Below are 144,179 nucleotides of genomic sequence, written 5' to 3'. Positions count from 1 at the left end.
ATACTATCTTTGGAAGTAGAAGGGGTTTCATCCTCCTCTTCAAAAATTCCTATGTCATCATCTAAATCCAGAACGTATTCGTCTGGGTCTATATCCTCGTCCTCATCTGAACCCTCTTGGTAATCCTGAGCACTTTGAAGCAATGAGCCGCTAGGGGCATCCAAGGTATTTGGGCCGTATGGGGCACCCGAATGAAGTGTGTCATAAAAGACATCTCTATTATTTGAGGTGCGAAGACCATCCAAAAATGTGTGGTGCTAAGACCACCAATAATATCAGAGGTGCTAGGACCTCCCGTGCTCACATGCGTCTCGGTAGCAGTGTGGTTGCTTTTCCTGGTATGTTTAGCTCCAACTTTATCATGAATAAAAACAGCAGACACATCTTCTTGAGAAGGAAGTGGTCTTTTATAAGGAGCAAACTGAGCAAAGGTCTCCCTAAAACAGGGTTTCATTTCTTTCTGGATCATAATGCGAAAAACCTCCTTATTAAAATTAGGAAATGTAGCATTGTTTATATCTGAATCTGAGTCAGAATTATTTTTTATTTTTTTTCATATTCCCCTTTTTTTTTTTTTTTAGGTAAAAGAAATGGTAAAAAGCTATTCGCCCTATGTATTCTCTCACTTTAAAAATATGTTAATATAAGTGATAGTTTTCCCCTCAAGGGCAAATTATAAGGGGCTGAATATAATATGCCTCGTGTTAAGGGGCTCTTTTGCTATTTGCCAAAACCAGATTTTAGAATTAATTGTACATTAATTTGGTAATTCTTATAATTAATGTATATAGTGCCCGCTCGCTAAATTATAGTGTATGCAGTGCTCGTTCGAAAAATCCTCACAAACGCAGTCAAACAGCTGATGTTCAACTGTCAGAGAGTGAGGACAGCTCCTAGTCGAGACGTGCATGAAGTGTGGCTCTCGCCAAGGAACTTTCCTCTAATGCGTGACATATCATTTCCCTGAGGACGGGGCCTGCGGGCCAAATGGGGGAGAGGTTCAAGTAACTCAGAACAACGCTTGTCTTTTGAATGCTTGTTCAAAGATGGAAGGCGAGCGTGGGATCACTCGGTGGGAGCGCAAGAAGGGTAGTGCTTGTCCTAAGCACGCAAAAGCGTTACAAAACCGATAGATTAAGAGCGGAGTTTCAGGCTGAAACAGGGTGAGTAGACCAACGCTGGTTTAATCTACATAAACGCCAGTTCGTTGTGAGAGCTTATGGTATGAGGAATACAGAGTTTGATATCTATACATTATTCAAACAAGGTTTTGGACAGAAAAAAAGGCAAACAACAGCGGGATGTACAATAAAATAAGGAAAGTAAAGTAAACTACCTGGGCTACTGAACGAAATCACTGAGCAAATGCACATTATTAAACAACAACCTGGTAAATAGAGGTTATCCAAACCGAGGGAGGGGATGATCTCCATAAATTGCAGATCATGAAGGAGGGGGGGAGGGAGGGGATAGAGCCACCTTCACATAAACCCCAATATAAATCCAAATTGTTACCAAAAACACAATATTAGAGAAAGTAGGTTTAGAGAAGATAATGAGCTACTTATCTGCTTGGAGCCGCATTTAAAAGAGGCTGATGATTGCTATGTGTAATGTCTTACTTTATCTCAGTGTTCTTATTGGAACCTTTATATTGTGATGCGACTGGCTTGGATCTGCAATTAAAAGTCATTGCATAATGTAGCCTCCGTTCTTGTAATGAAATTACAAATACGCTGATCAAAACTCAAATTAAAAGAATTCTCCACCAACAAATAACTTACAAAATCCTTCCATTCACTATTATTTTCCATTTCACATTTTGCATATAAATCAACTAACCTAGTCTGAATCTTATAATGAGTCAGTCGACAACACACACAAGTTAAATTAGGCCTTTCACTTGATTTCACCTTAAACTTGGTAATTTCCTCGTCAAACTTTTCTGTACTTTAAATCTGTCCATTATCTTCCACATTACCATCCATAACTATATCCATTTCTACACTGTCCTCTTTGTTCCCAGAATAACAAAACTCAATTTCTTCACAAATAGTCTTCACATCCACTTCAGTTCCATGCAAAAGAGCACTGTTTAACTTTTTAAGCTTAAGTGCTGGACTTTTTGCATAAAACAACTTTCTCACTAATTTCCTCACCATATTATGATGCACTGCTAACATCCTAAAATGATGAAAAACACTCTGACATACTTTTCTAGAAAGACAAGCCAGTGAATGCCCATGCAAACCTGTGCTTTCTCTCACTCTGCAAGGATCTAACTCTTGCAAGATCTTCATTTTTTGTTTGAGACTTTACTTACTATATGTACGTAAGAAATTTCGAAGCAAATCGATTGAATCCTGTCGCACACTACAAATACTATTACACTTCCATGTGTACACTGGACCCTTAGTACGTCTCCCTAAAACTTCATCAGCTAACACCTCTTCTGCATCTCTAGACACAAGTTTCTCTTTTTCCATCACACAACCATCTTTCACCTCATATGCTCGACCACTGATGTCAACTGCATGCACCAAATCATTTTCCTGAAAGTAACTCTCCTCATTGAAAAATGGCTCTGAACTTGAACTATGCATCCATTTTCCAGAGAATACTTCACAAAAATTAGTCCGATTAATAATTCTTTTCCATCTACTGTTCGATTTGAAAACATCAATTGCCTTATTAAGTATCCTAATTCTATTGATTACTAAAATAAATAATTTTTTCTTAACTACAAAACCCTGATCAACAATCTTCTCTACACTTTTCTTTTTCTTGTAAAAAGCAGTTCTCTTTTTACCTTTCTTATCATTTTTTAGCAAATTTAAAACTACCCTATAGCGAAACATTCGCCTACGAATGTCCCTAAATTGATTTACCCTTCTATTGCAATCCATTCTCTTCTCTCCTGCTCCAATCGAGACATTTTTTGTGGGCTTCTCCTTCCTTTTTAGATTTGCTGTCTCCTTTTGAATATTCACATTACCAATATCATTTCTTTTTGTACGACATATGTTGCGAAGAAAAGACTTAATCGGCTTACCAGGAGCTTTTCTGGTGTTTTTTGAAGTAGTTGTTGTAGAGGATTCTATAAATTCTGTTGCTGATGTTCTCCTTTTACGTATGGTATTTTTGATACTTCTTTGCCTTGAAGGCATTTTTGCTTGCTTTTCAGAAGTTGATTTGAATCTGTTGTTCTGAAAAAAAAACACATGAAAGACCACTATTAGCAAACAACAAAGTAATGACAAAAAGCAAACAATATAAACAATAAATTGCAACATATTTAAGTTTATACAACAGCAACTCAGGGCCTTATTTATGAAGGCCTTGCACCACCAGTGCAACCCATGTTAAAAGTGACATACCGGCGCCACAAGACAATCATAAATAAGACCCAAATACAAATACCATTGATTGGCACTAAACATCGTTTTTTGAATAACATTTAAAAAACACAGTGTACAAGCACTGAATTTCACTTTTGAAACCTCACTGTTTCCCAAAATACAAATACTCTACCATGCAAATGTTGATAGCAAGCATTATCAAAAAGCAGAACAAAACCAAGAGCAAAGAAACTCAGGGCCTTATTTATGAAAGCCTTGCGCCACCAGTGCGTCACTTTCTTCCCATGTTAAAAGTGACATACCTACGCCACAAGACAATCATAAATAAGACCCAAATATAAATTCCATTGATTTGCACCAAAAATCGTTTTTTGATTAACATTTAAAAAACACAGGGCAGAACCTATGTACAAGCACAGAATTTCACTTTTGAAACATCACTGTTTCCCAAAATACAAATCCTCTACCTTGCAAATGTTGATATCAAGCATTATCAAATAGCAGAGCACAAACCAAGAGCAAAGAAACTCAGGGCCTTATTTATGAAGGCCTTGCGCCACCAGTGCGTCACTTTCTTCCCATGTTAAAAGTGACATACTGGCGCCACAAGACAATCATAAATAACAGCCAAATATAAATTCCATTGATTTTTGCCCCCAAAATCGTTTTTTGATTAACATTTAAAAAACACAGGGCAGAACCTATGTACAAGCACAGAATTTCACTTTTGAAACATCACTGTTTCCCAAAATACAAATCCTCTACCTTGCAAATGTTGATATCAAGCATTATTAAAAAGCAGAACACAAACCAAGAGCAAAGAAACTCAAAGCCTTATTTATGAAGACTTTGCGCCAGAAGAGCGTCACTTAATTCCCATGTATAAAGTGATGCACCGGTTGCACAAGGCAATCATAAATAAGGGCCAAATGAAAATACCATTCATTTGCACCCAAAATCATATTTTTTTTAATAACATTTAAAAAACACTGCCCAGAACCTATGTACAAGCACTGAATTTCACTTTTGAAACCTCACTGTTTCCCAAAATACAAATCCTCTACCTTGCAAATGTTGATAGCAAGCATTATCAAAAAGCAGAACACAAACCAAGAGCAAAGAAACTCAGGGCCTTATTTATGAAAGCCTTGCGCCACCAGTGCGTCACTTTCTTCCCATGTTAAAAGTGACATGCCGGCGCCACAAGACAATCATAAATAAGACCCAAATATAAATACCATTGATTGGCACCAAAAATCGTTTTTTGAATAACATTTAAAAAACACAGGGCAGAACCTATGTACAAGCACAGAATTTCACTTTTGAAACATCACTGTTTCCCAAAATATAAATCACAAACCAAGAGCACAGAAACTCAAGGCCTTATTTATGAAGGCCTTGCGCCAGAAGAGCGTCACTTATTTCCCATGTATAAAGTGATGCACCGGCTGCACAAGGCAATCATAAATAAGGGCCAAATGAAAATACCATTCATTTGCACCCAAAATCGTTTTTTGAATAAAATTTAAAAAACACTGCACAGAACCTATCTATAAACACTCAATATCACTTTTGAAACGTCACTGTTTCCCAAAATACAAATCCTCTACCTTGCAAATGTTGATATCAAGCATTATCAAAAAGCAGAACACAAACCAAGAGCAAAGAAATTCAAAGCCTTATTCATGAAGGCCATGCGCCACAGGAGCGTCATTTATTTCCCATGTTTAAAGTGATGCACCAGCTGCACAAGGCAATCATAAATAAGGGCCAAATGAAAATACCATTGATTTGCACCCAAAATCGTTTTTTGAATAACATTTAAGAAACACTGCGAAGAACCTATGTACAGGCATTCAATTTCACTACTGAAACTTAACTATCTGCTTCCAAATATTCTCAATAGAGCAAACAAGTCTCTATCTAAATTAAATAAATCATTACTTACCTTTACAAATGCTTTGGGAGATTGAAAACAGTGTCAGACACACACCCCAATTTTTCTTTAGCAGAGCAAAAGGTGTGCACTGAATACACTGAAACCAAGACTGGCATAGAAAATCTCTAACTTTGCACACATATGCCTTATTTCAACCAATCAAAAGTCTTCCCTCACTATTTTCAAACCAACACCCTTCCCCCTCTCAGATCTTTCTATCTGTTACCATAGCAACTCCCTTCTAACTGAACTCTCAGGTTCAAAAGTTTATTCTACAATGTTGCAAATTAAGTCAGCAAGGATGTTTGACCTCTCAATACACCAGCTTATCCAGGGCATTATTGCTTTTAGTGACTTTTTCTTAACCATTCATATTGCTTCTTTCACACAACACAACCATGCACCCTAACTTTCAGTTTTCAACTATCTGAATCCACCAATCATTGCTTGTGATTCAAGAGCAGAGAAACTCCACAATTATTTGTTTGTAAACTTCTACTGTTCCAACTTCCATTTCATTCCCACACTTCATCTGACTGCACCAGAACCTTCTCACATCATGTATTCTGTATCGATTATTGGACATAGCTACATCCACTGGGCTCAAAGGTATGCAGCAAGCAGAAATTATCACAACCTTGATTTATCAAATCTGGAAATCAAGTAGATTGGCCAGAGAGAATTGAGATGTCATCAATTGATACCATTGGTGAAAACCTTTTTGCATCTGCCAAACCCTGACCTCTTAATAGTGCACTGTGGTGGAAATGATTTGGGAACTATGACTGGGGTTGGTCTGGAAATGCTTTTAAAGGACACCTTTGATCAATTGATGACACTTTTTCCACAAACTGCCTTGGTATAGTCCAATATATGCCAAAGACAGAAATGGAACTGGTCCAACCAATTTTTACCACAATTTGAGAGAGCACGGAAACATGTGCATAAATCTGTTTTTGCTAACATGAGAGACTGTGGAATGGGTTCAATATACAATAATAACTTGCGTTACAACATGCAAGACATCTACAGAGGAGATGGTGTGCACTTCTCAGATGAGGGAAATAGAATATTCCTCCTGAATTTAAGACTGTGCATTGGACCCTAAATCAACCACAGAACTCAAAAGCTCTTTTCAGAGCTACCCTACCTCTGATCATTCAAAACGTTTATCTTTTTCTAACTTTTTTCACTATTTTTCACCAAAGTACGCTTCCCGGTACGCGCACCGGTGCGCTTACCGGGCGCTTCCCCGCGGAAAATTCAAGATTTTTTTTTTTTTTTTAGCCTTTATGAGCCTCCTAAGCCCCCCTCAGAAAACCTAGAGGGTCAGGAAGTGTCTACCGTGCCCCCTTCTACCCATTCCGAACACTGTTTGGCCTCCATCTTGTGTCTCGATTGTACCGAAACACAAAATGGAGGACTCCCGTTACGCTGCTGGTGCGCGTACGGAGCATGCACCGGTAAGCGCTCCATAAAAAAAGGTGGGAAAGTAATTTACAGAAAAACCACTGGAGACACTTTCATCCAATATAGAATAGGCCCTACTACATAGCAGTCCCTACCATTTGCCCAAATTTGGTGGAATTCCATTGAGACATTTAGGCTACAGGCCTGTCTAAATATCCTGAGGTAAATTACATGACCAAAACACATATGAAGTGTTAGAATTTACAACCAATTAAAAAGTTTCTTTCATTTTCTACGATTATTTCCTGACATTTGATTGGTTATGTACATGAATAAATAAAAAAAAAGAGAAGGAAACACAGCCATTTTGACTACTGCTTCCTGAAGTACATTTGAAAAGAAATAACTGCTTTCTCAAAGGTAAGTTGTTATTTTGGAAAGTGAAGTATGTTGTGCACTTTAAGTTAATTTGAGAAAAAATATTCTGTTAGTTATATACTATCCCTCTGTAATAGTTATAGATTGAGATAGGCTTCTCTGTTATAGTTATGGATTGAGTTAGGCTTCCCTTGTATTATTATAAATTTACTTAGGCTTCATCACATACTCTTTGTTATATTTCAAATTCCAGCCTGATACCATACACTGCCCAAAGATAACTTCACTGTTAAAAAATCCAAACTACATGTCTGAACTTAAACCCAACAGTGCCCTATCTCTACTGATATAATTATTTTTTATGCAATTTACAGCAACAAAATGGAAGGAGAAAAGAATATTTCTTTTGAAATTGTTTTGGACAACAACCATGATGGAAAAAATGCTGAAAATGAGAACATTGACTTTATGGATGAGTCTCTGGACCTTGAATTACTTGAGTGTGTGGAATCAATAGAATGTAAATGAGGAGATTCCAGACAATATATTATTAGAAGTTTTATTAAATTATGAAAAAGAATCAGAAGAATAAATGTATATTTAATAATCAAAAATTGTTCGAGCCATTCTTCATTTTCATATGTAATTCATCAAGTAGATCAAAAATGTTTAAAATATAAAGTGAGACTTATAGTATACTGGGCAACTTTTTTGTGTTACATAGAAAGTTTCAGGGAAGGACCGAAACTTTCAGGGAAGGACCGAAGCTCCGCGAGGCCATTTTGAGGAAATTTTCAGTCAGATTCGTCAACCGGCGCCAAAGTTATTCCAAATAGAATTTTGAGATTTAACATTGAAAAAAATCCTAACTATAACTTATATATATATATATATATATATATATATATATATATATATATATATATATATATATATATATATATATATATATATATATATATATATATATATATATATATATATATATATATTCACTGAAAAAACCATAGGTTTGACAACAGTTATAGTTAGCTGGAAATTTTACTGACATAAAACCAATGAAATTCCACGTTATAGTTGGTTGGACTCACTATAACTTGCGCGTGCAATGCACTGCTGATGACATTACATATTACATCACTCATGACATGGTCAGTGACATCACTCATGACATCAGTGATGACACCATCCAGTGAATATGTGCCTTTCTGAAAAATAAATATGTTTTATATATGTATATGTAAAGGTCGATGGAAGAATAAATGTTTAAATAAGTGTGTAAATGGATTTAAAAAAAAAAAAAATGATTGGTTAACTGGCTTATTAAGTGTATCTTAGTGAATACATATATTAACGAGTAATGTTTAAATATTTAAATATATGTATCAGTGTTTCACTTTGTGTATAAATGGCTGCATGGGTTGATGAGTACCTACTTGTGTGTGTATATGGGTTATTAGATGTTTTTTTAGTATCAGTATGAGTGTCTCGATGGTTTGGTGGGGGTGTTACTTATCATATAGATCCATCAATGACTGACTCACTGTTTCTATGTTTTTGAAGACAGCATATGTACAGGACTGTATGGGTTGATGAGTGTGTATATGTGTGTGTTAGTGAGTGAATGGAAAGGGGCGACCACTCGGTCCCCCCGAACGTATGGTAGGGTGCCCGGATCCCCCCGGGAAACCATTTTGGGCGGGGGGCGTGTCTCAGCTGGTATGCCCGAAGCGGCGTAGCCGGGGCGCGCCTTTTCCCGCCCAAGAAGGGTTGTCCTAGACACCTACACCGTTGGCCACGCCCCGTAGGCGTACCAGAGGAGGCTACACGCCCTCCCGAAGAGGAATAAAAGGAGCAACAATCCAAAGAAGCATCCTCTTGTTCCTGTGCTTGGAAGCTGCACCCTCTCGTTGCACGTGAGCCCTCGACGGAACAAGGAGCAATTTTGAGAACTTGTAATTTTTGTGTTTCTCTTCCAGAAGCCTTCTCTTCACTTCGGACCTCCGGATCCAGGACCTCGTTGAGCAGCTAAGCAGCAAGGGTCAAGTATCCGACAACGATGCCTGGCAAGAAGGCAGGAAAGAAGGCAGGGACGGAGCAGATGCTCCGCATGCTGATGAAAGATATGGCGAGCATGAAAAAGCAGATGGTGGCAATGAACAATACGGGCAGACCGAAGAAAGTCATCGGGCCAGCATTGCCGGGAGTAGTCCCCGCAGGCAGAGGTAAAAGGGCCAGGAATAGGGCGGCAGGGGGGGAGGCCCCAGTTCCCGAGTCACGCCCGGCAAGCCCAGTTAGTCCAGTCGAGGTCCCGGTACCGATCCCGGATGCAGGCCAACCGATTCTGGTTGTAGTTACGCCCACCAGCGAGGAGGAAATGCCTCCGGAGTTGGCCGCCCAGTTGGCCGCATGGCTTGGGAAGAATACCGAGGGTGCAGCGGCACCCGGAGACACAGCCAAAGAGGCTAGGTTGCTAATGAAGCAGTTGCGGCAATCGCGAGATGCTGCGAAGGCGAATCTCCCTCTTGTCCCCTCACAGATTCCCTCGGAAGAACCAGCGGCTGGCAGTGGAAAATCAGTGGGACCAGCTATGGAGTCTGGTAAGAAGCCATTGCCAATGGCAAATGGGGGGTCTTTGCCCTCAAGGAGGGAAAAAGTAGTTCAGCATATTCCACTGGCCACGAAGGAAATGATTTGGGCTGATAAATATGTAAATATGTTTTCGCTCCTGACTGACCATCACGAGATCGAGTATGTTAAGGCTCAAAAGGATTTGTGGCATCCGAGTGTGTGGCGCGCAAAAATGGCGGGCTTCAGGGTAGATGAGACGATCTCTAATTGGGCCAAGGCCTTTGGGATGTTTACTGCTATTATGGGTGAACGTAAGCCAGAGATTTTGAGTGAATTGGCCTGTTATCAGACACGCATAATGGATTTCTATGACACATATGAGGGGGATCAATGGAGGGGTTATGATAGTAAGTTTCGTAAGGCCAAGGAGCACGATTCGTCTCTGACGTGGGACTGTCTCGACTCCGTCTCTTGGCAGAAGCAGCTCTTGCCGGGCACAACGAAGTCGTCCTCGCTCGGCGAGTATGGGTCGGCGCCTTCCCGCCATCAATCATGATGCACTGGGCCAGGGTCTGACTAATTTGCATATAGCCAAGTTCTGAGCTGGGATGGTGCAGTGAGCTAAAAAACAGTGATGGATCAAGCCCTGATCTTTGGACTGGGTAAGAGTGGTCTGCTTAATTCAGACACTCTGTTCATCACCACCCCCTTTTCTGAATCATTTTTGTCCACCATAAGCGTGGAAGGGTATACTCAGATGTGAGTCCCTAGCTCATTGCACCATCAGGATTCAAGCAAGCCGGGCCGAAGACGGCTGAAATCCCAGAAACCGGTCCCCGGTAGCTTGTTTCCTTCCCAGTATAAGAATTGGCTTGGTAGTTTGGTCTGCCCTGTTCCCATGATGCACTGGGCCAGGGTCAGACTAATTTGCATATAGCCAAGTTCTGAGCTGGGATGGTGCAGTGAGCTAAAAAACGGTGATGGATCAAGCCCTGATCTTTGCACTGGGTAAGAGTGGTCTGCTTAATTCAGACACTCTGTTCATCACCACCCCCTTTTCTGAATCATTTTTGTCCACCATAAGCGTGGAAGGGTATACTCAGATGTGAGTCCCTAGCTCATTGCACCATCAGGATTCAAGCAAGCCGGGCCGAAGACGGCTGAAATGCCAGAAACCGGTCCCCGGTAACTTGTTTCCTTCCCAGTATAAGAATTGGCTTGGTAGTTTGGTCTGCCCTGTTCCCATGATGCACTGGGCCAGGGTCAGACTAATTTGCATATAGCCAAGTTCTGAGCTGGGATGGTGCAGTGAGCTAAAAAACGGTGATGGATCAAGCCCTGATCTTTGCACTGGGTAAGAGTGGTCTGCTTAATTCAGACACTCTGTTCATCACCACCCCCTTTTCTGAATCATTTTTGTCCACCATAAGCGTGGAAGGGTATACTCAGATGTGAGTCCCTAGCTCATTGCACCATCAGGATTCAAGCAAGCCGGGCCGAAGACGGCTGAAATGCCAGAAACTGGTCCCCGGTAGCTTGTTTCCTTCCCAGTATAAGAATTGGCTTGGTAGTTTGGTCTGCCCTGTTCCCATGATGCACTGGGCCAGGGTCAGACTAATTTGCATATAGCCAAGTTCTGAGCTGGGATGGTGCAGTGAGCTAAAAAACGGTGATGGATCAAGCCCTGATCTTTGGACTGGGTAAGAGTGGTCTGCTTAATTCAGACACTCTGTTCATCACCACCCCCTTTTCTGAATCATTTTTGTCCACCATAAGCGTGGAAGGGTATACTCAGATGTGAGTCCCTAGCTCATTGCACCATCAGGATTCAAGCAAGCCGGGCCGAAGACGGCTGAAATGCCAGAAACCGGTCCCCGGTAGCTTGTTTCCTTCCCAGTATAAGAATTGGCTTAGTAGTTTGGTCTGCCCTGTTCCCATGATGCACTGGGCCAGGGTCAGACTAATTTGCATATAGCCAAGTTCTGAGCTGGGATGGTGCAGTGAGCTAAAAAACGGTGAAGGATCAAGCCCTGATCTTTGGACTGGGTAAGAGTGGTCTGCTTAATTCAGACACTCTGTTCATCACCACCCCCTTTTCCGAATCATTTTTGTCCACCATAAGCGTGGAAGGGTATACTCAGATGTGAGTCCCTAGCTCATTGCACCATCAGGATTCAAGCAAGCCGGGCCGAAGACGGCTGAAATGCCAGAAACCGGTCCCCGGTAGCTTGTTTCCTTCCCAGTATAAGAATTGGCTTGGTAGTTTGGTCTGCCCTGTTACCATGATGCACTGGGCCAGGGTCAGACTAATTTGCATATAGCCAAGTTCTGAGCTGGGATGGTGCAGTGAGCTAAAAATCGGTGATGGATAAAGCCCTGATCTTTGGACTGGGTAAGAGTGGTCTGCTTAATTCAGACACTCTGTTCATCACCACCCCCTTTTCTGAATCATTTTTGTCCACCATAAGCGTGGAAGGGTATACTCAGATGTGAGTCCCTAGCTCATTGCACCATCAGGATTCAAGCAAGCCGGGCCGAAGACGGCTGAAATGCCAGAAACCGGTCCCCGGTAGCTTGTTTCCTTCCCAGTATAAGAATTGGCTTGGTAGTTTGGTCTGCCCTGTTCCCATAATGCACTGGGCCAGGGTCAGACTAATTTGCATATAGCCAAGTTCTGAGCTGGGATGGTGCAGTGAGCTAAAAAACGGTGATGGATCAAGCCCTGATCTTTGGACTGGGTAAGAGTGGTCTGCTTAATTCAGACACTCTGTTCATCACCACCCCCTTTTCTGAATCATTTTTGTCCACCATAAGCGTGGAAGGGTATACTCAGATGTGAGTCCCTAGCTCATTGCACCATCAGGATTCAAGCAAGCCGGGCCGAAGACGGCTGAAATGCCAGAAACCGGTCCCCGGTAGCTTGTTTCCTTCCCAGTATAAGAATTGGCTTGGTAGTTTGGTCTGCCCTGTTCCCATGATGCACTGGGCCAGGGTCAGACTAATTTGCATATAGCCAAGTTCTGAGCTGGGATGGTGCAGTGAGCTAAAAAACGGTGATGGATCAAGCCCTGATCTTTGGACTGGGTAAGAGTGGTCTGCTTAATTCAGACACTCTGTTCATCACCACCCCCTTTTCTGAATCATTTTTGTCCACCATAAGCGTGGAAGGGTATACTCAGATGTGAGTCCCTAGCTCATTGCACCATCAGGATTCAAGCAAGCCGGGCCGAAGACGGCTGAAATGCCAGAAACCGGTCCCCGGTAGCTTGTTTCCTTCCCAGTATAAGAATTGGCTTGGTAGTTTGGTCTGCCCTGTTCCCATGAACCACTGGGCCAGGGTCAGACTAATTTGCATATAGCCAAGTTCTGAGCTGGGATGGTGCAGTGAGCTAAAAAACGGTGATGGATCAAGCCCTGATCTTTGGACTGGGTAAGAGTGGTCTGCTTAATTCAGACACTCTGTTCATCACCACCCCCTTTTCTGAATCATTTTTGTCCACCATAAGTGTGGAAGGGTATACTCAGATGTGAGTCCCTAGCTCATTGCCCCATCAGGATTCAAGCAAGCCGGGCCGAAGACGGCTGAAATGCCAGAAACCGGTCCCCGGTAGCTTGTTTCCTTCCCAGTATAAGAATTGGCTTGGTAGTTTGGTCTGCCCTGTTCCCATGATGCACTGGGCCAGGGTCAGACTAATTTGCATATAGCCAAGTTCTGAGCTGGGATGGTGCAGTGAGCAAAAAAAAGTTGATGGATCAAGCCCTGATCTTTGGACTGGGTAAGAGTGGTCTGCTTAATTCAGACACTCTGTTCATCACCACCCCCTTTTCTGAATCATTTTTGTCCACCATAAGCGTGGAATGGTATACTCAGATGTGAGTCCCTAGCTCATTGCACCATCAGGATTCAAGCAAGCCGGGCCGAAGACGGCTGAAATGCCAGAAACCGGTCCCCGGTAGCTTGTTTCCTTCCCAGTATAAGAATTGGCTTGGTAGTTTGGTCTGCCCTGTTCCCATGATGCACTGGGCCAGGGTCAGACTAATTTGCATATAGCCAAGTTCTGAGCTGGGATGGTGCAGTGAGCTAAAAAACGGTGATGGATCAAGCCCTGATCTTTGGACTGGGTAAGAGTGGTCTGCTTAATTCAGACACTCTGTTCATCACCACCCCCTTTTCTGAATCATTTTTGTCCACCATAAGCGTGGGAGGGTATACTCAGATGTGAGTCCTTAGCTCATTGCACCATCAGGATTCAAGCAAGCCGGGCCGAAGACGGCTGAAATGCCAGAAACCGGTCCCCGGTAGCTTGTTTCCTTCCCAGTATAAGAATTGGCTTGGTAGTTTGGTCTGCCCTGTTCCCATGATGCACTGGGCCAGGGTCAGACTAATTTGCATATAGCCAAGTTCTGAGCTGGGATGGTGCAGTGAGCTAAAAAACGGTGATGGATCAAGCCCTGATCTTTGGACTGGGTAAGAGTGGTCTGCTTAATTCAGACACTCTGTTCATCACCACCCCCTTTTCTGAATCATTCCCGCCATCAATCGGTGGCGCCCTTTCGAGCAAGCCCCGCTGGTGATCACCAACCCAGGAGTGGTGGGAATGGGGGTAGGAAAGGGGTTTGCTGGAATTTTAACAGAGGCAGGTGCACGAGGCCACAGGGGACATGTAAGTTCAGGCATGAGTGTGCAGGATGCGGACATTCTTCACACCCTGAGAGTTCGTGCAGAGCCAAGAATGGGGATACCGGGGGTAGAGGAGGTGCCAAACAGGTCTAACATCGGCCAAGGGGTAGCACTACCTACCCCCGTAGATATCATGGCAATGATCCCCTGGCTAAACGAATACCCTGATCATGTCTCCGCTGGGGTGTTACGGGACGGCTTCTCGTATGGTTTCCACATCCCGGCGGGGGATTTTCAGGGGGACTCACTGTGTAAAAATCAACTGTCCGTTCAGCAGCACCCGGTGGTGGTAGAAAGCAAGATTGCGAAGGAAGTGGCCCGGGGCCGGGTTGCCGGCCCATATAGGCACCCGCCAGTTCCTAATTTCATTTGTTCACCGTTGGGAGTAGTCCCCAAGAAGGACCCAGGTGAGTTTAGGTTAATTCATAATCATAACTTGTCAGCTCCTAGGGGTCTTTCGGTAAACGATGCGATTGATCCAGGAGTCTGTTCGGTGCGGTACGCATCCTTTGATGAGGCCGTCGCCATGTTGAATCGCCTGGGGCCCGGAGCGCTGATGGCTAAATCCGATATTGAATCAGCATTCCGGTTGCTCCCGGTACACCCTCGGGATCAGCGTCTGTTAGGTTTTGTGTTTCAAGGACGCTATTACATGGATAGATGTATGCCAATGGGTTGCTCCATCTCTTGTGCTTATTTTGAGAAATTCAGCTGTTTTCTGCAATGGGCGTTCACCAGAGCTACGGGCTATACACAGGTTATGCACTACCTGGATGATTTTTTGTTCTTGGGGCCAGCCGGTGACACGGAATGTGCACAGGCTTTACTGGAATTTTGCAATCTCATGAAACGATTCGGCGTGCCATTGGCACTGGGGAAAACGGTGGGCCCATCTACTTCACTCGAGTTTCTTGGAATTGAGCTCGATTCAGTGGAGGGATGCTTCCGTTTGCCCAGGGACAAAGTAATGAAATTTAGGGCCTCGCTAGAATTGTGCATTAGCAAAGAAAAGGTAACTCTCCATCAGTTGCAACAAGCGGTGGGCCAGCTTAACTTTGCCCTCAGAGTGATACCAATGGCCCGCCCTTTTTCCCGCTCTATTGCACAAGCCATGGTCGGTCTCAAAGAAGGGCACCACCGCACGAGACTGTCTGCAGAGGTTCGCCAGGATATGCGCATATGGTTGGCATTTCTGGCGGATTTCAACGGTCGAGTGGTATGGAACAAACCACCAGCATCCTCGGACGAGCTGGGTTTGTGGACCGACTCGGCAGGGAGCGTAGGATTTGGCGCCATCTTTGGTAATCGATGGTCGTCGCAAACATGGCCGACGTGGTGGCACACCAGTGGGCTCACAGGTAACATTGGGTTTCTTGAGTTGTTCCCCATTTTGGTGGCCCTGGAGGCATGGCCGGATGAATTCCGTGATCGCTCAGTGGTGTTTTGGTCCGATAACATGACCGTGGTTGAATGCATAAATAACCAGGCAGCACGCTGCAAGTGGATTTTGAGATTATTGAAGGAAATTGTACTACTGTGCATGAGACTGAACGTTCAGTTTAGGGAAAGGCACGTGCCGGGTGTACTGAACCACGCGTCTGATGCACTCTCTCGTTCCCACATGCAGGCCTTCAGGGGTTATCTACCTTCCGCGGATCTAGTGGCGGTACCATTTCCCGAAGCTCTCTGGTCACTCGGTGCCCCGGATTACAGGACCTCGTGGGCGCCAGCTTAGCCCCCAGGACATGGAAGGCGTACGAAGGAGCGTTTCGTTCCTATTGTGCATTTTTGGGTCCAGCAGGAGGGGATAAGTGGGGGTAGGAGGAATATGTGCTGAAGTTTTTGGTAGCACTCCACAAGGCAGGCCGATCAGCAGCAACGGCCAATAGGCACCGGGCCGCCATTGCATTCATGGCGCAAGCGTATGGCATCAGGGACCCTACATCGTCCTTTTTGGTAAAGAAGGCACTGCGAGGGTGGCAACGCCTCGAGGGTCGTAGAGTAGACGAGAGGCGCCCGATTGGGTTAGAAAGATTGTCCCTGTTGATGTCGGTGCTCCCCGCGACATGTTCCTCCCAGTTCGAAGCAGTGCTATTCCGGGCCGCCTTCGCATTAGCATTCCATGGGCTATGCGGGTGAGCGAGCTGGTGGCAAGAAATAAAAAGGATGTGGGGGGAGGCCTGTGTCGGGAACACGTTCAGATCAAGGGTGATTCCATGGTAATCACCATAGCCAGGTCTAAAACCGATCAGGGTGCGATGGGAGACAGTATGGTTGTCCAGCGCATGCGAGGGTCCCCCATGTGCCCGGTGCAGTGCGTTGAGGAATATCTGGCGCAAAGGGCGGTAGCATGGGGGGGAAGCTTGCTGAGACACACCGACGCCACCCCACTGACAAGGTTTCAGTTTCAGCGGGTGTTAACGTTGGCAATCGCGGCAGCGGGCTTGGACCCGAGCGATTTTGGGACCCATTCCTTCAGGATAGGGGCTGCTACAGAAGCTACAGCTAGGGGTCAGAGTGTGGAAATAGTGAAACAATTGGGGCGATGGTCCTCGAACTGTTATAAAAGGTATGTGCGGTTGCACATGTTGTGAAGCTAATGTCATGCACTCACGCTTCTTGTCTTTTGTTTGGTTTACAGTTTCGCGAGCTTGCGAGGCGGGGCGGACTGTGCAGTCGACCCGACACCTGGGGACCCGCGGTCAAAGACCACCGGCTGAGGAAAGAGTGGTGTGGGTCATGGGCCACTCATACGTGAGGCGTGCCGCGGACGTATTCAAAGCAGGTGACATGATTCACGCAGCTGGGGAATACGGGTACAGGGTGACCTTCCACGGAAGGGGCGGGCTCTGTATTGACCAGTTTCAATGTTTTGTCGAGGAACTGTTAGGGCGGACAAGGTCACCGCCGTCTATAATCATAGTGCATCTGGGAGGGAATGATTTGGTGGCGCTCGGTCGGCGAGTACTCCTCGAGCGGGTTCTATCCACTGTTTAAATATGGGCGGAAAATCCGTTTCGCTCGCGGATTTTGCGGATTTTCGGTAAATTCGCAATCCGCGAGATTCGCGAATCTCCCGCAAAATCCGCAAATCCGCGAGCAGCGGATTTTATGGCTTGCTCGCACTGTTCGCGTGAGTTCGCAGCTTCCCAGGACAACTTCGCGCCCCGCGAATAAGCGCTAAATTGCTGAAATACGATCTTAGCAAAACTGAAAGTACTTACCAGGTTCAAAAGTTCAGGCTCATCATTAGTAGCCATTTCCTGTAGTGCTTCCTGAGGGGACCCTCCAGAGTTCAGTTGCCTACTTGCAACTATTATGTGACCCTGCTCTGAACCTCAGAATAGTTACACATATGCCACAAAGGTCCTGAATTACAGCTAAGGGAGACAAGCAGGAGCCAGGCTGGAGGTTCAAATCCATTAATCAGCCCCTAATTCATTATTGTCAGTTGGGGCAGGGCAGGTGTTGTAACTAATTTTGCAACAATGAAAGCACTTAGCAAGTGCAAAAGATCACTAATCAGGAAGCACTAAGGAAGCAGGTGCCAGCTAAAAAATATATTCTGTGACACATTAATCAGCCCCAAATTAATTCAGGTCACTTGAGGCAGGGAAGGTGTGCTTTGCTTTGCCACAATAAAATACACTGACTGGACAACCAGAGGGTGCTGTGATGAAACAGAGGGTGGCATGGGTGGGCCAGAGGGTGGCATGAGTAGTCAGAGAGTGGCAGTGGTGACAGAGAGTGGCAGTGATGAAGAAGAGTGTCCCAAACAGGCTGGACACGTAGAAACAACAAGTTCGCAAAACTTGCGACCCGACAAAACCCTCGCGAACTGGCAGAAACCCGCGCGAACACAAAAAAAAATCTGCAAATTCGCGAGAATTCGCGGATTTTGCGGATTGCGAGTTCGGAAATCCGCAAAATTCGCGAACACGAGATTCGCAAAATTCGCCCATGCTTACCACTGTTAGCTAGTTGGCAAAGAGGATTCCGGGGTGCACAATAGCATGGTCACACATGATTACAAGGAAGGTGTGGCGGGGGGCCCTCTCTGTGTCAGCTTTGAATCATTCAGTAAAGAAAGTCAATAACAAGCTGGGTAGATTGTTTCGTTCAGGACAGTTGCACTGTATTCCGCATGGATGTATTCGGGGAGATAACATGTATCTCGAAGATGGGGTTCATTTGTCCCGGGAGGGGAATGTCTTACTCATAGGAGACTTCATAGCATGGTTAAGGGGTTTGTATAATCATGACCTTTAGTAGGAGTGTGGGGGGTCCGGATAGCCGGTCAACTATCCGGCCTGTGGCGGTAAGGTCATGGTCGGTGAGCAGTAATTTCAAGATCCCTAGAGGAGGGGCGCCACCCGTTATGGATGGGAGCGCCCGGGGGGAGGCGGCCATTGGCCCCTCACACGGGGAGGCGGCACCCACTAAGTATGGGGTCGCCGAAGGGAAGGCGGTCATAGGCCCCTCCCAGGGGAGGAGGCGGCTCAATGCCCCTCCTAGGAATTTCCCGGGGCCAGGATATCCGCGACGGCGGATGTGATGAACAGTGTGGGGTGGGAGGGGGGTCCACGCTACCTTCTAGACACCTCACACGAGTCCTCGGATGACCATTAAGATGGCGTCGAGTTAAATAAGGGGCCCCTGCTAAGACAAGGGAAATTGGAAGTTGGCACAGAGGTACAGTCCTCTGTGCGCCCGGCCCTCACACCGTGAGGGGGGAGTTCTGGTAGTGGGGATCTGACACCGGTTACGACCTTGCCGTTGGCCCGTAATGTTAGGATGTACAATTTTTATTTAGAAAGTATGCATTTGCAGGATGTTTAGACTCGGCTAGGAGAACCTTTGTATTAGAGATTTGTTAAGGTTAGCCAATAAACGTGACTGCATCGTAATGTATAAATGAAAAATTGTACATGATATGAAACTGTTATTTTAATGTTTTAATTTTGTTTCATATTTTAATAAATACGGCCGGGAGGGTAACTCCCTCCTGCCTTCCAAAAGTTCAGAACTGCATCCGTCTTCCCATCCTTGGGGATTGTGTTGGGAGGGGGTGATAGGCATCCCGGCCATATGGAAAGAGGCGACCACTCGGTCTCCCCGAACGTATGGTAGGGTGCCCGGATCCCCCCGGGAAACCATTTTGGGCGGGGGGCGTGTCTCGGCTGGTATGCCCGAAGCGGCGTAGCCGGGGTGCGCCTTTTCCCGCCCAAGAAGGGTTGTCCTAGACACCTACACCGTTGGCCACGCCCTGTAGGCGTACCAGAGGAGGGTACACGCCCTCCCGAAGAGGAATAAAAGGAGCAACAATCCAAAGAAGCATCCTCTTGTTCCTGTGCTTTGAAGCTGCACCCTCTCATTGCACGTGAGCCCTCGACGGAACAAGGAGCAATGTTAACCCACCCACCAGCCCCTTATGGCAACGTTAGTAGTGCAATGAATTGATTTGCTTTGATAGTATGTTTTTCTCCAGGGTTTTGTGTGTAATAAAGGTGTCAATGTTTGAACTGCAATAAAATGATTTGCTTCATAAAAAATTTTCTCACTCAGTTTAGCGGAGTATCACAGTCTAATTAAAATGTGTTGCATGTGTAGATAAGTGGACGAATATTACAATGCTCAGTTTAACCGCTTTATCGCTCTCTTCATTAGGTTCAAAAAACGTCGTATTTATTTTGGTCGGGCGGTAAGGTCATGATCGGTGAGCAGTAATTTCAAGATCCCTAGAGGAGGGGCGCCACCCGTTATGGATGGGAGCGCCCGGGTGGAGGCGGCCATTGGCCCCTCACACGGGGAGGCGGCACCCACTAAGTATGGGGTCGCCGAAGGGAAGGCGGTCATAGGCCCCTCCCAGGGGAGGAGGCGGCTCGATGCCCCTCCTAGGAATTTCCCGGGGCCAGGATATCCGCGACGGCGGATGTGATGAACAGTGTGGGGTGGGAGGGGCCTCCACGCTACCTTCTAGACACCTCACACGAGTCCTCGGACGACCATTAAGATGGCGTTGAGTTAAATAAGGGGCCCCCGCTAAGACAAGGGAAATTGGAAGTTGGCACAGAGGTACAGTCCTCTGTGCGCCCGGCCCTCACACCGTGAGGGGGGAGTTCTGGTAGTAGGTATCTGACACCGGTTACGACCTTGCCGTTGACCCGTAATGTTAGGATGTACAATTTTTATTTAGAAAGTATGCATTTGCAGGATGTTTAGACTCGGCTAGGAGAACCTTTGTATTAGAGATTTGTTAAGGTTAGCCAATAAACGTGACTGCATCGTAATGTATAAATGAAAAATTGTACATGATATGAAACTGTTATTTTAATGTTTTAATTTTGTTTCATATTTTAATAAATACGGCCGGGAGGGTAACTCCCTCCCGCCCTTCAAAAGTTCAGAACTGCGTCCGTCTTCCCATCCTTGGGGATTGTGTTGGGAGGGGGTGATAGGCATCCCGGCCATATGCCTGCCTCACTAGTGTCTTTATTAGTAACAAGATATGTTTTCATTTAGTATATGTGAGTATTGATATATATAAGTCAGTATATGTGAGACTAAGAGATAGAAAGAGTTCCTGTTTAAATAAGTATGTGTTTCTATAAGTGATTGTTTAAGAGAGTAAGTATGTATAAGTTTCCTTAGAAGTAACGTGGTAGTGTGTGTATAGTTGTATATGCAAATGAATGGATGTTCAATAGTTTATTTGCATGTGTGAGTATGTGTGTGAGTAACTTTTGGATGACTGTCGGTGTGTAACAGGATGTATAGGTGTATCACTACATATGATGAGTGAGTATATGTATGAGTGACTATATAGAACTGTTGGTGAATGAGGGAATGTGTATATAGATGGTGGAATTACTGAATTGGTTGTTGTAACTGGTATGGGTATCTCCATTTTTTTGAAAATGTTAATTTCTATTTTCCAATATGTGTTTTAAGGGTTACATTACACTTAAAGGAGGTCTGTCATCAGTGATGTCATGAGTGATGTCACTGACCATGTCATGAGTGATGTAATATGTAATGTCATCAGCAGTGAATTACATGCGCAAGTTATAGTGAGTCCAACTAACTATAACGTGGACTTTCATTGGTTTTATGTCAGTAAAATTGCCAGCTAACTATAACTGTTGTCAAACCTATGGTTTTTTCAGTGAATTTCATAGGTTTTTCAAATGCTATTTCCTAACTATAGTGTGTGTAAAACCTATGGTTTTTTACGTGAATTTCATAGGTTTTTTGAATGCTAGTTCCTAAGTATGAAATCACGTTCGTAACTAGATAGTGTCACCGCCTACACGTCCTAAGAAGCGCATGTAAAGTCATGTGACTTGAAAACAACACTTGCAATTGGTTCTTAGTAGTTTCTGTTCTGGAATTTACACGAAGCACTCCACCCACTTTCCTCACAATCTTTTCTACTCTCAAGAGACAACAACGTCGAGCATCTTCCGGAAAACTTTGCTGAAATGGCTGCCCTTCCGCATTCATCTTCCGAATCTGAAGGAAATGAGCGACCACCGTTAAGAAGAAAAAAGGAATCTTTCATTTGGCAATTTTTTACTTATCCTGAAAATCAAAAGAAAGTGAATGCGTCAAAAGTAACCTGCACGATATGCAATTCGGAGCTCTCAAGGGGAAATCCAGATAGAAAATATTCCTTTTCTATACACACCATGCAGCGGCATGTTAAACAAAGGCACCCTGAGCATTATGCAAAAGCATCGACAAGAGCCCTGGCCACGCTATTACCATCAGAGGTGGCCAGCACATCTTCTGGTGGACGACCTGTATCTCCATCGAGTGCTGAGATGGACTTGAGACCATCTCTTTCGAAGGTGCATATGAAATGCAACGAGTGTGGAAAAATTCTTTTGTATGGAGAGCAGAGCCTCGTTCTTATTAAACTGAAAATTGAAAGTCACAAATTCCCCAAGAAAAGATAAATTTCTAAACTTCATTTTCATAGTATTACATACTGAAAAATGACGTAGCAACTTTAAAAAATCGAAAGCATCATAACACTTGTTTCCAAAAAAAAAAAAGTTCTTTTCAGAACTAACTCTTTCTACCAAAACGTGCTCCAAGAGCATATTATGAGATGGTTTTTCGCCGCTTTATTTTAGTGCGAGACCGGGTGCGCGCACCCTCCTATCGGGTACAGGACCTGACACTTGCATGTGAAGTCATGTGACTTCAAAACAACACTTCTAATTGGTTCTTGGTAGTTTCTATTCTGGAATTTACACGCAGCATTCCACCCACTTCCATCACTTTCTTTTCTACTCTCAAGAGAGAACAACGTCGAACATCTTTCCGAAGACTTCGCTGCAATGGCTACCGTTCCGCATTCATCTTCCGAATCTGAAGGAAATGAGCAACCACCTTTGAGAAGAAAAAACGGAGGCCACGCTATTACCATCAGAAGTAATCAGCATATCTTCCGGTGGATGACCTGTACCTCCATCGAGTGCTGAAATGGACTTGAAACCATATCTGGCGAACGTGCACATGAAATGCACGAACTGTGGAAAACTTCTTGTATACGGAGAGCAAAGCTTTATTCTAATTAAACACAAAATTGAGAGTCATAAATGCTCCAAGAAAAGTTAAATTTCTTCACTTTATTTGGATAGTATGACATACTGAAAAATGTCGTAGCAACTTTAAGAAATCAAAAGCATCATAACACTTGTTTCCAAAAAAAAAAGTTCTTTTCAGAACTAACTCTTTCTACCAAAACGTGCTCCAAGAGCATATTATGAGATGTTTTTTCGCCGCTTTCATTTAGTGCGCGTCCGGCTGCGCGCACCCACCTATCGCGTACAGGCGTCGAGACACGCATGTGCAGTCATGTGACTTTAAAACAACACTTCCAATTGGTTCTTACTAGTTTCTATTCTGCAATTTATACGGAACACTCCACCCACTTCCCTGGAAAACCAGTTTATCGAAAAACTTTTAAAGCCTCCTCTTATGAAATATTCGACATCGTTCACATAGCAGAGTAGTAAATAGCACTATATACACTCCGTCCCTTAATTATAAGAGACTTATTGCTATGTGAGAACAACTTTTGTTTTCACGCGATAATGTGAAATGCTGAGCCTGGAACAGAATTTTCATTCACATATATGTTACTATTCTCCTTTGAGCACTAACACAGTAGAAAATACCACCAATAGCGTTGAGATTTTTTACACCGAGAACGGGCGATTTGTATCGCTGAGAGCCCTTACAAATATAAAGTTTTATTTCCTAAGTCTCTGATCTCCAACTGTGCAACATGGCTCCCCTGTGTCGTAATGAGGTCCATAGACAAAAACTACAGGGCCAGCATTATACACATGCACAGAACCACAAAACCACAAGAGCCACCATGTTAATATATATCCTTAATATAATAAACCTCTGAGAATAAATACATATTTCCGTGGCACCCCATAACAGAAATTTGGCGTCCTCTGATTCTGCTCCATTACCAAACACCCTAACCCCCCGCCCCCCTCACTCTTCACTAAACTCCGCACTCCACCCCACCCGGACCCCCTATTACAAACCCCCAACCTACCCTCCCTGCCCAAGCCCACCATGAACCTCAAACCGCCCCTGGAAAACTTATAAGACACAGGATTACTAAAACTCAAAGAATAGGCAACAGGCAGATAATCTAAATAGTACATAAAGGCACATATTTTTTCCATAATACTATCGAAAAACATGTTCTATTTTTTATAAATCTATCATGCATCTGACCCTCTAGAACCGCTTTCAAAGCGTGAACTATAAACCTCTACATTTCATTTTCAAACCATACACTTTCAATTACATTATTTTTTTTTTACAATTCATGTAATGTTACACACCTTTTCTAAAATACACCAGTCCCTGTTATTTATAAGGATTTATTTTCAGTCTTCATCAGTGACACTTTCTTAACATATAATGAAAATCACTGTAACTTTTTAAACGACAATGCTAACGCGGTAAAAATAACCCTCCATTTGCTTTCCTTTAAGAATGCAGACTATCTACCCCACGCATGCGTTTCTTGATATTTGCATTTGGCAGCGAATACCGACCTTGAATCGGAAGACATGAACAAGAGCTCCATTGTCACATTTAAAACTTAACGTAGCATCTGCTCACACATATATCTTTCACTTAGCTAACATTCACAGAAAACAGCATTGATGTAAAAAAAAAGTGACCTTCAAGAAAAGCTACTTTTTTGATAACTACTAAGCAATATTTAAGTGACTAGACTCCTAGAAAATTTATCAAGTCATTCTGCTCCTCTCCACTGCATAGCCGGCGACCTAATTCTGTGGAGTTGCTATACAACCGGCAGTGCTGCGCCGTTTCCTTTACCATCTTGGGAAATTCAAAATGGATGTCCCTCCTGCCTTCGCAAATGAGCCGGACCACTTAGAACTATTTCGACAGAGAATACTTCTGTACTACGGCACCTTAGCACTCTCAAATTTGAATACTTCATATCGATTATCATTTCGATATTCGTATTTCACCTGTGTGCAGCCTGTATTTCATTGCCTGAGCTGTGATTTCACGTGGGCCCTGGATTTATGTCTCTGCAATTTGGTACCTCGTGAACCGAATTACAATCACCTCATGAATCCGTTACTTGATCATGAACATCTTTGTTACAACGGAGGGTTTATGGCCTTTGCAGCGATACAAGGAGTTCTGGGTCATTGGAATATATTCGCAGCGGCGCAAGATTTCATAACAGAGAGCTACATCGAAAACCCACCGAGCTGCCCAATGATGGTAAAAGACGCTCCAATAATGACAGATCATGAATGCTCCTTTGATCTTCTCAATTGGATGGCTGACATGTTTTCAGATGATAACAGTGATTTCCTGTTAGAAGCACTTGCCGCCTACTTTGCCTACACAATGGACGATTAACTCTTTCCTAACAGAGAACTACATCGAAAACCCACCGAGCTGCCCTGTGATAATAAAAGAGGCTCCGATTTTAACAGATCATGAGTACTGCTTTACTCTTTTCCATTGGATAGCTGACATACTTTCAAATGATAAAAGTGATTTCCTGTTACAAGCAGAAGCTACCTATTTTGCCTAAACAATGCTTCAATAACTCTTATACAAACCATTGACGTCCTCATTTCCTTTTGCTTCCCTATATTCTTCACTTTCTTTTCCATATTTTCTTTTGAAGAACAGACCTATTGGCTTTACTAACAGTGGACATTATGATTTCGTGTTGTTTAAATTTTGATCTTTTATGTGGACTACATTTGTTTCTTCAGCTACTCGATTTTCAACTTTATTTTTTTACAGTCTAATCTCAACAATTTTATTGCATATCTTATGTAAGGTTACTTCAAACGTACTCGATGCAAAACTCGCTAATATATGCTACATGTACCCTAATTAATGTGTAAATTTTAAACGAGTTTTTTATAACTGTAAACGCCATTTCGCATCTCAACTGCTTATTTCCGCCTCACACGCCTCTGCTCCTTTAATTTTCTATAAAATTATTAATTTAAAATACTTTACAGAAAAATATGTTCTTTCAACAATATTTCCATTGTTACTTGTGCTGTATTTCAAATGCAATACTGCAACCTTCAAAAGATATATCAATACAGTAGTTCTCCTCAATACTGATTTGCGCAGCATCCAACAGATTACATACATGCACCTCTCGCCATTTTGTCGCTTTTGCCGCCTTTTTTTCCACGTACACAGTAACATAACACAAACTTGATAGTGCTTCGCATGTAGACAGCTGATTGATAAAGTAATGATGTATAACCACTTGCATTTTCATATATCGTTCCCTAACTGAAAGGCCAGAGACCTTCTTCCATTTATTAAAATATGATATACTTCCTTATAAGAGTGTACAATGTTTTTTTCCAACTATATTAATTTTTCTTCAACTATAGCGTTTGTATTCCATGTACTACTGACAATCCCAATTACTGTGTTTTTTGCAATTTCTGTACTCATATTACATAATGATTTGCCTTTAAAACAGTACATTTCTAAATAAACATTTCAAATATTCACGGTTTCTCTTTTAATCCATAATCTCAACTGAAATGATTTCATATTGAAAAACTATTCATGGGTTCCACATAACCTTAACTGTAGACACTGAGGACCTTATTTATGAAGACCTTGCGCCGCCGGTGCGTCATTTTTTAAAATGAGAAAAAGTGACGCACCGGTGGCGCAAGGCCTTCATAAATAAAGTCCTGAATGTTTTCTTTTCTCGACCTCACTTACTGATACTAGAACCTGCAAGCCAATTACGGCCCGTGAACTCTTTCTTAGTAGGTCGCGCACCGTACAGACAGTTATACCATTGTTAAAAAAATTTTTTTACTGTTACCAAGCACCGCCACAGTTCCGCTTCACTCAGACTTAATCACTGCTCCCACGCTTCTACAGGCCAAACGCTATGTCGTATTTCTCTCCTTATCACACTTTCATCTCCACAATAACAAACAGTTCTCCGCATGCCACCACAGAACAGAGTGCAGATGCAGAGGCACCAAAGAGTGAACCCATCACCAACTGCCATCTCCGGCTGTTTCCATGGTTACACCTCATTCTGCACCTTGCTGAAGGCACAGGTCAAAAGTTCATGTCTCAACGTTCTACAACAAACTAAGAAGACTATTTTACCTCCAGAAACACCTGCCAATCCACAGCTCTGTTACATGTCTTGTTTTTTCAAACCCAATAGTACTTTTCGTTTAACATAAACATTAACATGCAACGTACTGTTCAATCTCCACTTATTACAATCAACCAATCATTTTTATTTTTTTAACCACACCCAGCCTCTTCCTTTTTCTTTATGTAGAATTTCAACTTCTAACTCCCATTCCACTTCCAGAACCGATCGGAGGACGACTACAAATCCCTTGAAAATGAAGGTCTGGCTAATAGGACACAGTTATATTCACTGGAGTGAAAAATATGCAGTAAGCAGACGAATTTGCAACCTCGGCTTACCAAATGTACACATAACATGGATTGGCAAAAGAGGATTGAAATGTCACCAATTGATTCCATTGGTGAACACTTTTATGCATCTCCCAGAACCAGACCTTATAATTGTGCACTGTGGTGGGAACGATCTAGGCACAATCACTGGGGTAGGTCTGGAAATGCTTCTAAAAGACACCTTTCGACAATTGATGACACTTTTTCCTCGATCTGCCTTGGTATATTCCAATATATGCCAAAGATAGAAATGGAATTGGTCCAATCAACATTGTGCACCATTTGAGAAAGCAAGGAGACATGTAAATAAATCTGTTTCTGCGTTCCTCAGAGATTATAGCATGGGTTCTATTTACCACAACAACTTGCGATACCACATGCAAGACGTCTATAGGAGAGACGGTGTTCATTTCACGAATGAGGGAAACAGAATCTTCCTCTGCAACATCAGGCTCTGCATTGGTACTTACTTATAAATGCAGAAAACACTCAATTAACACAAGGGCTCTTTTCAGAGCCACCTTATATCTAACCCCTAAAACTTCTGATTTATCTCCATTTTCACACTCTTGTAAATAGGTGTGCGCGACCGGGTGCGCGCACCCCGTATTTTTTTTTGGGAAAAAATTATATCTTTTTGCGTTTAACGCCCTTACTGCACACCCCGAGAAAAGCTACGCAGCAAAACAATCTCTACCTTCTCCCCTTTCCATGTTTCAACGCTTTGAAATGAACAATATATTTACTCGCAGTGACAAAATGGCGGACAAAACTTCCTGATTTCCTTCGAATCGAACGTTAACAGACGTCATGCAGCAAAAAAAATTCCGTTCACGCGCAGCCGCTTGAGTGCGCGCACGCGTGCGCGCCTATAGATATATAATTGACTTTAACTTTAATTTTCTCAACAACTACTGAACGGATTTACACCATTCCAAAAAAAGCGTAATCTGCGAACCGGACTCTACAGTTTTGCCAAATTTCTTATAAATCCATTCAGCCGTTCGACCTGTAGCCGAGTCTAAAGGTCCTATGGAAAATAACATGTAGAAAACACGTTTTGGGACCCCCCTTATATCTCAGCCCCCACTTGACCAATCCCCCCCAAACTTTCAGGGAAGGAGCGCAGCGGACCGAGCCATCTTCTATGAGAAATTCGCTAAGATTCTTCAACCAGGGCCAAAGTTATTCCAAATAGAATGTTGAGGATTTCCTATGGAAAACAATCCTAACTATAACTACCTACTGGGGACCGCCAGTAGGTAATATATACCCATGCACTCAGTGAGACACATTTAATCACTCACTCATACAGTCAGTCATGCACCTACTAAATCCTTCATCCAGACACTTATACATCCACTCATTCTTCAATATGTAAGACATATTTTAACTTTACAGAAACATACAGTCACTGGATGTTGTCATCAGTGATGTCATCAGTGATGTCATTTGAGATGTCATCAGTGATGTCATCAGTGATGTCACTGACCATGTCATGAATGATGTAATATGTGACATCATCAGCATCATCAGCAGTGGATTGCGGGTGCGCGATATATAGTTAGTGCAACTAACTATATATGGAATTTCAATGGTTTTGTGTGAGTAAAATAAGGTTTTGTAAATGCTAATTCCTAACTATATATGGTCTATAACCTATGGTTTTTTCAGTGAATATATATATATACATACATATATAAACATATATCATCTGTATATCTATATAAATACAAACATAAATGCATGCATACATATACTTATATGCATACAGATGCATGTTATTTACATGAAAGTTGAAAAAACACTAATAAAAGCAAAGCTAAAAAGCCACCTCATTACAAACAGAATGGCTTTAACTTAAACGAGGGCGAGATCTATTGCATTTTCAATGCTTGTTTACTTTGGTTCCATCAAGAAGGCATTCAGATGTGTCACATATTTGCCATAAATTCTGAATGTTAGCACTCTAGTTGCACATTAGATCACTGTAGTAAAGCTACTGCTCACCAGGGACGTCTGCTGCTGGTATTCAAAGTGCATGTTTCAGTCTGCATGTCAGAATTTTTTAAATGAAATAGAAGAGGATTTGAGAAGTCACTCAAAATGATCCCTAATTTTTTTTTCTGAAGCACTAATCATACTTTCTATGGCAAAATTAACCCCCTCATGTTGTTCCTTTTTAAATTGAGTGTTTTCAGACTTACCACTTCATTCCAATCAAGATGGCTTCTGGTATGCCATACTTTTGTCATAAGTAAGACCGTTAGCGCTCTAGTTGTTCTATAGAACACTCTGGGACATTCTGTCATTGGGCTATACTTGGGGTACATCTGGGTGATATTTGGGCTACATTTAGGCTCTTTTGTCTCTGGTGGCCATCTTGGGAGACTGTATGTCAGAATGTTTTAATGAAATTGAAGAGGGTTTGAGAAGTCACTCAAAATGTGCCCTAATTTTTCTTTCTGCAGCACTAATCATAATTCATATGGCAAAATATACCCCCTCATTTTGTTCCTTTTTAAATTAAATGTTTTAAGAGTTACCACTTTATTCCAATCAAGATGGCTTCAGGTGTGCCATACCTTTGTAATAAGTAGGACTGTTAGCGCTCTAGTTGTTCTTTAGAACACTCTGGGACATTCTGTAATTGGGCTATACTTGGGCTACATCTGGGTGATATTTAGGCTACATGTGGGCTCTTTTGTCTCTGGTGGCCATTTTGGGAGACTGCATGTCAGAATGTTTTAATGAAATAGAAGAGGATTTGAAAAGTCACTCAAAATGTGCCCTAATTTTTCTTTCTGCAGCAGTAATAATACCTTCTATTGCATAATATACCCCCTCATTTTGTTCCTTTTTAAATGAAATGTTTTAAGAGTTACCACTTTATTTCCATCACGATGGCTCCAGGTGTGCTATACCTTTGTAATAAGTAGGACTGTTAGCGCTCTAGTTGTTCTTAATAACACTCTGGGACAATCTGTCATTGGGCTATACTTGGGCTACATCTGGGTGATATTTGGGCTACATTTGGGCTCTTTTGTCTCTGGTGGCCATTTTGGGAGACTGCATGTCAGAATGTTTTAATGAAACAGAAAAGGATTTGAGAAGTCACTCAAAATGTGCCCTAATTTTTCATTCTGCAGCACTAATCATACTTTCTATGGCAAAATATACCCCCTCATGTTGTTTCTTTTTAAATTAAATGTTTTAAGAGTTACCACTTTATTCCAATCAAGATGGCTTCAGGTGTGCCATACCTTTGTAATAAGTAGGACTGTTAGCGCTCTAGTTGTTCTTTAGAACACTCTAGGAGGCTGCAGTAGAACACAAAGGAATCAACTGACAGTCTCTGTCCTTGTTGGATGTACATGTTTTACTGAGAATGTCAGACTTCATTTTCACATGACTGAGAAAGATAATGTGAATTTACAGAAAATATGCTTTCAGTTTAGCTTATAGATCCCCTTCCAAACCACTGTGGGAAAATCATGAGATATTAGTTTTCTTTCAAACAATATTCATGATATCACAGCAGAAGGTTTTTTCACATGGTAAAATCACCTTAGAACCCACCACAATTCCTAAAACGAGTATGGTACCATCAACAAATGATTTATAATGTAACTAAAGTCCTAAAACCCTCTATTAACTACAATGCTTTTTAATGAGGTGCTATCATGTATATTGGTCCCAAGATGGCTGCCAACACTTCTTGGATGAAGTGCTGACAGCCAATCAGATCAGATGTGTGGTTAGGCTCCGCCCAGATATATATCTTTTTTTGAACCTAAATTACTCAAAATCCACTGGAGCACATATATTGAGACCTAGCAAAGGCACATCGGGCTAACAGTCCCTACAATTTTGCCTAGTTTCGTGCAAATCCATTCAGCCGTTCGAGCTAAAAGTGAGGCCAACCGCCCTATGGAAATTAACATGGGAAAACCGTGTTTTGGGACCCCCCTTTTTTCTCGGCCCCCCCTTGATGAAACCCCCCCAAATTGTCAGGGGCGTCTCAGAATCAAAATGTTCCATTTTCCTGAAAATTTCAGCCAATTCAGTCCACAAACGCCAAAGTTATTAGACATAGAATTTTCAAAAATCCCATAGAGAAAAAATCCTAACTATATATACCTACTGGCGACCGCCAGTAGGTAATATATATATATATATATATATATTCAATGAAAAAACCATAGGTTATAGGCCATATATAGTTAGGAATTAGCATTTACAAAACCTTATTTTACTCGCATAAAACCATTGAAATTCCATATATAGTTAGCTAACTATAAGCGCTAACTATATATCGCGCACCCGCAATCCACTGCTGATGATGTCACATATTACATCATTCATGACATGGTCAGTGACATCACTGATGACATCACTGATGACATCTCAAATGACATCACTGATGACAACTCAAATGATATCAATGATGACATCTCAAATGACATCACTGATGACATCACTGATGACAACTCAAATGACATCACTGATGACATCTCATTTGTCATCACTGATCACATCACTCATGTGATAATACAATGAACCTCTTCAGACTCTAATATAACCTTACATACACTCAGTATAAACAGACACTCACAGACTGTCACTCATCCATGGAGTTACTCACACACCTAGTCAGTCATGCAAAGAATCAATCACACCTCCATTTCCTCAACTATACAGTTATACACATCTTACTTATTCAAACATATAATAACACATATTTACTCTCTTATATAATCCCTGATACAAGCTCACAGTGATCGATACAGCCACTCACACATTCACTGGCTCTTATGTTCAGTTAATTATATATCTCAACTCTCACATGTATTGTGTTTTACATACGTACTTACTTGCACATGTAGCAATGAGAAATCCATTCACTCACCAACACACCCATGCACAGTCAACCGCCCATATAGCTGTTTCCACATGCACTCTTGAACTCATACTCCTAGTGAATCAACTGCTTACACATCTATGCACAGAGTCACGCACCTCCCAGCCACCCACACACACACTCAGCCTCCCATTCAAATACTTGGGCAACCAATCAATAACCCATATGGCCACTCTTATAGCTACTGATCAACACATGCAGCAGCTTACACAACAACAAACATACTGATGCACGAATTAAGACAGTTTAGTCACTAACCCATGTACTCAGTGAGACACATTTAATCACTCACTCATACAGTCTGTCATGCACCTACTAAATTCTTCATCCAGGCACTTATACATCCACTCATTCTTCAATATGTGAAACATATTTAAACTTTACAGACACATACAATCACTGGATGTTGTGATCAGTGATGTCATCAGTGATGTCATTTGAGATGTCATCAGTGATGTCATCAGTGATGTCACTGACCATGTCATGAATGATGTAATATGTGACATCATCAGCAGTGGATTGCGGGTGCGCGATATATAGTTAGCGCTTATAGTTAGCTAACTATATATGGAATTTCAATGGTTTTATGCGAGTAAAATAAGGTTTTGTAAATGCTAATTCCTAACTATATATGGCCTATAACCTATGGTTTTTTCATTGAATTTTCAAGGTTTTGTAAATGCAAATTCCTAACTATATATCCACTATAACCTATGGTTTTTTCTGTGAATTTCATTGGTTTTTTAATAGCAAATATGAAAAGCTTTAAAATGTCAAGTACGTGATAGATAAAAACATTTTCGTATTTATGCACGCTGATGTGCTTTGAACGCTGCCCCCCCCCCCCCTCCCCTCTTTTGCCTTAGTAGTACTCTCTCTTTGCAGATACAGAAGGGTAGTTAACGCAGGCCTTTACCCCCGTTGTAATCCGTCGTACCTCCTTGTCTCTCCATTTGATTAATTGTTGTCCAAGCATTTACTGTTTTAGAATTGGTTCTCTTTGGATCATTCTCTATTTACAAACAAGCACAAAGTCGCAATACTCTGTTTAGTCTTTGCAGATAGTGAAAAATCGTGTAAAAAAATAAAAGTAATCGAGCAAAATCAGTAGGCCACTAATTGGATCTCTTTTTGACCTCGCTAAAATAGAAATATTAGGAACAACCCTTCTTGAGAAATACGAAAATAGTGAGATGAACTGAGCTCCACACCATGAGGGCTGCAAGACAGCTCGGCTCCATCACCCATCCCGCACAAAATAATGACAAACCCTATGCAAATATTAAAAATATAGACAACACACCAGCAAAGAAACAGGGTAAAACATTTTATTAAAAAACTATTTACATAACGTTGGTTTATAAGATGATGTCAGTAGTGGACCGATGTGTGAATAGATCGAAAACAGCACAAGGCTCCAAGATCCGGATAGCAAGCTCCTGGATGTTGGGTGCCATAGTTTAGAGTTCTAAATTTCAGCCTTTTTCAATGCCTGTGCTTTGTTGAATCAAAATGGCGGCTTGACACAAAGCTGACTCAAGCGTTGTTACTGATGCTATGCAGACAAAAACTGGTTTTCAGTTTGTACATTTTTCTAGATTTTTCAATCCAAGTTTGGTTGACTTTGTAGAACGATGGCTTCAGATTTTCAACATACGGTGTGGTGGCGCTGACTGGGAGGGGGCGCTTCGCTCCTGCCCCCTCCCCAAGTAAGATTTTCATACGTGAAAGTACGTTAATGGTTTTGGTCCCTGAGATGCTTCGATGTCACTACCATTCTCAAATAGCATAAGTTCTGGATGTTGGGTGCCATAGTTAAGAGTTCTGAGCAGCGCTTGTAACACTGTCTGAAGCTTATTTCCACCTACTGCAGCTTCACTATTCTCAAAGTAAGTGAGTGTCGTTTGTGGACCTGACTGCATTAGAAAACAATGTGATATGTTACCTTCCTAAACAGCTTGACGGAGGCCCCTGAGGGGCGCTGTGATGGCCATGGACTCGGAGAAGACGCTTGGCTCCGACACCCTCCCCAAGTCTTATAGCACTGGTGTAGCCTGAGATCGCCCCCGACATAGGCGGCCGGCTCCCGGGGTCCGGCGGTACTTTTTGCCTTTTGATGACTCTTCAATTCTGGACCTTGTCCCACAATCCGTTTGACCTGAAGACAAGCTGTAGTGAGGCGCCCCTTTATCGTTTTAGTTGCCATTCCGCCCGCTTTTGCTACACTGTGCCTCTTCCGCCATTCAGCTGTTTTCCGCCCGCTCTTGCGACTACAGCGTCTCGCTCACCATGTAGTTGAGATGCGCCCGCTCTTGCGGTGCAGCGATAGGCGGCTGCCACAGGACTCTCAAAATGGCGGCCGGCTCTTCGGTTTTGGGCCTGGTCCACTAAAATGGCCCTGGGACACCTTGGAACTCGGACGCTTGTCTGCTAGGGCTTGGGTCCCATTCTCGAAAAGCGTCCCCTCAGCCGTGAAGATTCTACAAAAGTCTTGGGGGCCTCCGACTCCCGCAGGCTTCTGGTGGGGAGCGGCTGCCATGATTGCTCGTGGTATGGCCACGACGGAGCTACGAGATGGTAGTGGTCTCATGCTGACGCCAGCTTTAGTCTGAAACATCCAGAAACACTGTAGACTACCAATTCGATCAGTTCCGGTAGCGCCCCAACATGACCCGGAAGAGAAGAACTTGCCCTCCCCTCTTTGACTGATGGTTCTTGTTGCCTGTCCCCTCTGTTGTCATTTAACAGAACTTTTTGGACTGCTGAAAGGGGTTGTGTTCTGAACGCTGGTTGGTGGAGACATTTAGACTATATTCTTGACCTACGTTGTCGCGTAATGCGTTTTATGACACGCCGCGTTAGCGCACCCGGAAGTGATCCGAGGCGCGGCGCGCAGCGCGTAACGTAAGCATAACAGGTCATGTGACTTGTTAATAAAACTTTTCATTGGTTCATTTTACTTTTGTTAATTTAATGATGAAAAGCTTGGTCATATGACCTAAAAATTACGCTTTTTATTATTTTCGAACAATATTTTTTTTTCAAACATATGTTATAATATTCCAGGCTAATGTACTTTCCCGGAAAATTTACAACTGTCTTGCAAGTAAAATATATTCCTTTTTCGAGAAAAAGGGCGTTTCTTCCTTCCATGACGGAGCCGTTGAGTAAAAGAGATTCGGCCTGCTGTCTTAGTCGCCGATACGCCTGATTATCAGATTCTTATCGATCACTTTATGTTGCAGACATGAAAAACACAACTGCCCTTGACCATTTATCTTTACTGCGTTCCTACATATTATACCTTTTATCCGTCATGTAATTGGACTGCTTTATTTCACTTGCCTTTTACTGATTCGAAAACAGTCACTAAAAGTAAAAACTTTACAAATGAAAATACTACTACCGTGTTTTGTTTTAAAAACCTTTATTGTGAAAATGTCAGTATACAAATACGGGCCTATAACCACGTGGGCCGGCCACGGAGCAAACTCAAATCGTATATGATGAGGAGACATTTACACTGTAGAAGAACGTAACGAGCGGGCCATTAGGTGACAAGAACAAAGGTGTCTAACAGTTGCGGAATCGGTGGACGTACATTTTGTAATTAAAATACGACAGGGCCACTTACAATAACATTTTCTAGATATACATTTGCGGGCAAAGAGTTACGAGTCCCATTTATACCGGCGCCATTTTGGGCGAGGCCGGGCAGGTCCAAGATATAGTCAAAATGTCTCCACCAACCATCGGCCAGACCAGAACCCCTTTCGGCCCTTTATGTTACAAGATGGTGTCTTCCATTCAGAAAATATTGGTGGCAGCATTTTGAAAGGAAACAGAAACAGCCGTTCTCCTAGTGAGTTTCACATTGTTACATTTAGGAAGAATGTTGAAGAGTAGTATGTGGAAAATCTGAAGCCATTTTTCTACAAACTCTCAATCAGACTTGGATGGAAAAAAAAACCTGAAGAATGTACAAACTGAAAACCAATTTTTGTCTGTATAGCACCAACAGTAACGCTTGAGTCAGCTTTGTGTCAAGCCGCCATTTTCATTCAATCAATAGCGTCCCCCTGCACACATTCAGGGACCTGGTCGTGTCTTCAGATGAAACGCATTGTAGGAAAAGAAGCAGAAAGGAAAAGGAAAAAAGTTCCGCCGGACCTAGTGAAGCTGCAGCAGGTGCAAATAAGCTTCAGACAGTCTTACAAGCACTGCTCAGAACTCTCAACTGAGGCACTCAACATCCAGGACTTGCCATTCGGATCTTGGCGCCTTGTATTTTTGTTTTGTTTTTGATGGAGGGGAAAGAACAAAAAACAGACATTGAAAAAGGCTCAACAGTGCAGGGCGCCTTGTGCTGGTTCCGACCTATTCACACATCGGTCCGCTACTGACATCACCTCATAAACCAACGGGGCACCCCACGCCGACTTTCGGCGCAGCATTGTAGGATGGCCACACCAGTGCGGCAATTTGCTGGACACCACCTCGGTGCCATCCAGATCTCGGCGCGTTCATTCATTCAATAGCGTCCCCCTGCACACATTCAGGGACCTGGTCGTGTCTTCAGAAGAAACGCATTGTAGGAAAAGAAGCAGAAAGGAAAAGGCAACAAGTTCCGCCGGACCTAGTGAAGCTGCAGCAGGTGCAAATAAGCTTCAGACAGTTCTACAAGCACTGCTCAGAAATCTCAACTGAGGCACTCAACATCCAGGACTTGCCATTCGGATCTTGGCGCCTTGTGCTGGTTCCGACCTATTCACACATCAGTCCACTACTGACATCACCTCATAAGCCAACGGGGCACCCCACGCCGACTTCCGGCGCAGCATTGTAGGATGGCCACACCAGTGCGGCAACTTGCTGGACACAACATCGGGGCCATCCAGATCTCGGCGCGTTCGACTCACTGTACCGCAACAGTGACCGCAACTCAGCTGGACACGCCGTCTTTCGGCGCAGCATTGTAGGATGGCCACACCAGTGCGGCAACTTGCTGGACACGACCTCGGCGCCATCCGGATCTCGGCGCGTTCGAGTCACTGTACCGCAACAGTGACCGCAATTCAGCTGGACACGCCGTCTTTCGGCGCAGCATTGTAGGATGGCCACACCAGTGCGGCAATTTGCTGGACACCACCTCGGTGCCATCCGGATCTCGGCGCGTTGTGCTGCCTTCGGCCTATTCGCACATCGGTCCGCTACTGACGCCGCCTCACGTGCCAACGGATTTTCTACGCTTTTTGTAGCCCTATGTCGCATAACAGGTCATGTGACTTGTTTATAAAACTTTTCATTGGTTCATTTTACTTTTGGTTTCCTAAAGATGGAAGGCTTGGTCATATGACCTAAAAATAACACTTTTCATTGGTTTAGAACATTTTTTTTTCCCAAACGATGAAAGCCCCACCTTGTTTCTGGATCATTCAGACTGAAGCTGGCGTCAGCATGAGAGCACCACCATCTCGTGGCTCCGTCGTGGTCATTCCGCGAGCAATCATGGCAGCCGCTCCCCACCGGAAGCCTGCGGGAGTCGGGGGCCCCCAAGACTTTTATACAATCTTCACGGCTGAGGGGACGCTTTTCGAGAATGGAGCCCAAGCCCTAGCAGGCAAGCGTCCGACTTCCAAGGTGTCCCAGGGCCATTTCAGTGGACCAGGCCCAAAACCGAAGAGCCGTCCGCCATTTTGACAGCCATGTGGCAGCCGCCTATCGCTGCACTGCAAGAGTGGGAGCAACTCCACAACATGGTGAGCGAGACGCTGTGGCCGCAAGAGCGAGCGCAACTCAGCTAGATGGCCGCCACCTGGGGAGGCCCGTTCACGCCGCCTCCCCCCCCCCCCCCCGGGCCGCCGCACGCCAATTTTCGGAGCAGCATTGTAGGATACCAAAACCAGTGCGGCAGTTTACTGGACATCACCTGGGTGCCTGTCGTACATGTTGTGTCAGCCATGTGACACTGGACACAGACCGCTACTGACGAGGCCTCCCCCCGCACCACCCGGGACGCCCCACGCTGTTTTTCTGTGCTGCATTGTAGGATCCCTAAACCAGTGCGGCACCCAGGCGACATCACCTGGGTGCCGTCCAGAACTCTGCACGTTGTGCTGCCTTGGGACTATTCGCACAACAGACCGCTACTGACGAGGCCTCCCCCCGCCCCACCCGGGACGCCCCACGCCAATTTTCGGAGCAGCATTGTAGGATCCCTAAACCAGTGCGGCACCCAGGCGACATCACCTGGGTGCCGTCCAGAACTCTGCACGTTGTGCTGCCTTGGGACTATTCGCACAAAAGACCGCTTCTAACCATTGTTGCTTTTTGTGTTAATAAATGTTTAAATGTTTTTAGTTTTTGTTCTGTTCATTATCGTTAAAAGTTAATAAAGTTTTATAACCTTACTTTGTTGGAGTGTTATCTATTTTTTTAAAAACGGGTGAATGGGGCTTTGAATCGGGTTATTGTCATGTGTGGGCTTTGGAAGTGTGCTGCTGCAGGATCGGACATTTCAAACTCAAATGCACGTTCTTTTTCTTACCTTTCCGAAGCATGGAGCGCAATAGCAGACAGAGAAAGGGTGATGCACGTGTTGAACACTACCTGACCTGGCAAGTTGCTGGCAGTGCCCCCCCGCCCGCTCCTGAAAGAGGGCACACACACACCGCCGCCCCGAGTACTTCACAAATCTTTAAAAGACCATGCGCTTGTTCATGAGGCTTAAATGGTTTATCACCTCTTCTAGAACCCCTGCATCGACCCTCTGACGTTTCCTGGAAAAATTACCATGTAACACAATACCAAGCCCTGTCAGCTGAAACCCCCAAGGAATCGTGGGGCATATTATCAAGGGGGTTTATCTCCGCTTTTTTGGCTTTAAAAACCATGAAAGCGGAGATAAAATTATTTCCCTATTATCAAGCTGTCGCTAACACCAGTTAGTGACAGCTAAAAGGAGATAGCGACCATCTTGGGCCCCGCTTTGCATGTCAGTGATACTTATCACTAATGACATGCAAAGTGGCGTGCCAAGATGTTAGCGACTAGAAACAGTCCCTAACATCGCTACCTTCTATTACCAACTTTTGGAGATATTCGCGCTAAGCGCGAATATCTCCAAAATCTAACACCTGCCCTGAGCAGTTCTTAGCCATGTTATCCAATGGGAGGTGGATAACATGGCTAAGAGCATTAGGTCGATAATACATGAATATCGCTGACTTTTCTGCGATAATAGCAAGGTTTATCTGCGATAAAAATCGCCGATGTGCGGCGATAATTTTTGTCTCTAAACAAGTTAGAGACAAAAATTATCGCTAGTTGTTCGTAATATGCCCCCGGGTTTTTGCTTGCAGAAATCGGGAGGCGGGAGACTAGCACTGAAATCAGTACTCACACGCCTGAATCAGGAGGATTGGCATGTCTGAATTCTCTACAGCTGGGGCCATAAACTACATCCGCAGGGGTAGGTGATAGCCTGGGACCAGCCTGGCATCTAAAATGGCTGCCGTGCACGACAAAATTGTGGCATTCGAAAAAAGGCAAGATGGCGCAGCCGCTGGAAGAGATATATCAACATATATCAGCCTCCTCAGCCACCCTCAGGAAACATAGGGGATTAGGATATGTCTCCCGCACCCCCTTATACCTACTACTTTAATTAACGAAGCACAAAATGGCGAATTCCCGTTTCGCTACCAGTTTGCGGCCCAGTTCGCGGCCCGTGAAGCGCTTCTACCGTGAAAAATCATTTTTTTTTTATTTTCCCCATGGGACCCTTTAATAACCCCAACAACATTCCTAGGGGGTCAAGAGGGGGATACCTTGCCCCCTTTCATTAAATTCCCCCTTAGTTTTTCACCTTTTCTTCTCTCTCGATCCTACCGAGAGACAAGATGGCGGCCGCTCCGGACTGTCACGCAGCAAAAAAAAAAAAAAAGCTCACGCACAGCCGCTGGAAGAGATGTATCAACATATATCAGCCTCCTCACCCACCCTCAGGAAACATAGGGGATTAGGATACGTCTCCCGCACCCACTTATAACTAGTAATTTAATTTACGAAGCACAAAATGGCGAATTCCCGTTTCGCTACCAGTTCGCGGCCGCGCTTCTACCGTGAAAAATCATTTTTTTTTTATTTTCCCCACGGGACCCTTTAATAACCCCAACAACATTCCTAGGGGGTCAAGAGGGGGATACCTTGCCCCCTTTCATTAAATTCCCCCTTCGTTTTCCACCTCTTCTTCTCTCTCGATCCTACCGAGAGACAAGATGGCATCCGCTCCGGACTGTTTAGAATGTTGACAGACACCGGAGAGCCAATCAGCTTTCTGCGCGCAAAGTTCCGATAAGCGAAAAGTAAGCGGACCGGATCGCTGCCCAGAGCGCTGTTACAGATATATATCTTGGTTTGAACGTTAATTTCTCAAAAACTACTGGAGCACATATATTGAGACCTAGCAAAGGCACATCGGGCTAACAGTCCCTACAATTTTGCCAAGTTTCGTGCAAATCCATTCAGCCGTTCGAGCTAAAAGTGAGTCCAACCGCCCTATGGAAATTAACATGGGAAAAACGCGTTTTGGGACCCCCCTTTTTTCTCAGCCCCCCCTTGACGAAACCCCACCAAATTTTCAGGGGCTGCTCAGAAACAAAATGTGCCATTTTCCTGAAAATTTCAGCCGATTCCGTCCACAAACGCCAAAGTTATTAGACATAGAATTTTCAAAAGTCCCATAGGGAAAAAATCCTAACTATATATACCTACTGGCTATCGCCAGTAGGTAATATATATATATATATATATATATATATATATATATATATATATATATATATATATATATATATATATGTTTATATATAAATATATTACCTACCTGCGGTCACCAGTATGTAGATATAGTTAGGGTCAATTTTCCATAGGAAATCCGCAACATTCTATTTGGAATAACTTTGGCGTCGGTTGACGAATCATCGTGAAATTTTCAAAACCAATGGCCAGGTCTGTTCCGCTCCTATCCTGAAAGTGTCGGGGTGATTAGTGAAGAGGGGGCTGAGAAAAAAGGGGTTCCCAAAACATATTTTCCCCATCCAATTTTCCAAAGGGACCTTTAGCCGCAGCTACAGCCCGAGCCGCTCAACGGTATTCCACCAAATCTAGCAAAGAGGTAGTCCTCAGTTCAGACTCGTGCCTTTTGCTTAAATGGTGTCAATCTGTTCAGTAGTTTTTTAGATATGAAAGGAAATAAGTACATATATATCTGGGCGGAGCCTAACGACACATCTCATTGTGAGATCTGATTGGCTGTCAGCACTTCATCCAAGAAGTGTTGGCAGCCATCTTGGGACCAATATACATGATAGCACCTCATTAAAAAGCATTGCAGTTAATAGAAGGTTTTAAGACTTTAGTTACATTATAAAACATTTGTTGATGGTACCATACTAAGTTTTTTAGGAATTGTGATGTGTTCTAAGGTGATTTTACCATCTGAAAAAGCCTTCTGCTGGGATATCATGAATTATGTTTGAGAGAAAACTATTTTCTCATGCTGGTCCCATAGAGGTTTTGAAGGTGCTCCAGAAGGTAAAATGAGAGCATATTTTCTGTAAATTCACATCATCTTTCTCAGTCATATGAGAATGAAGTCTGACATTCTCAGTAAAACATGTACATCCAACAAGGGAAGAGACCGTCAGTTGATTCCTTTGTGTTCTACTGCAGCTTCCCAGAGTGTTCTAAATAACAACTAGAGAGCTACTATTGACAAAATCATGGCACACCTGAAGCCATCTTGATTGGAATAAACTGGTAACACTTAAAACATTTAATTTAAAAAGGAACAAAATAAGGGGGTTTATTTTGTCAAAGAAATTATGGTTAGTGCTGTAGAAAGAAAAATTAGGACATGTTTTAAGTGAGATCTCAAATATCCTCCTGTTAAATTTTAACAGGAGCAGCCTGTCAGTTAGTTGCTTTGTGTTCTACTGCAGTTTCCCAGAGTGTTCCAAAGAACAACTAGAGTGCTAACAGCCTTACTAATGACAAAAGTATGGCACACCTGAAGCCATCTTGATTGAAATAAACTGGTAACACTTAAACATTTCATTTAAAAAGGAATAAAATGAGGGGGTTCATTTTGTCCTAGAAATTATGGTTAGTGCTGTGGGAAGAGAAATCAGGACATGTTTTGAGTGAGATCTCAAATATCTTTCCGTTATATTTTAACAGAAGCAGCCTGGCATTTGATTCCTTTGTGTTCTACTGCAGCTACCCAGAGTGCTCTAAAGAACAGTTAGAGTGCTAACAAGCTAACAGTCTTACTCACTACAAAATTATGATACACCTGAAGTCATCTTGATTGGAAAAAACTGATAACACTTAAAACATTTAATTTAAAAAAAAAATTTGGGGGTTCATTTTGTCCTAGAAATTATGGCTAGTGCTGTAGAAATCAAAATGAGGACATGTTTTAAGTGAGATCTCAAATATCTTCTCTGTTATATTTCACAGGAGCAGCCTGACAGTTGATTCCTTTGTTTTCTACTACACCTACCCAGAGTGTTCTAAAGAACAACTAGAGCGCTAACAGTCTTACTTATGACAACATCATGGCACACCTGAAGCCAACTTGATTGGAATAAACTGGTAACACTTAAAACATTTAAGTTAAAAAGAAAAAAATGAGGGTTTTTTTTGTCATAGAAATTATGGATAGTGTTGTAGAAAGAAACATTAGGGCATGTTTTAAGAGAGATCTCAAATCCTCTTCTATTTAATTTGAAAATTCTGACATGCAGACTGAACAATCACTTTCAATACTAGCAGTAGACTTCCACTTAACTCCCTGGTGAGCACTACCCCTACAATACTCAAACACCACTGCACTACCCTAAACCCTAAAACGCTACCCCCAGCACGAGCCCCTACACTACACAAACACCAAAACATACTAACCCCTACAGTAGACACCACTGCACTTCCCTGAACCCTAAAACACTATTCCCAGCATGACCCCCTATATTACCCAAACACCACTGCACTAACCTAAACCCTAAATCTACCCCAGCATGGCACCCTACACTACCAAAACACAACTGCGCTACTCTAAACCGTAAAACACTACCCCCTACATTACACAAACACCACTGCCCTACACTTAACCCTAAAACACTACCCACAGCATGACCCCCCTACACTACAAAAACACCACTGCACTACCCTAAACCCTAATTCTACCCCCAGCACGACCCCCTACAGTACCCATTCATGACTGCACTACCCTAAACCCTAAAACACTACCCCGCTTGACCCCCTACACTACCCAAACACCATTGCACCACCCTAAACCTTATATCTACCCCAGCATGACCCCCTAAACTACCAAAACATCACTGCATTACACTACACTACAGTAAAACATTCCCTCAGCACGACCCCCTACACTACACAAACACCACTTCACTACCCTAAACTCTACATCTACCCCAGCTCAACCCCTAAACTACACAAACACCATTGCACTACCTTAACCCTAAAACACAACCCCCAGCACGACCCCTATATTACACAAACACCACTGCACCTCCCTAAACCTTAAAACACTACCCCCTGCATGACTCCCTACACTACCAAAACACCGCTGCACTACCTACACCCTAAAACACTACCCCCAGCACAACCCCCTCCACTATACAAACAACACTGTACTACCCTTAACACTAAAACACTACCCCAGCACGAACCCGCAAAACACTACACAAACACCACTGCACTACCCTAAACCCTAAATCAACCCCCAGCATGAACCCCTATGTTAGACCTGTCTGGCTTTTTGATGTAGTCCTTCCTATTTATTATTTATTTTGTCCCCTTTTTGCCCCTCATACCCTTGAAAATGTTTTGTCTACTGACTTTTTGTAGGTGTTGGCCAGGGGGATAGGTGTTCTTTCCCCCCTCATAATTTTTCACCTCAGGCCCAGAGGCCTGTTCTGACAGGAAAGTTGGCACCACCTAAAATGGTGGCCACCAACTGCCCTAACTGTCACACTCAGAACTTGGCCATAGCCTAGCATAGGGCATTCTAGAACCTTCTGGTCCATTCTGGACCACTGAGGGTCAGCCTATATAAGGCGGAATGCGGGGCAGCCATTTTGTCTACCTGAGAGAGTCAGCTGGAGGACAGGCTGTAGCTTAAGGTGGGGGTAGGATAGTCAGAGGTTTGGGACCTATTGATTCACCGCCCTTCCTCCCTTGGGTTACTTGACTTGTCCCTGCTGTGTTGGATTGCGGGAGACCCTGGGCGCCTGACCAACCCTTAGTTTGGAAAGTAAAGGGTGTGAGGAGGAGAAGGAGACTGCAGCGCTGTGGAGTGCAGTCCTCTGCCCAGTGGAGAAAGACTCTGTAAAGACTTTGCGGTGTGTGGCTAGAAGGAAGAAGGGTTCCCCCCTAGCCTTTCCAAACAAACCTCCACCTTCTCTCTCATAATTACTTCTCCCCCCCCCTCCTCTGGTAAAATTCCACCAGTTGGTTCCAAGCTGTTCAAGGACCTTAGCGGGGGAGAATCTACTCCAGGACGTCGTGGGAGATAGTGCCACCAAGCAGCCCGTCTCCCAACTCCCTCTCCTTACCCTCATCCCAGTTGGGAGCCAGCGTGAATTGAAGGAGGCTTTCGCGCCCCTGCCGGGTGCCCTCTACCTTCGCCTTGGTTGTTCCTAGCCTGACAGTGGAGGCGCTAAAGGAAGCCGCCGTGTGAAGTGGAATAATTACGCTTTTGCGCGGAAGAGCAGGAGAGTAGCGTTCCACCCTGGCGCCAGCGCTTTGAGGGCGGGACCGAGGGGAGTATCCGGAGCCCTGAGGAGAGGCGGCGACTGCAGGAGAGCTCCGCGCAGGACCGGAAGAGGAGTGCGTCCTTCGTTCGCACTGCGGTGAGCTGAGGGGAAGCGTCTCAGAAGACGGTGAGGTGAGCGCCTTCAGGAAGTTAGGCGGGAGGAGCGACGGATCGGCGGCGGGGGTGGAGAAATCCCTATTGCCGCTTACAGAGGCTGTGTGGCAGGAAGTTAGGCGGAAGGAGCCCCGGGTGAGTGAACGGGGGCCAGGCGCCTACAGCGGGGACATCCCTGGACCGGGAGCCGAATAGAAAGTCAGTATTTCCCCACGCCAGCGCTGAGTCAGCAGCGCGCTGGGCGGGGAGTCGGGAAAACGGCAATTCGGACTGTCGAGGAGCCACAGAACAGCAGCGACGCGTGGAGACTGGGAACACTGTCTCCACGCTACAGTAAGGAGAGTGTAAGGGGTGGTGTTGACTCCGCTCATTGCCCACCGTTATGTAGAGTGTGGGAGTAGTTTTGACGCTGATTATTGCCCTCAGTTGTGCATAGGAGGAGGGGCCTGCTGAGTAGAAGAAAGATACCAGTTCTTCATAGAGTTTGCTAATGTCCATGTGGTATTCTGGTAGGTTTGAATCCTCACAGTATCAGCTTAGTTGCTAGGAGGGTGAGAGGAACTGTGGGAGAAAGATCAAAGAGTACCTTATGGAAACTAGAGTTAAGTAATACAAAAGTCTAAACTGCACATTCCAGGAGTATTCACAGATTGAGTGTGGAATAATAACTCTGGTGTCTGATTCAATGTTTTACTGATATATGATTATTGAAACAGGTTGACATCTAAATGTAAAAGGCTGTTATTGCCTCTTTGAAAGACATAGGAAGGCATAGTAGAGAAATGTAAATAATTATAGAGCTTGATGAGATGCACTGCTAATACTGTTTAGTGTGGCAATTTGATATCTTGAATGTGCCTTTATTGATTTCCTGAAAATTGTGATGCAACTTGGAATCTAAATGATAATTGGCTAGTAATCTAAAAAGTGTAACTGCTAATTCTAAAGTAACCTGAACTGTTCTAAGCTGTGTATTCTGACAACAAAGAGAATATTATTTTTATAAAGCAGTACTTATTTTTCCACATCTTTTTGGTGTAGCGTTTTCTTTTTGAGTGCTATTGCGTGGTTTTACTGTTGGGTGGTCTGCAACCTTTACACTGTGCCTCTGAATGTTAGTCTTGCCCTAGGCCAGGCTACCCCAGTTCCAACACCCTACATTACCCAAACACCACTGCACTACCATAAACCTTAAAACACTACCTCATACACTACACAAACCCCACTGCACTACCCTAAACCATAAAATACTACCCCAGAATGACACCTAACACTACACACGAATGACACCTAGCACTACACAAGCACCACTGCACTACCCTGAACCCAAAATCTACACCCAGCACGACCCCCTACACTACCCATTTACCACTGCACTAACCTAAACCCTAAAACATTACCCCCCAGCACGACCCCCTACACTATCCAAACACCATTGCACTCCCCCAAACCTTAAATCTACCCCAGCACAACCCCTTACACTACCCAAACACCACTGTACCACCCTAAAAGACTACCTCAGCATGACCCCGTACACTACACAAATACCACTGCACTACCCTAAACTCTAAATCTACCCTCAGCATGACCCCCTACACTACATAAACACTACTGCTCTACCCTAAACCCTAAATATACCCCCAGCACGACCCCCTACACTACACAAACACCATTGCACTACCCTAAACCCTAAAACAAAACCTCCAGCATGACCCCTACATTACATAAACACCACTGCACTTCCCTAAACCCTAAAACACTACCCCCTACATGACCCCCTAAACTACACAAACAATACTGTACTACCCTAAACCCTAAAACACTACCCCAGCACGAACCCGCAAACAGTACACAAACACCACTGCACTACCCTAAACCCTAAATCTACACCCAGCACGACCCCCTACCTTACCCAAACACCACTGAACTACCCTAAACCCTAAATTAAACCCCAGCACGAACCCCTACACTACCAAAACACCACTGGACTACCATAAACCCTAAAACACTACCCTATACACTACACAAACACCACTTCAATACACTAAAACCCTAAAACACTACCCCAGCACAACCCCCTACACTGCCCTTCACCACTGCACTACCCTAAACCCTAAAACACTACCCCAGCACGACCCTCTACACTATCGAAACACCATTGCACTACCATAAACCTTAAATCTACCCCAGCACGACCCCTTAAATTACCCAAACACCACTGTACTAGCCTAGACGACTACCTCAGCGCGACCCCCTACACTACACAAACACCACTGCACTAACCTAAACTCTAAATCTACCACCAGCACAAACCCCTACACTACATAAAAACCATTGCACTACCCTAAACACTAAATCTACCCCAGCACAAGCCCCTACACTACACAAACACAATTGCACTACCCTAAACCCTAAAACACAACCCCCAGCATGACCCCTTATTACAAAAACACCCCTCCACGTCCCAAAACCCTAAAGCACTACCCCCGGCATGACCCCTACACTACCAAAAACACCGCTGCACTACCCTAAATCCTAAAACACTACCCCCAGCATGACTCCATACACTACACAAACACCACTGAACTACCCTAAACCCTAAATCTACCCCCAGTACGACCACCTACACTACCCATTCACCACTGTGCTACCCCAAACCCTAAAACACTACCCCCAGCACGATCCCCTGCACCACCCAAACCCCACTGCCCTACCCTAAACCGTAAAACACTACCCGCGGCACGACCCCCTGCACTACTCAAACACCACTGTGCTAACGTAAACCCTACAACACTACCCCGGCACAACCCCCTTCACTACCCAAACACCACAGCCCTGTGGTGCGTTTTAAGTTGAGGAATTACTTCCTCTTCAATCTTGAGGGTCCCTAGGGGCCATCTAGCCCACCAGGTACCTCCAGTATGTGCCAGGGAGCTGCGTTGCAGAGATGTGTTCTGGGGCCACGCCCTTTTTTACACCTCTATGCAACACAGCACTGTGGCGCTTACTGGAGGTAGATGGTGGGCTAGTTGCACCCCAGGGACCCTCAGTATTCAAGGGGAGTTAATCCCCCTACTTAAAACACACCACGGGGTGCATTTGCACAGTGGTGAAGGGAGGGGGTGGGGCCTGAGTTAACATGTGTGTAAACACACCCTGTGGCATGGTTTAAGTTGGGGAATTAATTCCTTGCCAATCCTGAGGGTCCCTGGGGGCCAACTAGCCCAACAGGTATCTCCAGTAAGCGCCACGGAGCTGCGTTGCATAGTGTTGTGAAAAGGGTCGTGGCCTCTGAACACCTCTCTGCAACGCAGCCTCTTGGCACATACTGGAGGTACCTGATGGGAATTAATTCTCTAACTTAAAACGCGCCACAGGGAGTGTTTGCAGACATATCACCTTAGGCCACGCCCCATTCCTTCACCACTGTGCAAACGCGCCCTGTGGCGCATTTTAAGTTGGGGAATTAATTATTTTTCAATACTGGAGTCCACGAGGGCCAAATAGCCCAACAGGTATCTCCAGTATGCGCCAGGGAGCTGTGTTGCAGACAGGTGTTCAGATGCCACACCTATTTTTACACCTCTCTGCAATGCAACTCTGTGGTGCTTACTTGAGGTACCTAGTGGGCTAGTTTGACCCTAGGGACCCTTAGGATTGAAGACTTAATCTCGCAATTTAGAATGATGACAGGGTGTGTTTACACAATGGTGAAGGAAGGGGACGGGGCCTGATGTGATGTGTGCAAACGCGCCCTGTGGCGCGTTTTAAGTTGGGGAAAAAATTCCACTTCAAACCTGAGGGATCGTGGGGGCCATGTAGCCCACCAGGTGCTTCCAGGAAGCGCCACTGTGCTGCGTTGCAGAGAGGTGGTGCAGGCCGTGGCCCTTTTTACATCTCTCTGCTACGCAGCTCTGTGGCGCTTACTGGATGTACTACGAATTCCAATTTACTTACATGTTTTCAGGAGAGACCTCAGTGCTGCATCTTTGAGCCCAGTACCGATCCTGAAAAGTAATTCTAACCATACTCACCAGTAACTTGTATTTCCTTCCGTAGGCTAACATTGACTGGTTCTACTTGGAAATTCTTCTATGTGTGGAGTTTTCGAACTTTAAAATATTCACCTAAAATCATCCGAACAACAAATTCTGATTTACTCCCCTGTTCTCAGGAGAGAACCCAGTGCTGCATCTTTTAGCCCAGAACTGAACCTGAAAAGTAATTCTAACTGTACTTAGCAGTAACTTGTATTTCCTTCCATAGGAATCCATTGTCTGTTTTTCACCAGAAAAGATTCCAAGTGTGGATTTTCACAAACTACTAATATTCCTTAAAAATCGCCTGTATGACTTAAACGCATTCTTTCAACTGTTTAAAGGAGATGCATCAGTGAGGGATCCAGGATCAACCACTGAGTTAAAAAAAGTAACAATAACACTACTTACCTGCTAAGTGAATTTCCTCCCATAGGATAACATTGGTAATTCTATGTGAAAATGTTTCTGTGTCAACTTTTAAAATACAATAATATTCCATAAAAATCACTACTGTAACCAAAACGCTTTTACTCAACTGTTTACAGGAGATGTCTAAGGACTGAATATAGGATCCAGTCCTGTGGTTAGAAAAGTAATCCATAAAGTAACTAATTACATTTAACTAGAAATTCACATTGAGCTCAATGTTGCATTGCATTTGAAATTGTGTTGCCCATTGCAACCACTGTAAGTACTTTACTTAAAAGTCTATTGCCTTTTTGCAAAGTATTTAAACTAAAGTAATTCATTCTGAGAAGATATATTTGTAATGTAATGTATAATGTAATTATAATGTCATTTAAAAACCGCCTTCATGTGAGAAAGGAGTCTCCCTGAGCTCTGCTCAGTTTTGCTGTTCCTGAGTGAACTATTGACCTTTTCTACTGGAATAAGGTATTGTGTGTGCCTTTTTCTTCATAATGGCTGAAAGCTCTAAAAAGAGGCTTTTCAGGCCTTGCAGATCCTGTGGTAAGGCCAGGCTTTTCTCTGAGGATCCTCACAAGGACTGCCTATATTGTCTTCATCCGGAGCATGTGGCCAAGGATTGTAAATATTGTAGATCCTTCTCTGCTAAAACTCTGAGAGACAGAGAGGCTCGATTGCTGTTGTGGCTTCAAAAGAAGAAGGTCGCATCAGACTCAGATTCTGGGGAGGAATCTTCTAAATTGACACCTAAAAAGAGAAAGGCCTCTCTTTCTGAGGAAAAAGTTGAATCTAAAAAGATTAAATCTAGAGAGAAGGCAGCGTCATCTCTCCCTATTACTCCTCCCAAGAAGCTGTCAGGACATAAAGGGACAGGGTCTGCTCCATCGACCAGTTCCCTGGCTTCTACTGCTAAATCTGTGGAAAAATCTTCAGCTCCGTCGACGACTTCACCGTCGACGACGACTGTTTGGACGACGACGGCTTAGTTGATGACAGGATTTAAAGCAGCGTCGCCGGCGACAACGTCGACAACGACAACGTCGACGAGTATGACTGTTCCGTCGACAAAGAGACCGTCGACGACGCCGACGTCGTCGACGACGAAAAGCTCGACGACGAAGATGTCGACGGGGACTCCGTCGATGGCGGTCCCGTCGACGACGACTTTGGTGTCGACGGCTCCGTCGACGGTGACTATGTCGTCGACGACACCGTCGACGAAGATCATACTTTCAACGGCAAAGGCATTTAAATCTCCGCAGTCGAAGACCATGATCTCTATTCGAACATTTCAGTCGTCAAGGGGTTCGGCGACCATCAGCAAATCTGCAGATTTCACGTCGTGGACGCAGATTTCACCTTTACCTCCATCTTACTTATTGGAGCAAGATTCAGATAGAGAGGAGTCCTCAGGTGCTGCCTACAGCCCATCGCAGCTCAAGATAAAGAGCCAGGACACAGACGAGGAAGAGGTTTTTTCCTTTAAGGACAGAGCTCAATCTTCTAGATATGAGTCTTTCCAGGTAACATGTGATTACAATGAGGATGAAGAGCAACAAGAGGAGTCACGAGAGGAGGAGTGAGAGGAGTCAGTCTCCATACCTGTGTCTCTTGTCTCTGACCTCAGGTTCATGATAAATGACTATTACTGCCGTTTTCCGGAGGCAAACGCACCTCAGTCATTGACGCCGGTACCTCCGTCGCAACCTCCAAAGACCCAATTTACTTCTCAGGAGAAAGTGGTGACCATCTGGGATGATGTAATGAATTCCGATGAGGAAGATCAGCCTGAGGAAGGGGAGCTTGTACATGATGCTACGGGGCAGGAATGGAATGAGTACATCTTGCCATTGACCCCGTCACCTACTCCACTGCCATCCACTTCTCCTCTGCAAGACATCGGAGGGTTCCATGACATCATGGAGAAGGCAGCTAAGAGATTTCATTTGGATATTGAAGTTAAAGAAACTGAATGTTTCTTGTATGATTTCAAGGATGACGCCAGGAAATCAACTCGCTCAATCCCGATTATCCCTCACAATTGGGAAGAGGGCCTAAAAATCTTAAAGACACCGACTTCCATAGCGGTTTCCGTTCCAAGAATCAAAGAGAAGTATAGAGCGCCAGAATCTGCAGCAGCCTGTTTAATAGGACGCCTGAGACCAGAGTCGGTTGTGACGCAGGCGGCGCAGAGGAATTCTAAGAACCCGGTGGCTACTTCCTTGGTGCCACCAGACAAGGAAGGAAGGAGAATGGACGGAGCCGGGAAGAGGTTTGCGGTCATGGCAGCCTCTGCAATTAAAGCAGCCAATGCTATGGCACTTATTAGCCGTTTCAACAGACAAATGTGGTCGGATCTGGCACCCATTCTGTCTGCACTACCGGAGGATAGGAAAGAAGAAGCAGCGGCTATCCTCAAGGACGGAACAAAGTCAGCTGCTGAATCTATTGACATTGCCATGGATGTTTCCTCTATGGCTTTCAGGCAGATGGCTGGAGCAGTTTCTTTTCGCAGACAGGGCTGGCTTAAAGCAATGTCGTTTCATCCGGAGGTGCAGGCGAAGATTGTAGATATGCCATTCGATGGCGAGAACTTATTTGGTAAACACGTAGACGAAGCGCTGCAAGGTATCAAGTCTGACACGGATACTGCTAGAGCGCTCCCTTCAACAAGGACGGTTCCAGTCCTTTCGTGGAAGAGGTGCAAGAGGTCAATTCAATCAGAGACCGTCATATCAGACCAACAGATATCAGCCTTATAACCAACAAGGCTATAGACAATACAATTCAAGCAACCAGTACAGGCCTTCCAACTCCTCTTACCAGCAGCAGTCTAGGGGCAAATCTTCCAATAGAGGGAAAAATCAACAATCTAACAGACGTCAATGATTTCAGGCCGGCGCTCCCCACACAGCAGATCCCGGAAAACGACCACTATCTGTCTCAATACTTCAACAACTGGATGTCCATAACTTTGGACAAACGGGTTTTGGACGTCATAAGCAGAGGACATACCCTAGAGTTTGTAGAAATGCCACCAGATCATCCCACGGTGCTCAGACTCAACCAACATCGTCAGGAGTTGCAGAAGGAAGTCCATTCAATTCTGCAGAAGGGGGCCATAGAACAAGTGCCGCATCATCACAGAGGGAAGCTTCTATTCGCATTTCTTCCTCATCAAAAAGAAACAAACCCTGAAATGGAGACAGGTATTGGATTTGAGGGATCTGTATCAATACATAAAAAAAGATCCCTTCAGAATGCTCTCATTACAAGAGATCCTCCAAATGTTAAAAGAAAAAGACTACATGGCGTCTTTGGATCTCATGGATGCGTACTTCCATATGTCAATTCATCGGAAGCACAGAAAATATTTAAGATTCATCGTGGAGAGTCGCCATTTTCATTTCAAGGTCCTTCCATTCGGCCTCAAATCGACCCCGAGGGTGTTTACCAAATGCATGGCCCCGGTGGCGGCCCAGTTAAGATTGCAAGGGTATTACATTTACCCGTATCTGGACGACTGGCTGGTGACAGGTCCATCATTCAAAGAAACCACAAGGTCTCTTCAGTGCTGCATTCGACTATTCCAGCGCTTGGGACTAAGGACCAACTTGGAGAAGTCCTCACTTACTCCAGCCCAGGGCATCCACTTCTTAGGGGCATGGCTATGCACCAAGGCAGTGAAAGCTTATCCTTCCGAGGACCAGATGAAGAAGATAATGGGTTTAGCAACGACCCTCCAGACAAAAAGGTTCACTTCTGTGAGGATGTTCAAATCCATGTTGGGGATGATATCATCCTGCATCCCACTGGTGCCAAATTGCCGTCTTCGAATGAGACCTTTGCAGGAACAACTGGACGAGCAGTGGGTTCAGTCCAAAGGAACCTTCAAGGATCGGATTACCATCACAAACCGTATGAAGGTGGCCATGTCATGGTGGAAGGTTCAGAAGAACTTGAATCAGGGTCTGAATTTTATACCTCAAGATCACGATTATGTGATGACAACGGACGCCTCGTTGCAAGCATTGGGTGCGCACCTTCAAGAGCTGGAGATTCAGGGCCTCTGGTCAGACTCAGAAGCACAGCTTCACATAAATATGTTGGAACTCAAAGCGGTGTTTCTGGGGCTTCAAGCCTTCCTACCCAGAATCCGACACTCGTCGGTGCTTATTCAAACGGACAGCACCACGACTATGTTTTATCTGCTAAAGCAGGGGGGGACAAGATCCAAACAACTGTCTGTGTTGGCGGAAAGAATCTGGAAATGGCTGATAAATCACGGCATTTGGATTCAAAAATTTTCCCCTCATTTTACACATACATACATATAATTACATATAAATAACCAACTAAAATCCTGCACACATTAATTCAAAACAAAACACGCATTTCTATTGATTTAACATTCCAAACCTTTCCAACTGACATAACTTTCCACCCTACCCCCAACAGATCATGCAAAAGTCAACTGTCAACAGAGGTCAAAAGTTCACCACTGTATAAAACACTGCTCCTCAACTAATTTAGACTATGGATAAGCACTTACTTATAAGTACCAATGAAGCAAAAACGTCTCATTACAAGCAAAAAAGATATACACCCATAAACTTGATAAATAACAGTAAAAGATGTATTTTTAATTCATTTTTCTTGCTTATGTATGCTTATGGAACAACTTTCAAAATTCACACTACACGCGCACACAAAATATACCGTAAAAAAAAAATAGCGTACATCACTCATTTTTTACAATCACCAGACACTCCATCCACCAAGGCTCAAATATAATGTTCAAGACCGTAGGTAGAGGCCCAAATCCACCACGGTACCAGCCGCCTCCCTGCATCATTCGGGAGACGGAATTGCTTTTGGTCAGAGAAACTACCTTACATACTGCTCTCCTGGCTCGGTTCTAGCACCGGGTGGGCCAGGCACACCCAAACATCGACCTGGCCCACCCAAACATAAACCTGGGCCCTGGCAGTGACGTCAGCAAGGCCAGCAGAAAATGGCCACAGCAATTTAAAACATTCTCTGAACGTTATTTTTCTTCTTTCTTTAGGAGTTTTGTGATTGGGCCTGGGCTCACACCCCCAATCATGTATCTCCTATTGGAAAGGTGGATTTTGGTCCTGCCCACTCGTGCAGGTACAATTGGGGCATGGCGAAAGAGACAAATCCTTTCATTGGCACTGGATTTGTGTACCTTCCTGCTGCGTGGATACTTCATTCTTTTCAGCTGATGAAGAGGTCTTTGTTTTTGACGATTTATTTTCCTGAAAAACAAGGAATAACAGTTTAAATGAGGGTCTAGGGGCAAATTTAGCGACCTACAAGCAGGCACAAGCCCCAATACTACATACTAATAACAAAGAGTGTCTGAGGGTCAAAGAGAAGATTTTGTGGTGTGTAAACAGTTGAAAGCACAACTGAAAGTGACTATAGTGATAAAATTGAGGGAGTGATAATGTGTCAAAAAACACTACATTCCTTGGGTAGGGAAAAAAATACCCATCAGTTCCCACTCGGTACCATCCTTTGTCATCACTTGGGTTCTCCGTAACCCAGAAGAAGAAGTGCTGCCCGTCACTAGATGTTAAAGTGACAGGCAGTCAACCATCAATAGGTATACGTTTCAATGGATGATACCAGGAGTTTCAAGTGTCAGAAGGGTAACTGGTTTGCAGTGCAAAAGTGTAAAGTGAAATGTGTAATATATATAAACTTGGATAGAAGTGAGTAGACAAGGGATTTAATGATGTCTCTCAATTCTTCCAATGTTAAAAACAATATGAAATATCTACAGATTTAACAAAATATCTGCATGCAGAAGGGGTCAACATGTTTCAGCATCTGTGGCAAATATTGCGCCACTACTTTCTTCAGGACCAAAAGATATTTGCTACTCCACTGATTAATAATAAAAATATATCACCTGTGACTTTCAGGTCTTACTCAGTATCCCCCAGAACACTGAAGAATTGTAGTACCCAGCAACATGATACACACAAAACCAAAACAAAAAAAGAAGACAACAATTACTGGATTGTCATGACACATGATACATTTTTGTTCAGTGTAATGCTAAAGTATGGTCACTTTGCCCATTACTTAGGTATAAAAATTCACTTACCGAATAGGTAGGAGAATAGTATATCACCCCACCTGGCTGCCGCTCAGGCGAGTAGTACACCGCTCTATTTGGAAAAACAATACAAACATACAATCCCAAACTTGCTCATATATTACACAAATGGTAGTGCATGAGTCACTGAGGCGATCACAGGGTGACCTGATCGCGTCAGTGGTCACACTCTTACTATCAAAGTGTGTAGTCTCTTGTGGTCGTTGTTATCAAGATTAAACCATGTGCGTTCATGGTGAATCACCCGCAGGTAGTGATGCATTAGACATAGCTATCCCAGTAATAGTCGATGCATGTTTGAGTGCCGATGGCCCACAAAACCAGGTAAACAAAATTATGATTGTCAGTACTAGTCACTCATTCAGTATCATGTCAACAAACTTATAAGTGCCAGTACTATCCACTCATTCAGTATCTATTTGAGCTAGAGGGCAACACACTCACGATTTTAGTGCGATACCGCTATCTGTCGGTGGTCAGTGCATGACTAGTGCCGATGGTGTAGTGCTGCACAAAGCCAGAACTTATAATTGCCAGTAATATTCGCTCACTGAATTTCAATTTAAGCTACAGAGCAACAGGCTCACAATTCTAGTGCGATACCCGAATTTGACCGAGTAAAGGTTGTAGAACAGTAGTATATTTCTACCGTTATCCATGAGTGAGGCACTGACCTGTCCGTCGATGCACGGTTGCGTCCCACTGAGCAATCTGAGGGGGCAATGTTGCATGTTTGGTCGCCATCTTTATTTCGCTATGCCTGACGGTCCAGTCATGTGTTTGGTCCATTCCATCACGTTCAGCTACAAAATTGCTTGATGGGAATTGTAGTTCGAAGATGTGAAATAAAGTTTGTTGATATTTCTTTTGATCTTAACCACATGGATGCTGCACCTATTCCTCTGCTATGCTGGACAGCAATAAAAACGGGTGTGGTCATGACGAGCTGAGCTCGTCATGAGCACAGGAGCACTGTGCTGCATGACGAGCTGAGCTCGTCATGAGCATCGAAGGGGTTAACCTTAGTAGCAGTAGCACAAATTGTCGATCACATGCTTGATGTTACATAAAAGTAGAGTCAGAAAAAATTGTATACCCGGGTGAACTGAAAACCACATGATATATCTACTTTTTATTTTTATATTTTTATTTGGACTTTACTCTGTTTTAGACTAATCCCCTCATGTTGGACTAAAAGCATGCTTGGTGAAGGTTGTAGTTTCGTAAGTATTGTATTGGATTAGGTTTACCAATACTACATTATTCTTTTGTACTAATGGCGATGTCGGCCTTAGTATCAATGGCCCCAGTGTTTAATAGCAGGATTTGTGTGTCATAAGAAAAAATGAGTCGTGTGTCAGAGTGGTCATTTCATATTACTTGGTGGAAATCTGTAAGTCGCACAAATTCCATTAAACCAAATTCCCCGATATTAAGTTGTCCCTTTTTATCGGTCTTGTTGTCAGTGGCACCAATATTTGATCTCAGACTAGATGTTATTATTTTACTTGACTTAGAAGTTTAGTCAGATGTTTAGTCCGGTACGTGATATTAAACTACCAGTAATCAAAGGATGTTTTTATATTACATCACATGGCATCAAATGTCAAAGGTACATCAAGTGTCATTAAGAGAGCTCAGACATTAGGGGGCAGATTTATTTTAACTGGCGCATCACCAGGGATGCACCAGTTAACGTGCGCCACAGTGCGCCACAGCTCCGTCACCCATGGTGCGCCGCATTTATAATGCGGCGCACCATGGTGCAAAAACGGCACAGATGCGTGACGCATCTGTGCCGGAAATGTGGCGCATTGCTGGAGTTGCGTCGCAAGCGCGAAGCAGCTCCAGCAAGGCTCGGGTGTGCCCCATCTACACAATGCTGCGTCAAGACCTACGCCTGCTTCAAGCAGGCGCAGGGTTTCGACGCAGCATTACCCTGAAAGTGACTAAGTGAAATCTCATAGATTTCACTCAGCCACTTTCAGGAGGTGTTCCTGCGCAGGAACGCCCCCCCTCCTGCGCGGGAACGCCTCCTTATGGCGCAGTGCTTTACAACGTGACGCATCTCCTAGATGCGTCACGTTGTAAATAGGGCGCATTGTTTGTGCCGCTGTTGCGTCAAAAAAAGTGACGCAATTGCTGCGCAAAGAGGCGTAACGGCCTCATAAATCTGCCCCTAGGTGTTGCTGGACTCTCAAAAACAGAGATTAATTAAGAGTATGTAGTTCAACAAGTAATACAGCACAAAGCAGAATGTGCTTTAACTGGGGTCCTCTTGTCCTCACAATACCTGGTGTGGTCCCTACGCTAATTTAGCCCAGTGGTTTTTAGAAATAGCCCTGCCCATTATGTAAAAGCGACAGAGTTAAAGTGAGCCAGTATGATGAGGGTACAGAATGCTCAATTTGAAATGTGGGTTTTATTAAAAAGTCCAACCAACTTTGTGAGGAGCGAAGGTGGACCAGTCACTATAATATTGAGCTCTTCAATTGCATACTCAACAGGAGGGGTTGATCTTGCCTCTCTTCAATAATATTGATCATGCTCTGTAGGTGATTTTATAGTGACATCCACAGTATTTCTTCATTCAGTCCTTCTTTGCCACTGTTCAATTTGTACACCCACCTTTGTTCCTTGGTGAATAGATACTTTCCAATATCACATACATGATCAGGAATATAGGGTTGTTCCAAAACTGTCCAGAAAATATCTGTCGGGCCATGACCAACTTCAAGGAAATGGGCTGTTAAGCGCGTGGCTTGCTTCCGGCACCGAATTGTACTTTTATGTTCGGAAATCCGTACCTTTATTTTTCTGGTCGTCATGCCAACGTAACGTAATTGGCAAGGACATGTGATCATGTAAATGAGATTTTGACTATTACAGTTGGTGAACTTACGCTGTTGCCAGACTCTGTTAGTTCCGATGTCCACACTCAAAGATTTGTGTGTTTGGGGACATGCGGCACGTACCCTGCATGGATGGTGACCTTCTACTGCAGGTAGATCCCATAAAGTACCCACTGGTCGTGGCATCTTGTTTCTTGGTCTTGTATGAACCAACTCATCCCTCAAGTTCAATCCTCTCTTGAAGGCAAAGAGGGGCGGTGGAATTTGGTCTCCTCCAGTGTTCAGAATTGACCAGTGTTTCAGTACAATTTTCTGCACTTGGTTCGATCTTGTATTGAACGTATTTACAAAAGTTATCCTGTTGGATTTTTCTTTTTGTATACGCGGTTCTAAAAGTGCATCTTGGTTATTATTCGAAGCACGTTTCTTAGACTGACGTACAATCCTCTTTGGGTATTTTCTTGCTTGTAGCTGTTTTTCGAGATGATGTGCGTGTTTCTCTTTGTTCGAGCAATTCCGTTGCATTCTTCCGAATTGTCCGTATGGTAGGTTGTTCCTCAAGGAACGAAGATGGCAACTCTCGTAGCTGAGGAGCGAATTTCTGGCCATAGGTTTTTTGTATAGTTTGGACCCTAGACCATTAGGTGTTGTAATGATAAGTAGGTCCCAGAAGGGAAGTCGGTCCTTACTATGTTCCACTGTGAACCTCAAGTAGGAGTTCTGTGCATTGAGCGATTCATGAAACATTAGGAGATCTTCTAGTGTAACCCGCCAGACAACTAAAATATCGTCTATATATCGCTTCCATACGCGAAGCGATTGGAAGAAAGTATTCATAGGTGTCAAGACGATTTCCTGTTCAAAATGATGTACATATAATTTCGCCAGGCTTGGAGCGAAGACACTGCCCATGCTGGTCCCAGCTGTTTGGAGGTAGACAGTGTCTTCAAACTTAAAATAATTCTCTTTCATTGCGATCTCCGCAAGGCTCATAATGAAGGGAACAGGGGTAATAGATTCCAACTCTCTTTGTTGCAGCAATCTTCGTACGTCTTCTAGTGTTTCGTTCTGAGGTATTGAAGTGTGTAAAGATTCTACATCAAAGGATGCCAATATGTCAGTAGATATATTGAATTCACCATCTGGTAGGAATCTTGAAACATCTTTTGTATCCTGGAGGAATGTCGGCATTTCCTGCACCATCGGATTAAAAAAATGATCCACAAAAGTCGACAAAGGTTCAAGAAGTGAACCGATCCCCAATATTATTGGGCGTCCAGGCGGAGGTCTTTGTGGTTTATGGACTTTTGGAAGAATGTAGAAATACGGTATGGTTGGATGTGGGGTCTGTCGGAACTGGGCTTCCTGAGATGTTATCCAGCCCTCTGTGACCGCCTCTTCGGCTAAGTGGCCAATGTTGTTCTTAAGTCGCTCAGTCGGATCTACTGCGAGCAGGGCATATGAGTTGGTGTCTTGCAATTGTCTGAGGCATTCACCACGGTATACCGTGGTGTCCAACAGAACAATCGTCCTGCCCTTATCGGCTGGTTTAATTGTAATGTTTTCATTGGATGTTAAAGTGCGCAGAGCTTCCTGTTCTTTCTTTGGTAAGTTCACAAAAGGTTTGTCTTGTGTTTGATAGAGTTTTTTTATCTCATTTTAAACAGCTTGTTCAAAGGTCAAGACCTTTGCAGGCAAGCCAACCGTAGGAGGGTTGTACAGTGTTTTTATCAATAAATTCCGAACCTTCTTTGTTTTTGTTGGCAAAGAAAAACTGCAATCTTATTTTTCAAAAAAACTTTGCCATCTCAAGTTGTGCTAGAAAAGAATCACCTGTCTGGGTGGTAACAAAACCTAGGCCTCTGTTTAGTATGCCCTCCTCATCATCTGTAAGTCGGTGTGAGCTTAGATGTATTATGAGACTGTCCCGTTGCTCAGTCCCGACAGATAGCGGTGTCGCATTAAAATCGTGAGTGTGTTGCCCTCTAGCTCAAATAGATACCGAATGAGTGAATAGTGCTGGCACTTATAAGTTCGTTGACCTGATACTGAATGAGTGACTAGTACTGGCAATCATAATTTTGTTTACCTGGTTTTGTGGGGCATTACGTCATACCATCGGCACGCAAACATGCATCGACTATTTCTGGGATAGCTATGTCTAATGCATCACTACCTGCGGTTGATTCACCATGAACGCACATGGTTTAATCTTGATAACAATGACCACAAGAGACTACACACTTTGATAGTAAGATTGTGACCACTGACGCGATCTGGTCACCGTGTGATCGCCTCGGTGACTCATGCACTTCCATTTGTGTAACATATGAGCAAGTTTGTGTTGTATGTTTGTATTGTTTTTTCAACTAGAGCGGTGTACCACTCGCCTGAGCGGCAGCCAGGTCGGGTGATGTACTATTCTCCTACCTATTCGGTAAGCAAATTTTTATACTTAAGTAATGGGCAAAGTGACCATACTTTAGCATTACACTGAAAAAAAATGTATCATGTGTCATGACAATCCAGTAATTTTTGTCTTCTTTCTTTTGTTTTGGTTTTGTGTGTATCCTATTGCTTGGCACTACAATTCTTCAGTGTTCTGGGGGATACTGAGTAAGACCAGAAAGTCACAGGTGATATCTTTTTATTATTAATCAGTGCAGTAGCAAATATCTTTTGGTCCTGAAGAAAGCAGTGGCACAATATTTGCAACAGATGCTGAAACATGTTGACCCCTTCTGCATACAGATATTTTGTTAAATCTGTAGATATTTCATATTGTTTTTAACATTGGAAGAATTGAGAGACATCATTAAATCCCTTTTCTACTCACTTCTATCCAATTTTACATATATTACACATTTCACTTTACACTGCAAACCAGTTACCCTTCTGACATTTGACACTCCTGGTATCACCCATTCAAACATTTACCTATTGATGGTTGACTGCCTGTCACCTTAACATCTAGTGACGGGCAGCACTTATTCTCCTGGGTTACGGAGAACTCAAGTGATGACAAAGGGCGGTACCAAGGGGGAACTGGTGGGTATTTTTTTCCCTACCCAAGGGAGGTAGTGTTTTTTGACACATTATCAATCCCTCAATTGTATCACTATAATCACTTTCAGTTGTGCTTTCAACTGTTTACACACCAGGCCCGGCAGTGATGGGTTAGGCGTGATCCATGCTGACACAGACAGTACGAACCTTATTTACAATGGCTTATCCCCTGATGTCAGACCTTCTGGGTACTGTTGACACCTATGTATTCTAACTATTAGGCAAGAGCAGGTGTTAAACAGGTAGTACAACTTGTGTGCTTTTTGTAAACTGACACTCTTGTTGGTCATGTTTCTGTAGATAGTAGTTTTGATAAATTAGGTCCTGAAGAATCGCAGTCAATGAACTTTAAGCGAGAAACATGTTGACCACACCCTTCACATCTTAGTACTGTATCGCCTTTGGAAACCTATGTTCCAGCGAGTACACACTAATCTTGATTTTTTTTGCGGCATAGGACCACCAGAATAAAATTGTTTTCCGGTACCTTGTGCCTCATTTTATCCTCACCCACACCATCTACTCTGTTCTGGCCCCTCACCCACACTTCACCCATAGGGAGTTGGATAAAAGATCTCCGATAAAGAGCCCCTCTTTAAAGTTTGCCCATTGAGTATTGCACCGCCTACCCAACGAGGAGCATTGCCTTTGATGAAGCATGACACTCGCAAGGGTGTGTGAGGCCATTATATCCAACACAATGGATACCCAGGGTTAGCTCTCGATTGAGCACGATTGAGCACTACCCCTTGCACCTTAGTGACCGTCCCTTTCTTCCTTTAGGAACAGCCAAGCAACCTTTTTGTTGTCCACAATTTCCAGGCCTGCGACTACGGCTGGACCTTCCACTCACTCTTCTTGAGTGGTAATCTCAGCCCCTCATCATAATTGATCCGTCTCCTCCCCTCCTTTTTGTTATAACTCTGATGAGAAGGTAATGGGGGAGGGGATAAGGAGCAATAAGAGAGAAGGGGCTTTGGAACAATGAGTCGCACTGGTGGAGGGTTGTAGGGAGGAAGTCTGAGGAGGAGGTCATGAGGGGAAGGTCATGGGGGGCTTTGGAGTGATGAAGGGCACTTTTGGTAATGGGGGAGTCTGGGAGGAGGGTGGCAATGAGGGAATCCGCAAAGGAGGTCATGAGGGGGAGGTGCTTTGGAGCAATGAGGGGCACTGGCAGAGGGTAACAGTGAGCAAATCAGAGGAGGAGGTCAATGGGCGAAGGGGCTACGGAGGGATGAGGCGCACTAGTGGATGATGGTAGAGAGGTAGTCTGAGGAGGAGTGTGGCAGTGAGGGAATCAGAGGAGGAGGTCAATGGGGGAAGGGCCTATGGAGCAATGAGGGGCGCTGGTGGAGGGTATTTGTGAGGACATCTGAGGAGGAGGTCATGGGGACGGGCTTTGGAGAAATGAAGTACACTGTTGCAGAGTGGTAGTAAAGGTGTCTACCGAGATAGAGGTCAGTGGTTGGACGCCAATAAATACGTCCGCACCAGCGCTAAAATAGACCCTGTAATGGCCTTTCTGTTTTTGCTTATTTAATTAGCAGTTGGGTCATTAGGGCCACAGTGTAACATATTTTTAAAGGTTGTGCTAATTATATTTACTGTTATATTCACGGTTTTGAGTTTGAAGGTGATTTTACTAATGTTTATTTAGTGGGAATAAGGAAAATGAAGCCGGGTGTTGGCTGATATGGGGCTGGGGACCAAGGTTAGCTGTGAGATAAGGTTCACGGTAGAGGGATGGTAGAAAATTTATAATCAGGCCTTGAAGGGAGTGTGCTGCAGAGTGTGGGTCAGGTGGATGTATTAATGAAGAGAGATTCTCTCTGAAGGCTGGCAACGAGGGAGGCTCAGTAGTGTTACTTGCCTGATACTCCCACCTAAGAAACCTCCTCTTCCCATCAAAGGGACTTTACATGGAAAACAAAACACTTTCTGAGAGTGTTGACGATTAGAAAGATTTGCAAAATAATGCATTTTACTGGGCCTTGTAAGACTAAGGAGAGATTAACAAGGGCCCAGGAGTAGGCCTTGCTAGATATATGGGCCCATCTCTAGGGGTGGGTGGGACAACAAATTAACAGGAAGAACCGAGGCAGTTGAGCTATCTTTTTGGCTTGGTTCAAAGACCCTGGCCACAAGCCGAGAACTGAAAGTTTGCACTGTAAATTGTACAGCATGCCGCCTGTGAAATCTCTTCAATATTAAAAATGTCCTTTCATAAATGTTGAAGAGATTTTCCAGAGGGGTAACATCACTTCTCTGGAGGAAATAGGTTCTCTGCATAGACAGTACCAGCACTTCTAAGGAGCAAATAGGTTCTCCGGGAAAAGATTACTGCATGTTCCTCAGGAGCAAATAGTTACTCTGAATAGAGAGTATTACACTTCTCGGGGGCAAATAAGTACTCCAAAAATAGAGCTCCTGCACTTCTGGATTCTTGAGCTCTTACAAGGCATCTTAGTCCTGATTTGCAGCCCTTAAATGATGACTTGTAGTACTCCTGCTTTGCCGTCTTGAAAACTGCCTCCAGGCTGATTATTGCCCTACTGTTTTAAATACTCACATGTTAAACCTCACTCACAGTTCACTCGGTGGACATCAACTAGGATTCTTGCCTCCAGTGCCATTTCTGTATTAATCAAATCTGTACTAAAAGGCCAGCTGTTATGTGTGACCTACTTGTGGCTTAGATTTTTAGTACAGAAGAAGCATTATTATAATATAATATATTAAACAGAAAAGGTGTTTTCTATGGTGCACAGCTAGAGCACTTGTATTTGAAGGTGCACTCTTATGAGATGATGAATAAAGGAGGCTGTTGGAAATAAAGATTTGGCTCAGATCACACAATTGGGTCAAGCATAGAAGCCAGGATTGATCCCAGGTTTTGTAGTTTCACATTGTGTAATTCACTCAATAGATAGGTGTCTCACTCTCCTGTTTTGCATTACAGATTAATGCTTTACCTTTCATACTTGGCATATGACATTACAGCCTGGGCAGCAGGCAGAAGCCAAATGAAAGCTAGGCTTGTTTTGGAGCACGAGGATCAAAGAGGACCTTGAGCTGAACCAGGCATCTGGCTCAAACCTTAAGTGACTCTTGCAGCAGAACTAACTGTTTCAAAACCATTGTTACAAAAGAAAGTCCCAGACGGTGCAGATGTTGCCACAATTTGTGAACTGGTACATGATTATGCTGAAGCTTTCCCAGCACTTCATGAAATGTATGTATCTGCGCTGGTTATACGGCTTTCAACCGCAGCCTGTGAGAGCTCCTTTTCAAACCTATCCCGCGTCCTCACACCTTTCCGACGCATAATGAATCATCTATTGGAAACAGAATTTGACTATTTTAGCACATGAGAAAGAGCTCACGGCAAACCTATGTATGCATGAGTTTGTAAGGGAGTTTTCAAACAACAATAGAATATTACCTCTGACTGAAACTGGCAGTTTTTAAATAGTTGGTGGGAATACTGCTGGCAGTTTTCGAAAATACTCCTTTCTCTTTTTTCAAATGTGTTACTGTTTTTCAAGACTTTTTATCTATGAAAGTACTTTGCAAAAAAATGACAAGAAAATAAAATGTATAAAGTTACATTTGTGCAGAGAAATAAGTATTGGGCAAATTGCAACAAGTAAATTGCCAGCCTTCCTAGTGCAATGGTGTCAAGGCTTTCGTGTAGTAATAGGGACTTACCTAATATTGAATGCTTTATAATATGCTTAGCATTCAAGTACTTGTGTTGAAGCCAGGGAGCTGGAACTCGAGGGTTTGCAGTTAGGTCCAGACATTGCTCTTACTGCCTGGCCAGCTGGAATTCAAGGGTTTGCAGTTAGGTCCACACATTGGTCTTACTTTCAAGTAACTCTCCACATGCTCTGGGTACACACAGAAGCAATCCGTTGTCTCATGCTGCCTGTTTGCAAGTACATATGTTGTAATCTAGGGCTTGTAGGCTACCTCCAGAAGCGACAAATTGGGTCCGCAGTGGCCCAACCCGAATGCGCCCTTGGCCCACCCGAATAAAAATTCCTGGAGCCGGAGCCTGGAGCTGTTCTCTCAGACGAAAAACAATCTGCTTTCCTACTTCAAAGAGAACTCTCACCCAACCGTAGCAAACAGCAGACTCCCACGAATAGGCGCCCTATGACACTACAAGAGCCGACCCTCGGAGACGGTGTTCCCAGGGCCATCAAAGGCTCAACAAAGGCCATCAAAGATTTTGAACTTGGACATCATTGTAAATCCCCGTAAGCATTCCTACGGGATCAGGAAGTCCTATAGAAAACAGTAAACTTTTCCAATCAAACTACACACTCAATCTACACACATATACAAATAAATAAAACATCACATTTATTCCCTCATTAAATTCAAAATGAAACACATTTATATTGCATGAACCTTTGCACCCTTTCCAACTGACAAAACTTTCAACCCTTCCTCCATTCCACAATCTGCCAGTTACCATAGAAACACTTCAGGGAACACCTAACACAGGTGAAAAGTTCATCATACATTGTTGCAAATGAAAACAGCAAGTATGCTCCACTTGAGAATATACCAGCTTATTTTATGTAACGTTCTTTGCTAACACTTATTCTTAACCAATAAAAATCAGCCTCTTAAAGCAAAGAAACATTCATCGTAGCTTAGTGCAGAATGTTCTCGAACAACTAATCAATCCTTTTGTTTTTTCAAAACTGCATGTTGTCCACCATTTTAGGAAAAAATCTCACTTTTCAAACTGCAACTTCATATACAGAGACCTTCATAGTGCATCCAGACCTCTCTTCAAGATCTCACAGTGTGGATTCCCGAGGACCCCATCCCCCTGGGCTCACATCTAACGTTGCGGACCATGGGAACATCCGCAAGGCCTCCACGATCCTGGCCAGCTCCCCACTTCCTGCGGGAGCCGGCATTGCTATTCCTCACAGCTTACATGCTTCCATTCTAATTTCAAACATGATTTCAACAGTTTGTTATACATTTTATAAAATAATATAATACTGCACGCTAAAGCAGAAAAGTCGTACAACAGGGGGTGGTGATGGACGGAGCATCTGAACCAATCAAACACTCACACCCAGTTAAAAGATCTGGGTTTAATCCATCACCATTCTTTAGCCCACTCTGCCACCCCAGTTCAGACATGGCTATATGCAAATCAGTCTGACCCTGTGCCTCATGGGAACAGTCCTGCCCGAACTGCCAAGCCATGTCTTCCCTGAACCGGAAACAAGCTTCTGAGGACCGGTTTCTGGCATTCCAGCCGTCTTCAGCCCGGCTTGCTTGAATCCAGTGGCAAAGTGAGCAAGGGACTCACGTCTGAGCATACCCTGCCACACGTATGGCGGCAAAAAGCGATACAAAAGGGGGTGGTGATGGACGGAGCATCTGAATCAATCAAACACTCACACCCAGTCAAAAGATCTGGGTTTAATCATTCACCATTGTTTAGCCCACTCTGCCATCAGATGTAACGTTGATTCAGATGAACACTGCACAGGTGCGAGTGGTTTCCGGAGCAGAGGCGAAGCTAGTGGTACGAGCGGCAGCAGCGGCAGCAGCAGGTGTTATTGCGTTCTTGCTACAGGTTTCCCGTGGGGTTTCTTGTACCTCGCAACCCGTAACTCGTCCTGGTGAACGGAGCCCGGAGTCCGGCACGACAGAGCCCGCAAGAGCCTGCAAGTCTGCAAGTCCGTGAAGTTTGTGAAGCCTGAAAAGCCTCGCAGCCTCGTAGCCCATCAGTCAGGCCAGTGAGGCGAGGGCTGGAGCAGGGGGCGCTTGTGCAGCTTTTCAAGGTGCCAAAGTAAGAGGCAGTGGTGCATGGTGTTGGTGCCGTTCCCGTTTTGGCAATCCACTCCACGTTTTGCAGTCTGCCAGACGAGTGCGAGTGTGAGGAGCTGAGGTGCAGAACGGTGGTTCGCGGTCGGCGTGAGCGCTGAAAAGAACGAGTTGTGTGGAGCGCTGGGAAACCAACGACGCTGCCACCCCCGCCGAATCCCCCCCCCCCTCGCTGGAGAGGCTGGTGTGGCTAGAGAAGGCCGGGTATTTAAGAATAACACAGAGGCGGAGCTGTTAGCTGGGACCGGAACCTGGGCGAGGTCCGGGACGTGCAGGTACTTTGTTGGCTTCCCTTTCTGCTCCCTCCCGGCCTCCTACCTGCCTTGCTCTGCTCTGCCCTGCTTTGCCTGCCTGCCTGTCCCCCCCACCACTGAGGCGTACTGACCCTCTTTTGACTGTGAGGAGTTGTAATGGTGCAGCCTGGAGCCGGGAGTCACGTGAGTCACGACCGCTGTGGGTTGCAGTGGGTTTCTCTGAACTGTCCTCTGACTTGTGCTCCGGACTGTGCTCTGCGCTCTGCACTCTGGTCTCTGGGCTGTGGTATCGTCGCCTGCCTGCTGTGGTCTGAAAAGCATCTGTGGTCTGCTGCGGCCTGAAAAGCACCTCATAAATCAGCTCCTGACAAGACCTAAAGTATTTGTAGGGTCCAGGCACTACAGGCACTACTGCGGCACTACTACGGCATTAGAAGCTATTGCGGCATCAGGAGCTATAGTGGGTGAAAAACAGCAACCCAGACCAGGTGGGAAACCAGAGACAACAAGTACGAAATAAGCTACGAGGACACACTTTGAACTGTAGTTGCATCCGCTGAGCCACAGAGTCACAGAGCCACGCAGCGATCCAGGTAGGGCAGTGGAACGAGGGGAAGAGAAGTTCTAAGACCTGGGATCTTGGTCTGCTTGGTCTGCTTCCCTCTGGTTCCTTCTGCTCCCTTCCCCTGCTTTTCGGAAACTGGAACCCTGTGGCCAGCCATTGAGCCTTGCTGCAAAAGCTGCAAAACCCTGTACAGGCAGGCCCATATTAAATATACTGGTTAAACTAGCGGCCAACTAAGCATGAGGTCAGGGAAAAAAAGGGTGCACCTCGAGAATAAGCCGAAAACCAAGGCTAAGGCAAAGCAGGAAGCTGTAGCTACCACTAACAAAATGGACAATGGAAGTGAAGTCAGGGGGTGCCAGTTCTCATCCTTGGGAGAAAGTGGAGGGGCTAGCGGCCAGGCCTTACTGGCGGTGGATTCTTGCCCCGGTCTCAGACAACCTAAAATTACATCAAAATTCTACTATTTGAAGGATCCACTGTCGACCATTTTCTCGACCAGCGGCAAAATCCTGGGTCTCCAGGACTCACTTCTTCCGCTATCCCCGTGCGAGCTGCAAAAAGCCCAAGCCCAACCCCCGGGTCAAGGAAGTGGGCCTACGAACCCCGCTGCAATACCTGGAGGCCAACCTACTCTAAGTCCATCTGTTGAGATGTCACCAGGGCCTAAGGGCCAAAGGGATAAGGGTAAAGGCGAGCCTACTGCTGTGGCTATCTGCAATCCATCAGTCCCGCGCTCAGGCGATGGTGGTGCTTCATGTGAGCCATATCTATCTTTTTTTCCCACGTACATCAATCCTTATCGTCACCAACCAGTCTATCTTCAACGTTACCGGGCACAAGGCAGAATCCAGAGTATTCTTCTAACAACCATTCAACCTGCTGTGAGAAGGCACTCTCCAAATGGCAAGAAATCCCAAGCTGTGAAAACCCGGACAACTTAGTCAAGCAAAACAATTCGCCGATCACAGACAAAAGTACTAAAAGTCAAGCGAATAGTACTAATTCGGACGTGTCGCCAACTGAGGACGAGGTAAACGTGCTAAATCTTGGGAGTGACGGCCCCACCAATTTAACTTATCTGGGCACACAGGAGTGGGCCGACCTAGTCGCCTCATACATACCGTCAACCCAGGCCAAAACCTCCCCACTGAAAGAAGAATCAATTGACAAAACTCAGCTAACTAAAAGGGGCCTTGATTCTGAGGTCATTCCCACAAGCCAAATCACTTTACCAAATACCTCACTCTCGTCAACACCTAGCAAACTGACAACTCAAAACAGCCTTTCACCCGGGACTCATGCTACGGACATGGCAAATACGTGGGACATCTTACTAAACACCATGCAACGAACCGTTGACTTTCTCCATTTCCAATCCAATAAAATGGACCTCCAGTTGAATTTGCTTGACACCTTGGCTGTTTTTGTTGGGCGAATAGACGAGAAACTTGGTCAACTAAACTCATTAATTAGTAGAGCCCAGCAAGAGGCAACACTGGCATGCAGCTGCAGCACTATCATTGATAAACTATCAGCTCTTCCTGAAATAGTAACCTCCCTGATAGAAAGGCTGCCAAAAGGGCCTAAACTTAGACACCAGGGCATGACCACCGATGATACATCCTTCCTCGCATCATCAAAAGGAGATTCCATCTCAGCCAGCACTGATGATAAGGGCACACCGATGCGATCAGATGGAAGCCAGGATCCACGGGTAGGCCATGGGACAACAAACTCTCTTTCACCATTTAAGAGCAACACACCAGCGCTGAATGCGAAAGGGCGGCAGCAGCAAAAGAGAAAAGGTCGGAGCAAAATTACAACCACAAGTATGCCAGAAGTTTACCCGTTGTTCCAAGTGGGAAGCAGACAGGGGCAGCAAGACTCTGATATGAGAATAGGAGCAGATGTAAGCAAAGAGCAAAGCGCAACGAGGCATATTTCCCCCCCAAATGAGGAAGATGTAGCTCCTCTCATAAGGGCACCAACAAAAGAGGTATCAACGGCTTTGCCCGGCAGCGACACCAGGAACCATCACACAAAGGAAGACAGGGGCCCGGATAAGGAAAACGACGCCAGCCCCTTCAAAGTGCTGTCAATACTGGGAACAAGGGGGGCACTGCCAAACAACTACTCTGCCCCGGTACATGGAGGATCGGATATCATTAACTGTAAGGGAGCAAGATCTTATGATCAGAGGGTAAATGGGCTCCCGTTCCCCCAAACACAGCTATATTCCACTGTAGCAAGAGTCCCCATAGTTCCATCTGCTTCTGCTTTGAAGAATCCCTCTCCAGCTGCCACCTGTACAGGAAGCGCTTCGCAGTCCGATAATAATGACTTAAGAAACCAAACTTATATCCATCAGTCAACAGCCCAATTGAACGACCCACACAGGACTGCCACTAGTATTCTTTTCACTCCAGAGTATGAATCAAAGGGCCCATTTGATATTCTGAATAGAGGCAATCTACAACTGCTTCTCAGCAGCATTCCAGCATTAAACAACATTTCCTCAGCTGACCTTCTCTCCATAGAATTTATAAAATCTGAAAGGCCGCACGGCAACGAAGCCACAAAGGCAACATGGGCTTCGTCCGTAATTACAAACAAAATTTTAGAAGAGCAAAATCTCCTTAAAACATGGGGGATCAAATCTGCCGTGTACCATAACGTAGGATATCCGTTGCCCCTGCTTGAGAGACCTAAGCAGGGAGTAACCATAAAAACCTCGAGAACAAGATCGGTGCTGAGGGGCGCACTGGGCCGATCCCCGATAATTACGCAGGCGATTACAACTAAAAACAGCTTAATGAATACAAATGCTCACAGCACGTTAGAACATCAGCTCTTCAGAATCTGTAACACATCAAGCAACCAACAATGACAAGGAAATTCAATGGAGTCATGTAGGCGCTCAGCGGACCCATATTTGCAACTATGTTTATGGAACATAAATGGCCTTAATAACAAAGTAGTTGACAATGACTTCCTAAACTATGTGAAAGTATTTGACATCTTTCTCCTCCAGGAAACATGGCTAGAGGAACCGGCACATATAGAGGGCTATACCTGCCATCATTGTCCAGCAACAAGGAAAAGCAAGTTCGGACGGTTGGCAGGCGGTCTGGCAATATACATTAAAATCGCAACCGTTGGCAACGTGGGGGGACTCATTACCAACTCACCTGCTATAAACTCAGTTGAGATTGCCCTAAACTTTGGGGGAAAAAAGAAAGAGATTCAGCTGATTAACACCTATATTAACCCCAAAAAAAAGAAAGTAGAGTCAAAGCGCTTAATGGACCATTTTTTTTATTATTTATTTTAGGTTTTTATAGAGCGCATAGTCACCCTTGAGTATCCCAGCGCTGAACCTCGTACTCCTAAAGGGGGGGGCAAGGAGAACTTCGAGTAGATCAAGGAAAGAGGAGGGTTTTGAGGGATTTCCTAAATCTTAAAAGGCTTGGTTCCGCTCTAAGGTTCGGGGGAAGTGCGTTCCATTTTCTGGCAGTATTTACCGAGAATCTGCGGCCGCCAACGCGGGTTTTCTTCACCCTAGGGACCACAATAAGGTTTCCCTGTTCAGACCGGAGCGCTCTCGGTGGTTTGTATGGGGTGATCCATGTGCTCAGAATGGGAGGGCCAACGTTGTGCAGGGTCTTGTGGGCCAGGCAGAGGGCCTTGAATGCGACTCTTTCCCTCACGGGGAGCCAATGAAGTTTTCTCAACGCTGGTTTGGCCGATGTTCTTGATGGGGTGTTTGTGAGCAGGCGGGCTGCGGCATTTTGGGTTTTTTGTAAGATCTGGTAGGTGGCTTCCGGTGCGCCGAGGTAAATGGCGTTGCTATAATCTAGCCTTGCTAGCACTAGGCCTTGGATTAGCAGGAGGCGAGATTTGAATGGTAGTAGGGGCAGTACCTTTCTGCATGATCTTAGAAGCCCATAGCAGATTCCGGCAGTTTTCCTAGCCTGAGTCCTAAAGGTGAGGTCTGTCTCGAGCCACACTCCTAGACTCTTGACCTCTGTTTTGGGGGAAGGGGGGTCACCCATACAGGCGGGCCAGATGTCAGGTGGAAGACTCGGGGATTTGTGGCCGAGGAGCAGGATCTCTGTTTTTGACCCGTTGAGCTTTAGGTCAGAGTCGCTCATCCATTGGTGGACGGTGGAGAGACAGTCACGCAGGTTGGAGGGTTTTAGCTTGGGGTGTGAGAGAGTCACCACCAGCTGGGTGTCGTCAGCGTAGCTGACGATCGTGACTCCAAATGGGGCGACCAATTCCTCCAGTGGGGCCATATACACGTTGAAAAGCGTGGGGCTCAGTGAGGAGCCCTGGGGCACTCCACACCGGAGGGGAATTGGGGGGGAGCGGCTTTCTCCTTCCCAGACTTGGAAGGAGCGTTGGGAGAGGAAAGATGTGAGCCATCTCAGCGCACTGTCTTGTATACCTATGTTGTCTAGGCGCTGGGCTAGGACCTGATGGTTGACAGTGTCGAATGCCGCGCTGAGGTCCAGGAGGACCACTGCCACTGATCCTCCTGTGTCAATGATCTCTCTCGCTTTCTCTACGGCCGCCAGGAGGGCGGTGTCTGTCCCCTGACCTGGTCTGAAGCCGGTTTGGGAGTTTTTTAAGAGAAGGTTAGCCTCCAGGAAGTGGGACAGTTGTTTATTTACCAGTTTCTCTGCAACCTTCCCTATCCAGGGGAGGAGCGAGATGGGTCGATAGTTGGACAAGTCCGTGGGGTCTAGAGATGGCTTCTTTAGTAAGCCCTTGACCACGGCCTCCTTCCAGCTTAGAGGGACTTCTCCTTGGGAGAGAGAGGTGTTAATGAGGGCCGTGAGTCTAGCTACGATGGTCCGAGCGATGCTTTTTGTGAACCGTACGGGCACTGAGTCGCTGGGGGCGCCGCTTTTCGTGGCTGCCAGGGTGGTTGCCACTTCTTCTTCTGTAAATGGTCCGAATGAGGCTAAACGTGGAAGTTCAGAAGAGTCCGTGGGATTTCTTGAAGTGGGGGTACAATCCTTGGCTGATCCGGGGGGGGCCTGATTGGTGGTGGGTATGGGGGAAAGGATATTTTTTATTTTGTTATCAAAGAAAGTGGCCAAGTTGGCGCATTTTTCCTCGGCTGCTTTGGGGTCCAGGGCTATCTGCGGGGGAGCTGGAACATGGAGGAGCTCTTTAAGGATGGAAAAAGTCTCCTTAGCAGAGCATGCTGAACTCTTTATTCTTTCTTCAAAGAAGGAGCTTTTTGCGCTGTGGAGGGCTTGTTTATATGCCTTCATGGTTGTTTGGTAGGCGTTTTTGTTCGTTACCGATTTATTTTTTCTCCAAGTCCGCTCCGTCCTTTTGCACTCCTTCCTGAGGATGTTCAGGGCCGGAGTGTACCAGGGGGCATGGTTAATCCTTTTTACATGCTTGAGGGCGCATGTAAGTGGGATGAGGCTGTCTAGGGGGTTGGTGAGCCAGCTGTTAAACTCCCTATCAGCGGAGTTGGGGTCAGTGGAGAGGGGACCGTCGGATTCCCTCAGCTTCCCTTCCCATTCTTCTGGTCTTAGTTTGTTCCAACGTCTAGTTAGAATCTTGGTTTTCTGTTTAGGAACCGTGGCGGGCTGATAGGACCAGTGCATGGGGACCAGAAAGTGGTCGGTCCATCTGCATCATGTCATGACTTCACAAACTTCCCCAAGTGTAATTCTCTCGGGAGACTTCAATCAATGTATTTTGGGGTCATCCCTGAACTGCGACACCCAGGCACAGTCTTACCATTGGAATATCCCACTCCAAATATTTAGCAGGCAAGGCAAAACCCCCAAGGTTGCGAAGGAGCTGCTGGAAGATTTGCAACATATAGCCCTGAGGGTTCTAAACGGAAGATTTCCTAATGATTCTCCAGCTGTGGCATCATTCAACTCAGGCAACGTAACCTCTACAATCGATTACGCGCTGGTCTCCCTTCCTCTATTCCATTATGTGCTGGGTTTTAACTTAGGGGATAAAGGAGACAGTGACCACCGCCCTCAAGAAGTCTCCTTCTGCGCCCTGGCGGACAAAATTTTTTCTAACCCAGCAGGACCAGACGCCAGCCATACCATAAACCTCAAACGAATAAAAACCTCTGTCGCCAACAAGGCGGAGGTTTTACAAGCAGCAAAACTCCAATTAAAGAGTCTACACTATACCTCAGGGAACCCAGCAGAAGTTTGGGAAAAATTCACGGTCAACTTTGCAAAAGCATACTCAACAAATGTACGGCATTTGCCTTCCTCTAGCTTCGAGGTTTCAAGGAAGATGTCAAGCGCCCAGAAATCAGCCCAAAATATTCACAAAAAAGCAATCAACAAATCATTAAGACTGCTGAGAAAAAGCCCGGGGGATGGGGTATGCCTTGCACAGCTTTATAAGCATCGGGCGGACCTAAAAAAACGAACTGGGCAGTAAAAAGATCCAATGAAGAGGAGTTCTGGGCGAAACTGTACCACAATTCTACTGAGAACAACAGTGCCCAATTCTGGGCTACAATAAATAAAATGTTAAACCCGAAGAACAGCGGAATAACATCTTACATAGCTAAAACCTCCTGGGAATCTTTCCTGGATACTCATTTCAACCAACAGGCCCCTCTAACAAGTGCGAACCAGGTCGCTCTAGTGGGCCAACTGCCACAAATAAGTCCGCCATGGACAGAAGCTGATGTTAGAACCGTGGCAGGTTCATTAAAGAAATTAATCTCTAAGGGAAGGAAAGACGGTGCAGCAGGGCCAAATGGAATGCCCCCGGCCATCTTCAAACTGGAGCCGGAATATTGGGCAGAAACCCTGACCCCTCTATATACGTCAGTCAGCCGATCTGGACGCCTTCCTGCCTCTTGGAGGGGCTCTATTATTTCACCCATTTATAAGGCAGGTGACAGATCCTTGCCGAAAAACTGCCGCTTAATAGCACTCCTAGACATCGAGGCCAAATACTTTGCGGGGCTCCTACTGGCCGAGCTACGTGAATGGGCCAAAATCCGCAACTTAATTCCATCAAGCCAAACTGCGAAGACACAGGAACAACAACAAACCTGCTCGCAATCTCACAACTTATTGACAAGGCAAGGGTGTCTAAACAAGCTTTACACCTTTGCTTTGTGGATTTTAAGGCGGCCTTCGACAATGTTAACCGGGTCAACCTTTGGAGAAAAATGACCTCTTGGGGGATCCCGGGATCGTTGGTAAACCTTCTGATTGAACTTCACACCAACACGTGGGTTCAGGTACAGCTCGGTAATGGCACACTTCTCTCTAGGCAAATTCCGACCACAAAAGGCCTAAAGCAAGGCTGTGTTTTAGCGCCGACTCTTTTTAACTTATTCACAGCCGACCTGCCACCTGTTCTAGAAGCCTGTAATGCGCACGCCCCATGATTGGGGGGCAAGGTGCTCCCTAGTATATCCTATGCTGACAACGTGGTCCTGGTGAACCATACAAAAGTAGTTCTGCAAAATCTGATCAACACGCTACATGGATTTGCTGAATCCAACCTACTAGAAGTAAACACCAACAAGACCAAAGTTCTGTCTATAACTAGGAACAAACAACAACATACTTGGTTTCTCGGCACAAAGGCTCTTGCAAATTGCTCGGAATATAAATATCTCGGAATCTTGGTTGATAAAGGAGGTTGCTTCTTAAATCAACTAGAGGGCATCAAGAGGAAAGGGATGCTGGTAGCAACCACACTTAAACAGCTAAAGGCAAACTTGAATGGCCCTACCTTATTGCCACTGCTTCGCGTGGCGCAAGTTAAAATAGAGTCATCTTTAACTTATGGTTGTGAGGCTTTAAGAGGCAAAGACACGGAATTACTGGATAAAACCATTGTAAGGGCCTATTGTCTTCTTTTTAACCTGCAACTTACACCTCACAAGCCCAGATCCGATTAGAATTTGGATTGACCAGCCAACTGCTCGCAAGAAGAGGGTCTTACATAAAGTGTTGGCACAAAATGAAGAACGCACCGGAAACTACACTGAATCACCAGCTCTGGCAAGATTTAACCAACTCCTCCTCTAAAACGCCGGCAAAATCATATTTAGAGGAGTCTTTGACTGCGACAAGTCTGAAAGATTTATGGGAAATTCCACTACCACATGCGCAATTTAAGCGGGTAGTAAACAAGAGCATAAAAAGACAATCGCATGTGGAAGATAAAGCTACCTTTTCCCGCAGGCAACATGCCTGGATGACTCTGTGTACATACAAACAGCTGGGCCTGCAGGCATATTTTGGTCTTGGGTACGGCAGGAAAACGAAAGAAACCTTTTTAAAGCACAGGTTAGGAATTCTACCATCTATACCTCATCTACAACCGTGGCTGAGAAGGGCTTGCGGAACAAAATGTAGGCCTTGCGGTGCAGAGAATGAAGACTTTAAACAAGTGCTATGCACATGCCCGATGCTGAAAGAGGAAAGGGTTGCCCTGTTAAAAACTGCTTTTAACGAACATAATATCCACACACGCAGACAGGCAGTCCTGGCCTGCTTCGATCCGGGCCTTCCACCATTAAATGGGAAGTTAGTGAAATTTTTTAAACTACTTGAGCGGAAAGTAACAAGTTCATGAACTTGGCCCTGACAAGATCGATTGAACTATGCCCAAGACAAGACGAAATGACCAACGCTCACTTCCCACATCATATCATTTGTAGCATTAGTATCATTAATAACTAATGTCTTTTCTGGTTTTACAAATAACTTTTTGCTCTTATAATCTTTTATCTGATCATATGTATTTTAATGTACTTTTGTAATGGTTTTTATTAACCTGAGACAATAAAAATATATTTACTATCACTCTGCCACCCCAGTTCAGACATGGCTATATGCAAATCAGTCTGACCCTGTGCCTCGGTGCATTACCTGACAGCGCTGTACTTGTTGCACAGCTCCTTTGAATTTTAAATTGCCCCGTTTTTTTGTCTCTTTGTTTATTTTCATTTTAGCACTTATCCCTCATTTTTAATAGTTGCTATCTGCCGGCCACGCTTTACTTGCAGACACGCTTACCCGCATCATAATTGGTCGAACACCGCACTTTGCGGGTCCCTCGCCCCGTCTCGTTGGCGGCCATCTTCAGTGAGGGTTGAGGATTACAGCGGCCTAGTTCTCACTAGGAGGCTGGACCAGTACAAATACAAGCCATGCCGACGCGCAGCGTCATCGCTCAGCGGGATCGCCGGATATCCGCCGGAGTTAAGCCTGAGTTCAGCCCATCTGCGCCCGTCTGCGCTAAAGATGGGTAGGACGGCTGGACGTCTGGCCCAGGGAAGGTCGACCCTATCAGATTTTCGATCCATACCCTGCTCGCGCTCAAACCCCCCAGGCTCTCATGTTTCCATACATGTTCCCCCGATGACATCCTACGCCCGCTAATGTGCGGTTGCCGGACGGCAGATATAGTAAGGCCCTTACTTAAACCATCTACCTCCCCCAGAGCTATGACACTAAAGGAAAATGGTATTCTCCTAAATGCCCGCTCTCTTATCAAAAATAACATCTCATTTAGGGAATTTGTATCAGACAGGAAGCCCTCCCTGGTTTTTGTTACTGAAACCTGGGCAAAGGATTCCTCCGGTCCAGATCTTATTGAAGCGATCCCAGAGGGATATTGCTTGGCTCGTCAAGATAGACTGGGCCGGGTGGGAGGTGGGTTAGCTATTCTCTATAGAGACCACTTTCATTGCCACACTGTTTCCATCTCTGTCCCTAAGGACAGTTTTCAAGCTTTATACTTCTCTATAAAAAGTGGCCATAGAGCCTTCTTCAACGGAATCCTGATATATCGTCCTCCTGGCTCACGCACTGATTTTGGCCAACGGCTTCTACATGTCCTAGAACCCTACTTTGGTCGGAAAGACCTCACAGTTCTTGGAGATTTTAATTTTCATTTGGAGAGCCACGATAGCAGCGATACTATCTCCCTGTTAGACGCTATGTCATCATGTGGATTTGCCCAACTAGTTAAAGGGGCTACACATCGAGCTGGCCACACGTTAGACGGGATCTTTTCCAATGACGAGAGGTTGACGATCAATGATTCTATCTCTCTGTCATGGTCCGATCACCTGGCCGTCTCATTTGAGCTAGTTTGTCCGTCTACTTAAACATTTTATAATACCCTGAGCAAAAAGGAAAGCCGCAGGAACTTTAAAAACATCTCTAATAGCTCCTTCACCCCATGGGCACTCAACCTGTTCTCTCCCCAAGGGCCTTGAGACCCTCCGGGTAAGTAGTGCGCTATATAAATGCCTATGATTGATTGATTGATTGAAAGTGTCTCTACAGCAGTCCTCCAGTTTGAAAATACAGTGACTGAGGCACTGGATGAATTAGCCTCGAGCCGACTATGCCTCCGAGCCAGGAAAAGGCCCTCAGCCCCTTGGTTTTCGGAAAACACCTCAGACTCCTTAGACAAGAAGTGAGGAAGCGGGAGCGACTGTGGCACTCCGGTTGGGACTTAAAGGATAAGGAAGCTCATAACACTCTGTTGAGGAAATACAAGGACGAAATCATAAAGGCCAAACAAGAGCATTTTACGGCCATGACTACCTCTCTGACGTCGCCTAAAGAGCTCTTTAGAGTAGTGGACTCCCTCATTACCCCCCAAACCCCAGATCCCATTGTAGCTTCCCAAGAACTATGCAATAATATTGCTTCTTTTTTCCAGTCTAAAATATTAGACATTTACTCAGCCTTGGAGCTTCAAAGATCTCTCACTAGTGGGCCTCCCGCTCCGGGGAATATGGACCTTGCCCCTGCAGAAATACTTCCTATGGGAACTCTAGACTCTTTTCCCCCTCTTTCTCTAGAGGATCTGGATACCCTCCTCAACAAAACTAAATCTGGCTCACCCCTAGATGTATGTCCCCTCAGGATTCTCAAACAGTGCAGGGATACTCTCCTGCCCCCTCTGGTCGACATAATGAATAGAGCCATGAGAGAGGGCCATTTTCCCACCCAATGGAAAAGTGCGGTGGAAAAAACCTCTACTCAAAAAGGCCTCTCTGGATCCTGCGAATCCAAAAAAAATTTCGGCCAATATCCCTGCTCCCAGCTCCAGCAAAGATGCTGGAAGCACATCTCAATAAACATCTTGCCGCATTTGTAGAGAGCTCGGGCTGCCTTGATTCATCCCAACATGGTTTCAGGAGGGAACACAGCACCGAGTCGGCCCTCACCATAGTGATGGATAATATCCGCACACATGTTGATGGGGGCCAGACCACCCTCCTGATCCTTCTGGATCTGATGGAGGCCTTCGATACCCTCTCTCCCTCAGTGCTAACAGATCGGCTGAGGGAGGTCGGGGTTCAGGGTTCAGCCTTAGATCTACTCACTTCTTTCCTCAGTCATTGAGTGCAAAGAGTGAAGTTGGGGGAATATCTATCTCCATCCCTGCCTGTGCAATGTGGGGTCCCTCAGGGGTCGGCTCTTAGTCCGACCCTATTCAACATCTACGTGACCCCACTTGCCAGGCTTATTAGATCTTATGGGATGGAGATAGTATCCTATGCGGATGACACCCAGATCCTCGTCTCTCTCTCCCAGTCAGGTGCCCCGACTGCATCCAACTTTAGATCTTGCATGGAGGCAGTCGGACAATGGATGATTCACAATTCATTGAAACTGAATGGAGAGAAGACAGAGGTGATGGTGTTTGGTGGAAAAGATGACGTATGGTCATCTTCTTGGTGGCCAGACTCATTAGGAGCCTGCCCCACCCCTACCTCCTCCACGAAAAACCTTGGGGTCATGATCGATCCTGCACTTAACCTAGGCAAACAGGTTAGTAGAACCATCTCTACCTGCTGGGGCATCATCCACATCCTGAAGAGGATAAGGCATTATCTATCACTGCAGGCAAGAAAACAGCTTGCAGTTGCCCTCATTGGTTCGCGTCTGGACTACTGCAATGCGCTGTATACTGGACTGAATAAAAGTCTACTGCAGTGCTTGCAGGTAGTCCAGAACGCCGCAGCCAGGTTTGTGCTAGACCTCCCCAAACGTGCCTCAGCTACAGCGGCCAGAAAGCTGTTACACTGGCTCCTTGTTGAGGACCGTATCCGTTTCAAGACCCTATGTATGACCTACAGGGCTCTTGCAAAAAATAGTTCCACGGGTGTAGGATCTATTCTATCCCGTTACACTCCCTCTAGGGACTTATGTTCCTCTAGTAGACTTCTCCTGTCAGTCCCTCGCTCTAGAAGAGCTAAATGGGGTGGCAGGGCTTTTTCCACCCTGGCGCCCAAGTGGTGGAATGCCCTCCCATTGGAACTAAGATCCCTACCCACTCTTCAGGCATTCAGAAGTGCTCTGAAGACACATCTCTTTGTGCAGGCTTACTTGTAATGGTGTCAGGCTCATATATTCTGATATGCATTGTTAGGCGCCTTGATGCCTTCGGGTTATTGTCTGCGCGATATACATTTTATTCAATTCAATTCAATTCAACAGTCCAGCTCGTCACTGAGTTAGTAGTGCCCGAAGAACTGAGCGGGTGAAGAACCTGCGATGATGATGGAAGAACGAGTATGTCATGAGCCATAGAGGTATCAAGACTCACCAACACGTATGATACTTCTTTGTTGAAGATCGCGACTACATCATGAAGAACCTCGTTTCCCCAAAAGGTGAGCAGTGATACTTGAGTATGCATCAGAAGGATTCAAAGGGTTATATCTGACTACATATAAAAATGTGACTTAATATTTTAGACGAACGCACTCCTATATAATGTATTAATTTACATATTTAATTTTTTTTCCCAATAGCATTACCATTTTTATAATTGCTGAAATGTCCGCAATATATTCACGCAACTCAGCTTACGATGACTAATCAAAATGTCCTTTTGTTTCCTTCAGCAAACATCCTTCAGAAGCAGCCATGGCCTATCGAGCAACAGCATTGGAATTGTCTGCGAAGTATTGAATACACTTTGACGTATAGAAGCAGAGTTTAAGTCAAATGGTGAACTCTGGTGGCGCACTGTTTATACAAGGTAAGCACAGCAGCCTACATATGCAATGCCATCATAGCAATGCATTAAAAATAAGTCGGCATAATGGGCGTCCGTAGCGCAGTAGGCACTTCCATATAGACAACTCTTGAACGCGGCACTATAACAAGTGAAATGTACCAGGTACACTGCACTCGTAAAACTGTAGTGTTACCTTTATTTGTGAAAGGAGAGAGGGCCATACTATCAAGCATTGCCGACAAAATTATCGCCACTTTATTGGCAGGAAAGTGCTGCTAAAGTGCCGATAATGGGTTTGATAAAATGCTCTATGGAATTCCAATCGAAGCTCATGTTAGATGTCCTTCACATCTAACATGAGCTTCGATCGGAATTCCATAGAGCATATTATCAAGCCCATTATCGCCACTTTAGCAGCACTTTCCTGCCGATAAAGTGGCGATAATTTTGTCACCCAGGCTTGATATTATGGCCCAGAGTGCCTAGTGTACAGCAGCTTCTCTGTAAAATCTATAATTACCTTTTGAGTCACTTTTAACATAGGTAAAGTGACGCAAGGAGCTTGTAAATCTACATCTGTCTTTTCAAGAAAAAATCTCAACTCCAGACTCTGCGACACAGTTTTAATGTTGTTTTCTCTCTCTTTCTCTCTCTCACTCTGTGACATAATTTTTCTTTCTCTCTTAAACTTATAGACACTGCTGTCTGCATGGACGTGTAGAAGAATTGTTCAAAAAAAGTTGTGAAATCAACTGACCGAAGAGTTTGGCCGCAGTGTTTAAACAACGGTAAGCACAGAGGCCTAGATCTACAAAGCCTTTATAGCAATGCATTAGAAATAAGTCGGCATAACGGGTGTCAGTAACGCAGTAGGCACTTCCATATAGACACCACTTGAACGCGGCACTATAACAAGTGAAATGTACAAGGTACACTGCACTCATAATACTGTAGTGTTACCTTTATTCGTGAAAGGAAAGAGGGCCATATTATCAAGCTTGGGCGACAAAATTATCGCCATTTTATCGGCAGGAAAGTGCCGCTAAAGTGGCGATTATGGGTTTGATAATTTGCTTTATAGAATTGCAATCGAAGCTCATGTTAGATGTGAAGGACATCTAACTTGAGCTTCGATTGGAATTCCATAGTGCATAATATCAAACCCATTATTGCCACTTTAGCGGCACTTTCCTGCCGATAATGTGGCAATATTTTTGTCGCCCAGGCTCGATATTATGGCCCAGAGTGCATAGTGTACAGCAGCTTCTATGTAAAATCTATAATTACCTCCGAGCAGTGACAACAGATAGGTTACAACAGTCTGACAAACAGATCCACAACCTTATTACGCCACTTTAAATCACTTTTAACATGGGTAAAGTTACGCAAGGAGCTTGTAAATCTACGTCTGACTTTTCAAGAAAAAATCCCAACTCCAGACTCTATGACACAGTTTTAATGTTCTTTTCTCTCTCTTTTACTCTCTGTGACATCATTTCCCTTTCTCTCTTAAACTTGTAGACACTGCTGGCTGCTTGGACGTGTAGAAGAATAGCCCAACTCAAGTTGTGAATTCAACTGCCTGAAATGTTTGGCTGTAAGGTTTATACAACGGTAAGCACAGAGGCCTGGATCTACAAAGCCTTCATAGCAATACATTAGAAATAAGTCGACATAACGGGCGTCAGTAACGCAGTAGTCACTTCCATATAGACACCACTTGAACGCGGCACTATAACAGAACTGAAATGTATGAGGCACACTGCACACGTGAAACTGTAGAGTAACCAAAACTTGTAATGCTTAAGCTCATGTACTCACATCTACATAATTCTAAACTCTAATTTTCTTTTTTGTTTTGCAGATTACCAATCGGACATCTTTTGGAGTCCATTTAAGAATTTGTTTATAATATTGTTTGTTGTTAAACTTATTTTTCTAGTTGCTTCTAATATAGTTATAATTCAGTTTCGTTGACATTTATTGATTTAATAAAAGTTCATAAAAAAAACGACATACTTCTTTTATTTTGTGGGGGAGGGGTATGACGGTCCACAATAAAAAATAATGTTGAAATACTGTAGTAAGATATTCAAGACTGGGATTGAAGACTACTGAGTTCTAAGTAACAGATATAATCAAAATAACGATGAAAAACTACTAAAATGGCGGTGGACGGAGCACGTAATCAATGTTTGGCACCTCAACACTACCTTTCAAATAAATATAGAAAAAATATGATTATTAATATATTACAAAAGTACAGCAGCGGATGACACACACGACCCGGGAAAAGAAAGCCACAAATTTAGTACCTGAAATAAAGAAAGGTTTGCTTCTTAAACTTGAAGAAAAAGAAAAAAACGTGGGCTTCGAAACGAGTCTGCGCATGCGTAGAGAGTACAACTGCTACACAAAAAAAAGGAAAGTTTTACATACTATGATAGAAATGAAGGGGTATATTATCAACAAAAGGTGATACATTATCGCCGCTTTTATCGGCAGGAAACTGCAGATAAAGCGGCGATAATGGGCTTGATAATAGGCCCTTGTAAACTCCCATAGTAGCCAGGTTCTGATGTTAACCTGGGCTGCTATGGTTATTCACAAGGGCATATTATCAAGCCCATTATCACCGCATTATCGACAGTTTCCTGCCGATAAAAGCGGCAATAATGTATCGCCTTTTGTTGATAATATGGCCTATTGTTCTTTTTTTTGACCAGTAAACTTAGGTGCATAATATCAAGGACCGGTGTTAAAATTATCGCCGTTTTATTGGCAGGAAACTGCCGATAAAATGGCGATAATGAGCTTGATAATACGGCCTTGTTATTTCCCATAGAAGCCCATGTTCACACCAGAACATAGCCTTCTATGGGAATTAACTAGGACGTATTATCAAGCCCACCCTCCCAACATTATTAAAAAACACGAGACAATGCAAGTACCCGGAGCTGGAAGGTCATTTTACAAATTACTGCCCTAGAAAGGTGGCGTTCCCTGCGACGTGTACGGGGAGGGAGAGAGAGAACTACTGAGTTCTAAGAAACAGATATAATAAAAATAACGGTGAAAAACAAATAAAATGGCGGGGGACGGAGTACGTAATCAATATTTGGCGCCTCAACACTACCTTTCAAATAAATATAGAAAAAATATGATTAATAATATATTAAAAAAGTACTGCAGTGAATGACACACACGACCAGGAAAAAGAAAGCGACAAATTTACTACCTGAAATAAAGAAAGGTTTGCTCGTTGAACTTGAAGAAAAAAAAAAAACGTGTGCTTCGAAACGAGGATGCGTATGCGTAGAGAGTACAACTGCTACACACAAAAAAGGAAAGTTTTACATACTATAATAGAAATGAAGGGACATATTATCAACAAAAGGCGATACATTATAGCCGCGGGGATAACGAGCTCGATCATACAACCTTGTTATTTCCCATAGAAGCCCATCTTAACATCAGAACATGTGCTTCTATAGGAATTAACAAGGACGTATTATCAAGCCCACCCTCCCAACATTAATAAAAAACTCCAGACAATACAGGTACCCGGAGCTGGAAGGTCATTTTACATATTACTGCCCATGAAAGGTGGCGTTCCCCGCGACGTGTACAGGAAGAGAGAGGGAGAGAGCTCAAACATGTTGTTCTTTAAAGAATACCGAGGGGTGCCGCTCCCCAAGACTGCGGGGTGTAGGACCAAAACACCCCCCGCATGCTTCAAAATAAAACCAGAGGAGTGCCGTTCCCCAGTGCTCAGGCACCTTACAAGCCCCCATTATGCAAAAAAAATCCCCTCGTAATTTGCCCCCCCAAGGACCTAATAAATAAAACAGACTTCTAGTTTTTTTTCACCTTTTCCACCGCGTACAAGTACTGCACGAGTACCCCACCATTTTTATTAAAAAAATTAAAAATTGAGCCTAAACATCCATGTACGACCCCCTGAGCAAGCCTAGAGATTCAGAATGTTTCTAGCCTGCCCCCTTCCCTTATTTCTCAACTTTGTGTTATGTTTTCTTGTGACTCAGTTCTACCCATGCACAAGATGGCCGTCAACACTTCCTGGTTTCGAGTCACAGCCAATCATCATGCAGCTCGCGCTCGTAATTGAACGGATTTCCGTACGCGTGCTGCACACCGTCTCTAGATATCGCTATTAATTTACTTGTAATTTTCTCCAAAACTACTGAACGGATTTACACCAATTAACAAAAAGCACAATCTGCGAACGGAACTCTACCTCTCTGCCAAATTTTGTGTAATTCCGTTCAGCTGTTCGGGCTGTAGCCCTAGCTAAAGGTCCTGCATGCAGAAAACACGTTTTGGGACCCCCCTTTTTTCTCAGCCCCCGCTTGACGAATCACCCCCAAACTTTCAGGGAAGGAGTGGAACCCAGCAGGCCATTTTCTCGGAGAAATTTGTGAAGATTCGTCCACTGGCGCCAAAGTTATTCCGAATAGAATGTGGTGGATTTCCTATGGAATCTAGGTCCTAACTATAACTACCTACTGGCGACCGCCAGTAGGTAATAACCTACTGGCGGTCTCCAGTAGGCAGTTATAGTTATGACCTATTTTCCATAGGAAATTCACAGCATTCTATTTTCAATAACTTTGGCGCCTCGCGGCTCCCGCCCTGTCATAGCAAACTACTTTTGTATTTGGTAGAGAGAGAGCAGGAAACCTGCTCTCTCTTCCAAATACCAAATCAGATTGAATTTCCACAGGGGGAGCTGAATCTTAGCAGCTCCCCATTTGGAAAAGCAATGCCGGCACCCGCAGGATGCGGGGAGCCGGCAGGACCGTGTGGGGATCGGGGACACCCCCACAGTCCCCAACAGAGAGAGATGGGGTCCCCGGGGCTGTTAGTAGCCCAGGAGGGGGGCCACGTGGCTCCCCATCTCAAATATTAAAAGTGCAAAAAAAAAAGGCCCGCCGCAGAAGATGGGGTCCCCGGGGCCATAATTAGCCTGGGGGGCAAGGCAGCCCCCTCCAAAACATAAACAAAACAAAGGGCCATGCCCCAGGGCATGGGGTCCCCGGGCCGATTATGGCCTTGGAGAGGGGCCACGCGGCCCCCTCCCTGAATGTTTGGTTTTAAAAAAAAATAGGGGGCAGGCCCTGGGGGATGGGGTCCCCAGGGCCAATACATGAGAAAAAGAAGGGGGGCTACACAGCCCCTCTTCTTAAAAAATAAAGAAATAAAAGACAGGCATTGCGCTGGAGGCCACGCCCCCTCCTTGTCATCAACCCTGCTTTTGGTACTTACCACTATGTTGCATTCTGGGAACTGTAGTCTCAGACATAACTGCAGCTGTTCCCAATCAAGTAGGGTCAGCTGATCTCCCAGCAAAGGGAGCACCACAGGAACTTCAAGGAGGGAAACAGCACCATTCAGTTGTGAGCGGCATCTGAGGAAGACGGGAAAAGCCGGCATACATATTGCTGTGCAACCTTCAGTAAATAAAGGGCTCCTTCAATAATTGCTCTTTGGGTCACTTAGAACAGAGTGGTCTTTTTTTGCATATATTTATGTATGAGAGGTTTGGTGCATATTTTCATGTCGGTCAGAGGCGTGTATAGAGGCCCCATCCTACAAGTTGGCTGAGGTAATACTGGCTTCTGCAGCAGAGGCATTTTCGTTTCCCCTCCTTGCAGCACTCTGCAAATGTGCTCCCCGGCCACGCAGCTCTGGCGCTTAATGGAGGTACCGAGTGGGCTACCTGGACCCTAGGGTCCCTCAGGATTCAAGGGGACTTAATCTCCCAACTTAAAACGGTCACAGGGCACGTTTAAACAGTGGTTTCGGGAGGGGCGGGGTCTGAGGTGACGTGTGCAAACACGCCCTGTGGTGCCTTTTAAGTTGGGTAAATAATTCCACTTCAGTCCTGAGGGACCCTGGCGGCCTACTAGTCCACCAGGTCCTTCCAGTAAGCACCACTGTGCTGCGTTGCAGAGAGGTGGTCTAGGCTGTGCCACTTTTTACACCTCTCTGCAACGCAGCTCTGTGTGGCTAATTAAAGGTACCTAGTGGACCTTTATTATTCAAGGGAAATTAATATCTCAACTTAGAATGGCCACAGGGCGCATTTACACAGTGGCGAAGTGAGGGTACGGGGCCTGAGGTGACGTGTGCAAATACGCCCTGTGCAGTGTTTTAAGTTGGGGAAATAATTGCCCTTTAATCCTAAGGGACCCTGGGGGCCAAGTGGCCCACCAGGCACTTCCAGTAAACGCCACTGCGCTGTGTTGCAGAGAGGTGGTCTAGGCAGGGCCTCTTTTTGCACCTATCTGCAGCACAGCTCTGTGGCGTGTACTGGAGGTACCTAGTTGGACCTCAGGGACCCTCAGGATTCAAGGGGACATTATCCCCCAGCTTAAAATGCCCACACGGCATGTTTGCACACATGTTACCTCAGGCTCCCCCCTCCCTTCGTCAGTGTGCAAACGCACCCTGTGCTGCATTTTAAGAGGTAGTTTTAATCCCCCTGGCCTATTACGTACTAGGGGCTTACAGAGGATGTCATGCAAATCACAGGATACCCCAACGCATAGTATGTATGTATGTATGTATTGGTATTTTTGTATAGCGCAATGACTGTCACCCATCGGGTCTCCTGGCGCTTTGACTTGGATGATACAAACACAGTGTTTAGGCAGTTGCGCAGCTTACAGAAAAGGGCTTAATGAGTTTTTGGAAACAGATACGTTTTCAGAGCCTTCTTAAAAGGAATAAGGTCGTCCGTGCTGCGTAAGCATATTGGTAAGGAGTTCCACAGTCTCGCCGCGGGGAACCTAAATGATCGGCCTCCCATCCGGGACCTCAGAATCTTGGGAACTACCACCATACAAGCTAAGGCCGAGCGGAGAGATCTAGACGGTACATACCAGGACATAGTGTTGCCTAGTGTATGTAGGTGTTTTCACTGTATTCTAAGTGTCTTTTAGCATACCACTGCCTCTAGGCCTGGTTAGTCAGAGTCAGTTAACACCAGTACCTGTCTGAAAAAGTTGTGGGCACAGGATGATTTTGTAACAAGGCATCTTTCTGCTCCTCTGTTGGTTCTTTGTGTACATGTCTTCATTTTTCCTGCACTTTTCTTCGTCTTTGAGGACTTCTGTTTCTTCTTTCTGGATTTAGTGCTCGATCTTCACGCGTTTGGAAAAGGCGCAAATGGGAAGGAGTATTTGGTGATATATATATATATATATATATATATATATATATATATATATATATATATATATATATATATATATATATATATATATATATATATATATATATATATATATATATATATATATATAGCTCCAAGATTCCCACCAGTTGGAGACGCACTCTGACATCCACTGCAGCAACCTTCATGAGGTATAAGCCGGATCAACGAGCGGATCCAGTTTACAGCATGCTTGTCGATTCACGGCGGACGCGTTTCGTGCTCATTGCACTCTTCAGCGGCGCAACAGTCATTTTGGCATAGAGGCCACACCTCCCACTTAAAAATATGAGCCCTCCAATGGGCGACTCAAATGAGTCTGCGTTAGTTTGTGGGTCTTATAGTGTGTGCTTCAGTAATGTGCCGCTCTCTGAGCTGTTTCAAGTCCACCAATAGGCCTCCACTCGCACATCCGGCTTGTCAATTCTCCATTGATGCCTCCACATTGAGACTCCGTGAATCGGAGCTCTGTGGTCCCAAATTTCAGGGTGGTGCATCTCACGCGGCTTGGAGGCAGCGTATAAAACAAAGCAGAAACCTTCATGAGGTAAAAGCTGGATCAAAGAGTTGCTCCAGGCATACTTCACGAGTATTTTTAGTGTTCCTTCGCAATACATGGCTGTCTGTTCCACGTAATCTGTAAGCAATTGTGGGTCAGGGTGTTCATATGATGGCACAGTATACACCCTCAAGCCTCGTGGCACCCGGTGTTCCTCAATATAGCTTGTCAGACTTGTTGCCTCCCAGCACTTGTGAACTTCACGTTCGTAGAGTCTTTCCAGTTTAGACATATTGTCCTTAAGTTTGCTACTTTGTGGTTCGCCGCTTTCACAGTTGATTCTAACGGCTTTTCAAGCTGTTCAAACATATCCTTTGCCGCCGCGCGGCGTTCTGTATCTGAAAACATGTTAGGAGCAAAGTCAAGCATTTCGCTATTCAATTGTTGGCCCCTGTTCTGTGGATACTATATATATATATATATATATATATATATATATATATATATATATATATATATATATATATATATATATATATCACCAATAACATCTTCCATGAAGAAGAGATCAGCCGCACACCAGCAACGTAGCTTGCATACTTTATTAATACCGGCGGTAGTCCTGACATGTTTCGCTCTATCGTGAGCTTTCTCAAAGGTACGCCGTTTAACTTCTGTGCTTGTGAAACCACATTGCTTTTTGCTTCAAATGTAGATTTGTCCCCGCCTTCCATTGGCGCGCTGTGTCTTATGGTCTTTGTGGTTCACCTGTTTAGTTTTTGCAACCCTCCATTGGGTAATGTTTAGAAGTTTACTGTCCCGGTTAAAACAAATGCAAAGTTCGTTGCGCCCCAAGCAGCCCATTTTCGAGGCTGACTCGAGGTCCATACCAAAGAAAGTCTTTGGTGCTCACCAGCCTTCCCTTATTCGCTCCCACGACAACAACACCTTGGTTCACTGGCGGGAAGGCAACAACGCTCTGTCTGGAGGTGCGTCGCTGCGGCGGAACCACACCGTTACTTATCACCAAAAACATCTTCCATGAAGAAGAGATCAGCCGCACACCAGCAACGTAGCTTGCATACTTTATTAATACCGGCGGTAGTCCTGACATGTTTCGCTCTATCGTGAGCTTTCTCAAAGGTACGCCGTTTAACTTCTGTGCTTGTGAAACCACATTGCTTTTTGCTTCAAATGTAGATTTGTCCCCGCCTTCCATTGGCGCGCTGTGTCTTATGGTCTTTGTGGTTCACCTGTTTAGTTTTTGCAACCCTCCATTGGGTAATGTTTAGAAGTTTACTGTCCCCTTTAAAACAAATGCAAAGTTCGTTGCGCCCCAAGCAGCCCATTTTCGAGGCTGACTCGAGGTCCATACCAAAGAAAGTCTTTGGCGCTCACCAGCCTTCCCTTATTCGCTCCCACGACAACAACACCTTGGTTCACTGGCGGGAAGGCAACGGCGCTCTGTCTGGAGGTGCGTCGCTGCGGTGGAACCACACCGTTACTTATCACCAAAAACATCTTCCATGAAGAAGAGATCAGCCGCACACCAGCAACGTAGCTTGCATACTTTATTAATACCGGCGGTAGTCCTGACATGTTTCGCTCTATCGTGAGCTTTCTCAAAGGTACGCCGTTTAACTTCTGTGCTTGTGAAACCACATTGCTTTTTGCTTCAAATGTAGATTTGTCCCCGCCTTCCATTGGCGCGCTGTGTCTTATGGTCTTTGTGGTTCACCTGTTTAGTTTTTGCAACCCTCCATTGGGTAATGTTTAGAAGTTTACTGTCCCGGTTAAAACAAATGCAAAGTTCGTTGCGCCCCAAGCAGTCCATTTTCGAGGCTGACTCGAGGTCCATACCAAAGAAAGTCTTTGGCGCTCACCAGCCTTCCCTTATTCGCTCCCACGACAACAACACCTTGGTTCACTGGCGGGAAGGCAACGGCGCTCTGTCTGGAGGTGCCTCGCTGCGGCGGAACCACACCGTTACTTATCACCAAAAACATCTTCCATGAAGAAGAGATCAGCCGCACACCAGCAACGTAGCTTGCATACTTTATTAATACCGGCGGTAGTCCTGACATGTTTCACTCTATCGTGAGCTTTCTCAAAGGTACGCCGTTTAACTTCTGTGCTTGTGAAACCACATTGCTTTTTGCTTCAAATGTAGATTTGTCCCCGCCTTCCATTGGCGCGCTGTGTCTTATGGTCTTTGTGGTTCACCTGTTTAGTTTTTGCAACCCTCCATTGGGTAATGTTTAGAAGTTTACTGTCCCGGTTAAAACAAATGCAAAGTTCGTTGCGCCCCAAGCAGCCCATTTTCGAGGCTGACTCGAGGTCCATACCAAAGAAAGTCTTTGGCGCTCACCAGCCTTCCCTTATTCGCTCCCACGACAACAACACCTTGGTTCACTGGCGGGAAGGCAACGGCGCTCTGTCTGGAGGTGCGTCGCTGCGGCGGAACCACACCGTTACTTATCACCAAAAACATCTTCCATGAAGAAGAGATCAGCCGCACACCAGCAACGTAGCTTGCATACTTTATTAATACCGGCGGTAGTCCTGACATGTTTCGCTCTATCGTGAGCTTTCTCAAAGGTACGCCGTTTAACTTCTGTGCTTATATATATATATCCTTTTCACAAGTGCTGGTATTGGAGAAGCACTGTCGGCGGGCGGTCCGAGCCGGGCACCAGCAGTCCCAATTAATTCTTTTCACGAATCAGTTCTGTATGAAATGATAGCCCGGACACCTTTTCTGTGCAAATATAATAGATTTAATGGCAACAACAACGCGTTTCGGCGATTAAGCCTTGATCACGCTTACCGTCTCGCCACAAGACCATCAGTTTAAATCCACAAACAAGTGCAAAAAACATAGAAAAGGGACTGTTTTGCAGGTACAACCAACATGATGGTAAATGTGTCGGCCATCTTAGTATGTCTAAAAAGCTTAAATAATAGCAATGTGACATATAAAAGTAGAATTGTGAAGAGCATGTATAAGTTCAGTATTCAATGCAAGCCCAGCATGACGCCCTAGTGGGCGATTCGAAATACACACAATCATAAATTGTAATGTCCACCAATAGTGATTGCCTGGAAAGGTTGCCAAACAAAAGCATAGTGCCCAAGTGAGCAAATCCGGACCTCGAAGCACTGAAAGCATATACCTCGCCCTGGTGGGCATATAAAGGAAGTCAAAATTAATGCCTTAAAGTTCTTGCCCCAGTGGGCGTTATTGATGATAGGTACTGTGTCTCTTCAAAAGGTAAGTTCTTCACAGAAAACCTACTCTGCAAAACATGTTCTAAATGTCTGAAAGAAAAGAAGAATTTAAAATTACTGAAAGTCAGAACTGACAAGCTACGATGCCACTTAAAATTTTACTGCAGATGTATTGCAAGCTCTTCATTAACATTTAGGCCACCGGGTATAGTACAGTCGAAATCGATAATATAGGTCGATTCAAGTTTCCTCAGGGAAAGTTCACGGTTACCCCCTCTCATTTCCAGATCTATCTTATCAATCACCATCATGCGGAGTTTGGTTTCATCGCTGAAGTGGCGTGTCTGGAAGTGACGAGCAACAGGGTATGTTTTGGTTTTATTTCTGATGCCTCGTAGATGTTCCAAGATTCTTTTCGTGGCTGTATGTTTACTACTACCAACATACCACTTGTTGCATGGACATATTAAAATGTAGACACAATAAGTGGTATCACAGGTCAGGTGTTTTCTTATATAGAATTCCTTTCCTGTGGTTGGAACCACCAGTTTGTCACAATTGAAACTTCCCCTGCACGCTTTACACTTTCTACAACACTTGTAGCCAGTTCTGGTAGTGACATTCCTTGTAAGTGTGACATGATTGTGGCTGAGTTCATCTTTTAGGGATCTACTTTTTCTGAATGTAATCTGAGGATTACTAGCCAGGTCAGATTTGAGATGTTCATCATTCAATAAGACATGCCAGTGCTTATTGAATATGTCTCTTATCTCATTGGCTTGACCACAATAAGTGGTAATAAACCTTACATTCTTGCTATTATTATATTATTATTATTATTATTATTATTATTATTATTATATGAAACTTGTAACGCGCTCAGCTTACCCGGGGGCATCCCGGCGCGACAGACCAAAGAAGGAGGAACTCGATTACTCACTACTGTGGAAACAAGTAGGTTTTAAGGAGTTTCTTAAATAATAGGATCTTGGGCTCTGAGCGAATCTTAAGGGGCAGAGAGTTCCACAGAGATGCCACCTGTACCAAGAAACGCCTGCCCCCAGTCCGAGCTCTCCTAACTCTCGCAGATTGCAAAAGATGTTGCTTATCCGAGCGCAGAAGGCGTGGAGATTTATAAGGACGGGCCATATTAAAAAGGATGGGGGGGCCTTTGCCATGTAGAATTTTATGGGCCGTACACAACGCCTTGAATTTCACCCGCTCCTTAACAGGGAGCCAGTGAAGTTCTTTCAGGGCCGGGGCAGCGGACTGCCTTCTAGGGATCTCCATCAAAGCTCTGGCTAGCTCTGCTACTCTCTGGTTCTTTGGTAGAATAGAGCAGATCAGTCCTAGCAATCTTTTCAGCTCTTTCACATGCAAATTGAATGGTTTTGTTGTTGTAACCACGTTCGATGAATCTGTCACACATCACTTGTTTCTCCCTTTCAAACGATTCTGTAGTGCTAAAGTTCCTCTTGGCCCTTAGCAATTCCCCATAGGGGATACTTTGTATCAGCTTACGGGGGTGCGAGCTATTGGCCCTCAGTATGCTGTTGCCTGCCGTTTTCTTACGGTGTAGGGTAGTTTCAATGATGGGGCCATTGATGTTAATAGCTATATCCAGAAACTCAATTGTCTTCCTGCTGTAGTTGGCAGTAAAGACCAGATTGAGGTCATTATGATTGAGTTTCCTGACAAAGTCAATGGCAGTCTGCTCTGAACCGTTCCAAATAATAAAAATGTCATCGATATAGCGCAGCCACAGGGCAACCTGAGTGTTGAATTCTTCCATGCGTCCGGCTACCTGCTCCTCCCACCAGCCCATAAAGATGTTCGCATAACTGGGGGCGAAGCAGGTACCCATCGCGGTGCCCTGTGACTGTCTATATATGTCCCCATCAAAAACAAAAAAATTGTTGTTCAGGCAAAATTCGATCATCCCAACAATCATGTTTGAATGTTCGACCATGGAGATAGAACGGGTCTTGAAAAAGTGTTTTATGGCATTCAATCCCAGTTGGTGCTTGATGCTGGTATACAAGCTACCAACATCCAAGGTGATAAGCATATAGTTATCCTCCCAGGGTATGCCATTAATACTGGTCAGAAAGTGAGTACTGTCTTTTAAGTAGGATGGTAAAGCCAGAACATAAGGTCTTAGAAAGTAGTCAATAAATCTTGACGTATTTTCTAGCAAAGAGCCGATGGAGGACACGATAGGTCTTCCTGGGGGATCTACTTTGTTCTCGTGGAGTTTAGGCAAAAGGTAAAGAACAGGGATCCGGGGATGTGGGCAGTAAAGTAAATAGAATTCCTCCCACTCCAGTAAACCCTTTTCTCTCCACTCAACTAGCATCTCCCTGTAAGTTACATTCGAGTTCAGCACATCATTCATGTTGGACTTAGAATAACATGAGGCATCCTGTAATTGGCGTGTGCCCTCTGCTAGGTATTTCCCTTTATCTAAAACCACCACATTGCCACCCTTATCGGATTGGCGAATGACAATGTTATCATCCGCCTTCAGGCTTTCAATTGCTTGAATTTGTGTTTGAGATAAGTTCCTCCGATAGACAGGGGTTTTGTTAGGTCTACGTTTTTTCAAATCTGATAAAACACCTTTTTCAAACAGATCAATGGCTTCACATTGTACATTAGGTAAAAATGTAGACTTTGGTTTAAAGTCACTTCCTGGATTAGAGTCAGTATTAGTCCCCCATTCATCCCAATTTGGAGTCTCTTCAGCACATTGGGTATCAATGAGTAACAAATTGCCCATCATTATGTCCTCAATATTCAAATTACTCACAGTGTCTTGTACTCTGTTCGTCTTGTCTTTTCCCGGTTTGCACAGAAAAGGTGTCCGGGCTATCATTTCATACAGAACTGATTCGTGAAAAGAAATATATATATATATATATATATATATATACAGAGAGAGAGAGAGAGAGAGAGAGAGAGAGAGAGAGCGAGAGAGAGAGAGATCACCATAAGATCCCAAGTGTTGCCGAAGAAGGTAAACCACATGGGCACAGACTCCAATTAATGTAGCTTTATTTAATTATTACACGGTCCAAATGATGGGTTTCGGCCACCGACCTGCGGCCTTGATCACATAACACGATATGTGCAAGTAGCCTCTTATATATCCAGGTAAGTTACTTAACATTTTTTGCATTTATTTGCTTTTTTTACATTATTTTCACAACAAAGTGACTTACGAGCAGACCCCAGGCAGTCACATTTAATATGACACAAGGTAAGACTAGACAGACTAGCCACACATTGGATGTGGGATCATTTCTTACCAGAGCTCTCAAATGTTGTAAGATCATCCTGTGGACTTGGAATTTGGTGCTGCCAACATACTCAAGTCGACAGCTGCACTGTAATACATACACTGCTGGGTACTCAGTTCTGCTTGTGTATCTGTTGTTTATAGTGATAGATTCTGTGCAGAAAGGGGTGGTGGGTGGTGCAGATACCGAAGAGACAAACCCTACATGTGTTGCATTGTAGAACCCCTAAATGTCAGTGAGCGAATTAGATTTTTTAATCACTTCAGTACGGCTCATGACAAGCGCATCCCTCATCGAGAAAGCATGATGATACGTGATCGGAGTCGCTTGGCAACTAGAGGACCTAGGACAGGGTCAGTCAGAATGATGCGCATTGTCTGTTGATGATAGACCTAATGGCACGTTCTTCTTTGTTTGTCAGAGTTCCCCCGGTAACAAATTAACAGTGGGATTCATCTTGACACTGTTTCAGGTCACGATCAGAACTGCAAATCCTGATGCATCTCAATGCCTGGAATGAAAACTTGTTGCATTCAGTGTGGAATTTCCTGGTGTGGGTTTACAATGTAATTTGGAGAAGATAGACCCATTCTCTATGTAGATGGTGACATCAAGAAATTCTGTAGAAATATCACGGATAGTGGCATTCAACTTAAGATTTAATTCATTCACATTAATAGCAGCAATAAATTCAAGTGCATTTACAAGTCATCAGGATGCCATCAGTGATGTCACTGACCATGTCATAAGTGATGTAATATGTGACATCATCACCAGTGCATTGCGGGCACACAAGTTATAGTTAGCTCAACTAACTATAACAGGTGAATTTCTCTGGTTTTATATGAGTCAAATTTTCAACTAACTATAACGTCCTTGAAACCTATGTTTTTTTAGTGAATTTCTAAGGTTTTTTTAAATGCTAATTCCTGACTGTAACGTCTGTAAAACCTATGTTTTTTCAGTGAATTTCATAGCTTTTTAAAATTTTAATTTCATATTTTAATGTTTATAATACCTATATGTTTTCTATTATTTGTTTTAACTTTCAAAATTATGTAATGTTCATATCTTCTCCCAAAAATATGTATCTCTTTTTTTTTGTTGAGAAAACTGCACTCCCATACCGGTGGCGTACCAAGCTCCATCACCACGTGAATCCGATCCACCATATTGCTAAACTTGTAAATGATGCGCATTTCGTATCTGACGGGTTCGTGGCACTGTGTCCCGCATAACATCATATACGCATGAAGTCGCCCCAGCTGTACTTTGGTATCCGACGGGTACGCTGTACCAAGCCACGCATTAATTTATGTATGTATTGGCTCGCGCCCGCTGCGAGTTGCGTATGCGATGAGTGCACGCCGCCAGGCTCTGTGTTACATCACAGACGTATAGTGTTGTGGGGGGTACGACATTCCCCCTTTTTTTGTCTCAAAAGTATATCAAAAGTATATCTAACCGTCCTTTTGTATGCGGACCCGTCCTTTTGTATGCGGACGAGGCAGTGTTGCTAGCCCGCACCCCATTGGGTTTACAAAAGCTAATTGATGGTTTCGTTTAATTCATGAATTCACTGGATCTCTCAGTTAACCTGGATAAGTCCTATGTTATGTCTACAGGTACTAACATCAAAATGGACTTTTCACATAGCATAGGACAACATAAACTAGGAAGAGTTAAGTCCTTCTCTTATCTAGGTGTGCTTTTTGATGAGAAACTGGAATTTAGAAACCTGGTTATAAAACACGCAGTCAAACTGGGGACCTCAACGGGTGCCATAATGGCATACGGGAGGAGGCTAGGTAGATGGTCACCGGAACAGATTTTGAACTTATATAGAGCGGTTTCCTGCTCCAAGGTGTCATACGGGGCAGAAGTTTGGGGCTGTAAAATCAATCATGTGCACCATATACAAGCCGAGGAAAATAAATTATTTAAAAGACTATTAAAGGTCCCTCAGAGAACCCTTTCATACATAACACACACGGAACTGGGCGATCTATATATTGAGGATAGAATTATGGTCCGACCCATCCTGGCCTGGATCAAGATCTGGACTAACCCAGAGGCCGGCCTCAGCAGACAGATCATTAAGGACTGCCTGAGCCGGGAAAATATGTAAAAGACACCATGGAAGGAATTGGTTGCAAGAATTTGTTCTTTGAGCCGGAGTCCACGACCAATCTGAATAAAACTCTGGTTAAAAAACTTTTCACCGCTTGGGCATCCACCAGAAGAGCCCACGCTGAAACCAGGAAAACATCCGTTGTGGCCCATAGTCTACTAAAAACAACGCCAGGATTAAAACCATACTTAGCGGTGATGCACAATGCGCAGGAAAGATTCTATATGACTAGATTCCGACGGAATCTCCTTCACCATTTACTGGCTGTTCCTGCAGGCTTCACACGCTCGGTAGAGTTGAAGGATACCTGCGGCTGCAACACTAGGTCTCCGCAGGATACCCTTCACTTTCTTTTATTATGTCCTTTTTACTCAGTTCCCAGATGGAAGTTTTTAGTAAGGATCTTGAAAAAAAAAAATTGAGACATGCTAAAGCAGCCCTCCTTTTTCTGCAAAAAGCCTCAGACCCACATACTCTATTATGTATTATAAGCTTCATTAAGGTGGCCAAGAGATTAAGGAACACCAGGGAAATATCAGCCCACATTAAACAATAGACTAAATCAACGTCTGTATAAAATCCCCAATGATCTAATGTTCATCTTGCCCCTTTTTTAGACCTATTTTTTATTGCTCTTAAAATGTCATTTTAAAAATGCTTTTTAAATACTGTATGTATGTATTTTTATGCTATTTAATGGTATCTTTTTAAGTACCGAATAAAGATATTTGATTTGATTTGATTTGAAACTTCAATTAGTATATGAGAGCACGCGATTATCTAAAATATAAAATAACTGTAATAAACGTATATTATGATAAGTATATTTTCTCAAAATCGTGTCGGGTGCAGCCTCCTTGTACGATCGGTGTGCGATTGCCATGTGACCTTAAAAAAAGTATTTGATTGCTTCATAACATTTCCCACTGTAACAGTTGGACGACCCCACCCATTTTAGTCATTCTCTCTACAGCGTTTGCTGAGAGACACCTCTTCTACTTAGAGAGATTTTTTGAAAAGTTTTTTGCTGTTTACACATATCTTATACTACACACAACATGCAACGATCATTTTGAACAATATTCTTGGTCTGTACATTAGCCTTCCACATGTGATAGCCATGCATCTCAAATTTTACATCAAAAAACAAATGTGTGTTACACGATGCCCCTGATGTGTGTGTGCACATTATTGTGCTGCCTTTCAGCCTGGGCATTGGTGGCTCTAAGAAGTATTATGAGTCACGGGCAGAGTGCACATCACAGATCACATATGACGAACAGTAAACAGTAATGTGTAGATTTGTATTGCTGCACGCTCTGTTGTCAGGCTTTACCAATATAGTAGTGCAGCGACGGCTCGTGGAGGGAGTTACGGTGGGGCAGGAGGGTGGGGAGGGGGAGGGGCAGGGTGGAGGTTGCTAAAAACCGGCATATGGATAATTGCAGGTAAGTAAACAATTTAATTAATAAAACGAATTTCGTAGCTCGCACTGCATTGCATTTTGCGATGCAAGGCGCACTACGAAATTCGTTTTATTAATTAAATTGTTTACTTACCTGCAATTATCCATATGCCGGTTTTTAGCAACCTCCACCCTGCTCCTCCCCCTCCCCACCCTCCTGCCCCACCGTAACTCCCTCCACGAGCCGTCGCTGTAGTAGTGTGTTATATGTGAGACTTTCAGATTCACGTTTGCCATACATTGTTTGACTGTAATGAGGGTTATTTCTGTGTATGACGTAGCCTTACTGCTGATCCTCCCTCCATCCGAGCACATTCAAATGTGTACGCTTCGCGATAGCAACACTTTCCATAATACTGCACACCATTGACATGCGTGGCTGCGCGTATCCACAACCTTGACAACGACATGTGATGTTTGCCATTCAATCTTTTCGAACAGCATCTGATTAGCGATAGTTGCCGTCCTCCCGGTACATGCTACTTTAATGTAAATTGCGCATTTTGCGATGTCAAGACTGCAAAAGAATCACACATAAGTACACTTCCTGGCCAGGCAGGAACTGAATAACGCCCAGATCCCCAGAACAATTATTCACACCCCTACGCTGGCCTGGCGTACACAAGCCCAGCCCACTTTGCATACGTATAAATAGGATAACGACAACGCCACATGTCCCAGTTCTTCCACACTGCCTCAGGTGATATGGTTGCATCCACCTCGCATATCACAATGTGCAATAAAAAAATACTATCCTGGAAATCAACACTGGCTCTAAATTGTGAACTCTGCTGCCCGTCCTTTTTCGAAAGGGATCAATGAGGTGTATACCATCCTACAATCAAAACTGCAACTAAATTGTGAACTCTGCTGCACGTAGTGTTTGCACACACAACAATGACAGCAGGTGAGCAGTGGGGCCTGGGTGCACAGCAGCTCCAATTGAGCAAGGTGCTGCGGAGGGGTGGGCTGCATTAGCCTGAGTGCCCAGGTGCGAACAAGCAAAGTTGCCCTGCGTAATGATGTGATATCTGACCTCATTCAGTCACATCTCTGTCTCATTTTAAAGACCTGCTGGACCGTACTGTAGGCCTGAGCCAGTGGGCATCGATGCCCTACAGACACGTGTTGAGCACAGTGCTGCGGGAGGGGTGGGGTGCATCAGCCTGAGTGCGCAGGTGCGAACAAGCAATGTTGCTGTGCGTAATGATGTGATCATTTGAACAGTTGGTAGATTGTATTGAAAAAAACGAATGATGCACTCAACTGGTGTTTTCCATTAGGCTTGAAATAAATCTTCATTTACCTCCAGACGTTTCCACCATTAAATTATTTCTCCCTTTTCAGACACTGAATTGATTGAGCCAAAATTGGCAGAGCAGGTGCTCACCCTGTATTGATGCCCTCGGCATTCTGATGCCTTCTATCGTGTTATCAAGACACTGCCCCCGACCGGAGACCAGCTCTCCCAACCTACAAAGGTACCCCGGAGTCGGAGCTCGCACCGGCACCTCGTTTGACACACCGGTGGTGGCAGGTGAGCAGTGAAGCCTCCATGTGCAGAAGCTGCAAATGAGCACAGTGTGGGGGAAGGGGCTGGGTTGCTGCAGCCTGGGTGCACAGGTGCAGGCAAGCTATCTTGCCATAGATAATAAAGTAATCTCTGGCCTCATTCATATCTCTGTTTTATTTTAGGACTTGCTAGACCGCACTCTTTCTCGTGGACCCCAGCAGTCCAGACACACGGGTGACGGAAGGTGAACAGTAAGGGCTGGGTGAAGTAGGCCGATGCTCTGTCTCCTCCTCCCTCTGTTCTTTTGACTCTCTGTCCTCTGCTCCCTTCCACCCACTCGCACTGTGTCCCATTCTCACTTTCTTCCTTTCATTCTGACTACCTTTCTTTTTCACTTGGACATGGCACACATACTTATGTTTCTTATTTGTCTTGCAGGTTTTGTATGCTGCTTCTGGTGGATTCCCACCCACTTATTTCATGTTCTACTGTTGTTTGTTCGAATAAAGTTGTGTTTCCATTTATTTTTGTTATTTTAATAAAGGTTATTTTTTACCAATAAATAAGTGAGTGTTTGGGTCTTCTTTTTCTGACAACACTTGTCTGTAGTTTATTGTGAAAATTGTCTGTTTATAGGAGGTTATGAGGCAAAACATTTGTAATTTTGTGGTTCACCTACCAAATATAAACCAACAGACTATTACACAAATGAACTTGGGTAATTCTACAACTGCAAGGGTTCTATGAGTGTATCACTTTATACCACCATGAGTACTGCCCGTATGATTACAGAACCAATAAGGCACTGCCTAAGACCACAGAGGCTTCGGGGACTGCAGAGGCACACCCTGCATATTTAGGTAAAGCCCCAGAGGGTGGTGATCCCCGGACTTCAGTTGGCCTCGAAGCCCCACAAACAATTAGAAAACAATACCCTGGAAGGTGGCGATCCCTTATGCTGCGAAATGTCCCCGTGCCCTCCGGCGCCTAATTTAAATATGACATTAAGATCCCTAGTCCTACAGAGACCCCACAATATAATAATAGGATTGTCCATGGAATATTACCCACCAGGGGGGTCATTTAAATTAACGGGTGAGACCCCCACTTCTTTTATTTTTTTCCTCCTTTTTTACCATCCAGATCCGCTCTATTAAAGCGATACAAGGTTTTCCTCCTCTTGCTTCAACTAGTCAAACAAGGATTTGCATTCCCAGGGTGGAAGCCATGCACACGCCCTCTAATAGCAAACATAAATGTCCCACAGATGCACACCCAAGGATATTGTATGAGCTGCACCTGGGAGGTCGCGCTCCCTAGGACCAGGATGCATTGGTTAGTATAAACGCATACTAACACCACTTACACATGTGTAGTACAGTGACCAGAGTGTAGTAAAGAGGCAGAGGAAGCACAAACTCTAAAAATATAAATCCTACCAGAGGTCAGATGACATAGTTCAATGAGCCGACAACACTGGGATGAGTAGAAACAGCTACACGAAGAAAACGGGTCTTCAGCACAATGCAAGCAACATTGAAAAATTGGTGAGTGCTGCCATCTTCTTACCTTCTCCAGCTCTTCGCCAAATTTATGTAGTGAAGAGTCAAATCGCAGTGGATCTGATAAGTAGATTTATTGCAGGAAAACAATACACCTTAAACACCCACCAACAGGAGCAGACAGCAAGGTAACCGCCTTCTCCAGCACCGTGTACAAACTCCCCAAGGTTCCCCTCATGACAGCCCTACATTCTAACATTTCATACTTACATTCTAATACAATTACATATTAACATTCTACTATGACTTACATTGGAATACTACACAGAGCACATGACTTTACAGCAATGAGCTCATGGTTTCATCAAGGAGTCTTGAGACCGGTGGTGTGAGTAGTTCGCTATCATCCATCAAATCTGTCTCCGTATTTCAATTCTCCTTGACAACGACTTGTACTCCGAGCTATGGACGTGCACATTTCCATACAAAAATGAGAAAAAAATAATAGTTCTTGATTATTCATACATTTCATTTGAAACTCACACACAAGCTGCTCCTCTGCCTGTGTGGTGGATTAGTCTAAACATTTTAATTAAAACAGCCATTGTGATGTTAATTGTGCAGCAAAATAACATTTGCAGGTCATTTTGGTTGGCTATGATAATTCCTTGCCTTTAAAGTATTAAGGTGCTCGAGGTATTCTGGCGTTGTCTCATGTGACCTCTCTGTAGCCGCGCGCCTATGCTTCAGCTCTTCGCCGAATTCCTGGGAAACAGCGATAAGCTTGCTTAGCCTGCCAGGTTCTCAGATCAGAGAACCCAGCCCTTTGTCTAATGCTTCCAGGTGAGCTCAGTTCCAAAAAAAATGTTGCATTTTTTTGGGGTCCAACACTCAGCTAGAAGTCACATTAGAAAATGATCGTATTTTCAAAACAAATCAACAATACATTGACCATCTGAGTACTGACACCTACTCTGCATCAATTAACTCCTGCTCTGATTTCATTTTATTTAGAGAGACACACAGAAGACATTTAGGGCCATATTCCTCTGAAAATAACACATGCTTCCTTTGTCTCTGAAAGCTTAAATGTGCCTGAGCTCCTGGACTATATTTAGAAATCGTGGCGCCCAGTGCAGCAATCTTTCTTGGTGCCTCCAAATATTCTCCTTATCCACTGATTCTTTTAAAAGGGATTGAAGATCCCCTTGCAGGCGGGTGAAGTAAGTGACTACACCCACCTGCAAGGGGATGACTGGGTGGTCCATGGGACCCCCATTTCCCCCCAGATGGATGCAATTCGGAGGCGCACTGTCAGTGCACCTCCTGAGAGATTCTTTGCCTGCGAGATTCTTTGCGCCTGTGTTTATAATACAGCGCAGGCAATGCAAATGAGGGAATGCCCTGTTGAGAAAGAGCTGTATGTGCACCAGAGCTTTCAGTTTTAGTCAAGGCAATGAACAAAGGGCCCATTCTGTAATACCAAACTGCCATGGGGGCACGCAAAGTGGGTGTAAGCACCCTTTGCACCCCAGGGCATTTTTATAATATGCCCTGGGTAGGATTATATGTTAGGTTGTTTGATCTAAATAAACACAATCTCAGAATTTTAAAGGTAATGCGGTTGTATATTCTAATAAGAATGTATTACTGCATACAGCAGTTTTTTAAGTAACCCTAGAATAATGAAAGATTTGTGAAAAAAATGTTTATAAACCTATGCCGAGTAGTTAGCATGTAGCTTTTTGATTCTGGTTCATAGGCCACTATGCTATATCCGAATGATTGTAATTTATGAAGTACAAGTAACAAAATAATCTCTGTAACAAAAGCAGTGACCTAATGAGCTACACACATAAAATACAACCCGACAATGATGAGTCAAAACTACTCAGCCAGTGGGTGCTCAGACACAGGGAACAGGACTATGTCTGGAACAGATTAGAAAATCAGAGGGGCAAATTTACAACTCCCTTGCACCACTTTTGTGTCACTTTTCCCAAAAGTAGCACAAGGGGCTTGTAAATCTGCCCCAGAAACTCTGAACATTATTGGAGACATACTGAGTCCTGGAGCTGGATGGTGGGTGGAGGTGAGTGTGAACTACAAAAGTAACAGGGCTTAACTCTCCAGTAGCTTGACACACAGCAGTAAAGTATGTATGTAGCACACAAACAGTACTAAAGTGAAAACACAACCAAGAAAATCCCAAACCAATTTAAAAAATGGAGCAAAGTATAATAAACAAAATTACACAAAAACAAGCTAAATATAATCATTAGAATTAGAGATATGCAATTTCACAGTTTTAGGTAGATATAGAGCCTATAATCACAGAGCGTCACTCACTGTTATCCAGTCATGATAGACTGGGCGAAAATCAGAGGTTCAAGCTTACCACAATGGAGTGCAGGGCTGATAGAGGGACCAGGTTAGTCCAGCTGAAACAGTTGCCTTCTCAAAGTTCGGCGCAAAGAGTTCTGTTCGTGGTGGAGGAGGCGGAGAGGAGCAGGGAGATCTTAGTGGTTGGTCATCACCGTAGCGCAAGGAGTAGCCCTGGCATCGCGGACGGTCGTCCCTTTAGTACAAAGACTTAGTTGGGCATCACAGACAGTCACTGTTGGAGCTTCATGTTCATGATCATCGCTGGCTGTTGTTGCTGTAGCAGGAAGTACAGATCTCACATTGCTGTTTGTCGCTGGCATTCACAGAAGAGCAAAGAGTTGGGCTGACTGGAGCCTCGCAATGCCGGACTTAATGGGCGTCAGAGTTTTGGTACAAATGGACCCATTCATGGTTGTGAAGAGCCCAAAACAGCAGGATTTCTCCTTTCTTCACAGAGAAGTTTATTCTGATGCCGACCAAAGGTCCAAAATCTGTGGAGGAACCTCTTGGGGATCAGACCTTACCGTAGTGAAAAACGAACTTGGAAGTTTTTCATTTCTCAGACATGTAAAACTTAAAAACACATATCCTGCTTTTTAAATGCACTGCTACTTACCTATGGACCTTTTAGGGCTCAGCTTAGGGGTGTAATGTATGTATTTTAAAGGAAGGCCTGGGATAAGATGTATTTTGCTAGGCAGAATTGGTAGTTTTAAAACTGCACTACAAGCTGCAATGGCAGGTCCGAGACATGGGTAGTAGGGGGCAATTTAAGTGGGTGGCACAATGAGTGCTGCAGCCCACTTTGAGCATTTAATTTAAAGGTCATACAGTACCATATACTTGGAGCTAATGACCATCACAATCGTCATTAGTCCCATTTTTTAAGGAAAGAGCACCCTAGCACTGGCTAGGAGTGGTAAAGTGCACAAAGTCTTAATGGCAACAAAAAGATAGTGTCTCAAACAGTTTATGTTTTGCTCTATAACTACTTTGTGACCCAACCTTCATTTGCACTGCTACAGATACCATTCTCCACAAAATGGCAGTTTGATAGGATTTTCAGACTTCTACTCCATTAAAAATAATGAGGCAGGATTCTGTTTTTAAAATCCTACTGAACATGATTTGAATATAAAGATGGAGGCCAGCAAGGGACAGCACCTCCAGACCTTCATTTTCACTCAAAGGAGATGCACCAAAAATAGTCCTCTGTGAATTAAATTGAGGGAGCTTACAGCACTCTCAGATGGTCAGTTTCCACTTTGCGAATGGAATAATCTTCTTCAGAAAGTTCGCATCTAAACAATAATTTGTGAATGCGATTGCAGTCACCAAAAACAAACATGACTCTTTGATTTAGAAAGAGTGGAATAATACCCTTTTCAATTGCACATTGAATTGTGTTACAAGTTCCCATTCCAATTCAGTAAAACGTTTCTGACTTGCAGTTTGTCTTTAGTACTCTATGGGGCATATTCTCAAGGAGATATCACCAAGCTATCGGCATTTTATCACAGCCAAAGTCGCGATAAATGTATCTCCCCATTCACAAGCTGGTGCGAACAGCCCATATCACCAGTTTACCTGCGATAGCAGCCGCAAAAAACATCGCCCCAGATGACCCGCGCACTTTCACTAATGAGATGCAGAGTAGGCGTTTCTGTGCAAGAAGCCACAACAACACCACTCTGCAACATTCTCAACGACCAGACAGATCGATGATAAGATCACAAAACATGCAATAAGGCATGTTAGCTGCATTAAATTAACACCTGCTCAGACCTGGTGTGTAGTCGGACCACAGCCTGCACCAGAAAAGGGAGCCAAGGCCAGAGCCACAACTGAAAGGCAACAGATGCCATGGAGCCACTGAGCATGCAGGCCGGACACCCAAGAGGGCAACAACACCCACACCACCCCCCCAGGACTCTTCCGCCAGACCTCCACCGCCCCCCAGACCAACACTGAGGCAGCGCAGACAAAGACAGCGACCTTCAGAAAACTCACCAACCTCACAGACCCAACACCAGAGAATGTCATTGGCCACTACAGGCTCAAACGGAAAACCATCCTCTGCATCCTGACCACCTTCGCCCACACATTTTCCCACAGGCTGATGGTACCAACACAGCAGACAACCAACATACCTCCTCAGACCAAGCTGCTGGCTGTCCATCATGTGTGGGCTACTGGTACCCTTCAACCAACAACCGCCAGAGTCGTAGGAGTTTCACAGCAATCTCAATACAAATTCCACGCAACGGTCGTGGATGACATCATCAGCCTGGTACACCACTATATATACTTCCACCACACAGGAACGGTTGGAGACCAAGCAAGCCATCTATGCCATAGTTGGCTTCCCGCACGTGATGGGGATAATTTACTGCACACATGTCCTACTTGTGCCACCAGCTGACACTGCACACAATAACCACAACAGAAAGCACACGTATTCCATGAATGTCCAGGCAATAGTAGACCACCCGGGAATCTCCACCAACGTCAACGCAAACCACCCAGGCAGTGTGTATGATCCTCACATCTACCGATAGTCCATCATCAACCAGCACTACCAGGATGGCACCTGCGGAAAATCACTGCTCATTGGCAAGTTCCAAATAAACACACCACCCTCCTCAACTCCACAATCATGCAACTCACAACTCTGTGAATGCACACATTACAAACTCACGTACAACATGCCAAACAAAATGCCCACCGACCAGACACGACAGCACAACGTACTGTGGGAACCAGGGCCAGCCATGCACATAATCCATCAACTGCATGGCACCTCAGCCACACAATAGCAGAATGTGGGAATAGGTGGGGACCAGGCATGTGCGAAGGAGGCAAGTGACCCATGAATGAGAATGTACACAATGCCAAGTGTGGTGTGGATGTGCTGGCCAGACTGCAGTATGCAGACCACACACATATCCATGTCGACACACACTGCTGGTATTTGGACTGTAGTGGACAGTGGACGGAACCATGTGTTACGTTGTGCACTGTACGTAATTATTTTTTTGTGCATTGTATATAATTATTTATTTCCTGGAACTAGAACTAAGTACCTGCGTGTACTTTCTAAGTTTTAGGTTCGAGATTCGATGCTAGTCAGTTAGTATCCTGCCATCTTACCTGACGGTTGCGCTGTGCGTTTTACTCCAAATAAATTCCTATTTCTTTTTACTTAATTCTGGATTCGTTACTTTACAAAATTGGCGATGATTTTGGAACACTCCTTCTGCAGCTTACCGTGGCACAGGTGCGAAGGAGTTCTTCTACTGCTACCAGACCAGCATTTTCTTCCACACAACGCTGCAAAAACATTAATTAATCAATTTGGTGCACATTCGTTCTACTTGGATGTCTTCAAGTCGTTATACAAGAGACTTACGATTTTTGTCTCTTTTGCCATACTATGAAAATAACGGCATCCTTGGAATGGTATCCTGTTCTCTGGTGACGTTCATGGGTTCTTTCCAACTCTATGACGGTGCGTAACCAAGAAGATTACCTGAGTTGTTTTCAATGGTTATGCATTCGAGTTGAACATATCTTCACTACGTGTTCAACCCATCAGAGCGTCTGACATCACCTTCACTGACGCTATTCTCATTTGGAAATTGAGCTTGTTTTCCTTACGTGCCCAATGCAGCGTAGCGTCTGACATCACATACAGACGCGATCTTTATTTTCTTCAGTTCTTGCCCTGCTCGTATCGGCTGATGTGTGGAACATTTTTGTGTCTTTCAAGGTATTTTATTTACATTTTCTGACATTATGCTTCCGTTTTAAACTATTATGGAGCGATAATCTTATCTTGTTTCTCTTGATTACTCGCACTTATCGGCTACTGTGTGAAGCATTTTAACAACTTTCAGACTCTTGAATTTACATTTTTGGACACTTTGTTTCTGTCTTGAACTATTTTAGAGCGATAAACTTTATCCTGTTTCACTTCTGGATTATACAAAAAAAAAAGTTTGACATCCTTCATTCCTTTGGATTACCCACATTTCATTGATGTACATGACAGTGTCTAAGCCATAAAATTATATTGGACACTTTATAATTCCTCCAAGTACATCTGTTTATGTGGATTAATTAAACTTCGTCGATGTGCACAACATCAACTCATCCTTTAATATTGCACATCTCATTATATTTACTATTGATATATTAGTGGTTTATACTCATGTATTTTTCATTTTTTAAAATTTTTTAAAACCTTTATTTAAAAACAGTGCACACAGCTATTCAGCCTGACATCCCGGAGGCGAGGCAGCATTTCGGAGCAGAAGAGCAAGAGTGCAAGAATCAGTATATCAGAACGAATGAGGTTGATTTTAAATTTTTATGAGAAACACAAACGAAATGAAGAAAAAAAAAACGGAGCACCAAAACTGGCACAAAGAAAGAGGCAATGGAATGTGAGAAACAGTGAGGCATTGCGGGGGGCTCGGGAGGGCACAGTGAGCACAATTATGACCAACAAAATAGAGTACTAGGAGTGGGGAGGGAGGAAAACACAGGATAGCAACGTAAAATTATACAGTTGGTGTCTCAAGCTACGGTGATAGGTGTCACCCCTGCGGAGCCGGGTCTGGGGGCACGCAAATGTCCCCTCTATATTCGTTCCAAGCCCCCCACAATTTCTGCCACTTTTTAGGTTTACCCCTGGCAACATACACAGTCTTTTCCCGGAACATACAACAATCCATATTGGCCTTCCACTGTACAACCTTCGGTGCCGCTGTAGCTCCCCACTTCTGTGCGATGTCCCGTTTAGCTACCATATTGCCAAGGGTCACCCATTGGGTCTGGGCCACGTTGTGGTCTGTCGGACCCCAGATGTTAAGGAGGCATTTCCTGGCTTCCGCATGCACTTCTACCCCAGTCACCTCGCTCATGATCGAGTGCACGCGTCACCAGTAGGTTGCTATTGCAGGACATTCCCACAGGATGTGCATGAAGGTGGCGAGCGCGCCACAGCCGCGCCTACAAAGTCCATTAACAGAGTAGCCCATGTGCACAAGTCTGGGACAAGTAACATAAACTCTGTGCAAGATTTTGAGCTGCATCAACCGAAGACGGGAAGAGATAGCAACCTCCTTAGGGGAGGACACCGCACTCTGCCAATCCTCGTCATCAATTTCTATCCCATCTTGTATCCACTGGTTCCTCACACCCAGGAGGAGGTCCGTACGGACATTGATAAGTTTTTTGTAAGACAGTGAAATGGCACTGTCCGGCATATGGCCGTCCAGCACCCTGTCCTCCAAAGGGGAGCTGTCGGGAATCACCTCTCCCTCCGGTTTGGCGGATAGCAATGCATGGCGCAACTGAGCATACCGGAAGAATTCCGTCTCACCCAGCTGGAATTCTGCCTGTAACTGGGCAAAGTTCTTAACCTCGCCACGCTTCAACATATCTTCCACCCTGGAAATGCCAATCAGGTCCCATTTATCAAAACCCTTGGTATGCCACAATTTGCCCAGTATATCCGAGTCATACAATGGGGTCGCCTTAGTCAGTCTATCCTTCCATCCCTGCGCCTTTGTAATCGCCCTCCAAATATGGACCGCGGTTTTCGTTGGACCAGACATCCGCCTGTGGAGAGACCTCGACTAGAGTGCCCTGTAGTAAATACCGCCACCCAAGAGCCACCGATCCATGGCATACCCTGGGTTGTTCTCCGGACCGTATAGACCGTGGTTGATTGCCGCTAACTGGGAGGCCCAGTAATACCTTCGCACGTCAGGCAGTGCTATCCCCCCATCGTACCACGGTAGCGTAAGCTTCGTGATAGCGATGCGAGGACGGCCGTCCTAAAGTAGGGCGCGTTGCAGGCTCTCGATCTCACTGAAGTATCGAGCTGGGACCGAGTCCCGAGTATTTTGCAGGGCGTAGAGGAACCTGGGCAAGGACATCATTTTAAACAACGCCGCGCGCCCAAGCAGGGAAAGCGGAAGTTTGCGCCAAGCCTCCACATCACGCCGGAGGCGGAGAAGAGGGGGAAGCAGATTGTGCTCATAGCGCGCTTTAGAATTAGTGGAGATATAAATCCCCAAATATTTGAAGCCCTGGCTCGCCACCTGTATGCCGCAGCCCCTTGGAAGGCGCGGCGTTCCCCCTTTCAGTACATACAAGTGTGACTTGGTCCAGTTAATAACTAGGCCAGAGTACGGACCAAAAGACCGCAGCACGTCACAGGCCACAATGAGGGATTTGCAGGGGGAGGTGAGGTACAAAAGAATATCATCTGCGTACAGTGAGACTCTGTCCTCGAAGTCAGGGGCCCATCTGATTCCATGTAGGTCGGGATGGGCCCGCAACAGGGCTGCAAGTAGTTCAAGCGCGATTGCAAACAGGAGGGGCAACAATGGACAGCCCTGCCTGGTGCCTCTCTGAAGAGCAAAAGGCACGGAAACTCGGCCATTAACAGCTACGTTAGCCAGCGGTCCGGTATATAAGAGTTTGATCCATCCCACAAATCCCGGGCTGAAACCGAGCTTCGCCAACACTGCCCACAGGTAGCTCCACTCGAGGGAGTGAAAGGCCATCGTGGCATCTAATGACGCCAGGACCACCGGCTCCTCAAGCGTATGGGCCCTAGCCAGGGCACTGTGAAGGCGACGCAGATTATGAGCAGTGTTGCGGTGTGGAATAAAGCCCGACTGGTCCGGGTGCACTAAGTCACCGATGACGCCAATCAAACGGTTGGCGAGCATTTAGGCAAGAATCTTAGGCCCCGCGTTCAAAAGAGAGATGGGACGATACGATCGGTACAAGTCTCTCGGCTTCCCTTCCTTATGGATGACCACGATGGTGGCCAACCTCTGGTCAGAGGGGAGTAGGCCAGCCTCCCGCGCCTCCAGGAACATATTACGCAAATGCAGGGAAACTACATCCGGTTTAATCTTATATAGTTCTACCAGAATGCCGTGGGGGCCCGGCGCCTTGCCAGACCTCAAGGAACGGATTGCAAGTGCAACCTCATCCACGGATATGTCCCTGTCTAGATCGTCGCGATCAGCGTCCGACAAGCACGGGAGATCGATATCACAGAGGAAAGCAGCCGAATCGGCTTCAGACCGGTCCGAGACCGAGGCATAAACTTCCTGAAAGTAGTCCGAAAAGGACTCAGGAATGGCGCTCGGGTCAGTGACTGACACTCCATCCTCTTCCAATACCTCCGGGACGACACGGCTGGCCCGCTCTTTCTTATCGAGCCAGGCCAGCAGCTTCCCGGCCTTGTCGCCAATGTCGTAAATCCGACCCTGTTGTTCCCTGCCCAGTACGAGAGCAGCGTCGGTAGCAAGGTCACGGTACTCCGATTGTTTAAGGGAGAGGTTGTGCAGCAGGTCAGGCTCAGGGCCCGCCTCCAATCGGGAGTCCAGCTCCATGATCTCTGCCTCGATACGCACCATGTCGGCATCTCTATTTCTATGGGCCTCCGCTATGAGAGTAAGGGCCGCACCCCGCAAGACAGTTTTAAAAGCCTCCCACAAAGTGGCAGCCGATGAGACCGACCCCACGTTCTCCGTGAAATAAAGGTCAATAGCCTTAGCCAGGAGACCACGAGTCTTGGGGTTCCGAAAGTACCACGGATTGACCACCACAGGTCGTTCCGGCACGATAATATTGAAGTCGAATGAGACCCACAGCGGGGAGTGGTCCGAGATACCCCTCGCCAGAAAACGGGCCTCGGAGACCGCCTGTGCGTGAGCCGCCAAGGTAAGGACGTAATCGATCCTGGAGAGGCTACCGTGAGCGCCAGAATGAAATGAGTAATGGCTCTGGGTGGGATGAAGGAGTCTCCAACAGTCGACCAACCCCAGGGTATCAAGAAAGGTGGGCAACCACATTTGCGTATTACGGAGGTCTCTAGGCGGATGTCTGTCCAAGTATCCGTAACAAACCGAATTAAAATCACCCCCCACAATCAAGGACCCCGCGGGTAGGTTCAAAATGGCGCTACCAAGGTCTTAAAAGGTGTTGTTCTGCAAACCCGGAGGAACATAAACCGAAACCAATGTCAGGGCACGCCCCTCCCAAAGCCCTGAAACAGCCGCGTAACGCCCCCTCTCGTCAACTATAGTGGAGTCAATCTCAAAAGGAAGGGACGTACGCACCATAACACCCACCCCCTGGGACCCTGAAGAGAACCCCGAATGAGCCACCATTTTGAAACCCTTCCTGTTGAGCGGTCTACACGTGTTCCCCACCAAATGAGTCTCCTGCAAGAGAACAATATCCGGCATATGTCTTTTAAGCAGTTGCAATACCACCCCTCTTTTAATACGATCACCCAAGCCATTGACATTCCAACAAGGAACTTGCAATTTCCTACCCCCCATCGTCATGTCTCAAGTCCCACCCAACCCCAAAAAGACTCAACGACCAGTGAAACAGGACAGAGCATACGACCCATTGCCTAAGAGAAAGAAGAAGGAAACAAAAAGAACACACAAAACCATCCCCAACACCACCCCCCACCCTGCACCCCTGCAGCAGACTAAAAAGCCCCCCCAACCAGCAGTGTGCCTGTCACCCCATTAAACTAAACTACAAAGAAAGAACCTAGAGGAGTAAGGAACCCGCGCAGTCCCCCCCTGCCACCCTCTATGTGAGAGTAGGATAGGTAAAAGTGCAACAGCTTGGCATTATTAGTCACAGTCAACGGGCACACCAACCGCCAAAGGCAATGCGAGCAGCACTATTCCTGAAGATCAGGGCCACCAGAGGCGCCTTCGGAGTGTTCCTCGTGTTCTTCTCGGCGGTGTGGCAAAGTGTCCAGCCAGTCACTCGCAGACTCAGGCATGTCAAAGAACAGGGCTCGGCCATCACGTTCGACTCTCAGTTTAGCGGGGAACAGTATTCAGTATTTCAGCCCCAAGTCCCTAAGGTGCCGTTTCACCCCCGCAACGCTTTGGCGCTGTCTCTGAACGGCCCTGATGAAGTCCGGGTAGAAATTCACATCAGCATTCTGGAATTTGAGAGGCCCATGTCTCCTCGAAGCCTGGAGAATCACGTCCCGATCTCCGAAGTTGAATAATCGGGCGATGATGGGCCTCGGCGCGACACCCGTCTTGGGGGGGCCGCCAGGTATTCTGTGGGCCCGTTCCACCGAGAAAAAGTGACTGAGACCACCTGGAGCGAGATGGGTCTTCACCAAGTCCTCAACAAAGAGATCGACGGCCGCTTCTTCCGCACCCTCCGGTACTCCGATAATGCGCACGTTCTGCCGCCTGGCACGTCCTTCAAAATCCTCCAGCCGTCTCGAGAACAGGTCATTAACCGACCTCAGGGTGCGGACCTCCGCTTGCAGGTCCGAGACATCGGTCGTGAGGCTGGAGGTCTTGATGTCAAGGGATTTTATTCGATCATTAGTTTTGCCCAGGTCGGCCCTGATCAAGTTGAGGTCAATGGCCAGGGTGTCCACCTTATGTGCCAGGACCTCGTGCTGTTTATGCATCTCAGACCTGATGCTTGTGATGGCACCCATAATGTCCCGTACAGTGGGCTCCGACCCTTCGGGCGAGCTCGTGCGTAAGGGGTCCTTAGACTGATCCACTACGGAGGGCGAGGTCCTTTGTTGTGCATATCGGTCGATTTTATTGGCCTGGGGCTGGATCGTCTTTCTGCTAGCACGGTTCGCCGTCCTGTCGGGATCACCCCTGCCGGCCATGATGGGTCCGTAGAGAACAAAGGGCAATACGGCGATGACACAGTAGGCACTTGAGTAGGCACGAGGCTCAGCTTCCACAAAGGCCAAGTCAGCAATATGCAACTCCGCAGCTACGTGCACTCCGCCAGCAGGAACAGGAGATGCTCGCTTCGCATATCAATCATGCGCCGCTTCGTCTCGATCACCAGCCACCTCCGGGACAATGGCGCATCTCTGGCACAAAGTTCAACACGACATAACTTTGCCTAGGAATGTCGGATCTGGAAACGGAAAGCGGTTCCCGCGTCTGTGACCATTCGCCAATTGGAATCCACCGCTGTGGAACAGGATTTCGTCCAGGATATTTGCGGAGGGTCGGAGGGTCTGCGGAGCTCCGAGCTTACGCGGCCATCTTGCTTGCCCGCGAAGCTCCTCCTCTATATATATACTCATGTATTATTTATTTTTTACTCATTTTAATTCTGTGTACACTTACCTTCCTGTATTTAAACAATGCAGTTTTATCCTCCAGACAAATGTTTACAAAGTAAAGGTGAACCTCCCATTCCATGGTCAAGATGAAAAGAGGAGTTTATCACCTATTTAAAAGCTATTGATGGAGAAAGAATGTCTGCGGAGAGGAAGAAGAATATATTTCTTCATTGTTTAGGTTCTGAAGGACAGAATGTGTACAGAACTCTTCCTCCCATGAGATCTGGAGGAGATCACAATGTTTATGATGAAGCTTTATTGCACATTGAAAACCTAATACTAGTGTTTCTTTGAATAGGTATTAATTTTATACCAGAGCCCAAGAAGAAGGGGAGAGTTTTGATGACTTCCTTACAGCTCTTCGTGCTTTATCCTTACACTGTAATTTTGGTTTGATCACTGATGATATGATAAGGGATCAAATCATTGTTCATGTTAGGAGTAAAAAAGTCCAAGAACAACTATGGATTTAAGGTGATCCTAACTTGGAAACAGCTATAAGTACTGCAAAAGCCTTTGAGCAATCTGAACGATGGATGAAAAGCCTTGAGAATAAGTCTGTTTCTAATTCTGTCAGTAATGTGACTCCTAGTGCGATGGATCCAAGTACAGTTAGTAATATTACACCCAGTAATCCATCGCCTAATAACAATTCTAAGTTCAATTCTAGTGTAAAAAGGCAATCCAATCCTAAAGGATATTACTGCTACAGGTGTGGAAATCCAGATCACATTGCTTCTTTACCAATAGTTGTCCTGCTATTGGGAAAGAATGCACCAAATGTAGGCGTGTAGGTCATTTCTCCAAAATGTGCAAAGATACTAATGCAAAAAGGAATTTCCCTTCTGGTGCATCATCTGGTTTTTTGAAAGGTAAAATGTATACCGTTTCGCACATTGCATCTTCTCAAGAAGATATACAATTCAAAATTGAGTGTGGTATTGTTGTATCTATCCATGACTCTTTTGATACTAAACTGTGAACTCGACATTGTGGCACAAAATTTTGATGGATCTTACATTGACTTCATTGGTTTTTAAGAAGTCTCAATTGAATTTAGAGGGAATAATGCGTGGATAAAGATGTATGTGGCTTTGAAGGGGGTGAATGTACTGGGTTGGAGAGATCAAGCCAAACTCGGTATTCGGTAAAATCCCAGAGATAAAGACCCGGTGTCCGTCATTGCTGTCACTAATTATAAAGAAATGTGTGCAGAAGAGAATGTTTCCTTTTTTAATAACATTTAGGAAACTCAGTGTGTGAAAGTTGAAACAAAAAATGTTGCCATTACTGATGATCAGGAATGGGAATTTACTTTATTGTTTCCTCAAGTTTTTACTGAGAAACTTGGTAAACTTAAAGGTTTCACAAACAGAATAAAAATCAAGGAAAATTCTATCCCAGTTAAACAAAAACTGAAAGGGGTTTCTATTAGCATTAGAGCTGAACTTAAATCTTTGCTGGATGAAATGGATCAAGGTGATATCATAGAAGAGATAGAATCTTCAGAGTGGGTTTCGCCGATAGTTTTGGCCCAAAAACCTGATAAAAGCATTAGGTTATGTGTTGATATGAGGGCATTGAATGTTAATTTAATCACAGATTGTCATCCTCTACCCATTATTACCGAAATGGTGTGTATGTTAGATGGTGCAAGCATATTTTCTACTCTTGATCTCCGCTAGGCGTACCACCAAATTGAGTTAGATGAAGATTCTAAACATTTCACCGCATTCATTACTCCACATGGCCTTTTCCAGTTTAAAAGGATGCCTTTCGGCCTGGCATCAGCTGCCTCTGTCTTTCAGAGAGCAATGTACCATATTTTCAAGGATTTTAGTGTGTTTGTAAAATGTTTTCAAGACAACATTCTTATTTTTTCCAAGAATGAAGATGACCACTACAGTCATCTCAAAGAAGTTTGTAACAGATTGAGTGAAACTGGACTAACCCTTAAATATAAGAAATGCAACTTCCTTTGTACGTCTGTGGAGTGTTTAGGTCATACTCTTTCTGCTGATAGTGTGATACCCAAACAATCTTTAGTTGATGCTATTGTAAAAGCACCGTCACCAGATAATAGAGAGAAACTCCTTTTTTTTGCTGGATTATGCGAGTATTACAGCAAATTCATTCAAAATGTTGCTACCAAAATGGAACCTCTCAGGGAGTTAACTAGGAAATCATCGGAAATTTTATGGTATGACAGGCAAGAAACAGCTTTCAATAATATTAAAAATGAGATTGTAAATGCTCCCACTTTGAAAACATTTTCTCTCAATAAAAAATGTGTTATTACAGTTGATGCTAGCTGTTATGGGCTAGGAGCTGTTTTAAGTCAAACTTCAGGAAAAGAGGAATGGTGTGTTGCTTTCGCATCCAGAACTTTATCTGCTACTGAAAGGAAGTATGCATTCATAGAGGTAGAATTGCTAGCTTGCATATGGGCTGTAGAAAATTTTCGGAATTATATATGGGGTAACAGATTCATCCTTAAAACTGATCACAAGCCTCTGGGGGGAATCTTATCTCCAGGTGGTGGATGGAATTCTACTGCTCGTATAGCTTGCTTATCTTCCAAATTACTCAAATATGATTTTGAGGTGGTGTATGTTCTGGGCAGAAGTAATGTTACTGCAGATTTTCTTTCCAGGTTGCCTTGTTCAAACCAAGATGTGAACTCTGATAAAAAAGAGATGGAGATTGTTTCAACTGTCAAAGATTTTGTTTCCAATGGATTTAGTGGTTTGTCTGAATCTGAGTGGATGTCTGAGATTGAGAAAGATGCTGTGTCTCAATTTATTTTTGATTGTCTAAAGAATGGATGGCCCAGAGATAAATTTGTTATTGCGGATTTTGCTCCTTTTGGTCAAGTTTCCACTGAAATTGAAGCAATTGGTAAATTCCATTTTAAGAGGGGAAAAATAATTCCTCATGTCTCGTTACAAGGGAAAATTCTTACCCTTGCTCATCAGGCTCATTTAGGTATGTCCTCTATGAAGCGTCTCATTAGGGCAAATCTTTGGTGGCCTGGACTTGACACTATGGTAGAGAAAACAGTTAGAGAGTGTTCTGATTGCATAAGCAGTGATAACATGCATAGAGTTTTTTCTGCCCCACTTAATCCTGTTTCCTGGCCAAGACACCCATGGCAAAAGGTAACTTTCAATATTTCTGGTCCATTCTATCATCTTCCTTGCAATGCCCGTTTTGTTCTAGTCCTGATAGATTACCATTCCAAGTGGACGGAGGTCAAGTTTGTTGCAAGTGCTACCACATTAATTATCATTTCTTTCCTTAAAGAGATTTTTGCACGAGAAGGTTCACCAGAAACCTTGGTTACGGACAATGGTGTTCAGCTCATTTCACATGAAATGAAGAATTTTCTTACTTCATGTGGAATTAAACATCTAACTACGTCTCTTTATGAGCCAAGAGGTCAAGATGAACGATTTAACCGTCTTCTTAAAGATGCAGTTGAACTTGCTTATAGGTCTGGTGAATCTTGAAGAGATGTAGTGAGGAAAAGATTATGGATGTATCGTATTACTCCACATTCAGTTACTGAAGTAAGTCCTTTACAGCTCCTCAAAGGCAGGGAACCTATTACTGACAAATGTCCTTGGTGGGTAAAAAAGATCAACAAGGATGTTTATCAAGTGGACATCAGTTAAGTAGCCAAACGAGTGGAAACAAAGCAAAATAATATGAAAGCATTATTTGACTATAACATGAAAGTGAAAATTCCTAATTTTGAAGTAGGTGAATGGGTGAGAATCAAAAAAACAGGTTTTTCATACAAAGGTTCCTCCAAGTTTGGTAATCCTATCAAAATTGTAAAGGTGTGTAAAAATTCAGTGATTACTCAAGATGGGAAAGTTTGGAACATAAGGAAGATTGCCAAGTGTAAATTTATGACATCAGATAATGATCCCAATCGTAATATGCAAGAGAGTTTGCATTCTTCTCAATCCATTGCTTACAGAGTTAAGAGTAATTCCAGACCTGTGGTGTTACCTTCTAGATATTTGTCATAATCTCACTTCATGCATTCTAGTTATTTTTTTTGTTTTTTCCTTTCTCCTTCTTCATATTATTATTTTTTTGTCCTTTATTACTTTTCTGTAGGGATGATATATGTTACGTTGGGCATTGTACATAATTATTTATTTGTGCATTGTATATAATTATTTATTTCCTGGAACTAGAACTAAGTACCTGCGTGTACTTTCTAAGTTCGAGGTTCCAGATTCGATGCTAGTCAGTTTGTATCCTGCCATCTTACCTGATGGTTGCGCTGTGCCTTTTAATCCAAATAAATTCCTATTTCTTCTTACTTAATTATGGATTTGCTACTTTACACCATGTCACCCCAGCCAGTGGGAAGCTTGCGGAAATGTAGCTTTTTACCTCCCCCCGTAGGCTTGAGAGGAGTGGGCTGGCAGCGTAGGGATGTGAATAAAAGGCACATAACGCTGGGCATGGACATCTTCCGGAATGCCTAATGTGTCTGCCAGGGCGGCACCTCTCACCCCGACACAAGGCCGACACCGTCACAGTGAGCGGTGTTGGCTGCGATCCTGTGCGCCTGCTGCACCCAGGGCCGTTGGTCCCCAAACCAGTCTTGCCTGCCCGTGCGCACAAAGGCCTCAATGCACATCTGCCGACACTGGCATGTGTCAAAGAGGGCCCACCCCATGCCAGTGCACGCTCCAAGGCTGAGGGCCGCTACCCTGGCAGCCTCCTCAGATCATTACAGCTTCCCCAAAACAGGCCCGTAGAACTCCTTTATCATTGACAACTTTACCGGCATACACAGCAAACTGGTAGGTCACACATTTGCAACTGAGTCTTGATTATACTATGGCAGAGATCATTATTTATGGCAGATTTTATGTCACTATACTCCCTTCGATGTGTTGCCACCAAGTCTCTGCATAACATTACAATCACATGTGTCTGTGGAACCACGCGGACTACTGCCCTCGGGCCACACTAAGCTCGAGCAGGTCACACATTTGGAACTGAGTCTTGATTTTGCAATGGCAGAGTACTTATCATTGCATGGAAGGAGAGGTGTAAGAGGAAGACGCATTTCAGTCATGAGGAAAAAAGGATCATTGTTAAAGAGGTGATCGAACACTACTGACAACTGCCCTGGTGTCGCTAACTCTGTACATCGCGAGCCAATGACACATGGCTATGGGCCACTGCTGACCACTCCCTCCGGCCTACACTGTGGCCGAGTAGGACACACAATTTGAACTAAGTCTTGATTATACAATGGCCGAATTCATATGATTGTACCGGCCTCATCGCAGACTGAATCGCCTCTCAGCCCCGGTGGCACTAAGTCTGTTCCCCGACATTCATGGACACTCTCTCTGGTTGAACTCTGGTTGCGTCTGAGTCTATGGACTGGGGGTTGTCTTCATCCTCATGCAACTGATACCAACATGCTGGTAATGACGAAGCTGTAGCATTCCACTTTTGAATTTACTGCTTCCGGATGGCATCTGCCCTCTGCATCATGCCAAGGAGAACACCCTCCACTGTCCCCCGCGACCCTCTGCTACATTCACCTCGGACATCGATGAGGACCAGCTCAGTCCGCATGACCCTACCTCAGAGCACCGCAAGTCACCGTCCCGCAGCTGTGTGCCTGTTCCGGCCGTAGTCCATCCGGGCTACTAACTCTGTGCCGCTCAATTCAGGCACCCTGTCTTCTGAGATATTGGATGGCCTTTGAGACGATGGCCTTGGGTCATCAACGCCATGTGTATGTGGCCTTGCGTTGTCTGATACCTCCGGTCTCAACTGTGGGCCAGCAGTGCTCACACATCAAATTGAGTCCTGACCTGCCCGGATGTCGCATCACCCAGGAAGCACACGCCACCACCGACAGGTCCACCTCCATCGCCAGCTGCTGGAGTCAAAATAGTCGTACTGACAGACTAACGGAGTTGCTCACACCTGTCGTGGATGCCATCACCTGCCTGATACGCTGCTCAGCACTCCAGGTGCCACTAACTCAGTGCACCATGAGTCACTGTCCATTGTTGTTTTGGTTATGTGCTGTGGAGAGCTCACGCAGTAATGTCACCTCAGGCAGTGTGGGAGACATGGGATGGCAATGAGGAAGATGATGCAGGTTTTTCACCCCCACTGCAGCTGCATCCTAGACATTTTCTTCACATGAGTGCGCTCAGCTCTAGTGCCCCAACCTCAGTGACTGCAACTCACGGACACTTCTGTCTCATTGGGTTACCTCTGTCTTTGCTCCGGCTACCACCATAATGCTCCGCTGTTGTCTCTGTAATGCTGGTGTTTTCTGTTTCCGTCTTAATAGTGTTCACTGTTGTATTTGTTGTCTGCACCAACAACTCCCTGAGGGCTGGCTCACACTCACACCACACACATCCAGCAAAGGCATCACTGTACATGTGATGCTGCCAATAAAGGGGCCGGGCGCACGTGCCCGTAGCCTGTTCCACAAACTATCTGTGTGTGTCTGTGTGGTCATGATATGGGCATGAGGGCCCCGGGCCCTACAACATTACATTGTGCTGTGTACAGCAGATGCCACCGTGCCCGCGCTGGCAGAGGGTTTGGCCTTAGACATGTAGCTTTGTCATCAGCTACTCAATATGTAAAAGGAGTGGACTGGGCCGTAGTACAGAGATCCAGCGTGGGTGTGCAAATAACAATTCCGGGTCTCTAGGCGTGGTTCAGTACAGGAAATGTGAAAATACATGTGTCTCTGTCGCAGTGTGGGTCTCCTTTGTGGGGTGTAGGTTGTCCCTGTTGGGACTTAGACCACCCGTATGTGATGTAGTTTAGCTTCCATGAGCTCTGACCCCACCCGCACCTGTTTGGACACCTTCTTTTGGCATTCTGGTGCCTCGTTTCTGTAAGCGATGTCTGCCTTGGTGGAGTGTTGGGAGCCAGCCGTGGTGGTGGGTGCCTCGTGCTGTGTGGTGTGTGAAGGGGCTGGGGTCTCCTTTATGTAGCTTGGCTATCCTGCTCGTGGAGATGGGATGCATGAGATGTTCATGAGCTGCTGTAGTGCGTTGGTGTCAAAGGTGTGCTGGTCGTCTCCAGCATCACTGATGGGTTGTCCGGTTTTCTCTGCTGGAGGTGTTGTTTGTCCCTCTGCAATGTGAAGGGGAGATGCATGTTGACATTGTGTTGACATGTATGTTGGTGCTTTGTTCTTGTTGACATGCGGATTGTATGACAATGTACATTGTGACTGTTTGGGCGGTGCTGGCAATTTGATGTCGAACAATGGACATTTGGACTATGTGACGGATGTGAGGTTGTACGTGTACATATGAATCTCACAGTTTCCTGCTCAGTTAGATGTGATTGGCCTGTTTCTGCACGTGAGTGGACCCAGTTGTGTCCCCTGTTCTGCAGTGTCGGTGTTGCACTTTGTACCTCATTGTCTTGGTATGTGCTGTGATTGTTATGTGTGTGTGCTGCAGTGTGCCACGGTTTTCAGGGAAATGCTCCAAGGTCATTATGGGTGTACAGTGTGCTACACATTGTTGGGCATTTGTGCCATTGTGCCCATCTCCCCTTCCCCCCAGTCACTACTCACCATGTTGATGTTGTGTCAGGTCGTTTCAAGCGTTGTCCGTACTCCCACCTCCTTGCAAAGTCTCCACACTGATTACTGTGGCCTCCATTTCATCCAGCTCCTTCTGTGGTGTCGTACTCACACCTCCTGTCACCGTTGCTGCCTTCCTGTTGACAGCAGGTTTGTGCTTGGTGTGGCTTTTCACATCATACCAGCGCCTCTTGACCTCCTCGACACGCTGACTGCATTTACTTTAGTCTCTTTGTGGGTCAGTTGATGGTAGAGTACTGTCACCTCCGTAGCGCTGATCTAGTTTTGCTGGGGACTGCACCCCGTCTTTCTCTTCCTCTTCTCCTTGGCCTTCCCCGACTCCAAGGTTCCTTGCTGATGCTCTGTGGGGCCTGTGGGATTAGCATTGGCCTCTGCACTAGGTCCGGGTGCATCCACGGTGCTAACCAGTTTGAATTGTTTTTGGTGTGTTCTTTTTTTGGCTTTTATAGTGCATTGTCCCACCTGACGCATGGGATTTGCAGGCCTGTCGCTGGTTACCACTGCTTTTTGTATCGCTGTTGGTCTCGTCGCAACTTTTTTTGTGTTGGTGTTTCGCATTTTTGCGGTGTTGCATTGTCATTATCGTGGACAATTGACACGTTGTTGTGGGCCTATCGCATAGTACCTCTGTGTTGTGACTACTGAGTTAACACGGCGTTGTTTTCCAGCAATAAACTGCGATATAAAGAGTTGCATTAAGCTAATTATGCGGCATTTATCACACGTTCTTGAGAAAACCCCCCTATATCCTGTGGATTTTGATTCTGCACTTCTCAGGTTCAGTTAAAAACACGTTGTACATTGGGCCCGAGATTCTTCGGCCTGAATAATTGTCTATTGAACAAGCAGCAGAGGTGTCTGTGACCCAGAATTCAGTGATCAGCTTAAACATGTTTTGTCTGACTTGTAGTCATGTAGTGTGTGCTCTTGAAAAGATTCAGTTAGATGTTTACTTATTTATTTGTTTAAATGTTTCTATAGTGAAAATATAATCCAAGAGGATGTAATGCTTTCGTAGAAGGGGCTCCTTAGCATAATACATTTGAAGTTTGCTCTTTACAATGGCCATTGTCGTCCCCATGTGAATGAGTGATCAGAAAGCCATAACAATGATTCAAAGAAGAGGAGAAAATTTGGAATTATGTATTTACAGTACTGATAAAAAATTATATTTACATAAGGGCCTAGACATGGGCATGGGGGAAACGACCTGGTACAATATGACACTCGTATTTATATTTTGCAGTATAGTTGAAAGTAAGTGCTAGATAATGCAACCAAGGAAGGCACAGAGAGCAATGAGACGCAGGAGAGAAGAGATGGCGAGGGCAGAGAATTTCTTTGAAGGAGGTAGTAAAGTTGAAAGTAAGAAGGAAGTTTGCAATGTACCTCTTATGCAGCTACTTTCGAGGCGCAGTGTACGGCAAGCAGTGTATCACTAAGCAACCACTGCTTTGGAAGTAGATGATTCTTCAGGCCTTTTATAATGATTGTGAGAGCAAGGTCTTGTCTGATGTCAAGTGATGTCTGAAGGGAAATAGATGCTTAAGAGTTATATCCAGTAAGCCTAGATGTAGGTGTAGATCAATGAGACTGTCATGCGTTGGAAGTCCAAGTGGGGTAGATAGCTAGAAGCATTCCTTTGGCTTCTAATCTGCTTTCAGATGTTCAGTGACATCTAGTGGGAAACAGATATGGGGGCATGCTAGAACACCTTTCAGAGGACCATAGGGCACACAGGGGTTACAGAGCCCTACTGTGGAGTTGATACTGTTTAATATTGATGTCCCACAGCCCAACTTACTATGGAGTCTGAGTGACTCGGCCAAGTACCCCTTCTGACCAGGACTCTCAGGGTTTGTGTGGTAGAAGCAGTCCATGGTTCCCTCTGGGTAGGTGGGGTAGGTGTGGTTACAGATAAGTGAACTCAGGCTCACAACTCAAAATGAGCACAGCACAGCAATAATTCATTGCGCAGCCAAATACTCACTTTTATGAAAAAATATTTTATTTAGAACGCTACCCACACAAAGGATGAATACGAGATTCGCAAACAGCAGCACAGTTCCCCTGAGGTCAGGACTTTAGTGTCTCTCAGGTGATTCCCTGTCCTACTGACACCTCAAGTTAGCAATCCTGGTGATTTCCCATTTACTTTTGGTAACATCTAGGGTGTGCCCCACAAGTAGTCCATTTCTCAACAGTCCACAACTGTGATTTGTAGTCACTAGTGTCCCAGTGCACATGCACTCAATGGAGCAATAAATTCCCTCAGGGCTGTCAGGCCCAAAACTAACCATGTGCGTAGTTTGAGTAGTAGCGCTACGCGTAGCTATGCGAAGTGCACTTCGCACTATGCAAGCTACCCGTAGCTACACGTAGCTACGCGAACTGCGTAGTGCAGTACGGAAAATGCTGCTTGCACTGATTGCAAAGTGCCAGATGCTTGTCCGCACTGTGCAATCATTGTAAACGGCATCTTGCACAGTGCCAGCGGTCGTTTTCTGCCGCTCAAGTAGATTTGTACTCAAGCAGGAGCTTTCTCAATCCGGACTGGTAGTTTCTCATCTCGAGCGGTCGCGAGCATACGCAACCACTCGCAATGAGAAACCTGACTTCCCCACGTTGAGAATCTCGTCGGGAGGTTTATTTTCCACACTCGCGATAGGCAACTTGATGTTGCTGATTGCAAACGAGGAAAAATTCTCACTGGGATGTTGATTTTGCTCGCCAACTTGACGTTGAGGACCCAGAAGCAAGCAAATATGCCCCCTACTCTGCGCTACGTGCTTTTGCACTGTGTCATGTGGAATTTGCATAGGGCGTAGAAGCGCAAACTATGCACGCTCCGCGAGCGTAGTGTAGTACTATGCCTCGGCCTACCCAAAACAAGTCTTACCTGCTCTTTCAGGAGGGGAGCATATTGAGACCTGGAGTGTGCCTCATTCACAGGTGCTCACAGCAGCTCTGGCCCAAGTAAGGAGAGTTAGCCTAGGAACTCAGTGGGTGTAGTCTCTCTCATCACGGTCATGCTTCTACAGTGATCAGAGACTTCCTTCTCCTGCAGGGTAAGTATTCACTCACTGCCGATTGTGCGCAACTACAGTGATCCTCTTAGTGGTCCCTTGCTTGGATGCCGGTGCTTCTCACTTATCTAAGAAGGATAGAACAAGTCACAGCACTTGATGCTTCTGGAGATATCCTCCAATAGCAGTTTGCTGTCCACGGGCTCCAGCCCAGTCAACATGGCAAGTTATCCACAGTGGCCCCTCCTGGTAGAGAGGGTTGCTGCACTGCTACTGTACAAGGCCTCAGACCATCCCACATGCAAACTTTCACACAGCATTGGTATCTTTATGGCTCCCTCTCTTGGGAGGTCACCTACTAAATCCTGCACATGGTGCAATGAAACAAACTGTGTAGTAGCTATTTCCTCATGCCTTGCGCATAGAGTCCACTCGACAGGGTTCCTCAATGGACCTTTCTCCCTCCAACGCTCTCCACTTCTTCACAGGGAATACTGACCTTTGCAAGCAGGCAGGCGCTGGTGCTCCAGGCTCCAGCACAGTTGGTCTTAGATTCCCTGGGTGAAATCCCTCACCCGGCAGGGATATTAGAAGGCCTTGCCTCTCAATCCTGGCCACAGGCAGAAGTCCTGCAGAATTCTCCCCTCCTCATGCAGCCCGTCTGGCTGCTTGGCAGATGATATTTTTTGAAGTCTCAACCTTCCCTTCTTTTAATCTATTTCCAGATACCAAATGTGATCATGGTCTGAGTCTTTTAAGTTTTATGTTGGGGTATGTGCATGCTCCTCTGTTCCCTCTTCCTGTTGGAAAGCAGTCTGTCACAGCATGGATGTCTCTGAAGCTCATAGTCACATAACACAGGCCATGGAAGTGACTAGAGTGCAAACCTGGATAACGCCCCCAGTGATATGTAGATACAAAGGTTAGTTCAGGGCTCCTGTCTCTTACTCTTTTTTCAGCCACATCTCCTGCCTGAGAAGTGCCCATGCCCCTTCTTTGTGCCCTCAGACTGAATCAAAGAGCACACTTAGAAGTCTGCAGGGGAGGCCAGGTCCTCCCCTCTCCAGTGTGTGTCCCACCAAGCATACATGAATGCAGCAATCCACAAATCATTCTGGGGGCAATCTTTCTACATGTACTCCATGTTTAACCATGCAGGCCTGGTTCTCCCAAAATGGAACCCAGTACCCTCAATGTCTTCTACCATCCACAGGCACACATAGACCCAGTGCATGCATATAGCATTCACACACTGCACAGTACTCTATCCTCCATGTACTGTTCCACACAAACACCCAGCACTTGAATTCACAATGTACTCACAGTCCAGCACTGTATCAGTTATGTACTGTACCAATAATAGGCACATATACACCCAAAACATGCATTTATCCTATATGAACTATACAGCACTGCATTCTCCAGATACAGGTACCATTCAGGGGCATATGTACTTTCAGCACATGCATACACCATGCATGCAGGTCTCAGTACAGTTCATATTGTACCCTTCCCAGATACACATACACTCAGTGAAAATACATCACTTCTGCACTATGTAGCACTTCACACCACCTAGATTTAGGCCATGGGTGAGTTAAGCACGCAGTGGTTGAACTTTAAAAACAAATTAGCCTTTAGGCCCCATTCCAGTGACACAGGTTTAAAAAGGACCTATTGCCTATTGATGACTATACTGTATGCAGCCACCAAAACACTTATGCTGATTAACTCCCGATGAATGTTAAACATCAACAGGGTGACCCTGTGTTCTCAGAACCTGGGTGTCATATCTTTCATAAATAAGTGACTCTGTCAGAGAAATTTCTTGTTACATATATGCTACACAAATTAATTTCAAGCACAAGAATGAATCTGAAACACAAATACGTTGGGGTAACTCATTAAATGACATGTATGATATGCAAATACCAATGACAATATTTTATTTGATATAAACATAGGTGCTCCAAATGTGCAAAAGCGTGAATTTGTTCATGCAGGAAAATACAATTAAATAGATAAGTAATTAACGAATACAAATTCTTTGACAACAGCCTGTCCGATGTATCCAGGTATTGGCTCTCTTTTTATTGCGCAGATTCATATGTTCCTAGAAAATGAAGATTCAGTAGAGACAACTTAAACCATCGTTAGAGTTACATTATCATCAACGACTTTATTTCAATCACTTTAGATCCTAAAAATATTAAAAAGACAAAAAAATCACACATATACATAAAAATACAATCATAAATAACAATAGATCGACTTTAAAAAATTGTCAAGAGCACATTTAAAATACCGTTTGAAAGAAAAATAAAAGCCCTAATAAGGGTAAATACATCAGAACTAACTGTAATGCATAAATAAGATAGCAACAAAACAAGGATGAAGGCCTGTGAAGAGAAAAAAATAATAACCTGTTAAACATTCAAGCACAGAGACATGCCCTAGGCATCAGAAAATCCATTTCATTAATTTAGATCTACTTGTACATATTTCAAGCACATTATACATATTGCCATTAAAATGGAATAATTACAACTCTCATATACAACATGCGTATTCTTTGCATCTGAACTGGGTCTTCATCAGGACTGGGCGGAGAGTGACATGGGATGGAACAAAGGCTATGAATGATCTTTCTCAGACCAAAAACGTTTCTTCTACATATATTTAGCTAATTCGTACATTTAAAGTGACTGGAGATGGCTCAAAACTCTTACCAAATCGGGGAGTGCCTTGTATGAGTTACTCCCAGGAAATAGGAAGGCTCTGATTGAGATATTATTGCATCCCTTCCTATTCAACTATACTTCATATCCTCAAAATAGGGGAAGGACATGTCACTGGTCATTCTGAAAGGAGACCCACACTTGCTGACTTCAGTGCAGAAATAAGTTTCTCATAGGAGGCCCTCTTAAACATTGCCATTATCCACTCAGCATCTGTGGTTGTGTGCTGGGAGCGCCAATGCCAGAGGAAGCAGAGCTTATCTGAAGTCTGTGCTATAGCAAGGAACCAGCATTTGTGATGCGTCAGTGAACAGATGCCCACTGGATCATGTGAAAGTATCACATGTTGTGGAAGTGAGAGGGAAGAGGTATGGTCCTGCGAGTGCAGCTGACACCCCCATCCACATGTCCTGAAGATCCGGGCAGTCATCTAGAATATGGACCACAGCGCAACCTAAGTCATTACATCACCAGCACCATGAGTGTTCCAAGAGCAACACACATTTTCTAGTTCTTAAACTGCCCAGAAGATCATCAATATCCGCGGCTCTAAGATCCCTGCACTGGCTCCCACTCACAAGAGAATACTCTTTAAGATGCTAATTGTCGCCTTTCGGGCTTTCAATAAATCCGGCCCTAAATACCTCACCAGACGCTTCCCCCACTACAACCCGAGTAGATCCCTCCGCTCCTCCCATGACAACCTCATACTACCAGTCAGGTTCAACATGAAGACAAAAGGTGGAAAAACCTTAAGCTTCTTGGCCACTAAAGCCTGGAACCGCATGCCCAAAAACCTTAGACACCAAACTCAGGAAAAAACCCTTCAGAAAACTGCTAAAAACGTGGATTTTCAACCTCCCGGATGACTACACCAAGGCAGCCATCTAAATCCCACAGCCACCACGAAATGTTCTGATCCCCTACCTGGAAATTCAGCGCCATGATGCTCCTTCCGGAGCGACTGCCGCGCTTTACAAATACCCCCACGAAATCACGAAATCACGAATTTTAGTTTGGAGGGAGTCTTGTACCACTCTTGGATTGTCTTAAAAATACAGAATTTCATCCAGGACTCCCTCACTCCAGGTTGAATGCAGTTTTAAACTGCCAATTCAGCTTGTTAATATAACCCCACCTTCCTAAGCCTTAAACTCTCCTTTTATTGCGTACAAGTCACCTCTAATATAGGCCCTAGGTAGCCCATAGTGCATGGTGCATTGTAACTAACAGGTTGGACATGTACTTTTAGAATTTATATGTCCTGGTAGTGAAAACTCTTAATTGTGCCTTTTCACTATTGGGAGGCCTACCTGTCTCATATGATAACATTGGGTCACCTTATTACATTTAAAAAGTGCTACCTTTTGATTGGGGACAGATAACATAGGAGTTGGCACATGGGCACCTGGGCACCTAGCCTGCCACTTGCCTGTTGCATCTAGGTCCTTCTTGTTCCAGCCTGATCCAGTGACACCGTGACTGCTTGGGTTTTCTCGCTCACTGTTCCATTCTACCCTTAAAAAAAAGTCCAGCTCACCCTAGGACCTACTTTATTCAGGTTGCAGTAGATGTGCACAGCATACCATGCCTTATGCACACCAAAGGCCAACCTATTTGCAACAGTTTGTGCCTGGACCGAGCCCAGCGCCATTCCCTCTGGCCCTCCCACCCCTTGCAGATACACCATCATCATGCTCTTTATCCTTGACCCAGGACACCACAGGACACCATAAGCTACGCTGCCACAGCGCTGACCCAAGCCCCACAGTGGGACCTTTTACCTGCACCCACTGCCTCCTCACCTTCCACAGCACACACAGAAGCCTACCAACCAGCCGCACCCCAATCAAACCAAACACACCACCTAAACAAAAACTAACTTGCATGCATCCTCCTCAACACACAATCCCTATGCAAACACGCCACTGAGATTTGGGACCTCAAATCCAGCCTCACACCTGAGGTCCCTTTCTTCAGAGAGATCTTGCTCAACCTAAATTCCATGCCTGATGTCACAATACCCGAAGGCTACAAGAACACCCACCAGGACAGCATCAACCGAGGCAGCATCAACAGAGGGATGGTCATCATACACAAGGATTCCATCCAATGTGTCATCACAGATTATGACACCACCCCAAACATACAACACCTCAGCTTCTAACTCCAAGCAGACACCAACACCACCATCAGGGTCACCCTCGCCTCCTGTCTTCCAGGACTAAATCCAGCCTTCTGCAACTTCATTGCCGAAGTCATCAACCCCTCACCATAGACACCAACAACTACACTCTTTGGTGACCTCAACTTCCATCGCGACAACCACAATGACATCAACACTACCACCATCGTCAACAGCTTGAACAGCATTGGACTTTCCCAGCTCATCTATGACCCCACGTACACTGGAGGCCACATGCTAAACTCCATCTTTACCTCCAACAACCTCATCAGGTACAGCCACACCATGGAACTTACATAGATCGACCACTCCATTGTCCACCTGACCATCACCAGCTCAAATACCTCTGCCGCAGTTCATCCAAAACCCCCACCACAGCTTGAGCAAAGTCTCAAAGTATACATGGATTAAACCCCTCAGCATCAGCCCGTGCAACTCTTCCAACAACCAATACCAGAACGTTAGAACCTTCAACAGTAGGATCCCTACCTGAGCCAACAGATCCGCTTTCATCAGCAACTATACACACAGAAGGTCTACCAAGCAGAATAGCTGGTACACTGAAGACCTCAGAGCCACTAAACAACACTGTAAACAAATGGAAAGAAGTTGGTGCACCAGCAAGGACACAACCAAAAAGACCACTTCCTCGGCAGCCCTTAACCTCTACCACAGGCAGTTGAGAGAATCTAAGAAAAAGCCTTCAAGCACCAGGAGCAGCAAAGAACTCTTCAACATTGTCAAAGAATTATCCAACTCCTCACCTGCATAAAACAACATTACCACCTAACAGTAACTCTCCAACAACCTTGCAAACATCTTCCACAACAAGATCACCAACATCTACAAAAATGTCAAGACCCAGCACTAGGTCACCGACTTCATCGAGCAACACAACCACCCCGCTGCCACCACAGACATCCTACTAACTAAATGGAGCCAGGGTACCCCACAGGATACCACCTCCATCATGAACTCGGTCAGCTCAGGGTCCCTACATGACTCATTCCCTCACTACGGATGTACCATGTTACAACGCATACCATTACAACTACCTACTGTTACAACGCGACCATTACAACGCATACCATTACAACGCATAGCGCTTTGAGGTGCTGGATAGTGGTAAGTATAATTTACTATTCTAACTCCAGTCCCCGTGGACCCTAGGGAAGGTGTTGGATAGTAAATTATACTTATTCCCTATCCTAGAGCGCCCCCCAGCGCAATGCGTTGTAATGGTATGCGTTGTAAAAGTCGCGTTGTAACAGTATTGCGTTGTAACAAATGCGTTGTAACAGGTGTATACCCCTCACTACATCTTCAACCTAGGTGGAACCAGGATCAGCCACACACTCACCACCTTGTTCAACACCTCAATTGCACGGCCACCTTCCCCAAGGACTGGAAAAATACAGAAGTGAATGTCCTGCAAAAGAAACCATTGGAAGACCCCAGCAAGCTCAGCAACTACAGACCAATCTCCTGGCTCCTGGCCAAAGTATTAGAAAAAGCCATCAACTAACACCTCTCCTCACATCTGGAATGAAACCTCCTACTCAACTTGTATCAATACAGATTCCACAGCAACCAAAACACCAAGTCAGCCCTCATCATGACTACCGTTGACATCTGTGCCCTACTTGACTGAGGACAGACTGTGACTCTGATCCTCCTAGTCCTCTTGGCAGCCTTTGATGACATCTCCTACCACAAACCCATCACAAAGCTGCACAATATAGGCATCCAAGGAGCCACTCTCTGATGGATTGCCTCTTTTCTCACCAGAAGAATGCAAAAGGTCCTTCATCACATCTTACATCCAAACCCAAGAAAATCATCTGTGGAGTACCCCAAGGTTTCTCGTTCAGCCACACCCTCTTCAATACTTATATGACACCTCTGGCCAGCATGGTCAAAACCCATGGACTCAACATCATAGCCTATACTATCGACACACAACTCATCCTCCAAGACATCACTAAGACCAACTTCCACAACTGTAAGGCAGACGTCGCCCACTGGATGAAAGAAAACTGCCTGAAGCTGAACACAGACAAGACAGAGGTACATATTTTCATAAACAAAAGCTCACTAGGAGTCGCATCCTGATTGCCCTCACAACTCAGACCTACCCCCACTGATCATGCTAGGAACATAGGCACTATTCTGGACTACAAGCCAACGTTGACAACTCAGGTTATGTCCTTCTCCTTGTTGGATAGTTAATTATTAGTAGATGTAAGTAGGTAATTACCACTATTAGTAAGGTCATAATCACAATAAAAGGCCCAGTCAAGGTCTCAATAAATTATTTCCTTTCTCGACCCTTAGGAGCTGGCTGCAAGCAGGCAGGATTAACTTAGGAGACAGGTGTGTAAATCATATAAAAACACCAATACATTAAATAAGTAAGACATAGCGCACAATCAAAAATCCAAACCAATTTATAAAAATAAGACATTTTTACGATAAAAATTACAACAAAATGACAATAATCCAATGTAGGGAACCAGAGATATCAATTTTTAAAGATAAAAATACTTTATAGGTTCTCAAGCGAAAAGTGCATATGGTCGTGCCTGACCAGGAGAAAGTCAAAGTTTGGGGCTGCTTCCCTGAATGGCCTGTCTCATGGGCTTTGGCAACTTTTCTTTGCTCTCCACCATGGTATTTCACTGTTAATATAGCTTGGCAATTACATTTAGGGGCCGATTCCGATCTCGGTCGAAAGGGCACTGAATCAGGTTAGGCATCAGCGGATCAGATTCAGAGGCTGAATTTCCGTCCGGTTTGTACACAGGTCCGGAAGTCAAAGTACCATGCGAACAAGTGCGAAATCTCCTTCCGAATCGTTTCTGGGTCCGAACCGTTCCGTACATCTCGGCCGTAAGCTAACCGTGGTGCGTAATGGAGGCGAATTCCGACCAAGCCAGTACGATGCTTGATTTGGACAGCCGTATCGAGTCGGAGCTTCCGTCTCACAATAGCTCCTGGAGTTGGGCGTTGGGGGTCCGCATCGGACCCCCTGTTACCCGCAGCCTAACAACTCAGACACAGGGGGAGACCCATGGGTCTCCCCAAAACAAGAATGTACGGTGCGGATTGCACCAATGCGTACCCACTGTAGGGGGCGCACTTGTTCGCAATGTACCCATTCAGTCAATGGGAGCCCATGTATGCGTCGTACGATCGGCTCCCATTGACTTCTATGGGAGTCCGACCAAACCGAGTCCGACAGCATACGGATGCATCGTACTCACTCGGTCGGACTGCAGGAGTCCAGCTCGGTCGGAAAACAACCCGGATCCGGCTTGGTCGGAGTGCTTTCCAACCGAGATCGGAATCGGCCCCTTAATGTTGCTTTTGGATACTTCTTTTTGGCTGTACAGAGACCCACATTTCAATTATTTTCCTGTCCGTATGTGTTTGCCTATTGTCTTTTGCGGTTTCAAGGAACTCATTCTGATTTGCTTTCTTTTGGAGTTCCTAAATGTTCTCCAATGAATTAGCTTTTACCTGACATATTGACCACACTTCCTTTCAACTTTTTGCTTTTGCAAGACTGAAAAAGGTGGGTTCTTCCATGTTACATTCCACACACTTCCTCATTAAAACCTCTGGTATTTTCTCTCAGTTTTCTAAAATGGAGGACTCCATGACTTCTTTTCCAAAGGGCTCTCCTCACTCGGCTCATGCCTCGCTTGCATCAGAGAAGGCCTCCACCAAATGCTTCAAGACGGATCCACCTTCTCCTATAAAGTCTTCTTCTCCTGTGTTATTGGATTTCTTATTGGAAGAGATCTGTGTTTTGCGTCCCTACCAAAATCAATGCTAAATTGCATTTTCTTACTGATAAATGGTCTTAGATGATCGAAAGACTAACTGTGGTAGAGCAAAATGTGTCACGCCTTGGGCTCACTGGGGTTAAGGTAAATTCACTTTTATCTCAAGACTCCTCACTTCAGAAACAGGTTGAGGAGCTTGAAAAGAGGAACAGAAGAAATATCATCAGCATCCATGGAGTATCTCAATTCACGGAAGCCTCTGAGCCACTCATTTTTTTCGGGCCCTTCCTCCCTAGTTTGTTGAATTTCCCAGAAGGAAGATCTCTTAATATCCAGCACTCTCATAGGTTGGGTCGTCAACCTGTTGTTGCTTCTAATTCATGGGGGCCATGAGGAGTTATCTTGTACTTCTGGAGTACACTGTCTTGCTTGTGTTCTTGCAGCGGTTAAGTCAGCACAACATATTTCATGGTCGGGTAACACATTGGGGCTGATTACGATGTTGGTTGAAATGCCTCGGACTGCTAGGCTGAAGCTTTCCCACTGTGGTCACCCAATTCTCTATAGGAGCCTGCATTACAGCCGATTATGGCCATAACGCAAGCTGCCATTCAGAGAAGTGAGTATGTGACCAAATCGTGTTTGGTCGTATAGTAGTCAGGTGGTTGGAACCATTGACCAGAGTTTGGTCAATAGTGAGAAGGAGTAAGTTGGAGACAACTCAGACCAACATTGTAATAAGCCCCTTTATATTTATATTCCAAGAGCACCACAGAAAGACACAAAGAATTATTCAATATGAGACCTGATCCTTGCTCTCTTGGACTTTTTTAAACTTGTTTTTTTTACAGTTTCTTAAAAGAATAAGACCACAACTAATGATGACCCGATCTGGAGCATCTACATCTCAGGCGATTTGAAGTCATAGCTTTTCTTAGTAATTTTTGGCCTGTTAACTCTTTTTTACATATTACTGTGATGGTGATTAATCTAGCACTGTTGAGCTGTGTTATTTTTTAGTATAACAATGTAGTTCTTTTATACTAACTGCCCTTTTTCCCCCTTACCGGAATGTTTATGTTTGTGCCTGTCCTTCTTCCTTGTCCTGTTTGCTACGTTCCCTCCTTGCCCTCCTTTCTGTAGAACTTGGATGTGTCATCTGTTCCATGTGGTCTCATGTCATCCCTCCATCTTTTTTTGACATTTTTAGGTAAGCTTTGCTCTTTTTTTGTTCTTTAATTTCTGCGTTACTGTTCCTCTTTCTTTTTCTCTGTGTCCTTTTTCTCTCTTTATATCTTGTTACACTTCTCCTCTTTTTCTGTCTTTTTTATCTACTTGCCCTTATCTATTTATTTCCTTTTCTGCACAATGTTATATCATTTCTTTGAATAGTCTGGCTCTTATATGGTTTTTACCTTGCTTTTTATATGGTTTGTCTGAATCATTGTTTCTTTTTTTGCCAGCAATATTTTTATGTCTATTAAAATTGTCTCTTGGAATGTCAGAGGTTTGAACTCTCCTATTAAGAGACAAAGTGTTTTATCACATTTGTCAAAGCTTGAGGTAGATTTTGCTCTCACAGGAATCACACCTTTTGGTAAATGAATCCTTGAAGTTAAAGAGGGGATGGGTGGGTAAAGTTGTTTTGTCACCATGAGATGGCAAAAGAAGTCAAGTTATAACTCTTTGTCACAGATCACTTTCTACTAAATTGCTTACTCAATATTTAGATGATGATGGTAGATGGCTATACACCAACTTGTCAATCAAGGGAGCTCCAGGTTCTTTTTTTAATACTTATTCCCCCATTGCTAGTGACCCTTCTTTTTGGTCTCACGTGGCTCAGCAACTTACACAATTTTCTGATGAAAATGTCATCCTAGCGGGTGATTGTAATCAAGTTACTGACTTCTTTATAGATCGTAATTCGTCGGTCTCATACATATCAAATAAACCTCATAAATGTATTATTCAAACTATTAGCCAACATAAACTAATTGATTCTTGAAGACTTTTCGATCACAACCTGAGAGAATATACCTATGTCTTCCTGGTACATGAGACTCAATCACAAAATGATTATTTTGTTATAACACATAACATTTCCCAATACTTAGGAGTTGCAGATATAGGTTATGTTCTAATATCTGACTATGCCCCAAACTCCATTCAATAGGATATTTTGTAGAAGCCGAATTTGCCTAAACATTGGCATTTTAACAGCTGCTTGTCATTTTATCATTGACTATGTTTCCAAAAAACAAAATATTTCACGTAAGTATGCCAAACATCTTTTAGCAAAAATAAAGAGACTCGAACATTCTGAATATTCTTCTAGATAGAAGACTGTTTACCTGAGCTTTTTAATGCCAAGTTTCAATTTAATAAGGAATCAATGGGTAATGCTTCACTTTATTTGAGAAAGTCTAGTGCAAAGATTTATGGTGGCCAAAACAAACCTGGCAAACTACTGGCAAACTATCTTATGGTTAAACATACCACACTTTATTCTGAATCAATTATAGATACACAACAAACACTACATTTTAAGGATTCCAACCTCCTGGATAAACTCCTCCAATTTTATAAATCACCATATACATCACATGATTAACCATCAGATTTTCATATTTCTCAGTATTTTTCTTCTATCCAAAAAGCCCTCAGATTTTTCACCCGATTGTACATTATTAGAATTTGATATATCACAAACATAACTTCACACTGCAATACATATACTTACAGAGCCCTGGGTCCGGATGGTTTTTCAGTTGAATTTCTTATACACTTCTCACAGTTACATCTCCCTAAATTAAATACTCTTCTAGCTTCTTTTTTACACTCAGGTGAATCTTCTTGTTCTTTTTGAGAAGCATTAATGTGCCTTATTCCAAAGGAAGGGAAAGATCCACAGCACTGTCAAAATTACACACCTATCTCTCTAGTCAGTATTGATTACAACATTTTCTCTGAGTCCGTGGCCTTATGATTGAAATCATAGCTTTCTAAACTACTAGTTAAGGAACATGCAGGTTTTGTCAAAGTCTGTCTTAGATCAGATAATACTTGCCCTTTTTTCTCATTTTATCATAAATCTCCCACATATCTAAATCTCTTTCAGAAATTCCCCTAGATGCGGAAAAAATAATTGATCAAGTATATTGACCTTTCCTCCATCAAACACTCAAGTGGTTTGGCTTTAGCCCAAAAATATCTTTGATTTATATTCTTTATTCCTGCCCATGTGGAGCAATCTGTACAAATGGCCGTATGTCTCCTTATTTTACTTTGGGTAGAGGGGTTAGTCAAGGGTGCCCTCTCTTCCCATTTCATTTCAATTTAGCTTTAGAACCGTTTTTGCCTAAAATACATCAAAATCAAGACATTTGTGGATTTGTTTTGAAAAATCAACAAATTAAACTAGCAGCTTAAGGTGATGAAGTGTTATTATTCCTTTCACAACCTCAATCCTCTCTTCCTATATTTTTACAATAGGTACATTCCTTTTTTTTAAATATTATTTTAAATGTAATGCACACATAAAGATTGAGCAATATGTACATCTCCATTAACAGATTCAATCAGATTAATAAAGAAATTGCACACAAACAGCACATAGAGTTTGTACATCTCTGATAAAAAATATAAACAGATTAGCAATGCAAATCAAACAGAATAAAGAAAGAAGAGGATTATGATTCCCAAAAGGGGAAAGAAAATTATGAAAATACATGATTTATGAAAATGGAAGTCTAAAACTATACAGTCACTGCTAGCCAATTAGTGATCGGGGACCACATTTTTTGGCCCCAAATCTGTTTCTTTGGGCCACACCTTTTACAAACAGAATGTTCTAAATTGTATAACCCGAGTAACCTAGAAGTCCGGTTGATAAAGGTAGGAGCATCAATGCTAATTCAATGAGAGGTTATACATAATCTCGTGATAGACATTTTGATAAAAAGAAAGCTAGTTTCTGCCCTTTCACAGAATGTTCTTACTGTCTCCCCTTCAACCCCCAATATTACCAACTCAAGAGAAAGTGTAACGGGAGTTGATAGAATTAGATTTAAAAAGTGATTTATATCTTGAAAAAAAGTTCTTAAACCAGGGCACGAAAAAAGCATATGTACAGAGTCAACCCCATATAATCCACATCTATTAGAAGAGCTCGCCAGGGAATAGGCCCATTTAGAGGTTTTGGCAGGGGAATAATACAGATCAAAGACCGACATGAAGTGTTGCGATTTCAGACTACCAGACAGGATTACTGAATTAGCCAGTTCTAGCGATTTGGCCAAATTTATACCCACTATGCCAAGTTTCCTTTCCCACCGAGAATGTTGGGATATAAGATCGTCGGTAAACTCAGTCAGAAATGTCTGATAAATTACCCCGATACGTGGTTGTCGTGTCAACATTTCAATTATACTAGATGACCCCAGGTTACCCTGATCCATTTGTAGACGAGAACCGAGAAAACTTTGAATTTGTAAAAATCTAAAGAAATCACTCCTAGGGAGGCCAAATTCCTCCTGTAAGGATGTGAATGACTTCAGAATTCCTTCTTGACTTAAATCACCAATAACAGTGATCCCTGAATCAGCCCATCTAAACACGGTCCTATCCTGATGTTTCTTATTTTAAATCTCTTACAAATTTTCTTCCATACTGAATATATGCAGAGTGAATAATTTAAAATCTAGTTTTCTTGTAATAGCTTGGTTCTAAAGTCTTGACTAACCTTGGTCAAGCATGTTCTCCTAAAATCATATCATAAACTGTGGGGTGTGTAGCATCAGATCTAACTGTGTTGGCAGTCACAAGCATATCCATGTGCTGCAATAAAGCAGCCAGATGATATAATAACAAATTTGCCATGCCCCACCCCCCTAGATTTTGGAAGAATCATCCATTTTATTGCTCTTATAGGCCTTCGGTAGCTCTGTAAGAACCGAAAACAAACCTGTTCAATTTTAGAATAGAGAGAGGGTGGAAAGAATGATGGAATAGTACGAAAAAAATATAAGAATTTAGGAAAGATAGACATTTTTATGACATTGCATCGGCCATATAGTGACAAGTGCAGATTGTCTAGCCTCTCCAAAGAGGTACTGCCAGTATGAATAATAGGTAGTATGTTAAGTTCAGGGATGCATTCTACATCAGGTGTTATTCTGACTCCCAAATAAGTAGACTCTGGAATTATTATAATATCAGAGCGGCGGGATTTATCTGAATGTAGACATTGCGTCTTATCCACATTCAGTTTGTAGCCAGATATTTCACCAAAGCGTTTTCCACAGATACCCACAGTTTGAAGATTTAGCCTTAAATTTCTAGTAATAATCGCTATGTCATCAGCATAGGCCATTGTTTTATAAGGGATATTATTCACAATTGCGGGCTCAATGTTCGTTTCCCTTTCAAGTTGTTCTAAAAAGGATCAATATAAAGCGAGAAAAGTAGTGGAGAACAGGGGCAGCCCTGTCTGTTGCCCCTGGTCATATTGAGTGTTTGTGAATTTTGTCCAGCTATACTAAGAGTTGCTTCTGGTGATATATATAGAGACAGAATGGCTTAAATAAATTCCGGGATAAATCCCTTCCATTGCAGGACAGACCACAAGAACCCCTAGGAGACCCTGCAAACGCTTTTTCTGCGTCTAACAGGATCATCCCAAGCGGAAATCCTGTGGCCTGCGCCCAGTCGAAAAGGGCAATTGCTCTTTTGACATGATCGGTGGTATCTCTTCCCGGGATAAACCCATGTTGTCTAAGAGATACTAAAAGGTTTATTACAGTACAAAGCCTAGAAGCAATTATTTTTGCAAGGATCTTGCTATCAGCCGTAATGAGTGTAATTCCAGATAAGAGCCAGGATTAAGTTCCGGCTTTCCGTTTATCTTAAACACTATAATCGTAGTATTTTGCCAAGATTTGGGAGTCTGTCCCTGTTGAGTGAGCTGAAAAAGGAATATTAAAATCGGTTTCAGCATTTGCGAAATACCCTAAACACAAGGGGAATGCCGTCTGGCTCAACTGCTTTGCCAGATGAAAGAGATAAAATCGCGGCCTCAATTTCATCCCATGTAATTGGAGTGATTAGAATCTCTTTCTGCTCTGGAGTAACTTTTAGCGTGGCTATACCATTAAAAAATCTCAATACTACTGGTAGTGGCTTCTTCTTCAGCCGTATAGAGTTTGCTATAAAAATTATGAAACGTATTAAGTATTTCTTGCGGGGTATCCCCTATTTGACCTTGCGAGTCTTTTATCCTGCTGATACCATTCGTCACAGTTCTTTGTTCAATGCATTTGGCCAAAAGTTTCCCAGTTTGTTCCCCAAGTTCAAAAATATCTGAAAGATACTGTATATACTTTGAGGTGAGCTCGTTGGTATAATATGAATGTATTTTGGATTTGATGGCAGATATTAGATTAAAGCATGCGTCAATATTTGGAGCCGTACTGATCTTCCTAATAAGCTCTAACTCTGCAGATATCAGTTCATCAATCCAATATTTAATCAGATCTTTGGTCTTCTTCTGATGATATAAGGAAAAACTGAGTGTTTCACCCCCTACAGCTTTAAATGCGTCCCATACAGTGGTTTCAGGGGCAGTACCATTATTAGCATTGAAAAATTCAGAAATCCATTTAGCCATATGTTAACAGTAAGTCTCTTCCAGTAGAAATTTTTTATCAAATGTCCAGACTTTTAAGTTCCTGGAGAGACCATATAATGGAATCCTAATAATTAGTGGATTGTGATCAGAGATAAGTCTCGGATATAAGTTGATGTCAACTTTATCCGCTAACTGATGTGAGCAAAAAAATAATCTAGCCATACAAAATTCTGATGTGGTGCGGAAAAAAAGTATATCCAGGCTCCCCAGATCTATGTCGGTGCCATATAACCACTAAGCCATGATCTTTAACTAGGCCCTGTAGTGCCTTAAAAGTCTTGTGCTTATGACCAGAATAATACATGCCACCAGCTAGAGTAAAAGTAAGCTCTTGATGAATGTTAAAATCGCCACAAATAACCAAAGGGGATGGCCAGGTGGCTAATTCGACATTGATGTAGTTCAGAATTTCTGGGTCATCTAGATTGAAGACATATATGGAACAAATGTTAAAAAAGAAGCCAAGAATATTTGCTTCAAGGATCACCCAACGACCCAGCGGATCTTCTTTCTTACGTCTGCAGATGATGGCCCTGTGTCTCGCTAAAATTGCTACCCCTCAAGTGTTGGTCCCTTGCTGTGAACAGGCTAATAGATCAAGACCCAGGTCTCTAAGCCAATTACGATTGCACCAAGAAATATGTGTTGCTTGTACACAAAGTATTTCTATTACAAGCTGTTTTATTACTTTAGCAAATAGATTCCTTTTTTTGCAGTCATTGAGCCCACAGATATTAATGGTACAAACAGACAGTTCATCTCTAGCCAGTCTCAATATTAAGTAGCTGAATATCCACTTGAGTTATAGCATAATTTCCCCAACACATTTTGAGCATTGCTGCCTTCATCATTATGAGAGTTATTTCTATGTTCAAAAGACGTACATACAGATCAAATAGGTTAATCGTGTTGTGTGCTCTCAACCCCACACACCCAACACACATGCCCCACTCTCCTAGAAGACCTCCCGGACCCCTCCATTTCACGAGGCATGGGGAACCCAGTCCCTGGTGATGTCGAGCAAGATTCCACCCCCTACCAATGCTGAACCCTCCTCCCCTCCCTAATGTAAACCAAACCGGGATAAGTATCAGAAAACCATTCGTCATTTATTAACAATTATAGATAAGGGGAAACACAAAAAAAAGATTAAGGGGTCGATTAGGATCGCGGACGGAAACGTGCTCCGTCCGCCGTGGAAGGTGGCAAGATACTCCGGACCTGCCCGCGGAAAAACCGCATTAGCGATTAGGATCAAATGTGACCGAAACGCCGACCGCGGCGGACGGAGCACAACAATCCCCGTCCGCGGCGGTCGAAGTACACCTGAGTCCGCGGCATGCGGACGGATCCTACAAAACACCGACCGCCGCGTACGCACATGACCAGGAGAACAACAACCTCCCCCGCGATACCTGCGTACTTTCCGTGTCCGCAATTAGGATAACTCCGCAAGTACCCCGGTAGCCACCGCGATCCACGTCCGCGGCGGTAGCAATGCTATGAGAAACGGTGCACCACAGCGGAAGTCCAACATCCCTACAGTCAAACCAATGGCATACATACCGACAGAATCCATCACCAAACACAGCAAAATGGACGACCACCCACCTGACACATCTAAACCAAACACAAGACACAATTACCCACCCCCAAGAACTGCATAGACCACACCTGACAACACACCCACCTATCACCTGACTGCCAATCAACATTCACACAGGGCCAACACACAGACTATAAATTAACTCCCACCCACTCCCGAAATCCTCTGCATCACAGCATAGCTGCCAGCAGGAGACAACACTTGACCAACAGCAAACTATTTAATTCATACACATAACCCACACCCAAACACACCCTGCACACAAACACCCACCACACCATACCCAAACACCACACACCAGCACCTCCGAACTCCACACAAACACACACCCGAGCACCATGGCACCCAAGAAGAATCCAAAATTCACCGACAGGGTAATGGTGGATGAGATCATTCGTGTGGAACCCCACATCTTTGGATCCCTCGTGCAGCAGACGAGCATAGCTCGGAAGAACAGCCTGTGGGACCGTATCGTCACCAGGGTCAATGCCTCCGGGAGCGTCCCGAGGACCAAGCCTGACATCCAGAGGCGGTGGCACGACCTTAAGACCCGGGTGAAGTCCATTAGAGCCAGGAACTTCCTCCGGGCCAACCACACAGGCGGTGGAACCCCCCCGGAGCCCCTACCATACACCGAGTGGGAGGAGAAGGTGCTGGCCATCTTGCACCCTGAGACCCTCGATGGACTTCCTGATGGAGAAGAGGCTGGTAAGTACCAACCAACCACCACAAACACAACAACACGGTGTGCCTCACACAACTCTGAAGACACATCCCACATGCCCCAGCCTTGCATGCAGTCCACATACTCACCAACCTCTAAAGCACTCCTACAGGCCCCCATGTCCATAGAGAGGGTGGTGGTGGTGGGTGGTGTGTGTGAGGGGACGGAACTACAACTCCCAACAGGCCCCCATATCCATAGAGAGGGTGGTGGTGTGTGGGTGGGGTGTGTGAGGGGTCACTAGTCCTACTTCCAACAGGCCCACATGTCCATAGAGAGGGTGGTGGTGGGTGGGTGGGGTGTGTGAGGGGACGGAACTACAACTCCCAACAGGCCCCCATGTCCATAGAGAGGGTGGTGGTGTGTGGGTGGGGTGTGTGAGGGGTCACTAGTCCTACTTCCAACAGGCCCCCATGTCCATAGAGAGGGTGGTGGTGGCTGGGTGGGGTGTGTGAGGGCTCACTAGTCCTACTTCCAACAGGCCCCCATGTCCATAGAGAGGGTGGTGGTGTGTGGGTGTGGTGTGTGAGGGGTCACTAGTCCTACTTCCAACAGGCCCCCATGTCCATAGAGAGGGTGGTGGTGGGTGGGTGGGGTGTGTGAGGGGACGGAACTACAACTCCCAACAGGCCCCCATGTCCATAGAGAGGGTGGTGGTGTGTGGGTGGGGTGTGTGAGGGGTCACTAGTCCTACTTCCAACAGGCCCCCATGTCCATAGAGAGGGTGGTGGTGTGTGGGTGGGGTGTGTGAGGGGTCACTAGTCCTACTTCCAACAGGCCCCCATGTCCATAGAGAGGGTGGTGGTGGCTGGGTGGGGTGTGTGAGGGGTCACTAGTCCTACTTCCAACAGGCCCCCATGTCCATAGAGAGGGTGGTGG

Source organism: Lissotriton vulgaris, chromosome 3_1, assembly GCF_964263255.1.
Source record: "Lissotriton vulgaris chromosome 3_1, aLisVul1.2, whole genome shotgun sequence".
Taxonomy (NCBI): Eukaryota; Metazoa; Chordata; class Amphibia; order Caudata; family Salamandridae; genus Lissotriton; species Lissotriton vulgaris.
The sequence above is the reverse complement of the archived record's forward strand: the minus strand, read 5'-3'. Positions refer to the sequence as shown.